Here is a 107,500-nt window from a genome sequence, read left to right as displayed (position 1 = left end):
TATATATATATATACATATATATATATGTGTGTGTGTGTGTGTGTGTGTGTGATGGATATATATATATATATAATATATATATATATATTATATATATATATATATATATATATATATATATATATATATATATTTATACATAATATACAATAAAAAATTATTTATCACTCGTCACTATATTAATATGTCTCATTTTTTTTTAAATCGGGCCTTAGTAGGATCCCCTATCCCAAGCTCCAAAGTGATTATGAAAATTTATGTATTTTTAAAAAATTTTTTTACGAGACAATATTCAGCAATCAATAGTGTAGTCCATCGCAGAAATGATCACGCCATGAAATATAATAGAATAATAATAATAATGGCTAATAATAATAATGGTTAATAGCAACGGGAATATAATAATAATGTAATAATGTTTATTATTATTATTATTATTATATTAGAAATTATTATTATTATTATTATTATTATTATTATTATTATTATTAATTTAAAAACTACTCACAGTAGCATGAGTCCTGAAATGGAGAATCAAATCCGCAGTTATGTTTATGTGACAGTTTAAAGATAAATCTGTAACAAAGGGCTCAAGAATTGTTTCGATTGCCCCTTTTCAATCTCAGATTGAAAAGGGGAATCATAACAATCCAGAAACTTCTCTGTACAGATTTATCTTTAATTATATGTATATATACATAACTGTGGATTTGTTTCTCCTTTATTATTATTATTATTATTATTATTATTATTATTATTATTATTATTATTATTATTATTATTATTATTATTATTATTATTATTATTATCAAAAAGGTTTCAACGGAATTATATGTCCACGTATAAAAAGTAAGTAAAAAAATGGAGAGGTTTCACGCACATACACTCAAACAACTGGGCCATTGTAATAACAAAGGGTGCGTTACGGGTAGAAAGTTTGATTAAAAACGCGCCACTGAATTATTCCAGTGGTTGCGTGAGTAACAGATGAGGAGAAGGGAACAGCTATCAACATCCAGTAAGTTGAGATTCCTAAGACGGAAGGAAGGGGTACGATGATGAATACTTTTCGCACAATTTACATTTCATATATAGCGATATCTGATTATCATTCCTTTCGGTTAATAGTTATGTACAATAATGTTCTTTGCTTTTTAAATATAGGTATTTAACCTGGGACAATAAAGCTTTAAGAGAATGTCATCCCAACTGCTGTTGTGTTTTCGTTCTATAATAAACGAAAATTTGATTATGTTTGACTTTGATGAACTAAATCTTCGGGGTTTTCCCTGAAAGCGCTTCGGAGTCCTTCCATCTCCAGTTCCTGAAAGGGCGAGAGAAAGGCTACTCACGCATGCGCCTAATGCTATAGCTCAATAAAACAAACTTTGGTCTCCGAAACAAGATCGGAGATGCTTCAAATCGTCCTCAGAGACGGGACGTTGTTGTTTATTCGAAAATTTTAGTGCTGTACAAGGAGGTAAAGAGTTTACAAATAAACTCGGTGAAAAATTTTACACTGATGCAAATATGGACTACATCACGGAGAAGTACGGGGTCGACGTTCCAACTTCAGGCGATTGATAAAGCGGCAATGTTTTCAATATTATCTCATTTGGGGGGCAAGTTCTCCACTCGAGATACGCACGGAAAGGAATCAAGAAGAAAAGAGGACCATGGAATGAAGACTTTCCAGAATTTTTAAGAAAAGAAAGCAGTGAGAAAGAAACAAAGGTTCTAAAAAGGTTAAGTATACCTTAGTTTTACCAGACCACTGAGCTGATTAACAGCTCTCCTAGGGCTGACCCGAAGGATTAGACTTATTTTATGTGGCTAAGAACCAATTGGTTACTTAGCAACGGGACCTACAGCTTATTGTGGAATCCGAACCACATTATATCGAGAAATGAATTTCTATCACCAGAAATAAATTCCTCTAACTCTTCATCAGCCGGCCGCGGGAATTGAACTCCGGCCCATCAAGTGACAGTCTGAAGCTCAACCGAGTCGGCCAACAAAGGGCTAAGAAAGGTTCTGGATTGCCTGAATTACCATTTGGATCAACAGATCAGTGAAATATCATATGAATCCAGAGGACTTTTCTCCGTCTGCAGTTCCTGGAGGCATGACAGAAATGCCATTCGCACATACCCCTAACAAGTTCCGAGAGCCTTCAAATCCTCCTGAGTAAAAGCAGGTGTAAAGAGCTAGCGGATCAAGACTGTGAACAACTATACACATATGAAAATATGGACCACTTCGTGGAGGCGCTAAGAAAGGAAAACAAAGCAATGGCTGAAACAATGCAGACATGATCTAAAATCTTCGACGTCTTCCATGAAAGTGTTTCGGAATCCTTTGGTCTCCAGCTCCTGGAAGAACGAGAGAGAATCCATCACGCATGCACCTAATGCTTACAGCTCAGTAAAACCCAGAAATAAGCACCGAAATCCGTCAAATCTCCTTGAAGCCTTCCGAGAAGGATGTGTCTTATTCGAAAAGCAGGGTAAAGGTACATTGCTATATTGTCATAGCCAGGACACGAGTTCTCTACAAACCAGGACGAAATGGAACCAAGTAGTCAGGAAGCAATTGCTTCTCTCCAAACCAGGAAGAAATGGACAAGAAAAGAAGAAACTTCACAGGGAGGAATCAGTCAAAATGGTGAAGGCCCAAAGTTGCCCAAGGAAAGTTATCCCATGACAGCACCCTTCCCAGGGGAAGGTCTTCCTCAGAGGCTGCTTCCCTGGAGGGAGGCAGGTTTCCTGCCAGGCTGGGGAAGCAGGCCTGTGGAGGGCCTGAACCACAAGGATAAGGGGACTCGAGGCGCTGTAGGGAAGCTATCCCTTGAGGGCACCCCTCCTGCCAGGGGAAGGTCTTCCTCAGAGCCTGCTTCCCTGGAGGGAGGCAGGTTTCCTGCCAGGCTGGGGAAGCAGGCCTGTGGAGGGCCTGAACCACAAGGATAAGGGGACTCGAGGCGCTGTAGGGAAGCTATCCCTTGAGGGCACCCCTCCTGCCAGGGGAAGGTCTTCCTCAGAGCCTGCTTCCCTGGAGGAAGGCAGGTTTCCTGCCAGGCTGGAGAAGCAGGCCTGTGGAGGGCCTGAACCACAAGGATAAGGGGACTGAGGCGCTGTAGGAAGCTATCCCTTGAGGGCACCCCTCCTGCCAGGGAAGGTCTTCCTCAGTGGCTGCTTCCCCGGAGGAAGGCAGGTTTCCTGCCAGGCTGGGGAAGCAGGCCTGTGGAGGGCCTGAACCACAAGGGATAAGGGGACTCGAGGCGCTGTAGGGAAGCTATCCCTTGAGGGCACCCCTCCTGCCAGGGAAGGTCTTCCTCAGAGGCTGCTTCCTGGAGGAAGGCAGGTTTCCTGCCAGGCTGGGAAGCAGGCCTGTGGAGGGCCTGAACCACAAGGATAAGGGGACTCGAGGCGCTGTAGGAAGCTATCCCTTGAGGGCACCCCTCCTGCCAGGGGAAGGTCTTCCTCAGAGGCTGCTCCCTGGAGGAAGGCAGGTTTCCTGCCAGGCTGGGGAAGCAGGCCTGTGGAGGGCCTGAACCACAAGGATAAGGGGACTCGAGGCGCTGTAGGGGAAGCTATCCCTTGAGGGCACCCCTCCTGCCAGGGAAGGTCTTCCTCAGAGGCTGCTTTCCTGGAGGAAGGCAGGTTTCCTGCCAGGCTGGGGAGGGGCAGGCCTGTGGAGGGCCTGAACCACAAGGATAAGGGGACTCGAGGCGCTGTCGAGGCGCTGGGAAGCTATCCCTTGAGGGCACCCCTCCTGCCAGGGGAAGGTCTTCCTCAGAGGCTGCTTCCCTGGAGGGAGGCAGGTTTCCTGCCAGGCTGGGGAAGCAGGCCTGTGGAGGGCCTGAACCACAAGGATAAGGGGACTCGAGGCGCTGTAGGGAAGCTATCCCTTGAGGGCACCCCTCCTGCCAGGGGAAGGTCTTCCTCAGAGGCTGCTTCCCTGGAGGGAGGCAGGTTTCCTGCCAGGCTGGGGAAGCAGGCCTGTGGAGGGCCTGAACCATAAGGATAAGGGGACTCGAGGGCTGTGTAGGGAAGCTATCCCTTGAGGGCACCCCCTCCTGCCAGGGGAAGGTCTTCCTCAGAGGCTGCTTCCCTGGAGGAAGGCAGGTTTCCTGCCAGGCTGGGGAAGCAGGCCTGTGGAGGGCCTGAACCACAAGGATAAGGGGACTCGAGGCGCTGTAGGGAAGCTATCCCTTGAGGGCACCCCCTCCTGCCAGGGGAAGGTCTTCCTCAGAGGCTGCTTCCCTGGAGGAAGGCAGGTTTCCTGCCAGGCTGGGGAAGCAGGCCTGTGGAGGGCCTGAACCACAAGGATAAGGGGACTCGAGGCACTGTAGGGAAGCTATCCTTTGAGGGCACCCCTCCTGCCAGGGGAAGGTCTTCCTCAGAGGCTGCTTTCCTGGAGGAAGGCAGGTTTCCTGCCAGGCTGGCTGGGGAAGCAGGCCTGTGGAGGGCCTGAACCACAAGGATAAGGGGACTGGGGGGGAAGGTCTTCCTCAGAGGCGCTGTGGAGGGGAAGCTATCCCTTGAGGGCACCCCTCCTGCCAGGGGAAGGTCTTCCTCAGAGCCTGCTTCCTGGAGGAAGGCAGGTTTCCTGCCAGGCTGGGGAAGCAGGCCTGTGGAGGGCCTGAACCACAAGGATAAGGGGACTCGAGGCGCTGTAGGGAAGCTATCCCTGAGGGCACCCCTCCTGCCAGGGGAAGGTCTTCCTCAGAGGCTGCTTCCCTGGAGGAAGGCAGGTTTCCTGCCAGGCTGGGGAAGCAGGCCTGTGGAGGGCCTGAACCACAAGGATAAGGGGACTCGAGGCGCTGTAGGAAGCTATCCCTTGAGGGCACCCCTCCTGCCAGGGAAGGTCTTCCTCAGAGGCTGCTTCCCTGGAGGGAGGCAGGTTTCCTGCCAGGCTGGGGAAGCAGGCCTGTGGAGGGCCTGAACCACAAGGATAAGGGACTCGAGGTGCTGTAGGAAGCTATCCCTTGAGGGCACCCCTCCTGCCAGGGGAAGGTCTTCCTCAGAGCCTGCTTCCCTGGAGGAAGGCAGGTTTCCTGCCAGGCTGGGAAGCAGGCCTGTGGAGGGCCTGAACCACAAGGATAAGGGGACTCGAGGCGCTGTAGGGAAGCTATCCCTTGAGGGCACCCCTCCTGCCAGGGAAGGTCTTCCTCAGAGGCTGCTTCCTGGAGGAAGGCAGGTTTCCTGCCAGGCTGGGGAAGCAGGCCTGTGGAGGGCCTGAACCACAAGGATAGGGGGACTCCTTGAGGCGCTGTAGGGAAGCTATCCCTTGAGGGCACCCCCTCCTGCCAGGGAAGGTCTTCCTCAGAGGCTGCTTCCCTGGAGGAAGGCAGGTTTCCTGCCAGGCTGGGGAAGCAGGCCTGTGGAGGGCCTGAACCACAAGGATAAGGGGACTCGAGGCGCTGTAGGGAAGCTATCCTTTGAGGGCACCCCTCCTGCCAGGGGAAGGTCTTCCTCAGAGGCTGCTTCCCTGGAGGAAGGCAGGTTTCCTGCCAGGCTGGGGAAGCAGGCCTGTGGAGGGCCTGAACCACAAGGATAAGGGGACTCGAGGCGCTGTAGGGAAGCTATCCCTTGAGGGCACCCCTCCTGCCAGGGGAAGGTCTTCCTCAGAGGCTGCTTCCCTGGAGGGAGGCAGGTTTCCTGCCAGGCTGGGGAAGCGGGCCTGATAACGTAATACAATTACGTTTTCATATTTAAAAAAAATACATTATTTTATATAGTATATTCGACAGCCATATATGGAGGTATCAACCACCAGTTACCATTCGTGGTTCGCGTCGGTGGAAGACTTAAGGACACGAGATGTTACTTTTGCTTCCCTGGGAGCTCTCGCGTCTCTTGACGGGCGCGGTGTGTCTGGTGTTCGGTTTGAGGCACACCTATTTTATTAAACCTTTCGTCACTCATAATTATTTTGTAAGTTTCCCTCTAGTTATAAAAATTACCTAAAACCTACCAAATTGACAGTGTCCAGTCTCGCCCACAACCCTGTTTTTCCATCATTATTTTCTTGTATGATTAAAACAGACGTGAGTATGATGTACCGATCAGTTTCAGGACCGCTGACGAAGTCTTATTTCAGCCAACTGTGGTAGAATAACATTGATGTAGTCATATTTTGTAGAGTGATATTGCTTGTAAGCTGTTCATTGACAGACATTACTTTTCACTCCAATTCATACTACAAGAATAGATAAGCATATCCTCAAATATAAAATGTTAAGGTTCAGGATATATACAGTAAGTACTGATATAACAATAAATTACTTTCCAATTACTATTTCACGTGAATCAGAATCACCCCCGGGCCCCACCTGGCGGGTAAAAAATTCGACTGGGACAAATTGACTAATTGGTAACTTAACTATAATTATAAAAAAATCAGGGAAATGATTAAATTCTTATCGCTTCAGTCGCCTGTTGGCTTATCTCAGTTCCGGTGTCTGTACTCCATCCGCCCGTCGCATCTCTATGGCATTGCTTAGCGTTTGTGGAATTTTTCTTTTGTGAATAATTATGTCTATGCGGCGTACATTGTGTGATGATCAAGTGCAAGTGATCCAGTGTCATAAGGACGGATTAAAAGATGCAGATATTGTTGTCGAATCGAAGTGGAACTCCTTCTCAAGCAGTTGAGGACAGTGGCGGGAAGTGCTTGGTCCGACAAAGCTTCCTTTTGAGTGAGTGACGACAAGGAGTCTGGAGAGGCGTGTGTGTGCCCCGTGCGCCAGGGACAGACCCCCTTACAAGAACCTCCTCAGCACCTCTGGTAGGCACCTTACCATGTTGGCACGGTCTAGGTTTTGGGTACGGCGGCAATATGACCTAAATTGTGGTGGTAGAATCTAGGCCTGCTTCTTAAAACTCGAACGAAGTTTACGCGGATCTAATATCATTTATGAGGTAGATTTTACTGGTAGGCCTACTTCTTAAAACTTGAACGAAGTTTGCGGAGATCTAATATCTTATAACAAACAAATTTTATTGGTAGGCCTACTTCATAAGCTAAAACGAAGTTTACACAGATATCTCCTTTACCAGACAGATTTTATTGGTAGGCCTATTTTTTAAATCTCGAACGAAGTTTACGCAGGTCTAATATCCTTTATCAGGCATTTTATTGCACGCCTATTTCTTAAAGCTAGAACGAAGTTTACGCAGATCTAATGTCCTTTATCGGTAGGCCTACTTCTTTAAGCTAGAACGAAGTTTACGCAGACCTAATATCCTTCATCAGGCAGATTTTATTGACGATGTTTGCATTCGAAGGTAAGGAAACAGATCGTAATATTTTAGACCTTCGTAGTATTTATAAAAGCAGCATGAGCGTTATATATAATTCACTGACTGGACATAAAGGTAAGTGTGGATATTATATTTAGTTGTGTCAGCTCGACTTTTCTGTGTGTATCGGAACGACCGTTGACCCTCTGCTTTAACAGAACATTTCTTGAGTTCCTTTAAATCTTAGTTTTGTCTTACTTTTAGTTATAACCAAGTTTTCTTCGTACGCCTTTGTCGCATCATGGCATTATCAATTAATTTTTCTTGTATTTAGTTTGTCTATTCCTTAACGTGATGCATGTCAATATGTATTTCATTGTCTATTGTTGATATATCAACTTTAAATATCAAGATCTTTACGTTTCTTTATGATCCAGTTGATATATTACTGTATAATTCAGAGAACATCGTGCATGGACTGTGGTATCTGTTGTTCGGTCCAGCATGCGTTGTTATGGATCGTCACGGCTTTTAAGAGTAGGCCTAAAGGGGCTCAGATTGCCAAACTGCGGTCTTTCCTTAGTCTGATAATGAGCTTTTGTCATTCTGCCTTCATTCATTCTTATGATGTTTGGTAGTTCAAAAGATATTTTTATATAACTGGAGTACCAGTAACACCATGGTTTCGAATGGTGTACGAATAATCGTAAAATTACTCAAAATTGTTTTCACACTCAATGTTCTATTTGGCTGAGTTGCTTAACTTGAAAGGTTTTGGTGGTGCATCGTCTTCAGAAGCTCATTTATTTTAAAAATCTTGCCAAAAACTCATGGATTATTGTCACACTGTTAACTGATAGTACTAATAACTATATGCCTGTGGGCAGCCTTATTATTATATATTTCAGGTCACTTTATACGGAACTTAAAACTGTTCCAATACATTTGTTGGAGATTCCAAATTTAGATTCTTCATCTCCTTTCTTCTCAGAAGTTGAGCTAACACGTCGCAGACTTGGCTGACCACTTCGTACTAGATCGCTCACATCTCCAACACTTCGCTTGCACGAGTATCTATACACCGGTAGGAGGATAATAGTGTACTTCTGTCGGCACTTTAGATGGTTGTTATTATCAATTAATGTTCAAAGTTCACTTTCATATTTCCTTCTTGGAAAACATCTCCTTTAACCCTATCTGGTGCAAGTGTTCAGATATTCGAAATACCATGATGCAAACTACAGATTCACTGTCGATATATCGTGAGTGGTAGCCATGTTCACATGGTCATTCGGAATGTTAGTATTTCCCTGAATGTCGTTTGTGTTTGATCTGAGTAGATTGATACAATCTCGCCTTTCGTGTGCTTGTGTTGGTATGTTATGAATACAAATCGACGTGTTTAGGATTTATATCAGAAGGGACGAGGGTTCTTTGCCTATTGTCAACATTCAAAAGCGTTATTGGAAATAGTTTAATATTTATTACAATAAGCCAACTATATCGGAAGCGTTGATTGTCAGCCAATCACGTGCATGTGCCACATCTCCATCAGTGAGTGGACAGATGAAATGAAACCGACTATACTGAAGCACTTGCCTTGTGTCCCGGCTACCTGCTTCACAGCTTTATGATCGTTATGAGCCGGTTAACAGTTTGTATTCTCTGCGCAAATTAGTAACCTCATCGAAAATTGGTTCGATATGACTGAATGAATAGTCTAAAGTGCTGTTAAAGGTAGCGTTTGGAAAGAGTATTTAGGTAGTACAAGTGCAACTTTTGGATATAGCTCGTCAGGACAGTCTAAATCGTTATATTTCACTGCCTAATGTCTTTACCGGTAATTGATACTTTGTATCTTCATATGGGACGAACATTAGTAGGTCTGAAGGATGATGGTCAACCTCTCTCTCCGTATGAAATATTTCCCTAAGATCATTCTCAGCCTTGCGATGGAAAGAAATACTTTGCAAATGAGTCAGTCTTTCCTCAGCTTTACCAAAGGATATATATATATATATATATATATATATATATATATATATATATATATATATATATATATATATATATATATATATATATATCACCTGGAAAACTGACATTATCAAAAGCCATAATTTCAAGCCCCTTAGTGTTTCCTTTTTAGACATGTTTACCAAGAAGTATTTCTAAAGTATCATGGTATTCATTAAGTAGTTATACGTAATCCCATGAAGCTGTGGTGGATGAAATACCCGATATCTTCATGACGTCATTCTTCAACTGCATAGTTCGGGATTTAAAACCAGTTTATGGCATTAAGTGGATCTGTTACAATATTTTGCAAGGATAAGCAGCACTGGAAGGTTCCGTTTCCTTTCTCGTTTCCGAGAGCTTTTCTGCATCTGTTCCCTCTGAATAAGACTTTGGTCTAATTCCATTTTTTTCAAACCATATGAATAACAATTCAGTACCAGAGAGCCATTTTCCAAGACAGTAAGGTCTGGCTTTGCATTTTGCAGCTGTAGCACTATTAGGAACTTTTCCACAGAGCTTCAGTGTCCACAGTTCCTAATCGCCTGTCAAATTATGGCCCGTATTGCATGAAATACTGCAATGGTCATAAACCTCGTGAGTCATGTTTCTGAGAAATCGCTTTTTCAGAATAGGCTAGCACATAAGGTACGCAGTCGTTTTGGTTTGTGATTGCCTTTAACTATATGATTCCACAATATTTTCAACTAATTTCTATCACCAAGTAAAAGCAGTACGAGATATAATTTATTCACAACAAAGAATTTATCTCTTCTCCAAGTCTTCCCGAATGACATCTTTTCACTCATTTAAAGCTTATCTAATAATTTCTTCAGCAGTGAAAGGCAACTTCATTATTTCTCGCATTTTAATTTGAAAGCAAATTGTTATATCAAAATAGCAGGGAGTAAGGGCGAAGTTCTGCGGGGTGACGGGAGGCGGGAGGATAGGAAGGAGGGAGGGCAGCCGGGGTGTAGAGTAGATTGGGTGGCAGCACTTGGCAGACCCATACCCGTACAATAACTTATATACACTGTATATCAGACATTCAAGTCTCCCTCGAGGGTCAGTCTTAAGGCTGAAAATAGGCCTAGGGTTCTTCGTGTTTATAATTATCTTCTGCAACTTTGACTTTATAATTTGTAACTTTCCTCGTCTTTGATTATAATAATCATTCGCAACGTTCTTCGTCTTTGGTTTCAACTAAATTTTATCCTAAATTATTTTTTTTGTATGACCAAATGGTTTGATATATAATTTCCTCCAACATTTTCCTCATCTGTAAACTAGTGTGTCTCATTCAGCCCTGCCTTGGGCTCTATTCTCTCCAGTCTTTATGCGAATATTAATTTATAAGGGAGGTGTACATGCAAACCACATGAATGCAATAAACTAATAATCATAAGGAATAAAGAATAAGATAAATACAGAAATTTTGTATTAATCTGATTATGTACACAAAAACTACCTATACAATATGAACACAATTACCTAAGCATGAAAAAAATTACTTATATGTTTACACAAAAAATTAGTAATATGAACAAAAATATTTTCTAAAATTGTCTAAACAGTGTGAACACAAATTATCCAAATATGAACAAATTATCTAAATATGAACCAATTATCTGTGTACATAAAATAAAAAAAGGACAATTATCTAAATGAAAACATTATCTAAACATTACGTACTCAAAAAATACGTACATAATCACCAAAAGACGTACACAAATTAACAAAATCAGTATATAAAAAACTATGTAGGCCTAACCAAACAGTGATTAAATAAAAAAATCTTAACCAAACCTGTAAATAAAAATTTAACTATAAACACAAAAATGTAAAAAAAAAATACCTAAACATTATATACACATCTAAAAAAATATCTAAAAATGTACACAAAACTATAAAATATCTAAACGTACAAAAATCTAAATAGACAAATTATCTGTCTAAACAATATTTACACAAAAGTGTGCATAAAAATATTTAAATACATCTCTGGATGTTCACTATAGTAAGAGAGAAGTGTACCATTTACGAATCGGATAATTTCACGTGCTTGTGTAAAAACGCTAAAATCTGGTACCACAGTGAGAGGTCTTCGTGAGTTTACAAACAAAAATAAAAATAGGTAAAATATAATTTGTGAAGCTAACGTATTTACCGTATTTACTTCGCTTAATTTACCTCGATGAAGAGAGCTATTTAAAAAGGAACATACATCAAAGTGATAAAAATAAAAGAATCGGGTGCCATTGCGCAAATAAATTTTCTTGAGTGTCCTGCGAGGGCGATATTTCTAATCGGGGTTCTTTATCTTTCCGACGACGACGACCTGGACCCAATGTCGGCGCACCTGGGCCTCGAAGGCTTCGATCACCACCCGGTAGTCTTGCAGCCAATCGCCTCCGGCTAAACCACAACCGATGCCATAGAGTATGACAACTCCACCGATGCCCTCCTCCCGGAGGAGGCCTGCCAACTCCTCCAGAGCCTGCTAAATCCAGTACACCCTGTTCTGCATATCCCATTGCGGGCCAGTCAGCAGATTCAGGTCACAGTACCTGGGGACCACAGTCGGTGTGCAAGGGTCCTGCCCTTGCCTTCATATCCTGCACCAGTTTGTCTGAACCTGTTGCTCTCAAAGCCGGGACCCGTGTAGAACTAGGCGAAAACTGTGACAATGGCTGGGTCATGGGCGTTGGAGGACGACCTTGATATGGTTAAATGCCGGGATTGGGTCTGTCCTGTACGCAGGCCCTGTTCAGGTTCGATATTGCCCCGGGGAGGAGTAGACATTCCCGTAGGGATACTTGTGAATCAAGTCAGACCAAACCCTTCGCTGGCCTCACAGCCATTTAGTTTTCAGTGATAAGGACAGCCGGAGACAGATTCCTTGAACATTTGTCTGTGACGCAGCCGGTATGTTAAGTCAACTTCGACACCTGAGCTGCGGAAAGGGAAAAGGACCGCAGTGAAACTCAAGAACAGTGGAATAAAACTTAATGAAAATAAAGATGGAGGAGTTTCAACGGTATCCTCAATGTAAACACAAACACAAATTCGGATACGGTAATACATATTATATCTACAGTCGTGAACGTTACTCACCCGAGGTGATGGTGCTTTGCTTAAGGTTTAAACCCTATAATTACACCCTGAATATTTTAGCGGATCACCGGATTATTCCTAATCCTGTACAAAGTAAAGACAACTTATCAATGAAGTCTCTGCTCCATCCCGTACGCCACAGATCTTCCTATCCATTCGAAATCCTCAGGGTTTTCAATGCTAAACACTCAAGTGACTCTCATCTGTGATGGACACCACCAGCCACTCCGAACAGCACGGAAGACCCTCCGTCACACACACAACCACCTTACAGGAGCCTCAAACGCCTTCAGCCAGCACTCACTTTAAACCCCACAACGAAGCGTACCAACAACTGCCCAACAGTTGAATCACCAAACGCAGTGTTAAGGTAGTAAACTAAAAAGGTTTGTTTATGGTTACTTCATTTTTTGACACAGAGTATTAGTATTACTACATTATGGTTTCGAATAGGGTACTAGTAATAGACATTAATGGGTCGAAGTTGTCTTCCCACAGAATTTATTTGGCTGAGTTGGCGTACGTGAACAGTTTTGGCAGTGCATCACCTTCAGAAGCTCATCTATTTTAAATAATACCAAAAGCTCATGAGGTTTTGTCTCAAACGCTACTCTAGGGCTTTTCCGAGTACAATGTTGCTTTATCCAGCGTCTGGACCAAAATTACCCTAAATGCAATCGATTCACACTAAATTTGGTGGATTTTTTTAAATAAAAGAAATATATATATATATATATATAATATATATATATATATATATATATATATATATATGTGTATGTGTGTATATAAATATATATAAACATTAAACATTTCCTATGTTATTAGACGTCATGTTTACGTGGTTAGCAAAGTATTGAATAACTTAGTGTAATAATAGATCTAGGAGATGTCGAAAATTAAGTTGTAAAGCCACATTTAATTGCGTTCTCTTGCCCAGCAAATATACAAAGATAGAAATTCTGTTCACGATTTGCATTCAAACAAAAAGCAAAAAAAAAAAAATAATAATAAATAAATAAAAAATACAGTAATGTAGATTTAAACTTCCAAAAAGTTGGTGCTACAAAAGGATGATCATGTTTACACAATTATGTGAAGAATCATGCTAACTCCGCAAATTACTAGAAAGCACATAACGGTATTATTGCAGTAAGAGGCAACACGCCATAATGACAAAGAAATATGTTTTTCTTCCTGATTTTGATGTCTAGCACGAATTTCACCTTCAATTTCGTCGGAAATTAACGGTTTTGGAGCTAACTCCATGTACATAAGTGGACCCCACACAACCTAACCTAACCTCTCACAGAAGTATCCAGGTCACAGCCCCTAACCCTAACTTGTCACTCGACTACCCAGGTCACAGCTCCTAACTTATGCATGACCAAAGGACGAAAAAACAAGGTTCATATCCCGTACGGCAAGTGCAATAACTTTTTAGTGTATGGGTACCCAACCGCCGGCCCCCGCCCCCGTGCCAGTACTAAACACGGCGAAGGGACATTCCATTTGGCCGACAACAAACACATGCACCGCCAGTATCAGAAACCCTAAAAGTGTTAAATGGGAGAAAATAATCCAGGTATTTCTAAGAAACTATCAATTTCCGACGAATTTGTGTGAAACACATCAAAATGACCTAGAAAAGTGTATTGCCTTGCCATTTGGCCGTGTTGCCTTTTACTGCAATATTACCACTTTAACAATCATCGTTGATATTAAAAACATTTGCACGATTATCAGGAAAAAAAAAGAAACATTAAAAAGCAGAAGTTTACCTAGCAGTTTGCAAAAAAAAAAATAAATAAATAAAAAAGAAATAAGCTGCAAACTGAACTTCTAACTGGATATCAAACATCTTTAAGTCACTCTTGCTCATGCTTTTCAACGTGCAGTCACATCTGCCACACTCACCATAATACCAATAAGCAAACGTTAATGCAATACCGGCGTGAATAACTTAGATGTTGTTACGCCAGTTTGAGTAACCATAAATCAATCAATGCAAAACATATCCAAACGAAAGGGGAGAGAACGGTATACTGGTAGTTGCCAGAAGGTAACGGACACAGTGTCTGCCGTCTGGCCATGTCAAAATAACAGTAAAAAGAAAACATCAATAGTAATCATAAAACATAATAATGCAAGAAGAAAGCTATAAATAAGGGAGAAAATTTGCTAGATGATCCCCGGATTACCCTACATTCCCCACATTTTGTCTTTACCTTAAGTGACGTCTGATTACCCTAAATTAGGGTATTTTACCCTACAGTGGAAACACTGCTACTCTTAGATCTAGAGATATTAATACTATAACCTTGTCTTCGTATATTTCAGGTCATTTTCCACAGAGCTGTGTATTATTTCAGTAAATTTGTTGGAGATGGCCGATACGATTAAAAGATTTTTCATCATTTCTTCTTGAAAGTTGAGTTGACACGTCACAGACATGGTTGACCAAGTCACGTTAGGTCATTCACATTTCCAGAACTTCACTTGCACGACGAGGTCAAGGGAGTGACGGGGAACTGTAATCCAGAAACTGTTAAATAATGTGTAAAGTGTCTAAAACAATAAGACGAGTCCTGTTCGATAATAGAAGTTGGTTAACTGACTCGATGGAGCCTTTGATTCAACTCTGTATAGGAAGACCGACGCCCTCTGAGTATTCAGGGGGATAAAACCTCTTCCAGTACTTGAGAGGTTTTACTACCGAATAATGTTCAAGGTTAATTTTTACAAATTTGCTTCCTGAAAAGTTTTATTTGAAAAAGGAAGCTGCAGGCTCGATACACTTGGAATGTATCGTCTCCTTCCTATTGTTGTTCTAGATAAAGCCAGCATTACACAGGCACGGGATCTTGCCTATAAAGTAGTCAGTAGAAGTGTAAACGGACGAGAGATGACTTCACTTTGTTTCACTTTGGTTTTATGTACAGCCCTCCACATGGATGATTCCCTCTCTGGCGGGCCATTGTATGTCTTCAAAATAAGGTGCTTCTTATATTTTATATAATTGTCTTTTAGTGTTTCTCGTCAGTAACGTAGCTTTTGCAGAATAGGAGAGCCTTTAGTTCTTACTTCAGACGGTATTTTGTTGTATCCAGTTCTCCGTTAGCATGCATATGTCTAGATTTTGATCATTTATAAGATTTCTAATAGTGTTAGTTTTATTTCCTACGGACTGTATGTTTATTCAGTTGCATAGAAGATTATTAGTCAAAGCCATGGTCCGTATTATTTTTTTACTTTTGACACATGGTCTTTATATACTACGCACTTATTGCCATCATATGTTTTATGTTTAGTATCACTCAGGCCTTTCTTAACACAGCTTTTACACTGTAAAGTGATGCTAGCACATTCATTTGATTTGTGATTTTCACCACATCTAGGGCAAACTTGGTCGTGTCTACAATTGTTGCGCTATGACCAAATTCCTGACAGTTATAGTATTGATAGGGCATGTAACAGTCGTATACCTTGCAACGACTATACAGTGTACACAGTTTGCCATCTCTATCATAGATAGCGTTTCGTATTTGTGGTGTGCATTTGATGGTATAGTGTTTATGTTTGTCATCTTTGGCTTTCATTTCCTTTACAATTTTCAGGTCGTCATTTTCAGAAATGAGATAATCTGTCCATGGATTTTTCCTTACAGTGTTATTGACAATGTCATCTTCATCCTTCGGGACATATGCTACTTTTATTTTTGGTTTAAGTTTACCCTTCTCATTTACTGATATAGGCTATATTGCTGTTTTCTTGAATCTCCTTTTTTTGCCTTTTCTAAGTTTTTCCTGTCTGGAAATCTTACAAATAAGTGTCCATCTCTTGTTTTAATCGGCTCAACTGGCGCCGTTATTTTACTCACAATTTGCCTCTTTTCATTTTCTGCTGTGCTCTTTTCATTTGTACGTTCGATCAGAAGCACCTTTTTTGTCTTTAGTGATTCAGCATGAGTTTTGTCCATGTTTGTCATAGTCTTTACATCTTTATCAGCATTGTCAATTTTGTTTTGAATTTCATCTGTTGATCATTACGTCACTAGTTTTCTGAGCCGAATCCTGAATCAACTTTGCTAATATCTCTTTTTGCTTTTATTTCTTCAAGGTCATCTTCAATGAGTTTTTTGTGTGTTCTTTGTTCAGGCCTCTTGCAGTTGTTACAGATGCATATGTTGTCACTCCGAAGTATGGGTGTGTACCTGTTCTCAGTACATGAACATTTGTAGTGGAACCATGTATCACACATTTCACAAGTTCCTTCGTCATCAACTTCATCAGAGCAATGTCCGCAAGTTGCTGACTCTCTCTCGATTTAGGTTGACTCATCCTTCTCCAGTATTTTCTTTAGTGTTCCATCTTTACGAGCTGCTTCGATAATTGTGAGATAATGTTCGTATGATAGTTTGGTCTTTTCTCTACTTGATTTAATTTCTACAGTATTTGTTTTCTCTTTTCCCTTCTTCTTCTTCGTATTCGCTTTGAACATCGCCCGAGTCAGACACTTTTCAGAGTACTTCACAGACGCGTCTTACTCGCACGAAAGCCACTGTCAAAAAGATTATTTCCGTTAAAAACAGGATTAGTAGGAAATGTCGGATTTAATGGTTAGATAACGGAATTAAATATATTTGGAAAACTGAACCCTCCGACCAGCGGTGTTCCAGTAGTTATTGTATGACGTCAGTGGGATCACATAGTGTCCTCAGAAACCTTGATCACTTGTGCAGGCATGTTTAATGTTTTCGATAACTTATAGTATTCGACATTATGGCGAGCATGATATTATATACAGTGAAAGTCACTAATATACTGTACATTATATAAGTACAATGAAAACGTGTCAAACTCATAACTACGAAAGCACTTATTTGTGTCCCGGCTGTCTTCACAACTTATGATCTTTGTGAACCAGTAAAAGGTTTGGATCCTTTGCACAAATTGGCAACATCTACAGTACAATGAAAATGGGTTTGATATGACTGAAATCAATAGTCAAAGGTGCTGTTAGCGATTGGTTCACGAGAGAACTCAGCCTTTGGGCATAGCTCATCAAAGCCGTCTAAATCGTTACAATTAATTGCCTAAGGAATTTACCGGCAATTGATTCTTTGCATCCTCACATGGGACGAACATTATTAGGTCAAATATATTATAGTCAGCCTCTCTCATTCTGTACGAGATATTTCCCAAAAAGCCTTCTCAGTCTTGTTTACAAATGGGCGAGTCCTTTCTTCAACGTTACCAAAGGATAATGTCACCTGGAAAACGGAGTTGCCAAATCCATAATTACACGCCCCTTAATTTTTCATTTTAAGACATATTTGCTAAGAAGTATTTGTAAACTATCATGACACTCGTTAAGTAAATATATTTAATCACATGAAGCTGTGACAGATGAAATACCTATTTTCTGCATGAAGTCAGTTTTCACATCCAGTTTTCGGAACAAGATGGATCAATTAAGCAGTTTTTCAGTTTTCAGACAGCTTTTCTGCATCTTGAAAAGTACGGCTAGCATTTCCGTCTGAAAAAGTCTTTGGTCTAATTCCAGTTTTTCAAACCATACGATGCATAAACTCGGTACCACAGAGCCAATTTCCAAGACAGCAAGGTCTGTCATTGCATTTTGTAGTTGTGGCAATAAGTCTGTGATGGCCAACTCTCTTGCGGATATCAATTTTCCAACGAACTGCAGAAGCTATAGTGCTTAATCGTCTGTAAAACTAAGGTTCGTATTGTTTGAAGTACTGCCATTGTCACATGTGACCTTTTGTGCATTCTACTAGTCTGAGTGGTCGCTCTTCCAGAACAGGATGAAACAAAATAAGCAGCACTTTCAGTTTTTAGATTCCTCTAAGCATATGATTCCACACTGATTTCAACTGATTATCATTTCTCTTACCTTCAAGGCAAACTATTATAAGATGTAACTTCTCACAAAGAAGAATTTCTCTTCCCTTTTCGGAGGACTTTTTATGCATCTAAAGCTTTCTTCGTCTTTTAGTATAATTATCATTCGTGACGAAATATAAACCGACTGAGATTGTCAAGTTTTGTTTCATCTAAATATACTTGAATTTTCAGTTTCATTACAAAGTTCCATATTTGTAACACAATTGTTTGACTAAACTGTCTACTTCCTTGTGCAGCAGGGGCTATTAATTCATCCTATATTTGGTTAGTATGACACCAAAAGGTTTCTACAATATATAATTTTCTCAGACCTTCTCCTCGTCTGTAAATTTTGCAGTGAAAAAAATATTCATCATAAATTCATAAAGAATAAGGATCAAGAGAAAGATATAAAAAAACTTTATTCTTTATTATTCTCTCTGTACATCAGATCTAAAAATAATCATCGTAAGCTAACAATATTAACATATATTGAGCGTCGAATTTATACAATATGTACACAAAAATGATCTACACAATATGCACACAAAAATGGAACTTAACAATATGCACACAAAAATGGAACTTAACAATATGCACACGAAAATTGCCTAAACAAGAAGTACACAAAAATTACTTGAAGAATATGAACACAAGAAAATTATCAAAACAATGTGTACACGAAAATTTTACATGAATAATGTGAATACAAAATAAACAAAAACTTATTTAATCAAAATAAACAAAAACTTCTATCCAAACAACGTTAACAAAATATTATCTAAATAAAATGAACACAAGCTATCTAAACAACAACATAAAAAAAATGATCTTGGTATGAACACAAAGAAAAAAAATCTAAAACCAAGTATACATGAGCAAACTCATCATCGAAAACTGAAACGCTCTGATACAAGCAACACTCATACAACTGGGGAACATTAAAACAGCAGAATCAGGTGCCATGACGCAAATAAGGCTTGTTGGCACTCCTGTGAGTCCGACACTTGTTTTGGTAGAAGACGTTCTTTCTGCTGGAAGCGACGGGCTTCTTGTCTTCCAGCTTCGTGACGATGACCACCTGCACCCCATGGCGGCGCACCTGGGCCTCGAAGGCCTCGACAGCCAACAGGTACTCTTGCAGCCAATTGCCTCCGGCCGGACCACATCCGATGCCATAGGGTATGACAACCCTATCGATGCCCTCCTCCCGGACGACGCCTGCCAACTCCTCCAGGGCCTGCCGGAACCAGTAGACCCTGTTCTCCTGCATATCCCATTGGAGTCCAGTCAGCAGGTTCAGGTCGCAATACCTGGGGTCCACCGTCGGAGTATAAGGGTCCAGCCAGTAACCGGCCCTTGCCTTCATATCCTGCACCAGTTTCTGGCTGAACCTGTTGCTCTCAAATCCGGGACCCATGTAGAACTGCCCGAAAACTGTGACAATGGCTGGGTCGTTGTCGTTGGATGAGGACCTTGATATGGTGTAAGTGCCGGGATTGGGTCTGTCCTGAACGCAGGCCCTGTTCAGGTTCGATATTGGCCTCCGGGAAGAGTAGACATCGCCGTAGGGATACTTGTGAATGAGGTCGGTGGCCAAACCCTTCGCTGGTTTCACAGCCACGCAGTCTCCAATGATCAGGATGGCCGTAGACGGTTTCCTGTAACAGGCGTCGGTGACACCGCCGCTATGGAAAGTCAGCCTCGACACCTGAGCTGTGGAAGAAGAAGAAAGGGCCTCAGTAAGACGCCAGAGCTTGGGAGTGAATGTTAATAATAATAAAAAAAAAATAATGAACTTCAATGATATCTTCGGCTATAAATAAAAGCTCAAATTGGAATACCCCTGGCACAAAACGTACTAAACAGCAGAGTAACCTGACTTTAAAATGTTATTCCAAGCTGAATGGCAAACATCAATACATTTGACGGATTCTACAACTGGAAAGAAAAGGATATAAAATATAAGTTCAACATTCATAATTTCTAAAAAAAAAAAAAAAAATAATAACCCAAAAATGTTAAGAAAGAGATAACTATGATAAACCTACGGGAAACATCTTCAGGGGGAGGGGAGGGGAGAGACTCAACGGCGGCGTTAGACTGAGTGAAGTAACCGGCACGAGATAAATCTTGGTCCCTGAAAAATGAAATAATCATTAACAAAATAAAAAAAATAGAAAAGTCGCATAATTTCCAAATGATTATTATGCCAAACTATTATTTTCGTATCAACGATAAATGACAAGAAACTAAACCAACCTTTCACCGAGGCATCCATCTCCCGAGGTGTAACCAGCACTGGTGGCAGGAAGCTGGGCGTCGGAGAACCATATTGGCTCCGAAACTTCACAAGGCGAAAGGGATGGCCCCGAGACTTTACCAGGTGAAAGGGCTGGCCCCGAAACTTCATCAGGTGAAACGGATCGCCCTGAGGCTTCACCAGGTGAAAGCGAGACCCCTGAATCCTCAACAGGGGAGAAAGCAGGTGACAGGACCCTATCCGAGACTCCATCAGAAATAGACCGTCCAGGAGAATCTGCAAAGATCAGTGAAATCTTCATTAGTCTCATTTTAAGAAAGAGTCAGTGAAACTGCAAGAACATCTCATTCATATACATTGAACTTAATATACGGTGCATCTACGACTGGCAAATATCAGCAACAACAACGTGTAGTGTCGATTTACATACCTGTTGCACTACTCTCAGCCTGATTCTCAGTTGCCTTTCCTACGATTCCATTCTTATTCTCGGGGCATCCTGCGGTATGAGTGATGTATTCCACAACACACGACATAGTCTTGTTGCAAAAGCAGCATCTGGAGAAATCTTCAGGATCTCTGTGGAAACAGAAGAAAAAATTAGTGAAATGGTTTCAGGTGACCTACAGCAAAAGGCAAAGCCTCCCTGATATGAAAGAATCCCTTCGGTATCAGTAACAAGTTATGAAACTCCTATCCTCTGCATTGAATCTCATCAGTCAGTTTCTTCAACTGAATGTCTGAATAAACAAGAGTATTGTCCACTAGGTAGGAAGATCTAATTGACAGGATCTCAAGAGCAAGAGTAAACATTCGTATAAATGATAGACAATCATTCAAGAACGAAAATTTGGAAAGCGAGACTGACCTCTTTATCTCCTTAGAATTCTTCTCGGCGGACTGAGGGGCGTTGTCCCTGACGGGGACAGACTCGAAGACTATAGAAATTTCGTCATCGGACATCGTCGACTCTGAAGCCTGCGGATAGTAAAAATAAAAGGATTAAATACAATTACTGTTTCAGTTAAAAAGAACTACATACAAACAAACAAAATAACAATACTAAATTCTATTTCCTTTTCAAAACTTAAAACACCAGCCTAACGTTTTTGAAATAGTAAAATATCTACCAAATTCATTTTCAAAGGGTAAAACACCACCCTAAAGATTAGGAGATGGAAAAAAAAGCGAAGTAAAGTACATTCTAACACCAATAAATCTTATTTTCCTTTCAAAAGACATCGAAGTAGAGTAAATTATAACACTACAAAAACCTACAGTACTTCCTTTTTCAAGGATAAAACGCCTGTCTAAAGATTAAAAACCAGTAAAATATAGAAAATTATAGTACGTTCTAACCTTAATAAATTATATTTCCTTTTTCAAGGATAAAACATCAACCTAAAGATGTAAAAGTCGTTAAACATAACAAATTAATTCAAGTACATTTTAACCCTCCTAAATCCTATTTCCTTCATCAAAGTCAATACACCTGCCTAAAGATTAAAATATAATAAAACACCGCAAAGTATAGTACATTCTAACCTTAATAAATTAGATTTTCCTTTTAAGAAATTAAAACAGCAGCCAAAAGATTAAGATATAGACAAACATAGCGAAGTACAGTCAGTGGCGCAGCTGGCATTCCATCAGCTGTGGTACCAAGATATTTTTTGAGGGGGGCCAACGAAAATTACACAAAACTAATGTACCAACTGTGTAATTAGTAAAATATACTATTTCGAAAGTATATATCCATGTGAACGAAGGAAAATAATAGTGTTAGTAATTAGTAAACCTGTATTTGAAGTTATAAAGCTCAATTTTCATCTCTTACTATATGCAAATGTATTAAATACTGTAATGTAAATTTCCTCACAACCTTATATTCAGCACTAGCCTAATTTCTATGATCAAGTTTTAATTTTCAACTATAGTATAATATCCTTGTCATGTACAGTAAATATATCAAAATAGTGCATATCATCAATAACGCAAAACACTTACGACCCTCCAAAATCCCTTCAAAATTTCAACCTATCCCATTCCCTCTTCTTCATCTGCTCTCCCTGGAAATTAACCCTAAGCACCAGTAGCAAATTGCATTGCACTTATTCAGAACTGTAACTAAAGATTCAATCACTTCATACATAAGTTAATAATAACATTAAGTTGGATCAAAATATCATGAAAATACGTGCCATTTGTGCTAAAAACCTATAACTACAATTTTGCTTTCGACCACCAAAGGGTTAAAGTTTAGCCACAAAAGGAATTTCAACTCGGCGGGCCAAACATCTGACAGGGGTGCCCCGGGTCCCCTCCCTTCCCCCATAGCTACACCACTGAGTACATTATATTCCTTCACAAAGGGTAAAACGCTAGCCTCAGGATTAAGAAGTAGTCAAACAGTGCAAAGAATAGTACATTCTAGCACAACTAAATCCTAGTTCCTATACAAAGGATAAAATAGCAACCTAACTAAGAATTAAGAAAGAGTAAAACAAAAAGGAGTACAAGACACTAACAACACTAAATCCTAATTCCTATTCAAAGGGTAAAATACAAATTTAACTAAGAATTAAGAAATAGTAAAACAAAAATTAGTACACCACTAAATACTAGTTCCTATTCAAAGGATAAAATATTAACTAAGAAGGATGCAAGACAAATACCAGTAAACCTAACTATTAAGGGTAAAACACTAATTAAGAAATGAAACAGTAAAACAAAATGGAATGCAAGACACTCTAACACCACTAAATTCTAATTCGTTTTCAACATGTAAAATACAAACCTAACTAAGAGTTAAGAAATAGTAAAACAAAAAGGGGTAGTACTGCACAAGACACTAACATCACTAAATCCTAATTCCTATTCAAAGGGCAAAACACTAACCTAAATAAGAATTAAGAAATATTAAAACAAAGGAGTACAAGACACCAACACCATTAAATCCTAATTCCTATTGAAAGGGTAAAACACCGACCTAACTAAGAATTAAGAAATAGTAAAACAAAAATTAGTACAAGACACTCTAACACCACTAAATCCAAATTCCTATTCAAAGGATAAAACACCGACCTAACTAAGAATGAAGAAATATTAAAACACAGAGAAGTACAAGACACTCTAACACCACTAAATCCAAATTCCTATTCAAAGGATAAAACACCAGCCTAACTAAGAATGAAGAAATAGTAAAACAAAAAGGAGTACAAGACATTCTAACACCAATAAATACTAATTCCTATTCAAAGGGTAAACCACTAACCTGACTAAGAACTAAGAAGTAGTAAAACAAAAAGGAATACATCACACTCGAAAACCACTAAATCACATTCAAAGGGCAAAACACCAACCTAACTAAGAATTAATAAATAGTAAAAAAAAAAAAAAAAAGGAATACAAGACACTAACACCACTAAATCCTAATTCCTTGTTAAAGGGTAACACACCAACCTAACTAAGAATTAAGAAATATTGAGGCAAAAAGGAGTACGAGGCACTAACACCACTAAATCCTAATTCCTATTGAAATGGTAAAACACCAGCTTAAATCAGAATGAAGAAATAGTAAAACAAAAATGAGTACACGACACTCTAGCACCAATAAATTCTGATTCCTATTCAAAGTATAAAACACCAACCTAACTAAGAATTAAGAAATAGTAAAACAAAAAGGAGTGCAAGACACTCTAACACTATTAAATCCCAATTCCTATTCAAAGGGTAAAACAGCAACCTAACTAAGAATCGAGAAATAGTAAAACAAAAAGGAGTGCAAGACACTCTAACATCACTAAAACACAAACCTAACTAAGAATTAAGAGACAGTAAAACAAAAAGGGGTACGAGACTCTAACACCACTAAATCCTAATTCCTATTCAAAGGGTAAAAACACCAACCTCACTAAGAATTAAGAAACAGTAAAACAAGACATTAACACCACTAAATTCTAATTCCTATTCAAAGGGCAAAACACCAACCTAACTAAAAATGAAGAAATAGCAAAACAAAAAGGAGTACAAGACATTAACACCACTAAATTCTAATTCCTATTCAAAGGGTAAATCACCAACCTAACTAAGAATTAAGAAATAGTAAAACGATAAGGAGTACAAGACACTAACACCACTAAATCCTAATTACTATTCAAAGGGTAAAACACCAACCTAAAGATTAGGAAATATTTAAAACAAACCTAAGTACAGTACATTTTAACGCTAATCTTATTTTCTTTTTTCTTTTCAAAATTTAAAACACTTGCCGAAAGATTAAAATAAGGCAAATATAGCCAAGGACAGCACATTGTTACCTTTATAAATTGTATTTTCTTTTCCAAGATTAAACCACCTGGCGAAGTGCAGTACATTCAGCCCCTGCTAAATACTATTTCTTTTTCCAAGGTTAAAAAAAATAGCAAAACAGCAAAAAGCTTACCAAAGTAAGTACAGTACATTTTAAGCCTACTAAATTTAGTTTCCTTTTCAAGGACAAAACCCTTCCATATACAGTAGATTAAATAATAGGAAACCATAGGAAAGTACAGTACATTCTAAAAATGCTAAAATCCATTTCCCCCTCCAGGTTGAAAACATCTGCCCTAAAGATGGAAAAGTAGCAAAACCTAGCGAAGTACACCTTATTCCAACCTTCATAAATTATATTTTCTTTTCCAAGGTTGAAACAACTGTCCAAAGATTATGAGATAGCAAAGTACAGTACATTCTAATTTTAATGAATATTAGTTTCTTTTCGAGGTTTAAACACCACCCTAAAATTTAGAAGGTTGCAGAATATAGCATAGTACGTACAGGACAGTCTAACTCTACTAAATTCTATTTCCTTTTACAAGGGTAAAACATCTGCTTAAATATTAGCAGTTACGAAAACACAGCGAAGTACAATACATCCAAACCTTAATGAATTATATCTTCTTTCCTAAGGTTAAAACACCTGTCTAAAGATTAGAAAATAGCAACACAGATAAGTACAGTGCATTCTAAACGTAATAAATTACATTTTCTTTTCCAGGTTTAAAACACACCTGTCTAAATATTAAAAAAGTACAATCTAATCTTAATGAAGTCTATTTCCTTTTTCAAACTAAAAATTAATAAATTATCCACAGCACATTCCTTTTCAAAACAAAACACAGCCTAAAGATTAAGAAAGAGTCAAACATTGCGAAGCTCAGTATATTCTAACACTACTAACATTTTTGAAATAGTAAAACATATACAGACTTTAATGAATACTAATTCATTTCAAAGGTTAAAACACCAACCTAAAGACTAGGAGACAGTCGATAGAAAGCGAAGTATAGTACATTCTAACACTACTAAATCCTATTTCCGTTTAAAAACTTAAAGCAACAGCCTAAAGATCAAAAGAAGGCAAACAGCGAAGTAATGTCACCTTAATAAATTATATTTTCCTTCCAAGTTTAAACCACCTACCTAAAGATTAAAAAATATTAAATCATGGCGAAGTACAGCACATCCTAACCCTGATAAATTCAGTACTGTCTTTTTCCAAGGTCAAAATACCTACCTACAGATTCAAAAATTAGCAAAACATACTAAAGTGCAGTACAGCCAAACTAAATTTCATTTCCTTTTGCAAAAGTAAGACATCTGCCTAAGATTATAAATTAGCAAAATATAGCGAAGTACAACACATTTTATCTTGAATGAATATCAGTTTTTTCCAAGAAGTTTCATCACTAACCTAAAGATTGGAAAATGGCAAAACATAAAAAAATAGGTAAGATACACACTGACCCTAATAAATCCTAGTTCCTTTTACAAAGGTAGATTATCTGCCTAAATATTAAAAAAACACGAAGACAACGAAATATAATACATACTAACTTTTTAAAAAATTATGTTCTTTCCATAGGTTGAAACTCCTGCCTGAAGATTAGAAAATAGTAAAACACGCAGAAGTGCGTTCTACTCTTAAATTATATTTTATTTTCCAAGGTTAAAACACACCTACCTAAAGACTAAAAAATTGCAAAACATACGAAGTACAGTATATTCTAACCTTAGTAAATTCTGTTTCCTTTTGCAAGGCTAATACTCGAGCCTAAATATTAACAAAATAACCTAACAAAGCGATTACAGCACATTCCTTTTCAAAACACAAAACAGCCTAAAGATTAAGAAAGTCAACCATTGCGAAGTACACTATATTCTAATACTACTAAATCCAATTTGCTTTTCAAAACTTGAAACACCAGCCTAAAGATTAAAAAATAACAAACATAGCGAATTACAGTATATTCTAACCCTGAATACTATTCCTTTTTCCAAGGTTAAAATATCTATTTAAAGACTAAACAAAAATAGCAAAACTAAATTAAAGTTCTTTCTCCAAGGTTAAAACACTTTCATGTAGAGTAAATTTATAATAGCAAAACAGAAAATTGCAATACATTCCAATCTTAATAAATTCTATTTCCCTTTCCAAGGTTAAAACACCAGCCTAAAGATAAAAAAAAAAAGCAAAACATTGCAAAGTACAGTACAGGGCATTCTAACCCTACTATATTCTATTTCCTTTTTCACAATTAAAAAAACCGTCTTAAAGATTAAAATTAGCAAAATATGGCGAAGTACAGTACATTGTTACCTTACTAAGTTCTATCTCCCTTTACAAGGTTAAAATACAGGCCCCAAGATAAACATGATAACAACACATGAGCTTAACCACTCTAACACCCAAAGTTAAAACACCAGCCTAAGATTCTAACACTGCTAAATTCTATTTCCTTTTCAAAGGATAAAGTACCAGTCTAAAGATTAAGAAATAGTAAAACAAAGCGAAGAACACAAGATCCTAACACTACCTAATTCTACTTCGTTTTCAAAGCATAAAACACCAGATTAAAGAATAGAAAACGATAGATTTCGGACTTACCTTATCACTGTCGCAGAGAAGAAAGCTGTTGATGGAATCGACAGAATCCATGATCACTTCACAAACGCAAAGGTAAGAGATTCAACGAGCACGTGAGAACACCACGGAAGCTGAGTTACAATTGAGGTCCTGGGATGAGAACGGGGTGAACGGGAGCAGCTACCTGGCGTCCCTTGCTAACTCCTCCCCAAAAAGGGTGACTAGCCAGTCACAGCAATGATGCGTCACCGACCCTTCCCTGAAAAGGGAGAGCAGCCAATCACAGCGAAGATACGCCACTAACCCTTACCTGAAAAGGGAGAGCAGCCAACCACAGCAAAGATATCTTTTAACCCCTCCCCTCACAGGGACGAATGGCCATGCGTCCATCCTCCCAACTCAAAATTCTTTTGAACCAGTAAATGATGCGTCATGGCAAAACAAAATCGTAATTTGAAGAAAATGTTTTATCAAGCCGAGTAACTTCTATTTTTAAAAATCCTTAGATTTTATACAACTAAAAGAATTTTTTTTATTTTACCTTGAATATATTGGTCATGGAAATAATTAAGTAATAAGTATACTTGCACTCGATAAAATAGCACTCACACACAGGGGCACATGAATTTTGACATACATACATACATAACAACAAGGTTAACTAACCATAAGTTCACTGAAGAATGTAGATTAATGGTATAAAGTTGTAACAGGATTATAATATGGACCAATTCTTCTTCTTCTTCTTTTAACGTGCTTTTTTTCCCCATTTTTATGTGGGGTAAGCACGATGCCTTCTACGACCCGCCAAATTTTCTATCCAGGAGACTGGAACGCGGACAGTTTCCCATGTGCCCCTGGGAGCCTCTGGGAGTGAGGTCTTGGCGTCCGCATCCTCCCTAAAAATAATTGTAGGTAACGAAAACAAGAGGAAAGGGGCATGAATATAGACTATTTGCCGTTGTGGGATTTTTCATGGTTAGATAAGGTAGCATATTGAAATAAAGATGAAAATTAAAGCTCTACTAAATAATGCTGAAGCTACGTTCAGTTATTCATAATTCATCGAATCTATTGTTCCAAAGGGTCACTGATAATTTTTTTCAGAATTATCTCTAATTTCTCTAGTTTTTTCTGCCATAAATACCCAGTATGAAAAGAAATTTGTCTAGATGTACAAATCCTGTGGAAAAAAGCAATATTTTTCAATCTATATTCAAAATATAACATTGGGATCGTTGGATTGAATTGGTTAAATTGCCTCTGAGAAATTATAGGTAAAAGAACACTCATGGGAGAAAAAAGTGAAAATAATTATTGCTATTATTCAGAATATTCACACATTCTTCTGGAAGAAGCCAAAGATACGAAGTTACAGAGCAAATTTCTATAGAATTATGGAGAAGCAAAGCGAAGAAATCTGTGGCAGGAGTCAGAAACACAAATTAGGTAGTAAAAGAATAAATAAATATGTATCAAAGAACAGTCATGAAAAATTAAAAACTATGGATGAAAAGGTGAAGCACAATATTGAAGGAGCTTTGTTTGTATGCATTCAAGTTGTGCTCTGTATACATTCAAGTTATTATTATTATTATTATTATTATTATTATTATTATTATTATTATTATTAAACAAACTTTCATATGCAACAGACAACTGACCTTTAAAGTAAGCTCCCTCAAACCGGAAGGCAAGAAGTATTATTATTATTATTATTATTATTATTATTATTATTATTATTATTATTATTATTATTATTATTATTATTATTATTATTATTATTGTGTTCATTTGAAAGAAGTAACAGAAGGTAATAGGAGATACAGAAAGAAGAGATCAGTTATAAGAAAGGAAAAAATAAATTAATAGATAAAAATATAAGTAAATTTTTAAAATTCAAAGAGAATTGTCTTGGGGTAGTGATGCGTTTAATCTTCTGTTGTACTTTTGAAGTTCCAGTTGTTCAACATTCTCAGGGAGACTGTTCCACGTTCAACGGAACTGAGAAGTTCGACAGCGAGGCACATTTACTGGATATTGGTGCTGCTGTTCAGCAAGTCTGGTTGTTCTCGGCAGGAAAAGAGGATCAGAGATCAACTGTGAATGTGAAAGATCACTGTTAAAATACAACTTACGAAAAATTGACAAGCAAGAGACCACAACCGCTAATGTTAGGAAACAGCAACCTGCCACCACGAACCACTCCGGCTAAAAGAGGTGAATATCTAGCAGAAGCAGACATCCATACCGGAGAACAATTTTCTAGTAAAGGAAGGACAAATGACCTAAATCCGGTTGCATTGATTTTATCACTGTTATAAATATATGAGGCCTTACGTACAATACATAACTTCGTGCGGCATTTCATTAGATGTTTCTCCAAAGTAAGATGTGTCAAAAGTTACGCGAAGAATAGTTAAAGCTTCAGACTCACTCAGCAGAGTTCTATCCACCTGAAAGGGGGGTTGAGGTGGAAAATTTGTTTGAGGTCTGCTAATCAATAATGTTTTCGTTTTACTGAAGGTCAGCCCCATACCCTACCGACGACACCATTCACTAATCCGTTACATGTCACGATTGAAACTAGGGCGGTTTCATTTATCATAAGTGGTGACTTTACAACACCAACAACTGTTGCGTCATCGGCATATTGAGCAATCTTGTTTTTCATGCCAACAACCATGTCACTTGTTCACACTAAAAATAACAGTGGACCAAGAGCATTACCCTGTGGAACTCCATGCAAAATAGGTCTTGGTTCGCTAAAGATCCCATGAACAACAACTTGCTGCTGTAAAGAAATCTTGAAGTAATCCAAAAACATACCTGCTCACTCCAAGATTCTGAAGTTTATAAATAAGTGTCATGTGATTTAATTAATCAAAAGCAGTACTAAAATCTGTTTGAATTACTCTACACTCAAAACCCTTATATCAAGTTTCTCTTACAAATAACTTGTCTAATCTAACAAAGTAGGCTATCTCTGGTACCTAACTTTTATCAATACTTCGTGTATATATATATATATATATATATATATATATATATATATATATATATATATATATATATATATATATATATATATATATATATATATATAAGATGCCAGAGAGGAATCATCCCAGTGGAGGGCTGTACATAAAACCGAACAAAGTGAAAGTGAAGTATTGGAATCATTATCCCTCTGCTGAGTGATGTAGTAACGTACTTAGTCCAGTGCCGTACATTTTGAACAGAGGAATTACTCCCTCAAGGAAAATGGCAAATAAGCTATGAATATTATAAATGTAATAAAGCAAATTGGCATTTATGAAATGTAAATATATGTATATTAAGCATGCACGTGAGTGTAGTTCTAATGATTTTTGCATATATGGAACAAAATCTGTAGGCATGAATACAAGCATATTTATGTTGTACAAAAGAGATTATCCTTCTGACCCAGGGGCATCAAGCTGTGACCATGGCTGTGTAAATTTGGTGTTAGACGCAGGAGGTCCACACCAACCTTCCTACCCACTTTCACACTTTGCCACGTTTACTGGCCGCCTCAGGGTAAAGGCTGGCTGGTATGAGCTATAGGCCTACCGGGCACGTGCCACCTTTTGGCAACTAGGGCAGCATTATGTTGTTTCCAAATGACATTTGGCCCCATGATATTTATTGTATTATTTGTATGCATTAATCATTATGTCAAACTGCAGCTACAGAATTATATATATATATATATATATATATATATATATATATATATATATATATATATATATATATATATATATATATATATATATATATATATATATATATATATAGATAGATATAGAGAGAGAGAGAGAGAGAGAGGAGAGAGAGAGAGAGAGAGAGAGAGAGAGAGAGAGAGAGAGAGAAAGTCAAAACTATCGTCAAAGACGTCACGTCGTTTATGTCTACCAGGATGTAAGTGTAAATATATTTTTAAAAATATACATACAACGAGAGCTTTAGAGAACCTTCTCCATTCTCATCAGTCTAAATGTTAGACTGATAAGGAGAATCAAGCAGATTCTCGACAGTTCTCGTTGTGTGTATATTTTTAAATATATATAATTTACACATATTAGTGTGGATTTTTTCACCATTTGAGTGACTCATGTGATTACGAGGCTTTTACAATGATTCTTCCACTCAAAAAAAAGGACTGCTGTGACAAAAATGAGAAGGGAATTTCCATCTCCTTTTATTGATTATGGAAAAAAAATTGTTTGAATCAAGTAGTTCGTTGTCAAGGGTCGATGCAGTGATATAATGTGAATGGTGTTTTTGGCAAAATGGTCGATTATTTTCACATGGAAAGTTCTTTTTTGGATGAGACCGAAAATAGAATATGCAAATTTGGAAGAAGCAGAACAAAGGGAACAGATAAAAAATAACACAATAGAAAGCAACGTACACGAGTCTTAAAGGGATGCTGCAAACGCCCTATTATCTCAAGAGGCCATTAAAATATTGCTATTATACTCGTTTAACTTGGATATTGAACAGTATTAATGTAGTCCATATGGGACATCACTCGATTTAACTAAAACAAGGACAGGTGTCCATTCAGTAGAAAAGGATATATTTTGTGTGGTACATTTAAGTCATTCACTTCTCCCTCGGATAGTAAGAAGTGTCAGATATCCGCAAGAGAATGGTTCATTATCTGTTTATTTATTTATCTAACGCTTTGGAATTTCTCAGCTGTTGAATGTCCAGGAATGACATGGCAGCTGCAAGCACTCTCCAACACCTAAGGCGAAAATTACAACGGCTGTGTATGACGTATCTCTAAATGATATACCTCCATTTGAACTTATGAAGCTTTAAGTATTTGGAAAACTACTTTTATGACAAAGTACAGTGCACACACTGGAAACTCATATTCATCCTATGAAACACCAGTAAAGGAATATCCCAAGGAAGTGTGTTAGGGTCAATCCTATTTTGTCAAACGTACTGCAGACACACAGGGTCAAGTTCAAGCTATGAGCGGATCGCACTCAATTTTTATTTCTCCACAAATAACATCGAGGATACAAATGAGATATTAAATGATGTTCTTGCCAGTGTTAAGGAATGGATAGCACTTAAGCAATTAAAAGTAGAATTGATTGGAATAAAAGTGAATATATATGAATGGGGGAAAAAAATAAGTTAAGGAGAATTAACCGATGAAGTTCATGACTTGAGTGTGCTGCTGCACTGTAATTTGTCTCTCAGTGCTCAAATCAATAATGTTGTAAAGATTACCGGATGCCATTTTAGAATATGGCCTTTGGACTACGTCAACCCTAATTATCATAACCTAACTAGGCTACAATTTAGGAGGCTGCAAAATAATAGTATATAGGGAGCTGGGGATTTGGCATGATACATATACACATGTGCTACGGGGTCTAAGCGATGTCAGGCAGGGCAGCCGATCGAGGCTACGGCCTACCCCAACGCCAAATCAAAGTCCTTCAAAAGAAGGCGTCGTGCTTACCCCATATGAAAAATGGGAAAAACACGTTAAACGAAGAAGAAGAAGAAGAAAAAGGAGCAAGCTTAATAAAGGTGCCTATAAAAGCTAGAAAATTAGAAAAATGTTTTAAATACGTTTTATGACTTGAAAGGCGATGCAAACTGGATGTCCAAGATATTTAAGAGATTTGATGTACAAAATACAGCCAAGCAATGGTGTCAGCACAAGATTAGCTACTGGCGGTTTCAAGTTGCCTGAGTCAAAAAGCACTTCGTTTGTTGGTTTTAGAGCCTCCAAATATGTAGCTGCAGTATTGTACAATAAGGTCCCACTTGATATAAGGAGGACTGGAAACATCAAGTCTTTCCAGAAAAAGTAAAAGGGTCTCATTTTCTTTGTTATGATAGTGTGGATTTGACAACGCCGCGTGGCATGTAGAATGTCTCCGTATATAATACGTTTGCACAGGACGACAACATGCAGGTCCCACAAAGCGCCTTAGGCGTAGTGGGACCAGATTAGAAGACTACGAGAGGGAGCTCACAGGGAGAGACCTAGACCAAGGTAGAGAGAGTGAACGGTTGACGTCATTTCCCTTGTGGCGGTAACAGTCTGGTATTTTTAAGTACGTCAGGGTGGTTGTTGTGTATTAAGCTGCCCCCGGGTGATGAAAAGATTTCGCTTAACATATTTTTATTTGTATTTGTTGTGTTTATGTTTGTATTCAGGAATGCATCAGGGCATCCACATATATTTCTGCAAGTGTACACCGTATGTGTAATGCCTATTAAATTTTTAACAGACAGTAACTTAGGTAACAGAAGTTTAAATTAAGAACTTACATGAAAAGAAAATGTATATCAATAGAAGGTGTTTTATTATTTCATTTTATGGACCTGTGGACACATAGCAGACAACATACATATGCATACACATATACAGTATATTTAATATGGTAATTTTTTACGCCATATGCACCCTCTCGACAATCTTAAAATCAAGGTCTAAAGACCTTGCTTAAAATGTTCTTATACTTCTGCCTAAATGATATAATTTTGCTACTTAAGATTCGTATTTAAGAATGCTGAGCGTCTGTGCATTAGAAAGGTACGAATTTCACTAATTACTTTCCTTACAGATGAAGAAACAAGAAGGTGGTTTTGTCTCCGTCAGTGGGAGGACAAGTTTAACCCCTCTCCTCATCGCACTGTAGTAAGCATTCTGTTTTCAACCTTTTTCTCCCCATCTTTTGGGTATTTTTAATGTCAATAATGTATTGTTTGTATTCAAAACAAATGATATAACCAGTTTTGTATTTCAAATACTGTTTTTGTCACACAACTCTTGACATAACCAATATTGTAAATACAAATAATTCCATAAAAATGAAAATTGTTTTTTTTAAACCAGGCTAACGACCCGTGTACTTAGTGCAGTAATTGGTACTCATATTAAAAGATGTATATTTTTGAATATGGAATAACAATAGACAATGCCTCTAGGAAAACAGCAAGATCTCCTACAGTTTCCAGCAAGGAATTGTCTTTGGCCTTGCAATTCCATATCTTATAGTTTAAGTCTCAAGGTTGAAAAATTGTTTGTATAAATATGGTGGTTATATAACCAGTTTTGTATTTCAAATAGTTTTTAGTCACGCACAAACTCTTTGAGGACATATCTTTAGATGCCTATAATTCCATGCTAGAAATTGTAATCCCAGAAGTTCTTGCCTCAGACTTCCCCTTACAAATGCAATGAGTAGAAGGGTTAAACTTGTCCTCCCACTGACGGAGATAAAACCTCTTTCTCTTTGTTTCTTCATCTGTAAGGAAAGTAAATAAATACATTTCTCCTTTTCTGATGCAATTTGAATATCAACCAAACGCTACACAGACGCTCAGCATTCTTCAATAGCTCAAAAATAGCGATAAGAGAATTATAGAGCTGTTTTGATGTCAGTGACCTACAATGAAGTAGGTTAAAACTTAGCATTCTGGGGGATAATCAGCACCCTCCCACGACGTTACAAGAGACATGGAAGGTTTGTCCTTGCTATGGTGGGGAAATAAAAAAGGGCCATGGAGGTTGGGTTCATATCATTAGCCCTGACCCAAACAATACCAACCGTCACTGTGACATTTCTGACTCATAAAGACCCTTTGTGAGAGTTGGTAAGTCAGCAAGACTCCCTCAAGATGGTTAGATAGGCCTTAAAATTCCATGCTAGAAATAGATGAACTCCTCATTGTTTATTGTTATTTTCTTTCTTTCCTTCTGTTTGTTGTCTTTCAAGGAAGACACAAACACTTTCTGAACCTTGTAAATTATTTATTTTCCGTTTAAAGTGCAATAAAGATACAAAGGAAATGTAAAACATAGGCTTAAACACAGTGAACCCACATGAAACAGAAACTAAACAACAAATAAGGAAACACAAATAAATTCACAAATTTCTTCAATTATTTCTTTTGCAGGAAATATTTGTATCATATATCAAGACATGAAAGTTTAACACTGCGGGGTCCAGGTGTTTGCTCAGTACAATAAACCACAGAACACTTCTTCAACTAGCTCAAAAGCAATATTCTCGTGATTTATAAATAATAATATATATGCAGCTGTTTTGATGTCTGAGCCAACAAAGTTAAAATTAACATTACTGGCATTCTGAAGTGGACTATAATCAGCTTATGTCTGCTGACTCTGCATTTTGTTTTAGCAAGAGACGCCAAAAACTTTTTGCAGCATAAGAATATCGTACTTGTGGGGGGTAATTTACTGAAATAGCTTTAATAAGCAAAATACGTGATTTTTTTTTTATATTTGACTCACGATCATACATATATTTTGGTATATTTGAAAAAAATCTTTTTGTTGATATGGTTTTCTAATACTGCATAAACAGTTTTATGAAAGTCTTTTCTTCTTAGACTAATATCATCATGTTAAGAAAAAAATTACTAAAAATCGGGACATTTTTGTTGCACTGGCATATTTCAACATCATCTGAGGGTGCATCAACAGTTTTAATTGAGTACTGCGCTGTGTTCTTAGGTTCATCTGTGAGAGCATTACTGCATGCTTCACAACATCAGTAATGCAATTAGCAAAGTATCTTCCCTCTGAATTGGACATTTGTTATCTCGAGAACAAAGATCTCGTGAGTTTATATCAAATTATTAAACACCATAGGGAGGGTAATAGTTGCTTTGCTTCCTTGAAATTCATTCATTTTTATACGATCGAGACGCACTGCAAAGATTTTGCTACTGATTCACTTGAGAGCTGAGCTGCTAGTTTTAACAATTATTTGATCTTAATCCCTACAAGTATGCTCAAATTTCAGTCAGTTGTCCAAATGTAAATAAAAATTGATTCTCACAACAAAGTTCTGATCGCGACTAACCCACAAGCATTGAGTCCATAATGTTAAAATGATGGTCGGTGGGAGTTTCACTTAATCGGGTCAGGACACCTCCATAAATCTAACCTCCCTAGAGAGGATCTTAGCAAAATGGGAAAAGTTTTACATATGAATCATTATGCCATGACATTTTCTATAAATGGCTGTGTGAAAAGCATGTTATCACGAAAGATCATTTTTCATTAAATTTGGGTATATGTAAAAGATAGTGAAACGCTTCAAATAAAAATGTCAGTGCTAGCGTCATCATGATCAATATGAAGACGAGAGCATTCCGGAAGCTTGAAGGTTTTCGGGAGTGATTTCCCGCCAAAATGAAGAGTGGTAGGATATTGGGATAGGTGGGCGGGGGGGAAGGTTCAGGGTGGTGCAGCCGGAGGAGCTCGACTGCGCCACCTTGGCCTTCCCCCCGGGCTTAACTGCCATGCTTTATTTTGGCGGGAAATCAGATCCCCGGGAAACTGCAAGCCTCCAGACTGCTCTCGTGTTATTCACTGATGACGACGACGCCGACTGAATGATGTTATTATGAGTCAACATTGCCTCTACTTTTGTTTTTTCAACCACCAGAAATCAGGGGTCGGGTAACTTTTGGGGGTCACCAAAATATTAATTTCAAAGAAATGAAATTATGCGATTTAGTGTAACCAAAAGCAAAACGATTTATTCCTTAGACTGCTGCTCACGCAACACAAAGAAATATAAGAAATTGAGAAATACAAAAAAAATCACGCTATGGGGTAAAAACCCTCACGAACCCGTTTCATATTGGACGCGGGGTCAAAATGAAACGTGTAGAAATGAAAGCTTGCAATTATCTTTCTAAAACAGGTCATAATAAGTTTTTTATGCGGTGATTTATAGTAAATCTCATGGCCTAATGATTATAGTGTAAAATTTCTCATATTTGGGCACTGTCTGCCATATGAGAAATTTTACACAATAATGATTAGGTCAAGAGATTTACTGTAAATCACTGCATAGAAATAGACGTATCATGACCTTATGAAATATATTACTTAGAATGACAATTAATATGCTTTCATTTCTGGAAGTGTTAAGAAGTTTGAAGGTAAAATCCCATAAGAAAAAACGTTGGTTTTGGCCTTGTCTCCAAAATGAAGCAGTTTCTGTTTCCAAATCCTTAAGTGGAGATGTATGGATGAAATGCTACAGTTCCTCATTAGTTTTTAGTGATGCTGTTTCTGAGTTAATTTTACCCTCATAACCTGATTTTTTGTAGATACCTAACTTCATATATATATATATATATATATATATATATATATATATATATATATATATATATATATATATATATATATATATATATATATATATATATATATATATATATATATATATATATATATATATATATATATATATATATATATAACACAATCACGAAAATATGGAACGTGGTGAATATATAAATAAAGACAAAATATGGAATGAATATATAAATAAAGACAAAATATAATATATATATATATATATATATATATATATATATATATATATATATATATATATATATATATTGTATTTAAATGAGTGCTTCACAAAATATAAAATATACACGTGTATATGAATACATCTGCTATACTGCTGATGACAATGTTAGTGAAAATTTTAAACTCTAGTGTGGTGTAGCGTTCTGGGGAGCCCAGCAGAGCGTCCATATGAGGAGAAGTATAAGCCTTTGAATGTCCTTCAACAACATAATAATAATAATACAGGAAAACGACGCACGTTTCCAGCAGCAGTCTGCCTGGTGTTGCGAGCAAAAATAAAGCTGGTCTACAGTTTATGCAGCAAACGTAATGAACTCTATTTACGCGTATGTCACCACGAATCAACATTAAGGGCTGACATAATAAACTGATCTGATGGCATACCGTTTTAAGTTAGTTTTGAGATGAGAGTAACCACCCCAAGACCAATGACTCATGTCAAATCCTTTGATTTTAAGTGAGGGCTTATTGGAAAGCACTTGTGTTGCAGATTTCAAGGCTGAAAAACAGCAATTGAACTCCGGTAAGCTTAAAAGACACTTTATTATTATTATTATTATTATTATTATTATTATTATTATTATTATTATTATTATTACAAGCTTTATGGCGCGCGTCACGGTGCTCTGGAACCCGGCGCTGCCCTTCATGTCTCCCCTACCCTCCTGATCCACTACCTACCCGGCCCTCACCCGGGGCGGACAAACAAGAAAGATCCACTCGGATTTTATTATTATAGATTATTACTATAAAAAGAGAATGCAGACTCTTAGCATCATTTTCAGGCACGTGGGAAAAATTCTACGTGTTCCAGTGGGGAGGAGGCTGGGGAGTGACGATGATTGGTGAAAACTTTTAGAAGGCGGAGCCACGTTGCTGGGGAGAACCAACCGGAGTATGCGGACTCTTGGTCCACCTCTGCTGGCCAGCATCAGCAGCATTGCCAATCATGGGGAATTTTCCCCATATTTAAGGAATAAGTGGCGCGGATGGGGAAACGGGGAAAATGTCTCGAAATTTACGAAATTTGGCAGCTTTGTGAGATATTTAGTATTAGATGCAATTTACATAAATAAAAAACTAATTTACATATACAAAGCTTATAAGAGCAAGGGCTAACAATCTAGGTTGAACAGGTTAAAACAACAAGAGATGGACACTTATTTGTAAGAGATTTCCAGACAGGAAAAACTTAGAAAAGGCAAAAATGGAGATTCAGTATATCACCAATATATCAGTAAATGAAAAGGGTAAACTTTAAACCAAAAATAAAAATAGTCTATGTCCCGAAGAATGAAAATGACATTGTCGATAACATTGTCAAGAAAAATCCATGGATAGGTAGCCTCATTTCTGAAAGTGACGACCTGAAGATTGTAAAGGAAATGATAGGCAAAGATGACAAATATAAACACTGTATAATCAAATGCACACCACAGATACGAAAGGCTATCTATGGTAGAGGTGACAAATTGTGTATTCTGTATAGCCGTTGCAAAGTATCAATGCTATAAATGTCAGGAATTTTGTCACAGCGCAACAACTTGTAGAAATGACCTAGCTTGCCCTGGATGTGGTGAAAATCACAAATCAAATGAATGTGCTAGCAACATCTTCAAGTGTAAAAATTGTGTAAAGAAAGGTCATAGTGATACTAAACATAAAACATATGATGGTAATAAGTGCACAGTATATAGAGAATACGTGTCAAAGGTGAAAAATAATACGGATCATGGACGTGACTAATAATGTTCTATGCAATTTAATAAGAAGAAAGCGAATTAAAAAAAAAGAACTAAAGACTCTTCTATCCTGCAGGAGCTACGATACTGACGAGAAAACACTGAAAGACAATTATAAAATATAAGAAGCACCTTATTTTGAATACGTACAAGGGCCCGCCAGAGAGGGAATTATCTTTGTGGAGGGCTGTACACAAAACCAAACAAAGTGAAAGTGAAAGTACAACCAATTTTCCTGTTGAGGAAAGGCTATTAAAAAAAATTAAAGCTATGGATTAATTAGTAGTGATGGCATGAGATGTCATAATGAATTGCATGACATTAGCTTTCTTAAAATAATTATTTTTTCCCCTACAGAAATGTGAAACAGACATCTTATTTATTTATGCTTATTTTGTAGGCTATAATGCACGTGGTCGAGGCACTAAAGATGATACCTAAAATAGAAATTTAAATAGGCTTATTGTAAGAAAACAAGAAACTTTTTTCAAAGGTTCATCCTTCCTAAAGAACCATCCATTTTGATGCAATTTCATTTTTCCTACCCGCTTGTCCAGCAATGAATTTATAATTTAACATTTAAATTTTTTATTTTATTTAAATAACTGGAGAGCCTGTACTGCTGCCGCGAAACTTTTTAAAATATACTGTATAGTCCCATTTAACATTGTTTTCGTGTTTCCTATGAAGCAGAGGACAATATAAGAAAAGGTGAATTCTGGGGAGTTTCCTACGGATTGAGGGAATTCTTGAGTACGCTGGTTGGCATTACTGAGCATCAGTTTGAAGCCAGCAACCAAAGTCAAACCCCCTCACCTGCTCTTTCCATGATTTTCTCCTTTTCATTTTGTGAACTTTTTCCACGTAACCGAAAATGATGATGCCAAGTGTCTGCATTCTCTTTTATAATAATAATAATAATAATAATAATAATAATAATAATAATAATAATAATAATAATAATAATAATAATAATAATAATAATAATAATAATAATAATAAAGTGTCTTTTAAGTATGGTGACCGCAAGTGCCATTAGTACCCCATCTCAACAGGATTATTCTGATAAGGTAAGTTTGTCATTCAGCTGTTCTATTCTGTTGCGAATATTTTGGATACTGTATCTTTTCGTTCGTTAATCTAACGTTAGACTTCCACGGTTCCGTATTGTTGTTCAAAATGCATAAATATGCAACGAGTCCCTTAACTTTCAAAGAATGTTTCACAGATAACAATGGCCCTGTGTTAGAAAACGGAGAAACAACTAACAGAATGACTTAGAGCTAGTGACTAGAGCAGACAAAAATATAAGTTCATAAAAGATAACCTACTTAGATGACAACTTTGCTTAAAAGAGCAATTGCAAGCATCGACCACTTTATCAGAGATTTTCCCCAGTTTTACGGTAATGAAATACCTTCACTTTGTATGACTTTGTTACCTAAACAGAATTTTACTTTAATTCTGCTAAGTTGCACTCACTAATTCTAGAGGACAGGGAGCTGTGGCACCAAGGAAATGGTAAGATTTACTTACAATTTGGATGACTTTATCCAGAGAGTAAAATATTATTGTTTTAGTTCGTTTTTCATTTGAGCTCTTCCAGTGTTCCTAGAATTCATTTCTGATCTAAATATTATTGGAAGGAAACGAAGCGGAGTATAGCAGTTGCTGTAGCAAGCTGAAGCTCATGAAATAGTAGTTTATGGGGCGACGAAATAGATATTTCATCAAGACTTTCTCTGACAAATACATGTGTTTTTGTTCTAGGCAAATTTGTTCATGTTCTAGGCAAATTTGTTCAAACTTTGAAATGGATAAAATGGATAAACAACGGCCTGACAATTAACTGACGTGAAAAATGTTAGTAAAATACTTTAAATACAGGTCTACACTTTTCTCACACACACACACACACACACAACACACACACATATATATATATATATATATATATATATATATATATATATATATATATATATATATATATATATATATATATATATACACACATACACACACATATGTGTGTGTTTATTCAATATAAGAACAGATTCCGCAGTATTGGAATCCGTATGGAATATTTGAAGGGGCGATAAGCATCGATACTGAAGTTGGTTCAAACATAATTATATAAGAATATAATACATACATACATACTTACATGCACATATATACTGTACACATATATATATATATATATATATATATATATATATATATATATATATATATATATATATATATATATATATATACTGAATGTGTTTATATTTATGTATGTATGTATATTCGTATATATGTGTCTGAACCAACATCAGTATCAGTGCTTATCTTCCCCTCAAATATACCATACGGATTCCAATACTGCGGAATCTATTCTTACCGAATAAACACGTTAATATTGTAAAAGAAACTTCAGTACTTACCGCGGACATAGATACAGTCTTCTGTTCCAAGAGAGTTGGTAAGAAGGTAACATTTTTCTTCGGCTATACCGACCGTCTCTTCAAAACAATACCAAATAGTAAATGAGAGCATTTTTTCCCATCAACAAGATGGGCATCAGAACTGCAGGAATACTGGCATATTTTTTTAGCTAATCCTATGTAGGTCTCTCTGATTCGCGTGACATCCATTCCGGCCTTGCAGTGCACATCTCCCAGGCAGAAAGAATATTTTTCCAGAAGGTGAAATAAAATAACTGCACAAGAAATACACGAAAGAATATTTCTGCAAACGGTGAAATAAAATAAGTGTTCAAGTAATACATAAACTTTGGTCTTGTGGTGCACTTCCAAGGCATAAATATACTATTACATAAAAAAGTTTATGTAATGTCACGGGCACGCAAAATACCTGTGCAGTTTTCCTCACTTTTCACCGCATCTCTGAACGTAAGAACTACTCACACAGGGCAATAACAGACTGAAAAAACAATCTATTTAATATATATTACACATACCAATCGTTAAAACTGTCTAATTAGTCCACAAAACTACATCCAAACAGCCCATTACTAATAGTTACTCCAACACGTAAACAATCACCAATATTTCTCTTTTAATGGCCAGTTCGCATTCTTACTTAATCCTTTCTTTTTTTTTACTGCTTGATGTAAAGTTGATTTAGATAATTTCAGATTAGTCATGCTGACGTTCTTTAACAAAATTCACTGTGATATAGTCCAGACACGTAATAGGCGGTAAATTACATTGCTAGTAACGTTTACAGACTATTCTACTTGCCAAACAGCCATTTTAACGGACTTCAGAACCTAATATTTATTTGAAATTTAATGATCAATGTCTGTGATTACCTGATATTCAGTCCATAATCCCAGTGTAAATATTTTAATTTTAATCAGTATAACACAACAAATCACTTCTTCATTAATGAACTAATTATTCAGATAGAAAATCCCTGACTGAAAATGGCACTCCTTAGATCTAAGAACCTTGTAAATAGTTTAAATGTAAAAGAAACTGCCGTTTTACACTCGAATCACGTTTTTGTTGTTGTAGGAATGCTTTACGATTTTTTTTTTTTTAAGGAAAGGACATAGTATTCAAGACTGCAGTCTTACAAAGAAAGGCGACATATGTCAATTTTTATTTGCATGAAGTTATTTTGACAGCCATGGGGGGTCTGCATATTTAGTTAACGACGTCAGGAAAGCGCTGGCGGTATAAGAACCAAGATGTCCTCGAGAGCAGTGGCTGAAGTCGTATCTGTAGAAGACGAGGGGAGTCATCAACCCGCCAGTGTGGAGCTTAGTGAGCACTGTAGTATTCGAGAGCAATTTATCCATTAGATGGGAAACTTTGATTCAATTCTGTCCCGAAGAATGACAATTTGAAAACATCCAGCGAACGAGAGCAACAGTCCATGCATGACAACTGCCCAGTAGATAAATGCATCCTTTAATTAAGAGTTTTCTTTGCCTCATATGTCCGTCTGGACTCATTTTTAACTTTCAATTTCTTTCAAGTTCTTGACACAGCTTTCAACTGCTTATTTGAGTAAAGGAAATCGTTCGTTTGCTTATTTCTATTAACTAGCGTTAAGCAGAACGCTAAATATGAACGTTCGACTTTCTGGAAGCTTGCTTTGCCAGTTAATGAATAATGATGAATATTTTTTTCTTGTCTTTCAATAACTAACACGCCACAGTCTATTACAAGTACTCTTCATATCTAGTCGTGTTTCTTTTTTTTTTATTTTAGTGCGCAATATGACACTATTTCAGTTACGTCCAATAAATAAATCAACACGAAAACACACACAAAGATATATATAATATATATAAATAAATATATATATATATATAATAAATGTGTGTATATATACGTATACAGTATATGTATATATATGTACATAATCTTGTGATAGGACTTATAAGTACCACCCTTCGAATTGGGCAGAGGAAGGAGTGATGGAGATGAGGTCTAGATGTTAATTATTGTTCTCAACTAGCTCCAAGTTCAGCCTGTGCAAAGGACTGCACTCCCCTAACCACGACCAGTACAACCGTTTCTTTCCAATCTCTAGCAATGTTAACATCGTACAAAATAAGATCTACAGATTTGTTGCTCAGATCTGAAAGAAAACCCTTCCTTCAGAAATAGCTTCCACAATGGCTTACCTGCCTAAGATGACTTAAGACACCATGCGTTTAGACCGATGTATTTTCGCCTTCCTTGAGCCTTTTCCATACACCTTAAAGTTTTTTCATTACATGCTCTGTAGTGCTAACTGAACTAATTCTCTATTTATTTAGAATTATTACATACGGGAATCATCTTAAGATACGAGACTCATACTATTTCTTCCGAACTTTAAGAATAGGAAAATATGTTTAAAATGAAGTACTGTATTTCTGTATTACATTGTATCTTACTGCTGCCAATTATACACAAGAAATAGTTTTCACTCATTTCAAAACCAGGAAAAAGGAAAACTCAGAGGCACAATTAATATAGAGGGTATGACAACAAAATACACTTTATTCTGAAAATTACAACACAATAAAGAGATAACTGCGACTGACTAGCAATATGCAAGATCAGACTGAGAAATAGATTCAAAATGAAAGTCAAAATGAAAACTAAAAATTAAGCGTATTGGCAGAGAAGGAAAGTTAGTTGGATCACGGAGTTAATAAAATGAATGGACAAATAATTGTGGAGCAGTATACACTCATTTGCCATGAAATAATCTTTTACTGTTCTCTCAGTTTTTACCTGTGCAAAATAAAGAAACAAACACACCACGATATGCAGTAATCATGAAAGAATAAAATATTTTTTTTCCAAAGAGGCAGATTCTCCATTGACTCCACACTCTGACCTACACGAGAGTTCCTCGGTTTTCAACATTTTCCGAACTCTTTTAACAGCATTGGCTTTTTTCCTGGACCTCAGTATTTATGTGTTCAATATACTCGTCCTTTTATTTTAAATCTTATATATGAGATCCTTTGATGGCTGAGTTTCTTGACTCAACATTTCATCAAAGTAATCTTTGCGCTGTCTTTTATCACTTTTCCATGACGTCACATTTTGTCCATGTACTGTCTCTCACTTAATACTCAAATTCAGACAGTCTGTAATATTCATATATTCATATGTATGATTCTCATGTGCACCTTAGTTTCATGTGGCCTTGCAGTTTCATTTTACGTGAATAAAGTTTCACATGTGGCCTTGCAGTTTCATTACGTGAATAAAGTTTCACACATCGGCAGTCATTTACTATACTTCCGCCGTAGACGGTGCCTTGTTTCAAAATGATTTTTGTTATGAAGGAAGTTGCACTGAACAATACAGACAATGGTAACATGGGTTTCCGCAAGGTTTTACTGAATATTTGTTGTTCTCAAGAGAACCCTCAACTATAGCTTCTAGAATACTGACCAAAAAGAGAAAAGCAGAAGCGTTAACTAGCAAATATTGCTTGTTTGCCAAATAAAAGGTTCTATAGCACTCATTCATGTATAGGTAAATAGATTATCTTTTGACCATATCTTTCTGTACTTAATCATTGGCATGTTAATGATAAATATGTTTTTACCCTTGTATAATTGTATCATAAATAAATGCTTTTACTTCAGTTCCATGTTTTATTGCTAATCACACCGCCAAAAATGGGTACTTATCACTTATTACTCGTTGAGGGCTTATCCAGGTCCCGCACCACTTCCAAAGCGCTCGCAGGACCTCCATTATCAAATTAATAGTTTATTCATCAGATGTATTTGCTCACACTGCATATTCCACATTCACTGTTTGATATTCCATATCATAGCATCGATTAAACAAAAAGTTTTAAGTTTCTTTTTGAGACTTCAAATCCTCAATCTGCCTCAGCTCAAGAGGAAGCTTGTTATATAATCTAGGAGCTGCGATTTAAAGGCTCTGGAGCCACAGATTGAGGAAAAACGCGGCTCTACCAACTTGAAACCATCTATAACTAGTCTCGTACCAGGTCGATTTATTGGTCGTATATCTGTAATAGGTCCCTCAAATATCGAGGAGAGCCGGTCTTAACAATTTGATGGGTCAAAACACATAACTTGAATATTATTCTGTCCTTCACCGAAGCCAGTGCAAATGAATGAAGACAGGGGTCATCCTGTCCCAATAAGCAACACCTTTCATCAGTCTAGCAGCTCTGTTCATAATATTCTGCAGTTTCTTGAGCTGTACACTGGGTAACTTATATTACACCGAGTTACAATAATCCAGACATAGTCAATGGTTATTCTATTGAAAATAGGAAATCTAGTATCAAACACTGCAGTAATGATGGTGTGACGCGGTGCTTGTGCAAAATCTGAAACTATATTTTCAATTTTATTCTTGAAGAACTCTAAAAACTTGTCAGCTGAAACTCGATCACTATAACCTCCAGGAAGTTTCTTCTCCTTTGAATTTCCTGTTAAACGGTCAAGGAGATTATATAACTTATTTGTATCATTTCGAGCCTCGCGAATTTTTTTGTTATAATACTCAGTTTTCCTCCTTTTTATCACAAGGTTATATTAATTTCTCGCAGACATATATTCATCCCATAAATGATCAGTTTTTAATCTGCTCAACAGTTTCTCCTTTCGTCTCTTCTCTGTTTTTTTTTAGTATTTCACCATTAAACCATGGAGATTTATCATTAACTACAATGTTTTTTTTCCACAAAATGACACATACGATCGTATTCACGCTTATTCACGCGATTATACATACTTATCAGGCATTGAACACATGCCGATTCCCTTGATTCAAGGGGTTGATGATCGCAGAGTTTTTGAGAACCCTCATTTATTTTCCGAGTCACAATCTCTATACATTCACTGCACTGAGGAGAAACAAGATTCGTTTCACATTTCAGCTTTTGCATCACTTTGCATTTTCTTATTGGTAAATAAAAAGCAATCAGACTATGCACTGGGGAAATCGCACATCTCTCCTCAACTTGTATGTTAATAACACTGATTTACAGCATCACAAAGAACGTGTGACCACTTATTGCAGTGGAGCCATTTATATTGTTTACAAGACGATGCGACTCAAGTAGATCATTAAACACTTCGACACCATCACTGGTGGGATCATCCATCCATAGATTAAAATCACCACAGATAAAAACACTTACTGCAGATATATCAATCACGTCAAGCAGTAGGCAAAACTCATCTAAAAAGACACTTGTCGAGGGAGGTCTATAGACTACGACGAAAGACATCTTCGTACCAGAGTATGTAAAATTTGCCTCAAGATATTCAAAACTTATTGCATTAGTTCTTTTTACGAGCCTGATATTAGTGCATCCTTTGTGTACGAAAACGCCGACCCCAACCCGTCTTTTAGCCATGTCTTAGTGACGGCAAAAATATCGATTGTATTTTCAGTTATGAAGTCTCTAATCTGTAGTGTTTTATTTCCTACAGGCTGGACATTCACGTAACCACATTTTAAATTTCCGTTAGTAAGTATAACCATGATCTGTGTTAGCAGCAATCCTTTTCATCTCATAATCTAAAGCTTTGCATTCTTTTGAGTTCACCGCATGATCACATTTATGATATTTGTGTCTCTCACAATTAATACAGCGCATTCCAACAGCGGTACAGACCTTTGTCCTGTGATTTCCTGTGCATTTTCCGCATGTTAACTCACCAGATTTATCTTTGAACCCACAATTTTTTTCTAAGTGACCGTATCTTTGACAATAATAGCAAGTGATGACATGATACCTGTCTCTCACCGTATAGATGCCCCACCTTAGTTTCACTTTGTCGCCATTATCATGAACAGCCTTCCTAACCTCAGGCTCACACTTCAATATCCAGTGAAACGTTCCGCTCGAGGCTGGCTTTTTAAACACAACTGCTATCTTCTTATCAATTTCAGAGATTGATTGCAAATAACTATTCCTCTCAATCATGTCGTTTACCACATCCCGTTCTGCTTCATATGCATTGCAAATCATGATCTTAGGTTTATATTTTCCAATCTTCTTAATGTCAGTTCCCTGAACCCCATTGCTAATCTTATTCGCCGCCAAGTCTCGAATACGTTCATCTGCAAAATTTAAAATAACATGCCCATGCCTCGTCGACCTAGTATCAACAATAGGGATGTCATTTAAGGCATTTGCAACATCGTCATTCCTTTCGATGATCTTCTCAGACGGTTGTTTTGACTTAATGATCAACAAATTCTTTCGTTTAACTTTGTCAGCATAGGTTATCTTCTCAGGTTGAAGAACAGCCATATTTTTCATGATTAAATCAACTTTCATTTCAAGATTTTCAAATTTCATAGCCCAATCTCGAGCATCGGCAGCTGGGTCATGTGCAGACTCAGCACTCCTGTCATCAAATGCAGTGGACAGCTGATCCTGCAATTCAGCAATTTTGGCTTTTTGACTCTCACATTCCTTTTCAAGCTTCTTATATTCATTTTGAAGACTTTCATAATTATCTCGCCATTTCCAGGCATACTCAAAGCAGTTTGGGCAGAGCCACTTCAATTTCGTAGTGTTTTTCTTACTTACTTCATCAAGATGCACACATTCTTTGTGGTACCAATCACCACATTCACATCTAATCCATCCTCCTTGTCCACTGTCTTTGTTCTTGCAGGAAGGACAGATCACTACAGTGCTATTACTAGCCATAACGACTAGGTAACTCCATTAATGGGGGTGGGACAGAGTTAAAAACAACTTCATCCGTAATTGCACTGTTTCACTCGGAGCAACGCAAAAACACGTCCGATCCGCACAACTCACTGCACGTTCGTCATTTGATAACTTAAAGAAAGATCGGTGCATGCCAGAAAATGATAAGTAAATTAAAATCAAACTCCATAAATTTCTGTGGGATAGGAAATGCGGCCACTTAACGGGTACCTGGCCATAGACAGGGCATATGTATCATAGACCTTGGCCATAGAACAACCTTAGCACGTCACTATTGATCGCTCGGGACAGACGAAACAGGATTATAAGACTTGGAAGGCTGTATCGTCTTGTCCGCTTTCCTTTGAACTGACTTGCATTGTTGTTTGATTTTGGCTGCCTATGTTAACGTTATAGCAAAATTCGGATAATTTACAAAGATGCGAAACCAAAATGAAATACTTTCAAGGATATGGGAAGCAGTTGGTCAAGTTAAATTAGAACTTAACCAGGACAAAATTTTATGGCACAACAATTACAAAATGAATTTCCTCTATTTCAGTACATTCTGTTTTGGGCAATGATCTAACCCCTATCCACAAAAAATTCAGAGCCTTAAGAGAAACAAAATCGTCTGACTCTCAAGGTCTTAAACGTTCTTGAAATTCAGGAATGACTCAAAACCATAATTTTCAGAAACGTATGGAACTTATGCAATATTATCAGTAACACATTTACCTGTAGATTTCTCCGTTTTTAATAACAAAAATCACAATTGTCGCTTTCTAGTACCAATAAAATAAACCATCGGGTTGTTACAAAGAATAAACGTTGTTGATGGTCTCAAGTACCATTAAAAAAAAATCATGGGATATTTCAAGCCTAACTCGACATCGACAGGTTCTACTGTCTTGCCCACGTATGATTGAAGAATGTTTACAAATAAACCAGTGAATCAGTTCTACCGTCACTCTTCCCGCATCCAATCACCTGGTATTTATTTTCCCGTAATTTAGCTTTTTTGTCGTAATTATTCAGGGTTATTCATGTTCCGTAGGTTGGGATTACGTAGATATAAAGTTAAAATATATAGCCCAATGCGTACTAATTAGATTACCTTAATAAGTTTATACGTCATTGTGCAAATCACGATGAGTGAATCAACTAGTGCTCGTTGAATGACATGCAATAGGCTAAGGGAATCACTTGGGACAGTACCGTTGTTATGCGCTCTATTTACTTGGAAAGCCTTGGGATATATGTTGTTCAAATGTACATGCTTACTAAGTCGTCCTTACACCGTAACTGACAACGTTTTATAATAGCTTAAGCGTTTGTAACGTTTCTACACCCATTTCTGGTGTAGCAAACACGTTTCACCGGCACCTCTAATCAACCACCCACTCGTAACTTTTTTTCCCCCCTTACCTGACCTAGCCTGTTTGGTAAAATTTTACAAGTTGCCAATAAGACTCCAGTTAGCCATTTTGCAGGAAAAACCATTTTGAGTTTTTCATGCAAAAATGACTAGGAAATAATAGGGCACTATAAGAACCTTAAAATACCAATATAACTTCACCCACGGGTGTTGACTGGTTACAGTTTTAATTAGCTATGGAGGGAGGGGTATTCTTACCTTATAAGTCGTAAATTTTCTAATTTTTTTATTTGTCATTTGGTGAATAGTGTTTATGGGGTTCAAAATAATGAGAATGAAGAGTTCTTTTTCAAAATGTAAGTTACAATTTCATAGTGTGTATTGGCAACTTATAAAATAATACCGCCTGTTTTGTAGGTGGTGGTAGTTAATCTTGTTAGCCTAGGCCAGTTGTTAATTTAAATGATTGGGTGTGAGAGTAATAACCATTATATGTTAGGCCTAAAACTGGTAGGCTAGTTACCAAACTAGAGGAGGGTTGGTAGTAGTCTGCAGTTTTATCATATGACCACATAGCCTAGCCCACATAGGTAAAACAACCAAAAGTTATAAGATGTTCATCATACCAACATATCAGTAACTAGTCTATAGGCCTAGCCAACATTTGCCATGGTAGACATAGACTAATGTACAGAGTAGTTGCCTAGTTGCCGTGTTTAGTGCCAGTCCCGTGGGAATGAACGTAAAAACATAAACAAAAGACAGTAAACATCAAAAACAAAAGATACAAGCATAATCAAAAACAAAAGGTCAGCAACTGGTGGGAATCAGGCCATGGTAGTAGTCTCCTGTTTTACCATATTTATTACTGAGTTTATCAGTAATTACAAAACAGATAAACAAGTGTTAAGCACATTAAACTAAATACAGTATACAGTTACAACAGAAGTCACATAACTTAGACTAAGGTCATTTTTGTGATGATAACGTAGTTCAAGTTTATTATGCTTTATGGTTGTTGTTGAAACAAATTACTGACAGTGATAATAGCCTGCAAGTAAACGTTTGTTGATAAATATCCCCTGTTTGATGTTGCTAAGAAACAGTATGCTTACTGTGGTTATCCAAACAAAAGCAGCCTTATCATTGAGATGATTATCATAGACTTATAATAAAGCAGGTAGCATAGAATAAGTAACATTTAAAGGGCAGAGTAGTGTTGGTGGCATTGGGTAGGTTATCCCATAATTATTGAATGAATTTCTGAACAGCACAACATAGGATGCCTTGGCCTTTTCTTCCTTTTTGTTCCCTCAAAGCCCTTGATTACTGTAAATGTTCCATGAACCATATCTGCTCCTCTTTTATTTACAAATCACCTGTTGCAGTATGGTTTTTAATTAAGAAAATTTCTCAATACAGGTATTATCCTACTTACAATGGAGTTAGGTTCCAAAAACTCATTGTTTGTTGGAAAAAAATTATCTCGAATATAGCCTAGCCTACACAAGGGTATTCAGTACCATCTATACCAGTGGTTCTCAACCTTTTATTGACACGCCCCCTCTAAGAGCTGGTCCTTCCCTTCACGCCCCTTGCATCTATGAGTAAAATTCCTCCCAGATTAGGAGGAAAATAAAAAAAAAGAGAAAGAGAAGGAGTTTCTGGGGACAGGAGGGAGGTAAATATATAATTACAAAATAATGGTAATTATAGTCTAACTAGAGTGGCAGACTATGGAAACTAACGTTAAAAGGCAATACTTTTTCATTTTTTTTATAAACTTCTGATATTAGTTCCTCACTCTTGTTGAGAAAATAACGAATATAATTCTAGAATTTTTACATTTTCCCTAGGCCTCGTGCCCCCTGGAAATTGCTGACAGGGGCGTATTCAGGTTGAGAACCACTGATCTATACATATATGGTTGCCTAGCCTACACTATAAGTATACTCTACACATTTACAGTATAGTAATTACAGGTATTAGTATCTGCTAATTCTGGAGGTTCATGCAGATTGGCCTGTGATAATTCAGTACAAAGAGACATTGAGTAACAGACAAGAATTGGCTTAGCCTACACCATGGTATATCGTATACATATATGGTAGCCTAGCCTACATTATACTGTACTCTGTATCCACATATTAATATCGTATTATACTAACATCAGCATAACGAATATGCATCTTTTCCATGGATCTTTTAAAAAGTTATGTTTTACTGTACTTCACTGTATCCAATAATAGTGTATGCATTCTCATATTGCTTTTGTATTATATAAATTATGATCAGAGCGATCAATGTTTTGGTTTGGAAATTGATTATGCAGTAAGTTATTTCAACATATTTAACTCAGTTCAGAGCGCTTTTCTTGCTTCTAGCTGGCGTAAATGAATCTCTTGATACTTTATATGGGACAGGGTTATTTTTCATTGTACAAAGTGTTTTTAAGTCGAAATATAACTTAAATACATCTCCTGTGGAGTTAATTTAGCAATTTTTTTTGTCAATAGATGACATTGGCCATTGGGGCATGTTTCTTTTATTTAAAAAAAAATTTTGTTCGCTATTTTCACTTGATTTCATAACACAAGATTTATGGTTTTATCTCTTATTGACATGAAAACAGCAGTAATATCTGTTCTTTCATGCCCTGTAGTTCTGATTAAAATACTTTTCTCTCCAATTTTATTTACAGTCAAATTTCATCCATTTTACTAATGCTAGATAATTTTATAGTCATTAGCAGCTTGAACATTGTTTTCTCAGCTTAAATTTAGCAGTGTATTTCCTTGCCAATCTTTTCTGCATAGCCAATAAGGGTATAATGTAAAAATACATCAGTCCTATTCTACGTAATGTCATTTGTAACATAACTACGGTAATTGTTTACTGCCATACAGTGGTTGAAATACAAGCAGAACAGCTGTTGTTATCCAATTTGGTTGTTATTAGCAAAACAGCAGATTCTTGTTCAGTTGTTTAGGGCTGTATGCATTTGCAAAGAGTTTAACATTATTAACAATACTTTTATCACTTTCTTTTACTTTTTTAACTAGAAGATGGGATGAAGAGATGGAGGAAAAGAAGTTGGTCTATTGTAATTTGGTTTCTCTCGCTGCCTGATTGTACGCTGCTGCCTATGCCCACGCGAAATTTTGAAATATTTCTAAATATTTTTGTATCGGTATTAATTGCTAACCCCATCGTAAAATCGAATTATCATAAGGTGAATTATCATAAATCAAGCACTGCCTGCATAAGCTAAGAAAGCAATGCTGTTATGACACCCAAAATTGCTGATACTTAAGTTACTTTCTGATAGGTTACTATCTTAGTGATGTTGATATGTTGTGCTACTGGTAGACTGCTACTAAAATAACATCAACTATCTTATTTCTGCAATTGTTCTCATACTGTAGCCACCTCTCTAATCTGCAAATAATTCAGTTTTATGTTAGATTTCACTATTATTCAAACATATATTGAGATAGGTATGGTGTAGTAAAGATGTTTTTAACAATTTTTCTTATCTTAGAATATGCCTAACACTGAAAATGGAAATTGCTTAAATAAAAATGGTCATATTAGGTTACTTCCATTTACAGGTATAATGTTGATTTTCACCCTCTCACCTTTATAAAAAAGGCATCAGGTTATGAACACAACACATGGATGAAATACTGTATAACCATAGAAAATTGCACTAAATACAATACCCCCTTAGGGGGTTAGTGCCTTTAGTTCACCTCAAGTGATGCACTGCAGGCATTACTTAAGGTTCTTTGCAGCATCCCTTCAGCTCTTAGCTGCAACCTCTTTTCATTCCATACCTCTGTTCATGTTCTTTTTCTTCCATCTTACTTTCCACCCTCTCTTTCCTCCTGTTACACCTTTCAAACTTTATGAACGTCAATTTCCGTTTTAGTGCTGAATGACCTCATAGGTCTCAGCGCTTGGCCTTTGGCCTAAATTCTATATTCTCTTCTTTTCTAAAAGACAGAACATGATAATTGTGGTTTCCCAGGCCCTAATGCCAATGCTGAATAAAAAGGCAAAAAGTATGAGAATCATTTTCATCTTACCTCCACTGACTTATTCACTAACATGTGCCTGAGCTTCCCATAACAGGAGTTAGATGTGTAGTATGGTAACTTCGAAATAACCTGTGTTGCCAAAAAGTTTGTGTGCTAGAGACAATCCAGATATCTCAACTCTGCATATAGATTCCTTATTTTAATTTTGTAGATGATATGGCATGCCTCAGAATAATAGAATGTGAACATGGGTGAAGAAGGCTACAAACAAAAATAATTATGAAATATTAAGTTAAGCCTTAACGTTAATGCAGATTGTACTTGAAGTTTGCTCTAATTAAACACTATGTTCAAAAACAGAGAAAAATTAAATTCAGCTTTAGTAGTGTCACTGGATAGGAGGATGGGGCAGTGGAGATAAATGAAGGATTTAAAGGAAAAAATTTGGACCACATATACTTAGTTAGTCAAGATGGGAGATTTTAATAGCAAAATAGTCTTAATACTGATAAAATGTATCTACAGTTTTTTTCTGTATCATTTCTAATTCATTCTTTATTGGCACCACTTTGCAACTTTTTTGTTGGAATATATAACTTCGTTGTTTTTTAATAGTCCCGACTTTCATTTCCAGAATATGGCATTCCTTGGAAATCTTTTCAAGACTTTGATTGGTTCTGAAGGGACATCTGGGAATACTGTCACTGAAGTTGGAATTTCACAGTTCACAAGAGTTTCAGTAAGTATCACTTTACTTTATTAAGATACTGCCATTAATTTGACAAATTAGTTTACTGTTCATTGCTATTTCTTGGTACTGTTGGAGAATATGCCATGATTTTACCTGGTATTGCATATTTTACAGTTGTATAGCCTATATAGTTTGTAATGTTAGAATTTTCATGCCTGTGGAAAATGTAAGTTTCTTTTATTGCCTAGAATGAGTATCAACTATTCATATGAATCATACCTTCTACTTTACTTGAGTCATAACACCCTGTTGGAAAGACATACCAAGTGCATATCCCTCTGTATCCAGAGTCTTAGGTGGGGGGAAGGAAGAGGTTGTGTGCCTCTGAGAGGAAAAAGGAGATTGTGATCAGGAGAATACTTGTACGTTGACTGAAAGAAGTCAACCAGTAACAAGCAGGGAAAGAGGGGTGAAACTTAGTATGAACTCAGTCATTAGTGTCAATTCTTTCCTGAAATGGTCCAGAGAAAACCAGCCAACATTAAATTTCTGAACCCCAGTCAGACAGATAGGCCTACATAACTTTGACTAGGTTATTCCAAGCAGAAATAGGATGTATGACTAGGTTATTCAAGCAGAAATAGGATGTATGACTAGGTTATTCCAAGCAGAAACAGGATGTATGACTAGGTTATTTCAGGCAGAAACAGGATGTAACTAACCATCATAGCATGAGTACAGGGCATGCTTCCAGAATTCTTTCAAAATGAAGACATGATGGTGATGAGGATGAAATTTTTTACTGTAACTCTAGCCAATCATGAAGTCTTAAGTCATCATTGTCTCTACTAATATATTTACTTATGATTTTCGCCTCTCTGTGGTTAGACATGAAATACCCATGCTACTAGCCTACTTGCTGCATCCAATCCATAAATTTTCAGATGACCTGTTTGTCTCCCCTACTTATCACATAAATATACAAACCTCAATTATTGACATCTCATGTGCAGTCTGGATTGGAGACAAAATGCTGTGCAGATATCGGCCAGATGAGAAAAAGTATTTGGTACCATTTATCAAATTGTGTTGTGCCGACTGCCTATAGGAAGGATTATATATTCAGTACGATTGTGAATTGTAAATTCTTTTACATGTATATTTTGACTTGCCAAATGATGGTTTCTTATAGTATAAATTGAATTTGTTCTTATCTTTAATTTTATTTTTTATAGCCAATATACATATGGTACAGGCAGTCGGAATGGAACCCCAGCTTAAACTGGGGGTTTTGTTCCGACACTAAGCCAAAAATTGTCTTAACCCCAAATATCGTCGAAGATCGTAAGAAAACCTTACTTTTAATCCTGTGGGTGTCTTGAAAATGACGTAACCTGCATTATTATTGAGTTTTTCATAAAAAAAACCTCCAAATTTTTATTATTCTGCTGTTTTAGAGCTATATTTCTTCTGTCGGATCGGCATTGTTGGCTTCATAAACCCTGAACTTGGGTTGTAACCTAGGAAATAATTTTTGATGAATATATCTGAAGAGCATCGTAAACTTGGAACGTCGTAAGCTGAGCCCGGCATAAAATGTGGACTGCCTGTATACTGTATACTTTTTTTTTAGCCCTTTGTTGGCCGAGTCGGTTGAGCTTCAGACCGTCATTCGATGGGCCGGAGTTCAATTCCCGCAGCCGGCTGATGAAGAGTTAGAGGAATTTATTTCTGGTGATAGAAATTCATTTCTCGCTATAATGTGGTTCGGATTCCACAATAAGCTGTAGGTCCCGTTGCTAAGTAACCAATTGGTTCTTAGCCACGTAAAATAAGTCTAATCCTTCGGGCCAGCCCTAGGAGAGCTGTTAATCAGCTCAGTGGTCTGATAAAACTAAGGTATACTTTTTTTTTTGTCCCTAAGAATTTAGTCTGTCATATGGCATATCGTGGTGGTGCTAATTAGTCTTCATTTTGATATTTGTTTAGTTCCAGGTTCCACCACATCATAGTACTGTACAGTATATGTATTTTGTTTGTGTGCCAGGCCTTTCTTACCACTGTATGAGTGACTTAGCCAGACAGTGTACTTGAATTACATTTAACTGAATCATCGTGGTGTTCTTTAAAGGCTATTCCATGGTTTTACAATACAGTAACATCTGGTATAAGTCTTACGAAAGTTTGTTCTCAGACTGTTGGTGTGTTGTACACTACCATAGTTTCTGTAACCTTCTATAAACAACAGGTAACATGGTCTGTAATGATTACCTGTTACACATTTATCACCCTACTTATTGGTCAAGTGGTCTAAGCAGAATATCCTGGAAAGACCCCCCCCTGCCTTCTGACTGTAACATTCCTTTTGGTGTTTATGAACTTCTCTCACTCCATATACTCACACTGTCTGTTGGCAATTGCTTTAGTAGCTGACTGTCTTATTTAGCATTGAGTTGTAATTTTTCATTCCATACAAGCTTTGATAATAGGGCATATGTGAAAACTTGTGTATATACCAATCTGAATTAATGGAGTTGTTCAAGTTCTTAACTTGAAAACCTTTTCCTTTGGAGTTTTTGTCATTACTTCTTATATCAGATTGACATTATGGGAGAATTGTAGATGGGGAGCCCGTTTTTGGCAAACTGTTAAACAAAACATTCAACACTGCCGTGTTGCAGGAAATCAAGTTGCTATTAATAATTGTAGTTATGAAGTGGCTTTTCTCAACCTAAGGTTGGTAGTCAATTCACTTAAAAAAGTATTTTAGTACGCTGGATTTCAGTTTATTAAATTCATTCAGGAAGTTTTGTTATGATTACAGTAATTTTTTAAGTACAAAAACAAAAATGTTTAACTTTGCCTTTCTATTTCAGGTGTAGAATTATTTGTCTTCTGAAAACTTGAAAGAAGGTGATTTATATTTCTTAATTTTTAACATTTTCTATGGATGAATTGATTAAATTTACATTTATTTATAATTTCTCTTTCAGATTGTATGCCGTGAAGACTCCCTTGTACTTTATGGGCCGACAAATAATAATAATTATGAACTTCTCTTACATAAGCCAGTGGATGACTCCCTTCACAAGGCATTCAGGTAGTGTATGATTATACAGTGACTGTATTGTTGTGCATAATTTGTATGTATGAATGTATTGGCATTGCTTAGGGCAGTCAAGTGTATTGGTGCCCATTGTTTGTGAACTTTCAATTGCCCCCATCCACCATCTTCAGGGTGACTACAGGAGAAATGAAAATGAATTAGATTGTTGCTTTAGCAATTTTAAGGTCCTGTGATTGTTGTGTTATTAATAACAATACCTACATCTCTTAGGATTACATTAGTATCTCCTTCCTTGGACCGTTCTGATTTTAAGATAGTTTTACTGTTCCACTGAGCCAAAATTCTCAGCTCATGCAGAGTTGGTTGGTTCAAGCAAGAAAATTGAGTGAAAATAATTTATTTTCTGAATTATATTTGTGTTTGAATTTTTTTTTTTTTATTAAACTGTGAAAACTACCAAGAGGTGCTCCTGATTCTTCAGCACCAGTAGCTGGAGCATGAGGAATGAATTATGTAAGAAGTGAATGCTTCACTCAGAGAAAGTAGAGCTTGATGTAGTAAGGATTAAGAGATTTCTTTGGTTAAATTACTTAGTAATACAGTTTGAGTGTGATCAAATTTTGTAAGTTTGTTGATGGTGACGATAACAGAATTTTACAAAATGATATTCACATTAGTATTCATGTGCTGTATCTTATCTTTTGCAGCCTCTTCCGGATATCAGACTCCTCCGAGGCTCAGATTCGTTTTGTGACATTGAAGGATGTTCTCCCACCTCTGGCACAGCACATGCCTTATGAAGTAGTCAATCAACAGGCTCTCCAGACAATTTGTGATCTAACTCGTGATCATCCTACTTGGACAGTGGCTCATATTGCCGCATATTTAGGATATTCGAGAATTTTTTCTAACTCGACAGTTGCGAGGTAAGATAGCGTACTCATTTTAATAGTCACAGTTTCAATTTTTCTGATAAAATTAACAGATTCATGAATTGCCAAATGCAGTAAATGTACTAACCATAAAATATGCTTTACTACTGTTGTCTGTTGCTAAAGACAGTACTATAGAGAATCTAATTTTAGTAAGTGATGATTAACCAGATTCCCATTCTTGAGACGTTACAGAACTTTTTAACTTTATTACTCTTAAAATTTATTATTATTATGTATGCTTTTATTTTCAAACTCTTGAGCTAATTATGGTATTTCTCAGCACTTAACCTGTGAAGGTGGCATGTTTTTTTTTATTTAGATTACCAAGCCTTAAAGTCATCTTTGGATTATTATTGGTTTTCCAGAAGGCCACTAAACACATTTTTGATGATTGTTATTTCTTTATAGAAAATACCAGGAGTATCATCACCTGAGTTTGAACACTTAAAAATTAATTAGTTGCCTTGGGAGCCATAAAGGAGCTGAGGTTTGATGAATGAAAGGTCTTGGAGAAGTTCTTTAGATCATAATCTTTCTCCAAGGAAGAATTAGCTATTGTCCTTTAACACTTGCAGTGAAAAATTTAAGATTCATTACACTGAACAACAGGTCACAATATATGAAAATTTTTATGAAGGACTTGCGCTCTAATCCTTTTATTCTTCTGGGGCCAAACTGGTGTTACAGAAAATAAATATAGACACTGATAAGCAACTCAGCTAATTCATGTGATTTGCTCAGCAGACTTTCTCTTGGATTGCAGACATCAGCATTGATTCTTGTAACTTAATGAGACTTCATAACTCAACAATGTCTGAATGGTGGTTTTTCCTGATTTCACCTTTGATTTTTCCAGAAAGTTAAATTGTTTCAATTTTATTTATTCAGAATAAAGTCATTCACTTTAAGATCACTGAGTCGTATTTCACAACTCCTATAGGGTTTGCACTGTCTAGCATTTAGAACTTTTCTTACTTCTTTACCTATAATTTGCTAACTGCACCCCAGCTGTGTTAAAGGTTTTCGAGTGCTTTGCAAGTGTTTTTACTGATGGAGTAATTTTTTTATACATTAAAGAATTTTTGATACAAGATGTATAAAAAATTGGTTCTGTGAATGTCATTTTGGGTTCTATTTAACAATAACTGGAGCAATAAATATTAATGTAAATGCCATGTCACATGCAATGCTGTTAAACCTTTAGTAAGACCTTGTACGTTATGTTTTGAAGGTTTGCTGACACTGCTGACATGGAAATGAAAGAGACCCCATTACATATAGCTATTAAACGAGGACATTTAGATGTGATAAAGATATTGATGGAAAAAATGTGAGTGTTGACGTGACGGATGTAAAAGGCAACTCAGTGTATCATATTGCTGCACAGTCAAATGCAACCATTATTCAGGTGAGGTGATAATGTTTTCTTTTTATTTGTCTTAGTTTATATATTGTAGCATGTACCTGCATCAATCCTAAAAGGAAGGTCCAGAATTTTTTTATTTGAATTGTGATAAGTTGAAGAAATAAGTTGGTATAAAGTTGATCATAAAGTGGAGCTGAATTGAAAGTAATTACAAGCATGTCAACGCATCAGTTTTGAAATTAAAAGTCAGCATTTTGTTTTATGAACTTTGTAAATTGAAAATTTGCTTTGATAAGCAGTGGAGTAAGTCTGAATTTGACATTTTTTCTTAATTACATCTCTGTTGAAATGTTGATTTAGCATTTCATTTTGTAACTATTCACAGGTTGAAGATTTGCTTCATTTAAAAATATGACAAGAAACTAACAGAGCTAAAATTTATGCATATGCATGTCTATTTTTAGCTGGTAACTCAGAAATCTTCTCGCCTTATGGACACTCCTAATGAAGCTGGGAAGACACCTCTTCACTTAGCTTGTGAAGCAGATAAACCAGAGTGTGTAAAGGCCTTACTTTGTGCGGGTGCTGATGTTAATGTCGCAGCAACGCATGATTCAGTTCTGCCAATTCACACAGCAATGGCTGCAAACAGCACGCTTTGTGCCAAGGAAATCATTGCCATGTATCCAAATCAGCTAAATGTTAAAGTAAGTACTGTTGGAATTTTATTTTCCATATTGTGGTTTTTTGGACGCCACTTACAGTACATACATTTGTTAGAGTTGGGTTGTGACCTGGCTTTTAAATCAGCTGTACCCTCAGTTTCACTAAATCATAACTCAGACTTTTCTACCCTTGAGCAAGTGAGAAAATATACAGTATAGTATATCATTTTGGCACTGATTGCAACATTTTAGGAAGCGCTTGCAGATATTTAAGCTTGGAGACATTGCCTTTTGTATTTTTATGAATTGGTTATTCTTCAGTGTAAGTGCAAAGGGGTATAGAAATTTCCATTGGTGTGTTGTCAGATCTGCAGTATAACAGATGGAACTGCCTGAACATAAAATCTAAGAACTGTAATGTGTATCTAATTAAAAACAGCTGGGCATTCAGGATAAAAATACACAACCTGTATTCTCAAAAACTCAGACCTAATGCTTCTGTGCATTTGTCACATTGAAAGTGATTTTTGTACATGGAACTCTTCATAATTATTGAGTTTTAGGTGGAATGTGTGTGTTATTAAAGTAGGCTGAATTGATGTTAAGGTGATAGAGTGGAAACCAAACCATTGTGGGTACTATTGTATGAAAGACTTGTCATTTTAAGTAACAGTAGATTATACCTATTCATTTTGTTTCAGGATGTTAATTTTCACTAAGTACAAATTGAAAGCAAAATTAGTTTTGCCATGTAATGAATTTTTGGGATATTATATGGCTTAATTTACTAAAGCTTTTTTATCATAACTTGTGCTGAGCTGATGAAGCCATAATTTCTCATATATTGAAATAGGAAGGGTGACATGTCATTTGATAGGACATGTTTGTTCATCAGTGAAGTATTTTCTTGTTTGAATCTTATGGTCACTTTTAGGTATATGTACAGTAAATGTTAGATTTGCTATCTTGCATAGCACGGCGATTGATGCAGTGGAATTTCACATATCATAAATTCCTTATTATCAGTGTCCAGATGTTAAGAAGTCCCAGTCAGTTGGATTCATAATAAATAGAAATTGAGTAAATATTCTGTAAATATTGCAATGTTCCAAAATTATAATTGGCACCCTACCTGCTAATTCCAATTTATGTCTCACTATGTACCATTCATATACTTAGAAAGAGACCTGTACTGTTATTAGTGTTTCAAATGAGATGAATGAAAATTGTTTTGTTTCTGTAAAGGTAAATTTTCTGATTGGCATAATGCCTTTCATGAATGACATAAAAAGTAGTCAAGGTATAAGTTTTCAAGGTGTCAGACATTACTGTAGATGTCTAGGTATTTGACAGTGTGAATTAAAGTTGATTATGATTGACAGACTTGTTTTGAACTAAACACTATTAATGGCTTTGTTTTTCTTTATCATTCCTGAAGAGTATGTAGAATGTATATTAGTTAGCCAACTTTATGTAATGAATTGCATCAGTGGTTGAATCTTAAACAGTGGAATCTCATTTGTTCGTATTTGACATATAAGTTCTTGTTTCAGAATAAAATTTGTGTATACAGTGTTTGAAGGTATTTTTTATGTTTTGCTGATGAGAATATCGAATGAGCAATAGCCTAGACTATTTTACAAAAGCCTACTTTAGCTCAGTTACATGTATTGTAAAGAATTGATTGAACTGTAAGTTTAGAGTTTGTAAACTAGTTAGCTTAGCTTTCAATATGCTAGTTATGGAATTCCAAGCTGTGTAACCAAGTATTTGCATTTGGCTGCCAGGCAAATTCTGATTATCTGGATTTTCCATGTGTCCACCACCTTTATGCCTCAAGGCATTCAGACAACAATGACTTTACCACAACCAGTTCCATTTTATTATCGGTGATTTGACTTAAGCAGTGAAGTATCTTTCAATATTTATTGTAGGACATGAAGCATGGAGGAACACCATTACATTGGGCGACATCAAGAGAAATGATCAATGCCATGAGTGATTACGGCTGCAGTGTCAATGCCCGAAACTTTCATGGCCTTACTGCTCTTCATAAGATGGTAAGACAAATGACCTTGCAGTAATTAGCTTCAAAGTTTTTTACTGTCACAAACTTGATGATGATGTTGGGGCGGGGATTGGGGGAGAGCTCTAATGATGATGTTGGGGTGGGGGAGCTCTAATTTGTAGTCTTGAAAGGTGCAACTTACTAAAGTAATTAAACAGAACTTAATGACCAGTCATATGTTCATGATTAAATAACCAAAGACTATTTATTTTTATGGTTTCTTGTTTTTGTGCATGTGAGGAATCGACAGTTTACTGTACAGATTTATTTGAAATAAAAGAAATAGGGAAGAGTTAACATAAAGTAAACCAAGTAAACAAAGAAGTAGTGGAAATTTATTTTTTGGGACAAAATTAAGATATTTTGAAGTTTATTCAATCAATCCAGCAGCATATTCTCAAAGTGTGCAATTTTTTTACTGGTCATTTTCTCTAATATGTACCTGCTGCTTCATACGTGCTTATGTTGCCTTCTTGACCTAACATGAAGTGGATTTCCATTAGTGATTTTATTACAATTTTTGGAGGATTATACATAACGTTACAAGTGCCTTATACCATTTTTTTAAGAACTGTTTTCAACTTATTTCAGGTTGAGCACAATAGGCTTTCTTGTGTAATCACACTATTGACCAGAGGTGCAGAAGTAAATGTCTGTGATAATGATAGCAACACAGCTCTGCACTTAGCCACATCTCCTGGTGTTCTGCAGGCTCTTCTTGTATTTGGTGGCAGTACATCGATTGTTAATAAAAAAGTGCGTCTTTTTTTTTCAGTTGAAAACAGTGTTGTGATTGTAGTATTTTGAGTTTTGAATTTTAAAAAGTTTGTAATAATGTAAAGTTTTCGACTGAAAATTTAGCCAGTCAACAAGAATTGCATTCTACTTGGAGCATTACATTTACTCTAAATAATTGGTGTTTTCTCAAGAAATTTCCTTTTAAAATAGGGGTATGTTTTATAGGCTTGCAAATATGGTAAATGGCAATACACTTGATTTGTGATTTAATTGTTTATTAGAATAATGACAAAACAAATTTTCATTGTTTTAAATTTGTTATGGACCTTAATATGAAGAAATATGTATTGTAAGACCTTTTTTTCACATTAATTTCTTGCAGTTTTTTAAATTAATTTTTTTTTATAGTGTAGTCGCTTGCTTCATCCTCAGGAGTTACCCCTCCATGGTCTACCATAGATCCATGGGTGACAAAACTAATGTTAAAGAGTTCTCTTATAGCTGTTCTCACGGCCGAGTATTGTGTCTTAGTGATAAACACTGTAACACGTGATGGAGTATACTGTATAACGGACTCAAAGATAAGGGGGCACTTTCCCAAATCTTTATAGCAAGGCTGTATACCCAGGTTCTTCCATTGTCAAAACCTATTTAGAAGAAGAAGTGATTAATGCACATACGTAGTCTGCTGTAGTGTCAACAGACCTGACACGGAGACCAAGAACCATTACTCTTGGTCAAAGCAGTGAAGTTTGTTATTACCAGCATTCAGAAAAAATTGCGAAATTTTTCTCCGATTCATTAGCGAGAATCATGGAAGCATCAAAAATAGCAAGATAAGTTCTTGATATCAAGTTCCAGTTTAAATTTTAGTTTTAAAATTTGGATTAAATAGCTAATTTGTTTGAAAAGCCAGAACCCAGCGTTTCTTGCCATCAATGGTCGGCGCTTGTGCATCGTAGATTGATAGTTTGTAAAGCCTCAAATTGTTTTGATTTGTCATTCTAATTGAATGTCTTAACTAAAATGTTCCACAACTTATCATTAACATAGAAAATCCTTTCAGATTATATGATATCTACAATAATCTAGGCAGTATGTGAGAATAATGTAGACTAGATCAATGGTGGATGTTGTCTGTAGCCTACAACCTGGCCAAGCTTATAACCAAGGATTACGTATCCTTCAGTGGCCTAGCTTATAACCTAGGATTACGTATCCTTAAATGGCCTAGCTTATAACCTAGGATTACGTATCCCTAAGTGGCCTAGCTTAGACCAGTGACCCTAAGATCGGATAATAACAATATCTGGGCAAAATAAATCTCTAGCTTAGCTGTAAGGTTACATATTAGTAAAATTTTTTCCTTTTATATAAGCCTGTACACTTGAGCATGATCTAAATAATCCAGGCCTAGGCAGTACCATATATTAAGTGATAACTTTTTACGAAACATCCCATCATTGGACATAAATCGTTAACCTAGACCATGTAACCTAGGACTAGATAAAATAGTAATCTGTGCTGAGATGGTTGCCTACCTTTAACGCTAAATACTAAGGTAATTGTGCTTTATGTAACCCATACCCTTAAGTGTGAATTAAATAATCCGGATTAGATTAGGCAACCTGGGTTAGATAAAAATAGTAGACTAACTACAAGGTAACATATTAGTAAGTTTCTGTTTTTATATAGCCTATACATTCAAGAGTGATCTATAATAATCTGAATGATCTATAATCTAGATTAGGCAATACCCTATGCTAGGTTGAGAAAGAACAATTAAGCCTAGGATTATATATAAACAGTATCTTAGGCTCAATAAAATAACTTAGTTTTTATGACTTGGCAGCCTATTTGTAAGTCTACATACTAGTAGGGTCTTATGTAGCCTATATCCTTAAAGGTGATATACACCTAGAACAGGCAGTAGCCTAACCAGATTAAGTAGGAACCCCTTTTTAGGGGAATATCCTACTACTAGACTAAAACAGTGGTGGCCGAATATCGGATAAAAAGGTTAGTCTTGGCCACAGAAAACCAGATAATAATAGGGTTGTTTTCTGTATAGTTTATATCCTTAAGCTTTAAATAAGCCTAGAATAGGCAGTGGCCTAGAAGAGGTTAAGCGAGAACCCTCTATTCTTAGCTTAACGTAGATTATACTAGAAGCATTAACCCAAGCCATGTAAAACAGCAGCTTGGGTTAGTTAAATAAATTAGTTTATAGCAGTTAGTCTGATTGATATGACAGTTAGAATTAAAATTTCATATAGCCAATGCAGAAGTACTAATAGTATATAAGTAAAACAGCCATATACTGTACAGGTATGAAAACTAACCTAAACCATTCTGGAAGTTGCCACCAAAAGGCTTCCAGAAGATTCCAGAACAATTTTGGTGTTGTGGTCAAAAGTTTTATGAGAACCCTAAGGGAAGCACTCTATGACTTTCTAGAGTGGTGCATAAAAGTGTGAATGGAAATATTGGAGGGATCCAACAAGTCACTTCCCAATGTAATTTCATTATTACATTCTAACCCCTTCTGTAAGGACCTGTTTGAAGACTTGTGGCTAAACTTAAGGAGCAAGTTCACCAACAGAATTGTACAGAGTACACTCTTCTAGGAAAAAGGGAATTCATGAAATAAAAAACCTGAAACTTCCCTTTACCCAGCCCAAGAAGTCTTGCTATGATTAAAAATCCTATAAGCCTTCAGTCACCCCAAAAAATTTTTTCCTCAAAGGCAGGCAGGTGGTCAGAAGGGACAACTCCTTACAAAGGGACAACAACAACAGCAGCAAGGAAATCCTTTTCACAAGGTCTGAAGACCCTCTTATAGGGGAAAAGGAAAAGTAACACCTGGAATGCCTATCAAGGGCAAAGGCACAGGAAGAGGCAGGTACCAATAGGAATTGTATGGTCGGGGGTCGACTTCGACAACACCACATGCAATGGAAGTCTTTCCCTTGGGGACACAGCATTATTTTCAAACGGGGGTGTGTGGGGTGGAAACAGTCTCATCACTCCCTCTCCTTTAAAGGGGTTCTTCCAAAAACCAGACCCCTTTCTGGGAGCCATAGAGAAATGAGGATATTCGCCACCAAGCGCATCTCTTCAGTGTCCCCAAAAAAGATTCCTCTGGAGGAAGAGTGATCCTTGACCAATCAGCATTAAACAAGCACATTGTTTGCCAAAAGTTTCAGGCACTGTAACTATCATTGCCCAAGTACGTTCTGGTCACTCCAAAAGGGACCTGGGCAGCTTTTGTAGCTCTGAAAGATGCATACTGGCGTGTTCCTATTGCCGTTCCCTTCCACCCCTTCCTAAGGTTCCTGATAGGGAAAGATACGTATAGGTTCAAAGGCATGCCCTTTGGGCTAAACATTGCCCCAAGAATTTTTTACAAAATTAGCAATGTTAGTTGTTCGAGAACTCAAACAAGAGGGAATACAACTAATAGCCTACCTAGATGACTGGTTGATCTGGGTGCCCACAAGAAAAGAGTGCTTGAGGAAACCTAAGAGCAGTGGTCAACAGACTACAGTCAAAAGGTTTTATAATAAATTGGAAAAAATCCCACCTCATGCCAGCAGACTCTTTCAGTAGCTAGAACTGTGTTGGGATACTTTTCACAGCCTGTTGTCTTTCACCATTATACTTAAAACAGAATGAGACAAGTCCTCAAAAGGCTCCTTGCACAGCCCAGAGTTTCCTGATGGTAACTAGAACATATGATGGGCCTGCTGCAGTTTGCATCAGTAATAGATCCAATACTCAGATTGCACCTAAAAATTTGAACTCCGGCTATTGCATGCAAGAAAAAAGATGCGAGACTGACCTCATCAAAAGATTAAAAAAAAGTTGGGGAGATACATTGGCCTTGGATCCGGATGGAATCTTTGGCGAAACAGGTCACCCTGAATCCTCAGTCTGTACGTGACAATACACAGATACCACGTTGACAGGTTGGGAGGATATTAGGAAGATCGTCAAGTGGCAGCTACTCTGAGGAATTGTCATATCAATTTCCTGGAGCTGATGGCTGTCTTTTTGTGTCTCAAAAAACTCAAACCTCCAGAAGAGAGAAACATTTTGTTGGGTTTAGACAACATGATTGGAAGGTCCTGCATCAAGAAGCCAGGATCACGTTCACCTCCTCTTAATATGATAATGCTAGTCATCCTTCGGATGGCGCAAGCAAGGAAGTGGTACTTGTCTGCAATTCACCCACAGAGCCTTTCAGCATAATAGCAGACTTTCTACCAAGGAAAATGACAGCCTCAACAGAGTGGATGTTGGACAACCACTCTTTTCAAACAATAGCTAACATGCTTCCACAACCGGAAGTGGAGCTGTTCGCCACATATGGGAATCTCAAACTCCCAGTATATGTGTCTCCAAACTTGGACAGTCAAGCAACAGCAAGAGATGCCTTCCCACAAGACAGGAACAAATGGAGGACGATATATCTTTTTCCTCCATTGTCCCAGATTTCTTAGGTTTTGAGCAAACTTTTAACCTTCAGAGGAACAGCTTACTTACTAGCCCCAAATTGGCCAAACAGGCATTAGTTCCTATTACTTCAACAACAGGCAAAGAGATCAATTCCACTACTGTCCGCTGTTCTATCCCAGACAGTAGGAAGGAAAGTAGTCTACACATCCTCCTTTCTGAGCCGAGACCTTCTCGTATGGATTTTTTAAATATCTACCATGAAAATTACTCGCCCAACATTGCTAGTTACATAGTGCAAAAATTACAAACATCATCTATCTGGCAATACCAGTCTGTAAGGAAGATATGGTTAGATTATATCCATACTGAGAGCCCAGTTAAGATTTCTTTGGAAACACTTTTAAATTTTCTTATATACCTTTTTGAAGACAAATGCCTTGCTATTACAACAATGGTATACAAGGCAGCTTTAATGTAACCCTGCTTTATGGATTCGGGATTGACTCTAATATAGAAGTTGTCATTGCCCTTCTGCGGTCTTTTGCTCTACAAAGACCCACTCCTGAAAGCCTTCCAATTACTTGGTCCCTGAACAAGGTGCTTAGACTTCCATCAACCCCTCAATTCAGTGGACCTAATACAACCACAACTCACATGCTACAAAAGGCGATCTCCTTGATTGCATTAGCATCAGGAGTTCCTATTAATGAACTGGGCTCTCTTAGACGGGGAATATACATCACTCAAACAGCAGACCATCAATTATTGTTGTACCCTGGCCCATCATTCCGGGCCAAGAATGAGGACCCTTTAAGAAGGAAATGTAGTCTGATAAGAAAACTCAATTTAGCAGACAAGACATTATGCCTGGTTCATGCACTTAAGGTTTACCTAGAAGTCACAGCAAACATCCTGGGGGGTCAGATTCTCCTACACCCTAGCACAAACTAACCACTCTCCTACAAGGTCTGAGAATGATTGTAGTGTTTCTCATTAAAAAAGCAAATCCCCACTCCGTTCCTAGGTCACATGGTATTAGGAAGGTAAGAAGATCATTGACCTTCTTCAGAAATGTCTCATTTGAAGAAGTCTCCAGATGCATAGGGTGGTCATCAGAGACAGTATTTTTAAAAAACATTATTGGTATGAGCTTGAACAAATTTGACTACACTGTGTATCAGTAGGTGGCATGGTTAGTCCTAACCCCTAGGTAATACAGCAGAAAATCAGGGGTCTTATTGATGGTGAGTATGCTAACTATCACTGGGAGAAGGGCGACAGTACTACAACCAAACACGGCACGCTTAGATAAGCCACTGTAGAACTACATCCTAAAACATAAGTTCTCGTATAGTGTCTTGTTCTTTGGTATCAAAACTTGAAGAGTATTTGAAATAAAGAATGGGGTTTGAAATTTGTGGCTTGACCTCGGACCAGAAATGTTTTTCCTTCGGGGTGTTAGGATTAAAAATTGAGAGCTTATGACTTTTTTGTCACCTGTCAATTTCTTTGTAAAGCTCCTTGAGGACAAAACAAGCGACTATGCTATAAAAAAACAGGTTTTGACGTAGGAAAAACCTATTTTTGGTAGTCGCTGTTTAGTCCTCAAAACCCTCCCACTTCCCTGACGAAAAGGCATGGGATTTGGGCAAGGTATCATCCTGCATTGACCGACAGAAAGTATTGCTTTTGGTCTCTGAGTTGGGTCTGTTGTTGACATTATGGCAGGTTACGCATGCGCATTGATCACTTCATCTTCTAAGCAGGTTTTGACGATGGAAGAACCTGGGTATACAGCGTCGCTGTAAAGATTTGGGAAAGTGCCCCCTTATCTTTGAGTCCAGTATATACTCCATCAAGTGTTACAGTGTTTATCACCATGACACAATACCCGGCTGCGAGATCAGCTATAAGAGAATTCTTTGACATTAGTTTTGTCACCCATGGAGCTCTGGTAAACCATGGAGGGTAACTCTTTGAGGACTCAACAGCGACTACTATAAATGGGTTTTAGGTTTTTCCTATGTGAAAACCTGTTTTTTAATTTTTCATTTTATGAGCAATGTTGTGGAAAATGTCTTTACATCTATTTCTCACATGTTCACAGGGAGAGTCTGTCCGACATATCATAGCAAGCGGTAGTTTGAAGGAAAAGAACATAATGCTGTACGTCCTTCATGCTGTAGGTGCTCCAAGGTGCAAGACACGGCTTGCAAATTGCACTGACGGATGTTCACCATCTGGTTCTTTTGATGGGGTGCCACCTGAGACCAATCTGGTTTCCAGAAGCAGAATTTCATACGATGACATTCTGGATGCAGCTACGTTAGGGAGAACAATAACAGAGATACAAAGAGAAATTCACTCACAAGCCCCAATTGGGTAGGAACCTAATTGACTTTTGGTAATAGTGGATGGAATGGAATTTTATGTGCTAGTATTGTTGTTTGCTTAAGGGAGTAGTAATTTATAGAATTTTTCCATATTTTACCATCCTGATTCATATATAATTTACAGAATAAGTTAGCATGCTGTGGATCCTTTTATGTTTGATGTAAGTAGTGACTTCATGTGATTGTGATAATATTGTCCACCTTGTCTAGAATCAGTCTTTTGAATCTTTTTATTTATAATCATGTCTTTAATTAAAGCATATAATGAACAAAATAGTTTTTAGCATTTGGTGGATCCTTCTGCATGTCTGATGAAGTTGGTTTCTTCTTGCAGATTTACAACTGTCAAAGCAAGTGGGAGCCCCAGGAGAGGCGGTCGCATTCTGTGCCTCGATGGCGGAGGGATCAAGGGCTTAATTTTGATTCAGTTGTTAATTGCCATAGAGGAAGCTGCTGGTCAGCCTGTAATCAATCTCTTTGATTGGATTGCGGGTACAAGCACAGGTGGTATCCTGGCCCTGGCTTTAGCCTTAGGTATGTACTTTGTATGTACCAGTTTCAGTAAATATCCTATGTTAATATTATTAATAAAGTAACCACTTCAGAATTGAAATTCTCAATACTCTTATGGCTGGCCATATGTTCCTTGTTCATGTTTGTATGCTCAATTCATGAGATATATTTTATTTCAGGGAAAACCACACGGTATACCCAGGGACTTTATTTCCGAATGAAGGATCTTGTGTTTGTTGGCCGCAGACCATATGATGAAAAGCCTTTGGAAGAAATCCTAAAACAAGAGCTTGGAGAACTAACTAAGATGTCTGATATCATGGGAACCAAGTGAGTTATAGTTGTGACAGTTTTCATATTTTAGAATTACTTAGGATGAATCTTACCAATTGTTAAAGTTAGCATTCTAAATAAACAAAGGAATAATGCTTAGCTGACCCAGATGGACTGTCTGTAATCACCAGGTGGTGTTGGAATGTATGTGTTCTTGTCAGAATTCTTCAAGCTGTATCCGTGTGCATACAGTATTAATTGGCTGTAATATTTTGACTGTATGGTTCTTTTTCTTGTATAAGGTATTGTGCTTGTTATACTCTATACGAATGAATTTGTGTAACTTGAATGTGTTCAGCTGGACATGATCACACGGGTAGGGGTAATGAGGCGGATTTTATTGATTTTTTTCTCTGTGTGAGAAAGAATAATTTCATATAAGTAATTATTTTCAACCACAGTGGCCTAGAAATTCAAAATTTGCAGTAGCGCTTCAGTTGTTTTGTGTAGGTGACAAGACCCCCCACTTTAGGGGAAGAAGAGGAACAATGTAGCAAAGAGTTCAGTTTGTTTTCTGCCAGCTCTCGATGTATATCGGGTGTTCTCTGCAGCTGTTCTTCATCATTTTTTGGAAGTATTTTCAAGGAATTGATGACGTATTTGAATTTTGTTGTGGCCTTCAGTGATTAGTTGCCTTGTTAACTATTTAGTTAACATTATTCTAGCTTTTTCTCATAATGTCTGACTCTAGTTCTTATAGCTTTCACTTTTGCAGTGAGGGGTGCAAGACTAGATTAACGAAATCATCATACAACTCTCATTCCAAGTGTGTTAAATGTAGTAGGGAGAATACTTGCAGTGAATGTCAGGACTGGTATGATAAAAAATGGAGTGTTAATATCTCATTTAGTCAAGCTTGAGAGGGAGAAAAAGGGAAATGTGGCCTATAGAGCCAAAAATAGGGCTGATCTAGAATCTGCTCCTTTGACTAGGCCAGTAGAGGATAGTACTGTCCCTTTATCACCAGTTCTTTCTATTTCTCCTATCCCAAGTCCTCCTACTGCTTTACCACATACTCCTGTTCTTGGTTCTCATGCCTTCTGATCCTGATCCCATTGCCAGCCTCAAATCAAGGTTGATTTGAAAAATAATTTAGTTGTCAATGCAGTGGCTGAATTAGGGGCTTCCCTAAAAGTGCTTTCAGAAAAAGTGTCTTCTAATGTGCATAGTGACAGTGTAGTGGAGGAGGTGGCTACTCGTCCCGCTGGTGCTCTTAAGTGAACGTCTGTCCTGCTCCCCAGAACCTGGGAGAAAACATACTGGAGGTCCACAGGAGGTCAGTGGGGTTTGTCCACGGGTAGTCACCCCCTCAGTCGAGCCTGTTGCCCAATCCCAGGTGTCGACAGACGACCATTGGAAAGGCGCCAAAGTGAGAGCCCATCACCTCTCGTCAGATTCAGAAGGTTCCAGCCCTGACAAGAGGTGCCAGTGGCTCTTCCCTGCTTTGTCTCATCCTCTCAAGAGGTGCTCTGATGGCTCAGATCACTCCCCTCTTCCAGTAAAGAGGTATAGAGGAGCCAGTCATAGTCCTCAACCCTCCTGCAACTTTGCTTAGCCTCCTGCCTCTACTTCGGCATGACCCCTGTGACAGGTTGGGACAGCCCTGAGCCGTTTCCACCTTATGTAGAGCGCCCATTTTTGGCGCCAAGCACCCGAAAGACCCACTCAGACAGCAGTCGTCTTCATTTAGTACCTCTCGGCCTCCGAGCACCAGTCACCACCAGAGCTTTTGGCACCCACCTCCAAGTGTCAGTCTCTGGTTCCCAAGCTTGTGGTGCCAACTCCTGCTCCAGCATCTGTTCTTGAGCACGCTGCCCCACTTTTACCTGCCCTCAAGCTCCTGCTTCGGTCCAGGAGGACTCTTTGTTGGAGTCAATTAAGCATCAGCTGTCAGCTAGTATGGGTCTTTTACAGAAAGTCCCCACTGCTCCCAAAGCCTTCAAGGATGTGTCTCTGTCACTGGTTTCTTCAGATGAAGATGTTCTCGATCAAGCACCCTCCCCTCCTTCGGCTTATGCTTCCCTGCTTAGATATCTTCTGGCCAGCTTTCCTGACTTCTTTGCACCGGCTGTCCTGGTTTCTCTAGCCTCGACTGTCCTTATAGGCAACCAGTCAGATGAGAGTGCTCGGCTTCCCAAGTGCAATATCTCGATGACCCTAGTTGCTCTGTTCTGGCCAATGAAGGAATGGTTCCCAGACCTGCTTCAACTGTTAGTGGATTTCCCGAGGCTCCTTCCACAAAAACAGTCTCTTCTCAAACAGCCCTACTTCTTCAGGTTTCACCAAAGATTGTCCACTCTGGCTCTGACAGGATTCAGACTGTCCAGAATCTTGTCAGAGCAAAAGGATTTTCAAAAGCAGCTGGGGAGGCTATTGCTAGATGTAGATGTCAGTCTTCCAGCAACGTTTATCAATCCAAGTAGACAGTCTTCCGGAGATGGTGCAGTCAAGATAACATCTCATCTTCTGAAACATCTGTAAGTCAAATTGCCTATTTCCTGCTCGACCTGAGTCCTCCAAGAAGTTATCATCTTCGACCATCAAGGGGTATAGAGCAATGTTGTGTTTAGTCTTCAAGCACAGAGGGCTAGACCTCTCCTCTAACCAGGATCTCAATGACCTCATCAAATCCTGTGACACTACTAAGCAAAGGAAATCAGAAGATGTTTCTTGGAATCTTGATGTAGTTTTAAAGTGGCTTGCAGGTCCGCTTTCGAACCTCTCCGTTCTCTCTCTAAGAGATCTTACTAGGAAGACTCTTCCTTGTTGCTTTGGCCACGGCCAAACGGATCAACGAGCTTCAGGCTATTGATAAGGGAGTTGGTTTCGCTCAAGGAGATGCAGTCTGGTCGTTCTCTTTTGTTTTTCTTGCCAAGAACAAGGGTTCTTCCAAGCCCTGGCCCCGTTCCTTCACCATTAAAAACTTGATGGACATCATTGGAACGAAGGGAGAAGAGAGGCTTCTTTGTGCGCCAAGAGCCCTTAGATATTACCTACAAAGGACCGAAGAGATTAGAGGGCCATCTGGTCATCTCTGGTGCTCAGTTAGGAACCCTTCTCGTCTGGATCCAAGAGGATATCCTGCCTTCTTTTAAAGTGAAAGCTCATGAGGTCCGAGCTGTCATACCTCTCTTGCCTTTAGACATAATATGTCCCTCTCATCCATCTTGCAGTTGGTCTTCGCAACTCATTACCTTAAGGAAGTGGAAACTGTATTTGAAAATTGTAGTACCTTAGGATCTTTATCCGTGGCTGGCATGGTGTTGGGAGAGAAAGCATAGGGAGCTCTCTTTCCCTCCTCTATCTGCTTGCCTTGTTTCAGGGTGTTGAGCCCAGGAGGAGCCTGGGGGTACACTGTACCTTGAGTACCCACCAGTTTTTTAGTGGTTTGGGTGTGGTTTTTATACAGTGTAGGTGACAGCTTTTTCAGGTTTTTATTCTGGTTCTAGCCCAGGCAAGGGCACCTTTTTAAGCTTTGCTAGCCATATGGCTGCAAAGTTCCCACTAAAGTAGGGGCGACCCATGGCTGTACCGCCACACCACTGCAGGTTAAGATGAGCACCAACCAGAGGCAGTATCCTCCTGCCGTAGCTCCCTTACCAGGTAAGGAAACAGCATACATTGTATCAATACTAGCAACTTTTTTCATTTTAAAGTCATTACTTTTCTTTATGTTTTGGAATAGAATATATCCATGCACCCCACCACCTGCCAGTTTGGATTCAGCTATATAATTACCTGGTAAGTTACTTATATGAAAATGTTATTTTCATAATAAGATTAAGTTTCATATATACTTACCAAGTAATTATAGAATCAGAGCCCTCCCTCCTCCCCTCACACGGACATCAGGGGCATAAATGATTTGAGCTCTTTGCTAAGTTGTTCCTCTCCTTCCCCGAAAGTGGACGGGATCTCGTCACCTACACAAAATAATTGAAGTGCTACCGTTAATTTTAAATTTTTAGGCTGCCGTGTTTGAAAACGTATAGCTATATAATTACTTGGTAAGTATATATAAAACTTAATTTTATTATGAAAATAACATTTTTGTAAGACATTCAAAGATGCGAGAGGCTGTTAGTTTACATAGAGAGTCAGTTAGGTCTGGTCATAAGTCTATTCTATTCTTTCTTTTCGGTCTTTTTCCCCTCTCTCACTCCTGCATTATCTTCTAATCTTATGGTCAGCAACTCCCTGGACATAATAGGAAGAAAAACACTGACCTGGTCAGGTATTCATCTGGGCAGCTCCTGTAGTGGTAATAGAGTTTTTCCCTATGCTTCCAGTGGTTTATCTTGCTTCATCCAAATTTCTGGTAGGACTTTAGCATCTACCCAATATTTAATGGTGTATGCATAATTCTCCCAAATTCCTTAATTATTACGTGTATTCTTCCTTTGCTAGCTGAAAGGTATTTATTACTCCCATGCTTGCCCTTGTAAGTACACCTGCTTTTATTGAATAACCACTGTGTATCATGACTGATATCTTGTAGTAGATATTTCATGAATTATGTACCTTGCATTTTACTTGAATTTGTATCCTTTCAGTTTGGAGTATAAAGTCTCATTTGAGATTGTAGTTGATGCTCTCTTATTATGTCCTTGGTGAGTGTCAGTGTTTTGCAAGGAGTTCATTGAACCTGTTCCACTTCTGTTATGTAGTTGTTCTTACTGTTTACAGTGTGAAGTTGAATATTGTGTTTTAGTGTTATTGTTTAAGTGTTTTGCAGGGAGTTCATTGAATCTGTTCAACTTCTGTTTTGTAGTTTTATTACTGTTTCACCACTGAGTTGAATATTATGTTAGTGTGTGTTATGATAGCTTGAATACTGAGTTTTTACATTATTTTATGTTCATTAGTTTTAGATATTTCCATTTGTTCATTGCACTTCATAACTATTTTTTTACTATTTTGATTATTATTGTTTTATTATTATTATTTTAAGCATAGATACTATTTTATGACTTTTATCTTACATAGTATTGGTAACAGTCATAAGCATTATGGAGACATTACGTTAATGTTATCTATATAGTCTTTTATATACTGCATAGCAGCAGTGTTTCTGTCATTCAATTCCAAAACCTATTTTTATTATATTAAGGTAACCTCTTGTTATATAGGAATTAGATTGTTACTGGTAAAGCTTGTAAGCCATATCTTCAAGGTTGTTTGATACCTAATGTCTTTAATATGTTTTAAGCATTATGGTGCTCTTAAAACTTTACGACCTTAGCCTCTCGCCTTACTTTCACTCTGACTCATGAGGGCAATGTCAGACAGTATGGAACTCGATCAACTTTTGGTTGATGCTGATTGCCCTTTTGCATCCTCAAAGGAGTGGCTCTTTGACCTACTGTTCCTCTAGATGTTTCCAGAAGCCTGCCCAGGTGGCAAGAGCTACTTTAGAAACTGCATATCAAGAGGCTTCACCAGAGCCTTGACGTAATAGGTCTTTTCCCTTTATCTGCCTATGAGTGCAGATTTTAGTGAGGGCTTGTATTATCAACAAGTCAGGAAGCAGGATATGAAGATTTCATGTTTTAAAGCATACAGAAATGTTTTTGAAGAACTTGCTGCCCAAATAAAGGTTTAGGTTCCTAACATAAGAGCACTCTTCACTTCCCTTCTTTTTAAGAGAAATCTTGATGGTCAATCAGTTTTAGTGGCTGGCATGTGGAAGTGCTGCTTGTTGTTTAAAAGATATTTCTCATGAATTTTTACTCACTCCTTAGCTCTAGTGGTGGTGAAGCGTCATGAGGATCGTCTTCATCACATTGTAAAACGTTTCTTTTGGCATTCTACTAGGCATAATACTTTTGAAGTCACTAGGCTCATTCTAATTAATGGTCCCCTGTAAAGCTCAGATCTTTAGGCTCTTCATGTTTCTTCTTCCCAGAAACTTCATCTGGCTCCTTCAGGTCTCTCTAACATACAGAAAGTGGGTATCAGCTGCTCAGCTCCTTTCCAAATTGCTATTCTGGCTAACGTAAAAATAAGTACCTTAATAGATTTATGATCAACACATAAAATGTAAATTTTTCATAAAATCGAACACTTAACCTATAAGGCTTACTTCCAAACCCTGCTGCTCTTTTGTAAGTGTTTCAGACACATGAAGTGAGGCAGCAAGCCACAGGGGACATGGGAAAATCATACATGCAAGCACTCAGCTACTGAAAGTGGCCTTTCCTCCTACTTTTATATTTAGATTTTTGCACATTTTACTAAGAAGCTAATGCTAAAATATTGGGTTTGTATGAAAAATTAATTTGTTTTTAAAAATATTTTTATACTGTTATTATAATGTGACTCCTTGCATATGCTTGCACAAAGTATCCTCCTTGCATATGCTTGCAAAAAATATCTTTAAACTTCTGTGAGGAAGAGTGACTTGTTAACTAAATGATATGCCAAAATAGTAGAACTTTTGAAATATGAAGAATCCTGAAGATTTTGCTGTTAATAAAACTGAAATGGACAGTAAAAAACTTAACCTCCTAGGGATGGGAGGGATCATTTGATACCCAATAATTGTATATGAAAATCTCTGGTGCAGATCATACGATTATTATTTTTCTCCATGATATTTAAATGAATCTTCAGGAAAACGTTTACATCACTTGAATGGGACATATATGACTATATGGCAATACCTCAACTCAGGATACAGGGACATTAGTGTGACTTGAGATTGTGAAGGGGGAATGTACTACATCTACCCATCCCAGTACGTCTTGTATAAATTTGCTCATAAATGTACTCTGGGATTGTTGTTGGTTTTAGTTCTTATCTTTTACAATAGTTTAACTCGCTTAAAGATACTGTGTCTCCCCATCCTAGTACATCTAAATATTTGTTTATAAATATACTCCAGGATTGTTGCTGATTTTTTCTTTTCTTTTACGGTATTATGTGAGCTGTAATTGTAATATTGCAAAGTAAAGTATAAAAAAATGTGAGAAAGAACATGTATAACTTGCTAAAATTAACACATTTTTATGAGTGTCTTGGAAATGTTCACTTTCAATTTTTTGTGAAAAGTAGAGAAAATTTGAAACAATTTTTCTTATACCCTGTGCATTTCCATATCCACTGTCCCTTGATGCTTTTTTTTATTTGAATTGGCTGGCCTTAGTTTGTCTAGTCTCAGGGTATTGTTAATGTATATTTACCCCTGACTGTAAGTGTTAAAGAAATAGAAAGGAAAGTGCTTCACCAAAAACATTTGAATTTGAGAGTTTTTATTCATAGGAATCATGTCTAAAGAGTAGCTTCTGAAATTTTTCATATCTCTTATTATTAGATGATTGTTTCAGTAGTGTACCTATTTGTGCTTGTTTTCACCTTCACGTTTCAATACTGTCAGTAAGGTAGAACATTTCTCATGTGAGAGAGATTTAGTAGCACATTTAAATATGACATCTCACAGCCAGGAAAGGATGAATGAATCTGAATTAGTCCTAAACATTATTCAACAATTACATTTTATATTTCAATAGTGTAATAATAATGAAAAGTAAATCTAAATTATCCCAGAAAACAATATGCATCAGTAATTTTTTTTTATTGAAACAGTGTAATAGTAACTGGAGTGTTAGCTGACCGCTTCCCAGCTGACCTCCACCTTTTCCGAAATTATATAAGTGGAGAACAACTCTTGCGTGCTGAGGGTGCAAGTGCCTTCACACCTACCAAAACACCTGACCAGCAACTTGTATGGCATGCAGCTCGAGCATCAGGAGCAGCTCCTTCGTACTTTAGGTGCAGTATTTATGATTGGTTGACAATTACTTTCCAAATAAAATTTATTTTGCAAAGCATATTTTCAGTCTTTTTCTCTAAAGCAGTCTTCATTTTGTTTGGAGACAGTACAATACAGTACAGTACATGTGAAGACATGATAGAAAACTGTTACCTTTCAAAAAAGACAATGGAAGTCATAATGAAAAACTAATATCTTTTGACACAGAGCTTATGGAAGGTTTATCGATGGTGGCTTGATTTCTAATAATCCAACATTGGACGTGTTGACAGAGATTGTTGAGTACAATACAACACTAAATGCTCTAGGAAGAGGTTCTGAGGTTGTAAAGCCATCTGTAGTACTGTCCTTAGGAACTGGTAAACCTCCAGTTTCAAAGGTGAGTGACATTACCCTATTATGGATGCTGGCATAAGGTAGTTTTTTATGTATGTTTGTGAGTGCTGAATGTATTTAATTCGGAACAGTAGACATATCCACTTGAAGAATAGTTTATGCTTATGAAGAAATGAAATTGCTTAGTGATATTTTTAATTATCTCAAGATAATGTTGATACCTGGGTGCATGGTGTAAGTTAGAAAAATTTCATTGTACATAACTGTACACTGCAATTGTCTCAGTGACTTAAGTAATTACTGAGTTTTCCTGAGATTCCTCTATCTCGATATTTCTGTGTTACTTCTCCTTCAGTTTTGATTTACTTCATATCATGTATTTATGGTTCTAAATAAGATAAGTTTATTTAGGTCTACAAGTACCTATCAGTATTTTCATATTAGTTGTGTCTTTAAGCCTCTGGTGTTTTTGAACACTATTGCATACAGTATTTTACTTTGGAGAATACTTAAGGGAGTATATGTTTGTTAATGTTTTCAAAACTTTGACTAAAGATGAATTTGAAGCCATTCACCAAGGTTATTAGTCAGTCCTATGGGAGGGGCATGTCATCATGAAGTGTAGTGTCCATAAGAGTGCCTTGTATTTTAATGTAGACTTAAAATCTTAGTATCCTAATAAACTAATTATTTTTGATATGTACTGTTTTCTCATCTGATAGTAATGTTTCTCAACTGCTTTTATTTTCAGGTGGAAGCAATAGATTGCTTCAAGCCAGAAAGTTTGTGGGGCACTGTCCAAATGGCATTTGGATTATCTAATATGGCTAAACTTCTCATTGACCAGGTAAGGTACTTTTTGTATATGTTGTGTTAGTACTGAGAAACAGAATTAACCAACAAGTATTATTTTCTTTAATTTATGCTCTAGCATGACATATTTTTAGATATTTGAACACTGTTGTAGCAAGACTCATCACTAACTATTAACATTGAATAATAAACCTTGTTAGTATGTATTATGGTCATGAATATGCACCATAGCACTTAAGAAATTAGCATAGCAGATATTTTAGTGTAGCTTAAACAGGGTTTTTTTTAAAGCATAGTTGCTTGTTTCGTTGTCAAGGAGTTACCCTTCCATGGTCTACCAGGGCTCCATGGTTGACCAAACTAATGTCAAAGAATTCTCTTATAGCTGGTCTTGCAGCTGGGATTGTGCCATAGTGATAAACACTGTAACACTTGATGGAGTATACTGTGGACTCAAAGATAAGGGGGCACTTTCCCAAATCTTTACAACGGGGCTGTATACCCAGGTTCTTCCATAGTCAGAACCTGCTTAGACGAGGAAGTGGTTAATGTGCATTCTCAGTCTGCCGTTGTGTCAACAACAGACCCATCGCAGAGACCAAGAACCATTACTCTTCTTGGTCAACTCAGTGAAGTTTATTATCTGCTCTCCGAAAAAATTCGAAATTTTTCTCCAATTTCATTAGTGAGGATCAAGGAAACATCAAAAATAGCAAGATAAGTTCATAATATTAAGTTCCAGTTAAAGTTTTGATTTTAAAGTTTTGGAATTGATAATTAATTTGTTTATGAAAACTTGAACACGGCATTTCTTGCCATCATATTGTTGGCTCTTACTCATTGTTTCGTAAAGCACAAATTGTTTTAAAGAATTTGTCATTCTAACTAAATGTTTTAACTGGAAAAAATGTTCCAAAACTTACCATTAATATAGAAAATCCTTTCAGATTATACTATGTCTACAATAATCTAGACAGTAAGTGAGAATAATTTAGACTAGATTAATAGTGGATGTCATCTGTAGCCTATAACCTAGGATTATGTATCCTTGAGTGGCCTAGCTTATAACCTAGGATTATGTATCCTTAAGTGACCTAGCTTAGACCAAGGACCCTAGGATCAGATAATAACAATATCTGGGCAAAATAAATCTGTAGCTTAGCTATAAGGCTACATAGTAAAATTTTTTCCTTTTATATAAGCCTGTACACTTAAGCATGATCTATATAATCCAGGACTAGGCAGTACCTTATATTAAGTGATAACTTTTTGTGAAACATCCCATTATTGGACTAAATTGTTAGGTTAGACCATGTAACCTAGGACCAGATGAAATAGTAATCTGTGCTGGATAAGATGTTAACCTAGCTTTAAGGCTACATACTGAGGCAATTGTGTGTTATGTAACCCATATCCTTAAGTGTGAATTAAATAATAGGGATTAGGCAGTAGCCTAGATTGGAGTAAGTGATAGCCTAGCTATAAGGTTACATATTAGTGAGTTACTGTTTTATACAGTAGGCCAAATAGCCTAGGATTGGATATAAACAACAACCTGGATTACTGTATACAAAAATAGTAGCTTAACTATAAGGTTACATATAGTAAGTTTTTGTTTTTATATAGCCTATGCAATTAAGAGTGATCTATAATTATCTGGATTAGGCAATACCCTATACTAGGCTAAGAAAGAAAAAATAAGCCTGGGATTATATGTGAACAGTATTCTGGGCTCAATAAAATAAGCTAGTTTTCATGGCTCAGTAGCCTATCTGTAAGGCTACATACAAGTAGCGTCTTATGTAGCCTATGTCCTTAAAGGTGATGTAAACCTAGAACAGGCAGTAGCCTAACCAAATTTAAGTAGGAACCCCTTTTTAGTGGAATATCCTACTATTAGCCTAAAACAGCACGGGCCAAATATCAGATAAGAGGGTGGTCTTGGCCACATAAAACAGAAAACTGAATTATAAGAGGATTATTTTCTCTATAGTTTATATCCTTAAGTCTTAAATAAGCCTAGAATAGGCAGTGGCTTAAAATAGGTTAAGCAGGAATCCTCTAAGAAATCCTATATTCCTAGCTTAACGTAGATTATACTAGAAGTATTAACCTAAGCCATATAAAACAGTAGCTTGGGTTAGTTAAACAAATTAGTTCATAGCAGTTAGTCTGAATGGCATGGCAATTAGAATTTTAAAATTTCACATAGCCATTGCAAAGGGGGTAACAGTGTTTAAGTGATACTGCCATATACAGGTATGAAAGCTAACCTGAACCTTAGAAGGTTTAAGTTAACAGACATATTTAATTAAATGTATTGGAACTACACACTTGTAATCAAGTTATCCTGTAATATGGAAACTATATGAGGAACTACAGAAGTGTCCCTCATTAAAAACATACTATCTAGCTTCTAATAACTTCTTTTGTATCACTACAGGGCTGCCATTATGCAGTCCCTTCCCCCAAAAGGGATACTAAGACCCACCTAACTCTGACTGAAATGACTACATTTTTGGAGGGGTATAGTAACTTATCCAGGACTTCTGCCCCTTGGTTAACAGGCAGTTATAGTTCAGTTGTTGAAGCTCAGTCAGAATGTGTAAGCTCCTCCAAAAGGGATACAGGCAGTCCCCGGTTTTTGGCTTAGAATCCGTTCTGACAGCGTGATGATAAGCAAAAATTGCTGATAAGAGAAAATAAGTGATTTTCGGCGCTGATAACCAGAGATTGCCACCTCTGTTAGGTATGTATTGGTGCCTATAACCTATTATTGGCTCCAATAAGTGAAAGTCGGCGCATGTTGGCGCCAAAAATTGCTCATTTTTGTTGCTAGACAAGCGCCGTAAAATCGGATCGCTGATAACTGAGCCCACCGATAACCTGGGACTGCCTGTACATAGTTTGTGGCATTTTATCAATTCCACATGGAAGTTATGAGTAACATCAAAGATTTCCTTGCCACATAACGGCAATATATAAGGGACATGATGCATGATTCTGAAAAGGAAATTAAGTCAGTCTTGTGCCTCCCAAAGTGTAAAAGTACTGCATCCTATAATTGAAAAGTGAGTGTAGATACAAATGCTGCCAAACAAGGTCTAATGTAAGAATTCCAACTGGAAACAACAAAATGGTCAGTTCAGATTACAAAACTTCAGATCAAAACATAATAGAGACTCCAATACTCACCCCTGATAATACTGATAATCCTTGGCTAGACGCCTCAATGTGCATTTTCTCTCCCGATGGCAAGTATCTAATTAATGAGAGAAAAACCATGGTCGAAGTTGTACATGTAGAGTTTAGGGAGACAGGGCAGCATTCCCTAATCCAGAATGGTGCCTGGTACCACCTTCACCAGACATGGAGAAACCACTTAACAGAAATGGTTCTCTTACCTGTGTGCCTTAACATTAAAAGCTATAGAAGACACCCTTTACCTGGTCAGTGAAAAATGGATCTCTACTTCCATTTTGAATAAGACCCAAGTTGCTCACCAAGTAGCCCCAGCCTTCTGTTCCTTCAGTTTCAAAATTATTAATCATGTTAAGGCAGATTTTTAGAATTTTGTAGTGACCAAAAAATGAGAGACATGCAGAATTAAAACCATTTGTCACAGTCATCCCAGTTTTGGGAAATTCCACCAAGGAATGGGCAATGCTACAACTACCTTTTGAAAAGGAAAAAGCCCCCTTTAGATACTGTATAGCTACGCAGCAGTTTGGGACCTTTATGAGAAGAATCTCAGAGGGGACAGCCTCGGCAGAATTTCATGCTAGGATCCATCTCCTTAGTATCATAACCTCTACCACCTTACTGGAAGTTGCCACCAAAAGGCTTCCAGAAGATTCCAGAACAGTTTTGGTGTTGTGGCCAAAAGTTTTATGAGAACCCAACTGGAAGTGCTCTATGACTCTCTAGAGTGGCACTTAAGAGCTAGAATGGAAACGTTGAAGGGCTCCAACAAGTCACTTCCCAATGTAATTTCATTATTACATTCTAACCCCTTCTGTAAGGACCTGTTTGAGGAGTATGCTGTGGATAAACTTAAGGAGCAAACCCGCCAACAGAATTGTAGAGAGTACGCTCTCCTTGGGAAAGGGGAATTCAGGAAACAAAAAACCCGAAACTTCCCCTTACCCAACCCAAAAAGGCTCGCTGTGATCAAAAACCCTATAAGCCTTTGGTCACCCCAAAAAATTTTTCCTCAAAGACAGGTAGGTGGTCAGAAGGGACAGCCCCCTACACAGGGACAACAACAACAACAGCAGCAAGGAAATCCTTTTCACAAGGTCCGAAGATCCTCTTATAGGGGAAAAAGAAAAGCAACACCTGGAATGCCGATCAAGGGCAGAGGCAGAGTAAGAGGTGGATACCAATAGGAGTTGTATGGTCGGGGGTTCTTCCAAAACCAGACCCCTCTGTGGAAGATTACGCACAGAAAGGCCCCGTTAATGGGAGCCATCAAGAAATGTGCGTATATTCTCCACCAAGCACGTCTCTTCACTGTCCCCAAAAAAGGATTCCTCCGAACAAAGAGTGATCCTCGACCAATCAACATTAAACAAGCACATTGTTTGCCAAATGTTTTGGATAACTACTGTTGCCCAAGTACGTCCAATGATTCCTTAAGGGACTTTGACATTTTCTATAGATCTGAAAGATGCATACTGACACGTCCCTATCGCCGTTCCCTTCTGCCCCTTCCTAAGGTTCCGAATAGGGAAAGATACATACAGGTTCAAAGGTATGTCCTTTGAGCTAAACATTGCCCCAAGAATTTTTTTACAAAATTAGCAATGGCAGTTGTTCGAGAACTCGAACAAGAGGGAATATAACTAATAGCTTACCTAGACGACTGGTTGATCTGGGTGCCCACAAAAAAGAGTGCTTGAGAAAACCTAAGAGCAGTGGTCAACAGACTACAGTCAAAAGGTTTTATAATAAATTGGAAAAAATCCCACCTCATGCCAGCAGACTCTTTCAGTGGCTGGAATTGTGTTAGGATACTTCATGGCCTGTTGTCTCTCCCCATCATACTCAAAACAGAATAAGGCAAGTCCTCAAAAGGTTCTTTGCACAGCCCCAAGTTTCCAGATGGCAATTAGTACATATGATGGGCCTGCTGCAGTTCATTGATAGATCCAATACGTTAGATTGCAACTGAAAATGTGAACAAATTCTGTCTATCGCATGCAAGAAAAAAGATACAAGACCGACATCATCAAAAGATTAAAAAGTTGGGGAGATACTTCGGCCTTGGACCCAGGAGGAATCTCTAGCAAAACAGGTCACCCCTAATCCTCCGTCTGTATGTGATAGGTTAGGAGGACATTGGGAGGATTGTCAGGTGGTAGGGAGGTGGTCAGCTACTCTGAGGAATTGTCATATCAATTTCCTGGAGCTGATGGCTGTCTTTTTGTGTCTCAAAAAACTCAAACCTCCAGAAGAGACACAATTTTGTTGGGTGTAGACAACATGATTGCAATGTCCTGCATCGAGAAGTCGGGACATGTTCACCTCCTCTCAATATGATAATGCTAGCCATTGTTTGGATGGCGCAGGCAAACAAGTGGCACCTGTCTGCAATTCACCTCACAGGGTCTCTCAGCGTAATAGCAGACTCTCTACCAAGGAAAACGGCAGCCTCAGCAGAATGGATGTTGGACAAAGTTAAGTATATCTTAGTTTAACCAGACAACTGAGCTGATTAACAGCTCTCCTAGGGCTGGCCCGAAGGATTAGATTTATTTTACGTGGCTAAGAACCAACTGGTTACCTAGCAACGGGACCTACAGCTTATTGTGGAATCCGAGCCACATTATGACGAGAAATGAATTTCTATCACCAGAAATAAATTCCTCTAATTCTTCATTAGCCGGTCGGAGAGTCGAACGCTGGGCCAACAGCATGCTGGATGTTGGACAACCACCCTTTTGAAACAATAGCCAGCATGCTTCCACAACCGGAAGTGGATCTGTTCGCCTCATATGAGGATCACAAACTCCCAGTATATGTGTCTCCGAACTTGGATAGTCAAGCGGCAGCAAGAGATGCCTTCCTACAAGACTGGAACAAATGGAGGACGATATATCTTTTTCCTCCATTGTCCCAGATTTTGAAGGTTTTGAGCAAACTTTTAACCTTGAAAGGAACAGTTTACTTAATAGCCCCAAAGTGGCCAAACAGGCATTGGTTCCTATTACTTTAGCAACAGGCGAAGAGATCATTTCCACTGCCGTCTGCTGCTGCTGCTGTTCTATCCCAGACTGTAGGAGGGAAAGTTGTTTACACATCTGTCTGCGCATCCTCCTTTCTGAGCCGAGAGCTTCACATATGGATTTTTTAAATATCTACCATGAAAATTACTCATCCAACATTGCTAAGTACCTAGTGCAAAAATTACTGACATCATCTATCTGGCAATACCAGTCCATATGGAGGGTGTGGTTAGATGATATCCATACTGAGAGCCAAGGTGAGATTTCTATGGAAACACTTTTAAATTTTCTTATATAACTTTTTGAAGACAAACACCTTGCTGTTACAACAACCATGGTATACAAGGCAGCATTAACAGAACCCTTGCTTTATGGATTCGGGATTGACTCTAGTATAGAAGTTGTCACTGCCCTTCTGCGGTCTTTTGTTTTATAATAAAGACCTACCCCCGAAAGGCTTCCAATTATGTGGTCCCTGAACAAAGTGCTTAGACTTTTATCAACCCCTAAGTTAGGAGACCCAATACAACCACAACTCACATACTACAAAAGGCGATCTTCTTGATTGCATTAGCATCAGGAGCTCATAGTACTGAACTGGGCTCTTAGACGTGGACGATGCATCATGCAAATAGCTGACCATCAATTATTATTGTCCCCTGGCCGATCATTGCTGGCCAAGAATGAGGATCCTTTAAGAAGGAAATCTCCTATTCTGATAAGAAAACTCAATTTAGCACATAAGACATTATGCCTGGTTCAGGCACTTAAGGTTTGCCTAGAAGTCACGGCAAACATCCCAGGGGGTCCGATTCTCCTACACCCTAGCACAGACTAACCACTCTCCCTACAAGTTCTGAGAATGTTTGTAGTGTCTCTCATTAAAAAAGCAAATCCACACTCCTTTCCTAGGTCACATGATATTAGGAAAGTAAGTACGTCATTGGCCTTCTTCAGAAATGTCTCTTTCGAAGAAGTCTCCGAATGTACAGGGTGGTCATCAGAGGCAGTGTTAAAAAAAAAAATTATTGCCATGAGCTCAAACAAATTCGACTACACTGTGTATCAGTAGGTGGCATGGTTAGTCTTAGTTCTTACTGACAGTGAGTATGCTAACTATCGCTGGGAGAAGGGCGACTGTAATGCAACCAAACCCAGCATGCTTAAGTAAGCCACTGTAGAACTACATCCTAAAACATAAGTTCGTGTATACTGTAGTTTCTTGTTCTTTGGTACCAAAACTTGAAGAGTATTTGGAATAGAGAATGGGGCTTGAAATTTGTGGCTTGACCTCGGACCAGAAATGTTTTCCTTTGGGGTGTTAGGATTAAAAATCGAGAGTTTAAGCCTTTTTTGTCACCTGTCAGTTTCTTTGTAAAGTCACCTGTCAGTTTCTTTGTAAAGCTCCTTGAGGACGAAAAAAGCGACCAAGCTATCAAAAAACAGGTTTTGACGAAGGAAAAACCTATTTTTGGTAGTCGCTGTTCAGTCCTCAAAACCGTCCCACTTCCCTGACAAAAAGGCATGGGATTTGGGCAAGGTATCATCCTGCTTTGACCAACAGATAGTAAATGCTTCTTGGTTTCTGCGATGGGTCTGTTGTTGACACATGGCAGACTGTGCTTGCGCATTAATCACTTTCTCTTCTAACCAGGTCTTGATGATGGAAGAACCTGGGTATACAGTGTCACTGTAAAGATTTGGGAAAGTGCCCCCTTATCTTAGAGTCCATTATATACTCCATCAAGTGTTACAGTGTTTATCACTACAACACAGTACCCCAATTGTGAGACCAGCTATAAGAGAATTTGACATTAGTTTTGTCACCAATGGAGCTCTGGTAGACCACGGAAGGGTAACTCCTTGAGGACTCAACAGTGACTTCCAAAAATATGTTTTTCCTATGTCAAAACTTGTTTTTTAAGCATGGTTTGGTTAATTAGTGATTGTTAAACAGTTGTGTAGTTCTTTCGCAAGAAATGTTTTTCTTTTATATGTATCATAGCATGATTTTATCTTCCTAGAGGATTTCTAGACAGTCAAAATTTTTTTGCAGTTCTTTGCATGATGCTATAAATTTGTTAATTTAAGGTGCATACCAAAGGCTTTGTACACAGTATTTTTGTAAAAATTCTGAAGTAAAATTATTCCTCACATAAATGTCATATATCATTGCATTACTTGCCTCATAAGTCCCCATATTTCAATGATGAGAAATGGCATACGGTGAAATTTGTGTTTGTATGTATGTGTGTGTGTGTGTGTGTGTGTGCATGCATGGACGACAGAGCAAAGTACGTTATATGACAAAATATAAGTTTACTGTTTAGAATAACAAGGCCAAGTGATGTGACCAGTTGACCAGTTTCTCAAGGAAACAGAAGTCTTATTTGTCTACAGTCATCTGTCAAAAAATTTTATGATCTTCCTATAAAACATTCATTTGGGCCGCTAGTTCCAGAGTTGGATTCACACTCAGATCTAATCATTTTTTCCCTGCTAGCAGACAGACAAACATGAAATGAACTGAAAACATAACCCTCGAAGATAGTGGAAAATTGTTTGTTATGGATGGTAGGCCTAGCTTGTGGAGAGCAGTACAGTGGGGGAGGTGGTGTGGGTTAGAGAAATGAAGGATTTAGGCATTGCAAATGGGATAGTGTGTGGATGTGGAAAATGAAGATGTGCAATTGTGGGAAATGTGGATGTTTACATGATGGTGGTCAGATGTCAACTATGCAATTTGTGCAAATAAGCGTAGCCATTTGACGGGGGGTATACATAGATAGCAAAGAATGGCATCAAAAGATTGATTGTCTGGAACCCATTTTTGATTTACCATTTGAATTTTAGTAACTGTTGATAGACTGGGATAGATATTACTGGTCATTTTCTTTTTTTAACATATTTGCTCTTATCTTCAGTTACAGCTGGTGTCTGATGGTAATGTTTAAAATCATGAACACCAAGGTGTTTTAATTCCTTCCTAGAAACTTTCTTTATGTCATCTCATACATTTATTATGGAGACAACAAGGATGCCTTGTATGTGATGCTGATATATTTAATTTGACAGCATGAAAGATTTGGGATTTGCTACAAATAATTACTATGGCCTTGCAAGTTAATTACTGTACATTCATCAATCCCATCATAGGGTTTTGTGTTTTTGATCTTGCTGCAAAGAAATGGAAAAGATTTGAAGTCCAACATTATCAGCATCTTGGGAAATAAGGAGCATTGCAGAAGAATCATCATCCCACTGCTATTAAAGCTACCATTGGATAGACAGATTTGTAATACTGTTACAACTTAATCCCTTGCTTCAAGAGAGAAGTTGGGCTCATTATCACTGTTAACTTATGAGCCTGTTTTTATCATCTTCAGGCAACTATGGCAGACAATCGCACGGTGGATCGAGCTCGTGCTTGGTGCTGTTCTTGGGGCGTTCCGTATCTCAGGCTATCTCCACAACTCTCCTTAGATGTACAATTAGACGAAACCAAAGATGAAGTTCTAGTCAATGCTCTATGGGAGACAATGATTTACATAAGAAGTAAAAGAGAGCAGATTCATCAGATAGCTGCCCTACTAACACTAGGGTCCCCATCACCAGCTTGAATTAGTTTGCTGCATTTTTTCCGCTGGTCCTGGCAGTACTGTACTTGTATATACTGTGCTTGTGAGGTTCGATTTGCCATAACATTTCATTTCATGAGAATGATGATAAATGTTTGTTATATATCTAGTCTATAGTATGAGAATAGTACTGTAGAATACAGTGTACTGTGTATACACAATAATGTCTTGTTAAGTACTGTGCAGCACCAAAATATACTACAGGGATCAGATATGTATTGATAGTTCACATATTTTTTGTAGTGTTTAAACTCAGGACTTACTTAGACATTAGCTATTATTTTGTTGGGTAAACTCTTTCCTATTTTTAGGCAAGGAAGCTTTTTTTTCCTGTTCATTCTTTTCACCATTTTCAGCTGTAGTTATTTGTTTGACATAGAAATTAATGATTTTAAGTGACCCTTTTAACAATTATCAGTCATTAAAGTTATATGCAGTAATTAGACACTGTACAGGCAGTCCCTGGTTATCGGCGGGCTCGGTTATCAGCGATCCGGTTTTATGGGGCTTGTGTAGTGACGAAAACTGGCAATTTTCAGCACGAAAATGCCGATTTCCACTTATCGGCACCAATAATTGGGTATTGGTGCTGATACATACCTAACAGAGGTGCCAATCTCCGATTATCCGCACCGATAAGCACCAAAAATGGTGATTTTCGGTTATAGACCACAGGTCTACCCCAAAGCCAAATCAAAAAGTCCTTCAAAAGAAGGCATCGTGCTTACCCCATACAAAAATGGGAATAAAAGCACGTTAAAAGAAAAAGAAAAGAAAAGAAAAGAAAAGAAAGGTGATTTTCGCTTATCGTCATGCTGTTGGAACAGAACCCCCGCTGATAACCGGGGACTGCGTGTATTGATATTTGGAGTTACAGGATACTGTATTACTTACATATATAACCTAAGCAGTGGATCATGTAATTTCCAGATTACAGACTGTAATTAAATGAAAGAAATCAGTAAAGCTTAGGAAAAGCATACATTATCTAAGTTATAAAGAACAGGATAATTAGCAGAGTCCTTTGCTGCTTTGCTTTAACTCTTAATTGCACTTTTATACTTTGACAACTGTCAGACAGGATGAATTATATAGAACTGAATTATGATTTAATGGAAAAGAGTAACATGGCACTTGAAAGGGCATATAAATGTATTATGGTTAATTAGCATTATAGTTGTTTGGGGGAAAAGATTTGTATATAGGGTTGTATGTTTAAAACCATCCACTGTGTTCCAGTAGGTACCAGAAATAGAAATTTCTAGGTTAGAGCTGTATACTGCAGCCACTTATTTCAGATGCGTATAGCTTCTGACTATAGAAGTAAGAATTTTATTTTAGTCTTCAGCGTGGAGCCATGATGTCTTCCAAAGAGAGTAATGGGAAATAAAAGGAAAAGTAATTGCAGTGATTGTAAATACTGTATATAGCAGCCTTTGGAGAGGCGACATCAGTGTTGACAGCTAATTATTTGGCATAGAAAGAGGAAGGACATTTTGCTAAATTATTGAAAAGAAATTCTTTGAATAGCAAGATCAGTTTTGTTGAGCTTAGCCTAGTGTTTTTTTCCATGAATTTACTGAGCATTCAAGTAAAACAGTATCGTAGAAGTATTTTATCATTCGTGGTAAGTGGGGCTAAAACCTGCATTTATATTAAATGTAGTCATTTCCTGGTTCTTGCTGAAATGTAATGGATGGAATTTCTCTAGAGATATAGCCTACTGTAGTTGCCAACTTTGATCCAGATTTTGTCCTTTAATAAGTCACTGTAAAAAATCATTGTATGATATGTATATATATATATAGAAACACTTTTTCTTGAATCTTACAGACTAGGGAGAAAAACATGATATAGTATCTTTTTAACTTGCATCGTTTTGACAGTTATGGATTTTATTAAAATTAGACCTGGTAAAGGCAAAGATTTTATAGTATTGATGCTTATGATATGAGAAGGTTTTTCTAATGATTTTAGAGGCTGTATTATATGCTATGATGTGATCTTAGAGCTTTGACAACACTCTAAACCTAAGCTATAAGTAGGGTGAATCCATAGTAAGAACTGAGGATTCACTCAGAGGATGGATCCATACTTAGAAATAAAGATTCACTCAGAAAATTTGGTACCACGATTTAAGATTGTGTCAAAACAGAATATGCTCTCAATACTCCAATTCTTTACGGGTGATAGTTTAGTCTTTTATTATTATTTTTGAGAAATTGATGTACAGTCATTGTGTTTTAGGTCAGGATTTTTAGAGGCTTTTAATTCCAAAGCCACCTTGCAGCTGAAAAAATCAATGTTCTAATTATTTGTTAGCAAGAAAAAATTGTTCTCTCACCCCTGCTCATAGTAGATCACCTTTGGGTAGCCTGTCATTCTGAACTGTGCACATCTGCTCATCCTTTGGCTTTAGAAGTAAGCACCTCTACAGGAACTATCATATCCTTACAAGAGAGTGCTGTCTTGGAAATTGGTTCCTTTACACCAGCCCTTAGTGTACAAAGTAGAGTGCCTGTTTTTTCTTCAGGAAATGCATTGTTGGAAAGGATGCTTACTGCTCTTTCATCAAGTTTTAGTGCTACTTACTCTGCAGTTGCCTAAGGCAGTAAACATAGGGCATATTAACTCTCTGATTACTCTCATTTGGTAAAGAAGTGTCAAAAGGACAATAGCTTCTTGTGCATTCATTAGTGCTATCATTCTGCTAGATCCCTCACTGCATCTTACTCATCAGGATACATCAAGGCTAGTTCATCCAGAATTACCTCTCATTGCTCTCTTGTCTTGGAGCATGAATCAAAAGATTTTCTCTGTAAGTTGTCTGAAGATCTCTCTTATGGCAGACACATACAGTCCGCTAATGATGTCTACACTTCTAGGAGTTCAGTGAGTTTTAGCAGCTTACTTCTGACTGCTCCCAGCTTCTTACCACTAATCAACAAGGGCTGTCAGCCAAGAGTTGCATTCTTTTGAGTGTGAGCGCTCGCTAATTGGGCATGCTAGTAGTCACAGCATGTACAGTACCGCAGCTCTTCTCATCACACCTGTGAGATTGATTTCAGCATGTTTTATGAGTGCTCTTTGCTGCCCTCTAGTGGGCATATTACCTTTTCCATCATTCTATTACTACTTCCACTTCAACAAGAGAATGTTCGGCAACTTATGACCTGGGAACACCCAGCAAAGTGCAAGCACAGAGTACTTCTTAAGTGCTGTGTGCTGATACTTGTAGCAGGCTCTCTGCTGTCATTTCTACTGCTGCTAGTACTATCCAGCCGTTTGGAAAGGTTGTTAACTGAGACTGCTGCAGCTCACAAGTAATTAGTTATAGAATATCCTCTTTTGGATTCACCTTCAAGTAGCATTCATTCAACTCAGAAAAGGCTGCATTCCACATCTATTAGCAGTCTAAGCAATTTTACACAATTGGGGAATCTTGTTCCTGCATTGCACATTGCTCATAAGAGGTGTTGTGTTAGTAGGATCTCAAGGAGGTTTATGTTCTGTTTGTGATAGTGATTCTAAGATTCCTCTTCAAGACAATGATTCTTTTATTAGAGGCCTCAACTGGGTTTTGTGAGATAATGCATATAGAAAGAAAACCAGAAATCTTCTATTGTTGCATAAGCCCCTAACCTCAGCACTTTCCTTAATCCCAAAATGTCATCTTTGTTTGGATTTGCACTTCTGACCAACAGTTGCTTCTATGGATGCTGTCCTCTTGGACTTGAGTAGGGAATACAGAGCAAAGTCTCTAAGGCTATGGCAGATAGTCTAATGACAGGCCTACAGATTTTCCCTTTGCCAGATGCCTTGTCAAGACAGCATTGTAAATGAACCGGCGGTTCCAAACATGTCCGACGAGTCCCCCTTGGCTAGAAATGTTTCCTCGATTAAGCTGCGGCCCACTGTGCTTTTGATTCCGGTGGAAGTAAGACTCCAGGGAGTGTTTCCTGAGGGAAATGCTGATCACTACCAAGTGGTTGCTGATAACAAAGAGAATTTAGCTAAGGCTAGAAGGCGTGTGGCCTTGAACAAAAGGGGCACCATTCTAAAAAAACTCTCCAATTTATTTCTGTCCTCTGACTTCAAAATCCTGAGGACTGCTGATATTATGGAGCAAGCTCCTTCCTGTCAAGCTGGTATGGAAAATTACTGTGAGTTTAGATACTACAATTACCAGAGCTGCCATGATGTCACTTCTCAGTTTGACTCGCACTCACAAATCTCTTAGTAGCTGGAACCATAAAGATTTCTGCAGGTACCCTAAGACTCCATGCTTGCCATTTTGTTCAAGTAGGTGCGGTATAAGACCTCTCCAAAAACCTCCCTATGGGTGTGTCAGATTTACTTCTGGTAAGGGTTTGTCTCCAGAAATTCTTGAACACTGGTTGGGGAGTAGGAGCAGGCCCATGATGGTTCAAACCTTGAAAGGTTTATTAGTTGTCCTGTCTGGAGATAAACTCCCCATTGATGTCAGAGCCTACTGAATTTGTCATATGCAAAGAACTCAGAAGATGAGGCTAATGATGGCAAAAGGAGCTATATGAATGGTATAAAGCACTCATTACATCTGTTCTGCTAGGAGCAGATGCTCTGTTTCCTGCAGAAATGGAGAGTTTTTAGTCTCTGCCATCAGTGGCTTGTGCTCCATCCTCTCACAGGTATTCAGGAGCGTGGCAGTCAACCTAAGCTATTCTATTGAGCTGTGTTGAATATGCCAGTCATTTTAGAAGAAAGCTTTACCGTAGACTGGCCTTCATCATGTCCTTGTTGCTGGTATTAAACGTCTATTCAGTTCAGTTCACAATTCCTTGAGGATGCTCCTCTAAAGGATCTTACCTAGAAGACAGCATTTTAGTAGATCCAACAGCAAGTTAGGTAAATGAGTTATGAGCTCTTTCAAGTGATGTTTTGTATTCAAAGAACTGGAGAATTATTGGCCATTACTAACTGCATGATTTCATGGCAAAGATGCAGGCAGCTTCCTCCCAGCCACATCATGCACAGCACACAGAAATATAATTACAGTCATCTCTCAACTAACAGGAATCTAAACCATGCATGAAAAATATTTGAATAAAAATCCTGGGAAAGCCCAGAAGGCCAAATTTGAATTGCCCTTCTTGAACACTGAGAATGTAAAAAATATCAGAATAAAAACTCACTTACAGGTTTTCCAAACCCTGTTATTTTGGGCAGCGCAAGGGTGATGTGTAGCACTGCCATAACAAATGTTCCTAATCAAGTTTTTTTTTTCTTTTTCTAATACCAAGACCTCTTGGAATGTGTTTGCACATGGTGACAATGTCAACATTTTTTTCTTGAAATGTGGCCCCAGTTTTGAACTACATTACCAGTTTTCTTGAAGGACTCATGATCAAGTTAAGCTGCCCTTGGGTTATGCAGAGGCAACATGGTCTTGGTAGAGGTCAAAATGCCTCATTAAGGTGTTGGTCATCATACAAATACCTTGGACCAAACTACCTTTAGTAATCTGCATCCACAGTCTAGAGGGATAGTTCATACTGCACTGAAGTACTTTTTTTTAAAGAAACTGGCAATAATAGTCATTTAATTGATGTCCGAAAAGCTTTGCAATGTACTGCTGAAGCATCCAAACTACCAGAAAGAACAATCATCAGGATATGCAAAGAAGCGTGAGAAAAGTTCAGGGATGTTATGGAACAAAAGAAATACCAACCCAAGATTATAACCAACTTCGATGACTTTGATGGAGTGTTTTGCGTCAAACTTAGCTTTCTACTGGAACTGGATAAAGTAAAAGAGGATGCAGAGAAAAATTCTGCATGTGTGTATGTATTTATGTATGTCTATAAATGTGTGTAATTATTCATTTATATGGGGGAAGTGTGAGACTGGACAAACAAAAGTATATTAAGGAGTCTCAGATTCAGTGTAGAAGGCAAGGATCATCCCATGGAAATTCCAAGAGAGATGAGTGATCTTGGAAGCAGCAAAACAATGGAATTCGCAAAGTGAGGAAAAAATCATGCACTAAACCTCACAGTGGTCTATTATACTTCTTTTCATTCTATCTTGTTCAGTAACTGCAAATCTAGTCATGAAAATGTCTTGTTGCAAGTTACAATATTTTTTTGCACTTTCTCTTGATTTTTCTCTTGATCTTGTTATATAAGAAATAATACTTATAGTTTTGATACCTTAAGATATTTACTTTGAATGTCTTGGAGAGCAGGCCCAAACAACAATTGTTGCTGCTACTGAGAGTAAGAATTGAAAAGGAATAAACACTGTCCCTTCCAGCCAAGTACATTTGGCAGCATGGGAGGAAACACTTAAAACAACTAGAAGGATTGGAAATAGTACTGTACATCCTGTTTTGCTATTACCCCATTATTACTTTGAATAATTTCTTGTATAACAAAGTCTTGAAACTAGGACTATGAATGACTGGCTCCTTACTGAGGATACATAGTGAAACTCACTATTATTAATTAAAACTCCATTGAGAGAGGGGAGAGAATCAGTATATATTTTCTTTCAGTTTATTGGAGGGCATTCAGCCATATGTGCAAAAATAATCTGTAAGTCTTGAATTAAAGATAATATATGTTGCTGCTGCCTCTTGTACTATATATATAGTTAGAGTTTAATGGTTGCATCAGTATTAAGCATGTACAGATTTTTTTGATGTCATTACATTATATTTAACTACACTTGTAGAATAACTATTTACATTACATTTTTATATTGTTTTAGGTATTACAAAATCTAGAAATTATTTATAGCACAGTACGTACTGTGTACAGTATGTTTCGGTTTTTTGTGCAAGGAATGTGAATCTCTGCACACATTGAGATATGCAGGTGTTTTCACCCCGGTAAATCAAGGGCCATCTTTATAAATAAGGAGTTTTTAAAATTAATTGTATGTTAAAAAGTTATGTATTTTTGTGTATGCCTGAGCCAGTACAGTATAGTGTAACAAAATTCTGGTATTAGGATACACATTTTTAGGAGGCTACATTGATGCTCCATGTAATTCATTTGTTATGAGGACCTTTTCCAAAAATTCAGTTTTTTAAGTTGTATGAGTTTGTAAAAATAATCACTCAACATTGTGTTACATCTGATTGGATTCTGGAAATATTGCACTCTTGTGTACTTAGTAAAAATGATTGATTTGTAACTCTTATTAACTATCTTCATTACACAGCAAAGGATATGTTCTGAACCACAGACTGTCAAGGATATGTTAGCCGTTTGATCACCTTTTCTTGTTTCTAATAGGTAAATTGCATTATGTGCTTTAGCTTAAGTTTTAAGTATTAATGCAGTACTGTACGAGCTTTCAGTTACTTTCTTCGCCGTGATAACTTAAATATTAGTTTCCTGCTCAATTGTGATATAGAAAGATATTAGCGGAATTTAATTCTTTTTATTTTTGAATGAATTGTGTCAAATTAAAAAGGGCTTTAGCTTTGTTGTTGTTATTATTATTATTATTATTATATAATTTTTTTTTTTGGTATTGGCTGCTATGTGTTTGGATGCTTTGTTGTACTGCACTGTAATTGTGTTCATAAGTGAGTTAGTGACCTTGTAAAGGTTGTCTTTTTTTTTTTTTTTAACTTTGAGTAAAAGCTTAATGCAGTTTGTGTATATCAAGTTGGTTTTGCCAATTATCTTTGTAGAGTTGGAAGGTAACATGTAATCACTTGTTTTGAGTGATTACTCCCAGTAAAAATTAGTGTTCAGAGATAATTATGGTAGCTCTAATTTTCCTCATTTATCTTTTATTGAAATGTTGACAGGTTTGGTACCTTGTTTACTTTTTTATGAAATACCATAGAATCTTAGTCATTTGTTTGTAGTAATCACAAAATATACATGAGGAATTCTAAGTGGCTTTTTAATTTTATCCTTTTGCAAAAAAGATACTTTACTAATTTCAGTTATCCACAAAAAGTTGTATAATTTTTCCTTCTGTATTAATATACAGATACAAGTCTTCATTTCTACAAGTGCCTTTATCAGCTTCTGCAGTGAATAAAGTATTTCAGCTCATCATGAAAACTTCAGAATATGCTTTCCAGTTGAAGGTTACCTGGGACAAGTTTGAATTTAGGACCAGATTCTGTAATGCAAAGGAAGACAAGAGGACAAGTGCATCCAAATGATTGAGCATTTAATTTCTTCAAATCAGAGAGACCAGGTTTAATGGTAGTACAGTACCTATTCTCCTGCCATTCTTGTATCCTGTGATCCAAAGACTGATCCTACATCCTGTCTCTCTTGAGTGAACGAAAAGAAGCAGACTGTAATGCCATCCACCTCTAACTTTCAATCCTTCAGAAGTGAGATCCTGAAGGAGCGTAGGCCATAATTTTTGCCTCTTCTCCCTCTTTGTCAAAGAAACAGGAGAAAAGCAGTAGCAGGGGGTGACATGCACAGAGTTGATGGCAATTCCAGTGGTTTCTGAGATGAAAACAGGATATTATTACCCACCTGGAGAGAATTTCAGATGCCAAGGTCTTTTTTGGAGTCCATCTTGAAGGATTTTAATGAGGCTCATATCAAGCTTAGATCTAGTTCACAATGAAGGATTCAGAAAATGCACTAGAGTATTCATCATCTCCCCAAGCAAATCCCAAGTTGCAAGTAGCAAACATTCTCTCTCTCTCTCTCTCTCTCTCTCTATAGGTAACCTTGCAAGATGCGGTAAGGATTCTGCGAGACATTTATAAACAATTATCCACCACCATTCCCAGATAGAGCTACACCACTGGGCTGTCCCTCTTCCTTGGAGTTTGTGTAAAATGCATGTCTACACAAACTACTGCCATGAAAAGATGATGCATATATCCCTACATATCTTTATCCAGTGTAATATTATCTGTAATATCATGTAATGAAACAAACCAGTTTTCTTTACCTAAAAGTGCATCTGTTTGTTTTCACTGCAGAATTGTATGCAACATAGTTTGTAGTTAATATTATTAAAAACTTGCCACTACAAAGATTTGTAATTTTCAGTGATTTGAATAGCTTTAGGCGCCCTACAAAATTATTTATCCAAAACCGACTTTATTCAACAAAGTATGTTATCACCCCACCGATTATATATAGCCGGTATTAATATTCAATATGTTTGATCCCTGCATTAAGGGATGTGATGTTTATAAACAAAAAACTGCAATCACTATGACTAGGTAAGTTATACCTCTTCCTGTCTGATTTTTACTCTCTCTAAAACCCATCATATCAGGTAAATGACATGTGTTATGATGTAACAATTGTGATGATAACAAAACAACTGTCAGATTATGTTCTTCATTCCAAAATGGATACCACACTCCAGTAATATAACTATTCTTTGAATTGTCACACTTGTTTCATTCATGAATAATTGATGGATAAGTGAAATTAGCCAGTTCTGGATGCAAAGATTACAGAATAACATTTAGTACAAGCAAACATACATTTTGTTATCAGTCATTGAAAAAGAAATCCATGAAAGAATGTTTCTTTCAGAATCGAAAACATTTTTGGTTTTATGTTGCTAGGGACTTGTGAGATATTAAATAAGATTTAATATATTTATTAAGAACAAACCATTGAAGCCATCCTTGTGAGAGTCAAGCCTGTTAAACTATTTCTTAATAATATATTAGTTCCTCGCTGGGTGAGCGGGTTCCGTTCTCAACTACCACTCTGTTGGTCGTGAGTTCGAATCTCCGACCGGCCAGTGAAGAAGAAGAGGAATTTGTTTCTGGTGATAGAAATTCATTTCTCACTATAATGTGGTTCGGATTCCACAAGAAGCTGTAGGTCCCGTTGCTAGGTAACCAATTGGTTCTTAGCCATGTAAAAATAAATCTAATCCTTCGGGCCAGCCCTAGGAGAGCTGTTAATCAGCTCAGTGGTCTGGTTAAACTAAGATATACTTTTTTTAATGTTATTATTGGTACATAGTAGTATTAAGTAATGGTAGTAATAATGATGTTATGATCTGCACTATTACTGTAATGGTTGTGTGGGTACTAGTAGTACTGTAATGGTTGTATGGGTAGTAATTGTGCCATTAGTAACTGAAGTTGTTATATACCATATAGTAATAGTAGAAGTAATTATTCATGATAATAATTTTATTTATTTTCTTGTTTATTTATTTAAACTGCTGCCTTTTAATTTAACCCATTAGCAAAATAAGAAGTTCTGTGTGATTTACAAGAAAATACTGTAAGTGGTTTTCATTTATGTTTTATATTTTTCATTATATATGTATTAGTTATGACACTAGCCTATAATACAATCATAGTGCCAACATTTGGGATAACGTTGCTATTGGTAGTATAGTGTGTTCATTTGAATGTTTTTCTAGTATTTGAAAACTGTACCATGTGAAAGTTACAAATACAGTAATGTTATTTATAATAAAATTTTTATGCATTCTTCTTAATATTATGAGTTATAATAAGCCATTGAACACAGGCTACTTTATGACTTGCCTGCTTGAGTTGTTCTAATTTTTTGCTTTTGCAGTAAATTTAAAATTCAAAGTTTCTGATGTTTAAAAACACTTGTCACAAAATATTCATGTCACCTTCCTTTTATGAAAATGTAGGATCATTTCATATTCACAGGATACGTCTGCCACCAGCAGTTAAATTGCAGCAGTATCCAGTAGTTTTTTAAGCAGTGTTGAGAGAAATGACCACACCTTTGTGAGCCCTATTCAAGAGGTTGAATTGTTAAAGCCTGGTGGATGGTCATTGTCTTGTTCTTTGTTGCAGGATTCCCCCGCCCGGAACTGAAGCAAGATGATCAGGTAAGTGGCAACAAAACTGGCAATCTGTAAAGGTAATAGTAGTAGATTAACTAAGTCATTGATAATTATCACATTTATACAAAACAATTACTGTCCTGTTCCATTACACTATGTAAGCTGAACAAGGTAAGTGATAACCATATTTTCTGCCACTCTCTCTCTCTCTCTCTCTCTCTCTCTCTCTCTCTCTCTCTCTCTCTCTCTCTCTCTCTCTCTCTCATGAGGAAATTTTAAACCCGGTTAAATGCAGTCATGGATATATTGTGAAAATGTTTGGGATTTACACATGTTAATGTGGTGATGCTATAGTATATGAGGATGATTTGGTGATAACAGTAGCCAAACAAGAGTCTTTGAAATGTAAGAAAGATGGGAAAGTGAAATGGGAGAGAGAGAATTGAAAAATAAGATTATAAATAAAGTCTAAGAATATGATGACCAAGGAGGAAGCATTGTAGTGGAGGTGTAAGGGTGAATGAAATACAACTATCAAACTCAGTAGTCAATCATACATTATTTTCAGCGCTGAATGACCTCACAGGTCCCAGCGCTTGGCCTTTGGCCTAAATTTTATCTTCCAGTTCCAATTCAAGGCCCTGCATCTGTAAGAGGAGAAAAGGAGGAGGCTCTTTTTTGAAATGGGCCAGACCTAGGGGTAGCAGAAAATTCCTGTTACCTTGGTGATATACTGGGCTGGGAGGCAAGACTAGAGAGGGCAGTAAGGAAATGACTAGAAGTAGCCAGAATAATGCGGAAATGAATTGCTGAATTGCTGGTAGATGTGTGTTTACCATTAGTAAACAGAGCCACAGTTTATAAACTGCATTACTATACATGCTAGTGGTATGGACACAAGGGAAATTGAAGAGGGTGTGAAGGTGTGAGATTACAAAGTCTTGAAATTCATGGCTGGAGTGCTTTTGTGGGGATCTCAAATGAGAAGGTAATTGAGATGAATGTTGTTCAGGAATGGTAAAACAGAGATGGGTTGATCATGTAAAGAGAATATGGGATGAGCAGTCAATTAGAGAAGCGGCAGATGTAGAAGTTGCAGGAGTCCAATCTGTGGAAAGGTTCTCAGAAGAACTTAAAAGTTAATTCAGACAGAAAATGCACAGTATACAAGTGTATAGGCGCTGTAAGGCATGTCACCCGGTGAAGGCGAACCATGATGTAATAACGTAAATGGTGATGGTGATGGTAAACCTTAATTTGAGCATTGCTGAAAGTGAGGCATGATAAATAAATCATCCCAACACTTTTCTGGATAACGAGACTTAATGTTGAGTTTCATGCTTTTGAAGATGAGAATGTATAGTGGCATTGTTGATATTATTTTTCTTCCTGAAAGGAGAAAAATTTTGTAGGAAATGAGTGGTTTATTTTATTTCATATGCAAGTCCAAAATTTAACCATTAATAACCTCCAAAAGTCGTAATTAGCCGATACAGTATATGGCATTTTGCTACATGCTAATAACTTTCTGTTTCATGCTGGGGTTTAGTTTTGTGTTATGTCAGTTAGCCATTATACTAACATTTTTCCCAAGATTAATGTTAGTAAAAGGGAAGGAAAGCAAATAACATCATTATCTAGTGAAAAAAGTGCAACTAATGGTAAGAACACTGTTATGAACCAACTGCAAAAACCAGCAAAGTAACCCTTATTATTTATAACATAATGACATAAAAAAGATGAGTCATATATGATGAAATGTGAGAGGAACAGAAAAGACAAGAAAACGAATAACATTCAAACTGTCTTCGGTAGAACCCACTCACATCGATAAGCCTGGCTCGGGCGGCCACGAAGAAGCCTCCGATGCTGAAGGGAGGGAAGTCGTCCACAAGGTCTAGGAGGTATGTCAGCTAGGGATTGCAAGGTAGATTCAGAAGTTAGTATTATGTTGAAAATTTTGGCAGCTTACTTTATAGGTAATGCATTTGACCTCGTGGTTCCTGTTAACATTGTGATAAAACAGAGTCATCTTTTTATTACAAATAGAAAAGCTAATGGTACACATTGCAGCATACTCTAAAATCAACTTACCCACCCCATAGTCAGCTAGGGATCGCAAGGCAAATTCAAAAGTCAATGTATGCTGATAATTATCACAACTTCCATTTGACCCCCCTGGCTACTGCTGACATTGTAAATAAAACAAAGTTATTACAAGTAGATAGCTCAAACTAATGGTACACATTGCAACATACCAAAAACCAGGTTACCCTACTCACAGACACAGTTAAAATGATATTTTCATCGTTTGCCTATGTAAAAAAAGGTTGCATTTTTCTTGCAAGAAGTGGACAATGTTTCAAGACAACTAAAAACAAATAAGAGCACTCTATGGTAGGATAGTTGTAGGCTAGGTGTTCATGATCCTCCCCTTCCAATACGTTCTACTTAAAATTGGCTGGGGCATCTATTTGTTACCTGGCTCTTCTGAGGTGCCAAATTTACCTGCACTGTTTGTGAGGATCATTCATCTGGTCTGTTTGATATATATATAATATATTATATATATATATATATATATATATATATATATATATATATATATATATATATATATATATATATATATATATATATATTATATATATACACAGGCAGTTCCCGGGTCACGACGTGTCTGGCTTACGACGTTCTTCAAATATATTTATCAGAAATTATTTCCCAGTTTACAACGCATGCTCCAGGGTTACGATGCGTTGTACGCCGATCCGATGGAAGAATTGTGGCTCCAAAATGGCAGAATAATAAAAATTTGGAGGTTTTTTGATGAAAAACTCAATAAGAATGCAGTTTACATCGTTTTCAATACACCCAAAGCATTAAGAGTAAGGTTTTCTTAGGATTTTTGACGATTTTTCAGTTTGTGACGATTTTCGGCTTACAGCGCAGCGTAAGAACAGAACCCCCGTCGTAAATCGGGGACTGCATGTGTATATATATATATATATATATATATATAATATAGATAGATAGATAGATATAGATAGATAGATATCATAGAATAATAAATGCATTTTTACTTTTGTCAGAAACCCGTTGTGTGGAAGGGGGTGGATTAGGAATTTACAATTATAAATAACTATTATATTGTTGACAAATAGTTGCAGGAGGTATTCTGGTGGGGAAGTTAGTTTTTCTTGATAGAATAAACAGGACAAAATAGCACATTGAATGGAAACAATTACTCTCTTACTTTATCATTACCTCATACACTTGCCATCCAAAACATATCTTGTTACATATGTTTTGGTATTAGGAAACTATAATAGAAACATTTCTTATTCTCTTTATAATGGGAGGGTCGAGACTATCCTTCACCTTCTGTACCGGTACAAGGCCTGATTAATCTACCCAAAGCGTCCAACTCACTTGGTACAATATGTGTATGTTGCCAATGTCACATCAATCTATTTGATCGACTTGTACCATAAGATGAAATTTGTCATTTTTGACAGGAAAATAACAGAATACAAGACAGCAGAAGCTGGCTAACGATGCTAATAAGTTTTTTTTATTGTTTTGTTTTTATTTTTTTTAACAGTTCGTATGGCCATGCTTGAGTTTAGAAGGTTTTATAGGATTGGAGTTGGTACAATTTTTCTTTGTTTTTCTACTGGAGTGTTTTAGAAAATAATTGAAATAATGTTTCCTATATTTGATGAATGTTAAAACGTAATATCCTATTTTATTTTATTTTATTTTTTTGGTAAAGTGAGAGGCCGCTATTTGTTGGACTAGAAAACAGACGTGATGAATAAGCTTCAGAGTAAAAGGTTCGGCCTGTAGACCTGTGATATATTTAAGGGTGCATCTACACATGCGTAAAAAAGTATCGTAAGCGCATGTCAACTTATCGCGCACACTTCATAAAAAGTGAACAAAAAGTCTGTAAGAGCCCCGACGCTGTCTCTTCCAAACACGTGTGTGTTCGTGTGTTCGTCGATCGTCATCATCGGAGTCGACAGGACAAAACAGGAGCATCTCGTCTTCTTTCTCTACAGGAACCCGATTTCAACCATACAATATTTCCGTCTGTTTCTCCTTAAGCATTGTTGTCTTAATGTATGTACAATCACCACTACTTGCATTGCCATGCAAGCATTCTAATCATGTACTCATAATGTTCCAACGAATCTTCTGTATCAAACTGTGTGTATGTTTCTGTTTGTGAAGATGCCAAAGGTCTCTCCATTTCACATTTATTATGCTATTGCATTGTATCCATTAATCTGTCTTGAATCTCATGCAATTGGCCATATGTAGAATTTCCTGACCCTTCCACTGATGTATGTTTCATCACCGTATGTTAATCATGTCTCTTGATATCGCCATCTGTTTGTCTGCCGACAAACACAGATGTCTGAACCTTTATGTCCGTTTTACCTGTCTGTGTGTAGACCTACATTACCGCTCGCACACGTCAATAACATCTTCAAGATTCTGTACATTTATCTCAGTAAGGAACAACCAATAAACCAGTTAACACCCAGCCATTATGTCGCTCATTCCCCAGTCCTTACACTGGTGACGGAGTGACTCGAAGGACCCGGCCGACCCAAGATGACGACCCGCGCCGATTGACCCTTCGCCGCCTCGCTGTTTCCCGCCGTTCCTGAGTTCTCAGTATTAGTCCGACCCTCCGAGATGACCCACACCACCACCGGAGCCCTGGATACCTCCTCCAGGAAACCTGAAGCCGCCCCCGCACTCGTACTGGACGAGCTGACCAACGAAGGACCAGCCACGTCATCCTTCAGCCTGCTGCCGCCCCTCTCGAGCTGGCTACCAAGGATCAGCCGCCGTCATCCTTCAGCCCTCGAGCCGGCCACCGAAGGATCATCCGACGTCACCCTTCAACCAGCTCCCGTCCTCCTCGAGCTCCTGCTGGTCGGTGCCGCCCTTCAGCCTCCCTACCCGCCCCTAGCCCAAGCCCTTCGAGCCAACTACAATTGTCGCCAAGACAATTTCCGCATCGATGCCTCGCTTGTGGGGAACATTGTAAGAGCCCGTCGCCCCGACGCCGTCTCTTCCAAACAATCAGACGTTACACACGTCTTGGGGGAGAGTACTTGTAAGAGCCCCGACGCTGTCTCTTCCAAACACGTGTGTGTTCGTGTGTTCGTCGATCGTCATCATCGGAGTCGACAGGACAAAACAGGAGCATCTCGTCTTCTTTCTCTACAGGAACCCGATTTCAACCATACAATATTTCCGTCTGTTTCTCCTTAAGCATTGTTGTCTTAATGTATGTACAATCACCACTACTTGCATTGCCATGCAAGCATTCTAATCATGTACTCATAATGTTCCAACGAATCTTCTGTATCAAACTGTGTGTATGTTTCTGTTTGTGAAGATGCCAAAGGTCTCTCCATTTCACATTTATTATGCTATTGCATTGTATCCATTAATCTGTCTTGAATCTCATGCAATTGGCCATATGTAGAATTTTCTGACCCTTCCACTGATGTATGTTTCATCACCGTATGTTAATCATGTCTCTTGATATCGCCATCTGTTTGTCTGCCGACAAACACAGATGTCTGAACCTTTTATGTCCGTTTTACCTGTCTGTGTGTAGACGCTACATTACCGCTCGCACACGTCAATAACATCTTCCAAGATTCTGTACATTTATCTCAGTAAGGAACAACCAATAAACCAGTTAACACCCAGCCATTATGTCGCTCATTCCCCAGTCCTTACAAGTCAACAACTTACTGGCTATCTTAACTAGGTGTTTCATACGGTTATCCAGCATTTGCATAGGACTCGTTTTCCTCTGCTGTCGATAACTTATCGAGAACAAGTAAACGACCATTTTCTTGTTACCGACATGTGTTTAAGAGATGCTTTATTGAAGTGTGGATGCACCCTCACACTGTGATTTAACCAATATAATTACTATTCTGGTGGCTAATACTGTTGCCAAAATTCTAAAGAGAAAAAATATTTCTGGATCTTTCCTTGATAGTGACCCTCAAGGGTTTTAACCCGGCACGTATCCACCTTTGCAACGTGTTTAGTATAAGCCTGTTGGGGATTACCGTAAAAACATAAACAAAAGACTGTAAATATCGTAAAGATAATGACTCCCAAAGAAATATTAGCCCTAGATAACGACCTCCGACTTTGTTGGGGGTCACTATCTAGGAAAGATCCAGTATTTCTTTTGAAATCGTGTAATTCTTTAGTTTTATGTCTTAAGCCACATTGTGGCCTCCTGACAGTAATGATTTTTTTCAGTAAGAGGCAGGGTCGTCAAGCTATGCGCAGACCATTCCTTATATCCGGCCTTTAGTCCAAATTTTATGGTTTTCATAGCTATTTTTATTCAGCTCACTCAGAAGAAATAATACTTTGATTATCGTAACTTTTCTGTTACACCAAATCATAGTGCAGCAGCATTTTAAACATTTCACG

At 37.4% G+C, this 107,500-nt stretch overlaps 2 protein-coding genes and 1 long non-coding RNA gene across 3 annotated transcripts; 1 reads left to right on the top strand and 2 right to left on the bottom strand.

Moving 5' to 3' along the window:
* Positions 1 to 10,682: 10,682 nt before the first annotated feature.
* LOC136848125 (uncharacterized) lies at positions 10,683 to 12,733 on the bottom strand. Its single transcript, XR_010855938.1, has 2 exons — positions 12,376 to 12,733; positions 10,683 to 12,214 (listed from the first exon to the last, which is right to left on the bottom strand). It is a non-coding gene; the product is annotated as an uncharacterized lncRNA (long non-coding RNA).
* A 5,963-nt stretch (positions 12,734 to 18,696) lies between these two features.
* On the bottom strand, positions 18,697 to 43,074 carry LOC136848124 (uncharacterized). Its single transcript, XM_067120391.1, has 8 exons — positions 42,058 to 43,074; positions 28,118 to 28,350; positions 27,473 to 27,710; positions 21,413 to 21,522; positions 20,975 to 21,123; positions 20,544 to 20,820; positions 20,333 to 20,421; positions 18,697 to 19,997 (listed from the first exon to the last, which is right to left on the bottom strand). Exons 3-8 carry the CDS (start codon positions 27,521 to 27,523, stop codon positions 19,237 to 19,239), a joined length of 1,437 nt encoding a protein of 478 aa, XP_066976492.1. The 5' UTR covers positions 27,524 to 27,710; positions 28,118 to 28,350; positions 42,058 to 43,074; the 3' UTR covers positions 18,697 to 19,236.
* Positions 43,075 to 49,683: 6,609 nt separating this feature from the next.
* On the top strand, positions 49,684 to 90,965 carry LOC136848126 (85/88 kDa calcium-independent phospholipase A2-like). Its single transcript, XM_067120393.1, is given in 16 exon segments — positions 49,684 to 49,801; positions 54,861 to 54,965; positions 57,911 to 58,017; positions 58,692 to 58,910; positions 60,151 to 60,245; positions 60,248 to 60,327; positions 60,750 to 60,992; positions 62,885 to 63,010; positions 63,610 to 63,774; positions 70,322 to 70,596; positions 70,942 to 71,141; positions 71,300 to 71,450; positions 79,038 to 79,223; positions 79,432 to 79,603; positions 80,312 to 80,407; positions 89,987 to 90,965. Coding segments are annotated over 15 exon segments (2,451 nt in total). The 5' UTR covers positions 49,684 to 49,801; positions 54,861 to 54,863; the 3' UTR covers positions 90,221 to 90,965.
* The last annotated feature ends 16,535 nt before the right edge of the window (positions 90,966 to 107,500 follow it).

This window comes from Macrobrachium rosenbergii, chromosome 18, assembly GCF_040412425.1.
Source record: "Macrobrachium rosenbergii isolate ZJJX-2024 chromosome 18, ASM4041242v1, whole genome shotgun sequence".
NCBI lineage: Eukaryota > Metazoa > Arthropoda > Malacostraca > Decapoda > Palaemonidae > Macrobrachium > Macrobrachium rosenbergii.
This window is presented reverse-complemented; position numbering and strand designations above follow the sequence as displayed.

Excerpts from the sequence above, each read along its gene's own strand:
- LOC136848124 (XM_067120391.1), bottom strand. The coding sequence starts at position 27,523 with ATGGATTCTGTCGATTCCATCAACAGCTTTCTTCTCTGCGACAGTGAT. Across the intron at positions 21,523-27,472 it reads TTCTCTGCGACAGTGATAAG|GCTTCAGAGTCGACGATGTC; the intron begins GTAAGTCCGAAA and ends TACTATCCGCAG. Across the intron at positions 19,998-20,332 it reads TCCCCCTGAAGATGTTTCCC|CTCAGGTGTCGAGGCTGACT; the intron begins GTAGGTTTATCA and ends CTTCTTCCACAG.